This window comes from Amblyomma maculatum, chromosome 3 (assembly GCF_055883805.1).
Source record: "Amblyomma maculatum isolate TAMU_Amacu chromosome 3, ASM5588380v1, whole genome shotgun sequence".
Taxonomy (NCBI): Eukaryota; Metazoa; Arthropoda; class Arachnida; order Ixodida; family Ixodidae; genus Amblyomma; species Amblyomma maculatum.
In genome coordinates, this window is record NC_139346.1 from 192367032 (window position 1) to 192511210 (window position 144179).

Below are 144179 nucleotides of genomic sequence, written 5' to 3' on the forward strand. Positions count from 1 at the left end.
GTCTGTGCATGTCAAAAATCACAGAACCAACTCGGCTGTTCACAGACGGCAGGTATATGTCGATCAATGCTTAATGCAACGCATTTCATAATCTCCGTCCGCAAACACGCACTGACCCACGCTGAAACTTGTGGAAGCCGCCATGGCACCTGGTGCTGGTGATGGTGATGATGGCTTGTCCGCTTTGACAACCATAAAGTTTCCCAAAGTGACATCGTGGCATTTAATGGCGTTGAAGTGCAGAGAACCACTGATTTCCTGTGACCTATTTCAACATACGGGCTCCGAGATTATATTTTGAAGGAATAAGAACTCTTTCCTTTTCTGTTTGCAGGTGACATGACAGTCGCATCAATTATACAGGGTTTTGAATATTTGGGGGCTGGGATTTAAAAAATTCCTATGCAAAATCTACTAACCCATTCGAGCTGAAATAACGTTCACAAAGTAGCAAAATATAGTCTACGTTATCTGATAAGTGATGCAACATCGGTACTTGCCTAGATTTCTCGAAATCGAGAAAAAACTGCTCGCGGTGGCGTGCACAATTTTCGCAGAAGAGAGCCGAAAAGCTAATTTAACACGATGCGTCATCTGTCGAGCAGTGAGACAAGCTCCATCCCGGCCGTTGGCACGCTTGCCAGCCCCCAAATATTCAAGACCCTTTAGAACCCGCGAAGTTTGAGAGGCGTTACTATAATTTTCTAGAGCACTTGACCCACCCGCACCGCACCTTTGCCACCATTGCTGTATACCGACCTGCTACCAGCGAGACATGTCCAACATTTTCCTTTTCGCAGAAAATATTAGAATTTCATGCTGCACAGCGTCGCCACTTTTGCCACGGAACTTTCCATGGAGGAAGGAAAGAACTTCCTTCCTCCATGGAACTTTCGAATGAACGTTTCGCTGTTAGGTCCAAGTGCGACGCGCCCGCTCAACGCTCGATGGCAACATTTCAAGCAGTAGATTTCAATCCTCAGAACATAAACGTCAGAATAATAATAATAAATTGGTTTACGGGAGAGGAAAGGCGCAGCATCTCACTTTCTCCATAGTGCACCTGAACCGCGCCGTTAGGGTAGGTGGTCCCCATGCAGGTGGTCGAAATTACTCCGTAGCCCTCCACTACGGCTCCTCTTTCTCTCTTTCCACTTTCATTCCCGCCTTCCTCCCTTCCCTTATGGCGCGGTTGCGGTGTCCACAGAAAACAAGTGAGACAGTTACCGCACCTTTCCCTTCCTATAAATAAATCAGTTTTAAATCAGGGTAGGTAAGATTGGAGGGAATGCGCGTGGTTGGGCTGTTCACTCCGAAGTAATTTCGACCCTGGTGATCTTTAACATGCGCTGACATTGCACAGCACACGCATGCATCTCCGTTCTGCCTCTATCGTCAGAGTGCTGTTATAAAATTGTGTAAGTTGCAATAGCGTTATATATTGTTGCATTACAATGTATATATTTTAAAACGAGTATTTTAAAAAATGTTCCAATTGTTGTATTATGTACTTTACGACAGACACTCTAGTTTAAAGTTCCGAGTAAATATTATTGCTTCTACAATGTGTGAAACGTTACTATATAGTCTGAATCATAATTAACAATGTATTCTGTTGGAAAGCCACTATCATGTACAATCATATAACACCTTACAGTAATTATTATAATGGCTACATGACAATATGGTATCCGTTCGGGGGTGAGTGTATGAGCTTCGCATATATTGTGCAAGGTACTGAGAAGCTCAAAGAAGCATGACCTGAACCTAGTCACATGAGCGAGAGCTCTGATGGCTTTGCATGGTTTATGAAGGTTGTGCATGATTTGATGCTTTCAATTATGGGACGCTCACGCTTCGTCTTAAGGCGCGACAGCGCTTTTTCATTCCGCAATACAATTTTTATACATTGTCTGAGTGTTTGAGAAAGGAAGGCGCTGTATCGTGCTCACTTTTCGATAGACACTTAAAATTAATTTCTAATTTGATTTATAGGAAAGAAGAGGCACAGTGTCCGTCACAATTCTCGATCAGCGGGCAGCTGGCAAAATCCGAAATTGCACCTTGAGTAGTAGAGCTTAGCTATAAAATGGAAAGAATGCACGAAACACCAAGTGCATTCGGGCAAGCAGCTGCACAAAGCAAAACGCATGTTACAGCGAGCTTTGAACTCTGAATGTGGTTCAAATCACAAGTAGAGCCACTCGTGAATCACGTGCAGGTGCAAAATATTACAGAATTTATAGTCCTCTGATTGCCAAGTTTTCGAGCTGTAACATCAAAGCGGCTTTTTATTTATTTATTTTTTTTTTCAGTAGGTCAGCGCTAAGATCGTCAGGCGTCAGTGTCTGCGAATACTTCCCTGCTACTCGCACATCGCGAAAAAAGTCTGATTTTAGTAAAGCCAGCTGTCAGCAGTACTCAGTTCAATGCAGCAAGCTGTTTATCTACAAAAAAAAAAAAAAAAAAAAAAAAAAAAAAAAAAGGGATGCTGTAGGCCTTCCTTCGACGGGTAGTGTCTGTTAATCTGAATATGATAATCCTGATGATTCCTCTGCACATGTCAACGCAGCCGAACCTTCATCAGCCGAAAAGACTCGCTTTTGTCTTAGCAATGAATCTAGGTTCGTGACGCTGCAAGTGACATATTTGCTTACTTTTTGTCAAGCAATCAAAGCCTAGGGAGTAGACGTGATGACCTGTGCTCTCTGACTGGTACTTGCAACACCGATGTTTGCGCACTTACCAAGACTTGGCTTAATATAAAGATTTCTAACCATGAAATTTTCATCTGCGAAAAGTCCTTTAACATATATCGATATGATCATGCTCAAAGATCTGTCGGAGGTGTCCTAATTGTCACAGCAGACCACATTCACAGATTTCACAAACCTGATGTCTACTCCTTGAAAGTGGTGTACGCATGCATGTGCAATTAGCCATCGTGACATTGTTTTCTGACGTGACATCGTGACATCTTCATGACGTTTAGAACGGCATCGTCGTCAGATTCACAAATTCATATATATTCCACCTTAGTGATTTATTTATCCTCTAATAACTTGGTGAGCCCTCATTCCATTTGCCTCAGATCCGTCATCTGAAACCACAGCGTTTCTAAGCTTGTTCACTGATTTCAACTTCTCGCAAATCAATATAACACACTAACCACGCCAACTATAGCTCCAATGCCTGATTGCGAAGTCTACTTGTTCCGGTGTTGTTCATACACTCATTTTTCGGTCACATATGGAACGTCGCATATATGGTGGACCAAGGGATTGACTACGTTGTACGGATTGTCATGTGATTGGTAAGAAATTATTTGTAATGCTGTAGGTATGATCCCATGATTTGGCCGCCCTCTTGAATCTGAGCGCGACGGAGAAACGGACGAGAAATCGGCAAATATGTTAGTAGCAACAGCTAATGCCCTTAAAATATTGTGATGCGTTAGTGAAGTATTTTCAAATACCTCCTCTCGACTGCATCTGTTCCTCTGCCTGACACTGACTGCATGAATTCAAATTTCCTCCGATGGACACTGTAATGATTTATTTGGTCGGTGTACAGAGCTTATAATTATAAGATTTTAAAATTTTCTTCATCTTCAGGCATAGACGGAATTTTTTTTATCTATATAATTTTATCTATATAATTTATGTTTATAGTTAAATGTTTATAGCTAAATTATCTATATAATTTTAACTATAAACATATATGTCCTTAGCCTTTCATACAAAATTTTTGAGCAAATCTATTCCAGTCTGGGTAATTTTATTGAAAATAACTCATTGGTTATGCCACATCAGCATGGGTTTTCGCAAATATTTTTCATTGATACAGAGCTCATATCCTTTAATGATGACCTTAATTCTTTCGCAGCCATAGACTGGATTCTACATCGACTGCATATTCATTGATTTCACCAAGGCGTTTGATCTTGTTAACTATATCAACTACTTTGTTTGAAGTCAGACTAAACCATTCAGAGTCGATCGAAAATTTCCTTCTCAACAGAACACAGTTTATATATATGCCAATAACCTCCTTTTCCAGTTTCCTGAGGCTTTCCTCCCAGGGAATTCTGTGCTCAGATCATTACTTTTCCATACCTACATTAATGAATTGCCTGACCACGTTATTTCTTCTATTAATTTCTCTATGGCACCATCCTCCTTAAAACAGTTACGCTATAAATCACTCATACGGCCAGAATCCGAAATGCACGCTCATTGTGGGATCCTGGTCTTGAGTGGCTCACCAAAACATAATGAAAGAGCACTCAACAAGGGTTGACGGGAAGCCTCAGTTTGCAAGCCGAGCCAACAAACATGTCGAAACGTTGGCTCAGCCCCTTGTTCAGTGCCTCTTTCATACTGTGTAGCCATCGTCTTTCTCTCGTCCTACCCCACCTTGAACCTTCCACTTCTTTCGTTATAAAAAAAAAAAAAAAAAAATCTCGCCTATTTTTCTTTCACAAAATTTATCATCACGATCAACATCTTTAAAGAAGAGCTTCTCTCTGAACCTACATAAATTTCATCCCTTACAGACCATCCTCATGAAGTATGCATCCCTTCTGTTGCTTACACATATTATTACTCAATTATTTTTTCGATATTAAAAAAAAAAAAAAATCTCGCTTATTTTTCTTTCACAAATTTATCATCACGATCAACATCTTTAAAGAAGAGCTTCTCTCTGAACCTACATAAATTTCATCCTTTACAGACCATCCTCATGAAGTATGCACCCCTTCTGTTGCTTACACATATTATTACTCAATTATTTTCAAGTCAAGCAACGAATGGAACCACAATTGCCACAATTACTGACACTGTGTTGTTCAGATTTGCCGTTGAAGAACATATATTCATTCCCAGTAACCTGCATTTTGCTGCTTTAGTTTTGGAGTCCTTATTTTTTCTGTATTGCCGCACTTCCTGTGCTTTATATTTTTCTGACATTTTTTTCATGCATTCCACTCCCTTCTGTAATGCCTTCACGAACCCTGAATGTATTAAAAAAAAAGTAATAATAATAGTAAGGAATACATGGCGCGACAGAGACGAAGACAGAAAGTACACACGCACATAGCGCTAACTTCCAGCAGCGGTCCATCGCGCATCGAGAGTACTTTCTTTATATTATTAACAGTTATCATTTGTCAACGAGCCGTAGTGTCTAAAGTTTAAATATAGGCAGATATAGGACAAGAACGAGAACATAAAGTCCCTAGAACAGTCTCGGCCAGGTAGCACCCAACAATAAGAAAAACGGACGAAAAAAAATCGCAGGTCCCACCGAGATTTGAACTCGGATCGCTGGATTCAGAGTCCAGAGTGCTAACCATTACACCATGGGACCATGCACTCCGATGCCGGGAATCGAACCCGAGCCTCCTGGGTGAAAGCCAGGTATCCTAGCCACTAGACCACATCGGAACATGCTGCAGAAGATACTTTTGATAATATATAATTCTAGTATTACTCACTTTTAATGCCTGTGTTTTTGTAATGTTGATATTTGCACCCAAGTCACGCCAATGCTTATGTTTGACATCTAAATTCACTATAACCGCAGAACTGATTGACGCATCTGCATGGCAAAACCCAGCAAAAGGCCTAGTCGAGAAGCTGGTGCGCGAATTTGCGAATAGATGGCGGCACAGGCGAAACCTGGGAAGGCTCAAAACATCATTGCCCTTTTCTCGCGATGGTCGTGCGGATGTGCGCGTTGTGGTGTGGTGCGTGTGAGTTACTTCGGACTTGATAATTGAACTTGTGAACTCCGGCATGTCATAAGTGTGAGTACGAATTACAGTAGCTGATGGCTGTGTAGTCTTCCTACGCGACTGTTGCAGACCCTTCCGATGCGCTTCGGTACAGATGCTATACTTGTTTTGTTGCTCGGTCTAATCCAAACCTGCTGCGTGTTATGCAGAATTTAATTTGTCTTATTTATTTTTAAAAGTTCAAACTCCAGATGGAAACAGCGCTGCTCTTAATACTATGCCTTGCTTGCTTCGCTTGCTTACAGTAATCACCTGTGTTGCGCGCGGTTTACCTTGTTTACCTTGCTCGCACTGCTCGCGCGGCAGTGAGACAACAGCCAGCGTCGCCAATTTTAGACGTCAAGCATGCTTGTTGCGGGGAGGCAACATAACTAGGTTATTCTTTATTGGAGTGTCACCTTACGCGCTCGCAGGAGCTGCGTGTTGCGCTGGCACGATCGTATACATGTAACGGTTTTTCTTTCCTTACATTTTTTCTTATGCTACGTTACGTTTGTCAACCATACTGATCTGATTGTTTAAAAAAAGATAGATGTTCGGTTGAACAGCGGAATGATGCTGGATACAAAAAACAAGATAAATAAGGAGTGGATGCTTTAACTTTCCGATTCTGTTCCCTGCACGCGCCATATGGTTTCCGCGCTCGTCCATAGTACGTGTGCCTTTGACAAGACATTCACAGTGTGCTAATTTGACCTCATTCTCTACTGGGCTCTTGCGTGTTCTTTTGATTGAAAGCTTGTGGCGCAAGTACCATTTGCAAACGCTCATTCAGCTACAATGACAACAGCAAAATGTGTAGTGCAGTGTTACACTGCTGCATGTAGTTGGCCTAGAGGATAGCGCTGTAACAAGGAAAGAAACTCTTAACGATAGTAAGTATGATATGATATGATATGATATGATATGGTATGATATGATATATGATATGATAGGATATGGTATTGTGCGGTCATGTCACACTATGCGCGCGCTTTCAAATGCACCTAATTGCAGCTAGTACATTAGCGGCCATTCATTAAAAACTCATTACGAAGGAATGGCCTGAATACTTCAGTCGCTTTTCATATAAACAGAATACAAGCTCCACTTTGTGGTGTGCCCCTGTAGCCTCACACCACTTTCAACCCCCCCCCCCCCCCCCCCCATCCTCCTTGCCTTTCATTCCCTAGCGCAGGCAGATATAACAGAATTTCAGTATTGTTCTTACATGGCATCTTAAAGGCAAACTGCAACTTCTAGCATGCGCACACTTCAATTTAATTATGTGAATAACTGGCCAAAGTTTATAACTTCATTCTTTCATTGACTTATATCAGTGTACATAACTCAGCAAGAGGCCTTAGAACATTATAAGCAACATTTTTTATGCCTATGAAAAATTAACAGAGCAGTTGCATGATAGTCGAAATTTCTGCAGCAATAATTCTGTCATAGGAATCTCTGGCATTGGCACTACACATTCTGTGGCCTCTTTAGGGGCCACAGGATTTTGCACTCTTTATTCTTCAGTGCCTAGAGTCAATTTTTGTGCAGAGATACTAGGATTTTTCTCTGTATGCTAACCATGGATTCAGTACTGACTGGAATTTGTGTGGAGCTTACAGAGCTTTAACTTCTGTCGACACATGTTTGCAGTTGCAATCAAAAGAGCCTAAACATAGGCATGTGCAGCCTGTCTGGCTTCTTTTGAATATGCAGATGCATGTCCTTTCAACACATTATAGTGATTAAATTTTCTCTTCCATACAGTTTATCGCCTGCAGTTCTACATATTGTGTAAACAGACAAAGCATGAAAATCTTGCCAAATAGCAAAACTGGTCTTGGGGGTGCTTAACAGCCAGGATCAATGTGCTGCAATATGAGACGTGTCTGTAGCCCGTTTGGTACCCAAAATCAGTAACAGGATATGCTGTGAGGAATATTCGAACCCTCTCTCACTCCTGTTCATGTGGTTACTGGTAACTGGTTGACTAATGGCCAGATAAGGTAGTAATAGTACTCTCTTTTGGGCTGAATGAGTGATGCCTAGCTGATGCACTGCTCAAGGTTACATGTAACAAAATATGCTTTGAAAAGTTATCTTGTAAGGTGCACTGAAGGTCAGAACAATATTCTTGTTCTTTTTGCCTTCTCGTGTCCTTTTGCACTGGTTTGGACCTCACTTTAAGTACTTTTTCTCTTGTAATTGGGTATTCCTACACCGTATGACCAATATATATATTATTCCTTGTTTGTTTGCAACGATAGCATGCTACACTGTGGCTGTGTGATAACTTTTCTACGCACATATCATTGCAGTTGTTTATGTAGCCATTTTCCAAGTTTTTGCTTAATCAAAAGAGTAGCAGTCTAAGCAGCAGCCTTATTAACTGCTGCAGAGTTTCTGTCATGCTTGCATGCACTTGTTTCTTGAAGCAACAGAAATAAGCCAAGGAGAGTGTGCAACTGTGCACCCGTAAAACTCTTCCTTGCTGCCAGCTATTCAGGAAGCATTAGGGGCCACTGTAGCTTTTCTCATAAGTATGCTTTTTTTTTGTCTGTATGTGTTGTGTACCTTCCCAATATTTTTCAAGGAAAAAAAGAAAGAAAAAAGGCACATTTCTTGCCTACTCCTTTTGACTATTGGAGCTGTGCTGTTCCCTCTAATGGTGCAAAAGCAGTAGAGCAGGTTCTGGACAGCGCTCTATTCTTGACAGAAACAAAACAACGCACGGAAGACAAGGGAGCTGAAATTTTGACAGCGGAAACTGATATTATAGTCTGCCGAGATGCGACTTACATTGTATTTTTATTTTTGTATCAGTATATAAATGTTTCTTTGCCCTGTAATCAAAGTTAGTTATGAATATCTTGCTGCTGTATGTTCTGTTCACCTGTCTTCAGTCTTTATTTAACACACTGGTATGTTTTTGTCCAGGATCCAAACAAACCAAGTAGCGATCTCAGTGCATGGATAAAAAAATATATATATTTTAATGGACTGAGCACCTCCATATCAGAGAACATAGAGTTCCTTCATGCAGTCTGGAAGCATTCTTTACAGCTAACATTGCTTACCTAAATATTTTCCCTAATTTCGTGTGGTTTGTTTTCTTACTCATTGCACCTCTGCATAAGGACTAAGCCGATTCTTGTTAATTCAGCCCGACAGCCGCCAGAACCGATCTAGTTATTCATTAAGGTTTGTTTTGGAAAAGATGCGAGATAACATATCGCTGTTGTTTGGGACGCTGGTACTAGGAAAGGGCGCAGTCAAATAATAGGAAGTGCTATTGCGTCTTGCTCGTAGCGACATTTGAACTCACTCCTTCAAGTTGTCAGTGCAACCTTATCAGCCTACACTAAATAAAGAGAAGGGATTAAAGTGGTTAAACAAAACAAAAGCTTCCCTCAAGGTGACTGTGCTTGCGTTTGCCTCGGCCGTGTTACTTTCACCCGAGATTTGCGGACCGTGCCCTCTCCCGAATAGTCTTCCTTTTCCCCCATTTCCTACTCTTCCTAATTCTCTTTCCTCTCCATTTTTTTCTTTCCTTATTTTGTCCAGTCAGTTCCTGCGTAAACGCAGTCGCAGACATGCAGGCAAAGAGAAGAGTGAAAGCAACTACGGGCGCAGAATGCAATGTATTCACACGAATCGACACGTGAAGCGAGCTCCAAAGTGAGCCGCCTCGGCATTACCAATGCAAATCCGGATGGAATGGAGACCGCTGTTCGGGCCGGGTGCGAAGAAGGTTGCGCGTACCGCCGCCGAGATTTGAAAGGGGGCATCATCGTGAATTCCCGTAGAGACGTGGCACATCATTGGCCGCGGCGCACGGGCTCGCCGCCCTGATGACCCCACCGAGCGAAGTATAGTCCCCCGAGCACGGCGCGCCGCCGCTACAGTCCTGTGCTTTGACGGCGTTCCCAGCAACACGCTGCGGTTTCAGCCACGCCGGCAGCCTTTTTAGGGGAAAGCGTTTACTTGCAAGAAGCTAGGAGGCCGCTTCAAGTTCGACACTATAGCGCCTTTTCATGCCCATTACGCGAAAATCCGGTCGCCGGCTTGTGGACTCGATGTTAACCCAAAACAACTTCAGGTGTCTACAGAAACAAGTGGGACAGATACTGCGCCTTTCCCTTCCTGTGAACCAACTCATGGTGAAATTCGAGCTCATAGTGAAAATCTCGCGTCGGCGAGATTTGTCCAAAGCTCAAGGGCTCCTGGCCATCTAGAGCGGAAGCTCTTGCCTGCCTGACTTCCTCAAATAATAAATGTTTATCCTCCTCCTCCTCCTGTCCACGAGATGTGTCAGTGAGATTCCACTAGTGACAGATACTGCGCCTTTCCTGTAACCGAATTATAGAACTCCGGTTAACTTTGATGCGTTCAACGGAACGGTCCTTGTGTTCGACAAGGGGCGCGCGATGTGGCAGCAACGCATTTCTTCACTGCAGATTCTGCGATGCTCCCGAAAATTTTCAGACTGAAGTTGGTTGATTACGTCTCCTTACACACTTTCTAACCATTCCCACTCATTTGTGCACGCAAATCGCACCTTTTCCCGCTCGTTCACATTCAATCATTTCAAATTTCCCGCCACCGGAAGTTAGGTCTACGTCACCGAAAGTCAAGTACCACGTGACCCCATTTGGATGTCGACATTACCCTCCTGGTTATTTCGACGTCCGATTTGCTTATTTGGCTCTAATTAATTACCTAATTAACCCACATGCACCTCCCTATGTCCCATACGAGATTTTTGATGCTCTGTCTGATGCATTCTTTCGAACGTAATCGGGCGGACAAGCTCGTGATGACACGAAGCCGCAAACATGACCATACAATGCTTACGCATTAATAAATTTGCATGCGGTTCTAAGCACCTTTTTTTTGCGAGGGGGAGCGCGTAGACAAGGATGCTAGCCCACTTGCTCGCAGTCTTCGAGCCGGAGCCGGAGCCGTCGGAGTCCAGAGGTGGCGTGGTATCCGCGGCGCGATTTCTGACTACACGGTGTTGCTGCATTATGACACTACAAGACCGCTGGCAGCACAGAATGCGAAAACCCGGCCGAAAGCGACCCCAATAACTTTTCAGCGTGTTATCACGTGCACATATACCTTGACGTGAACCTGGAATCTGTGCCTTCTCGGCGGAGCTCGGCAGGTTTCACAGACATTTGGGGCGGCGCTGCTTTGTTTGGTGTCAACTGTTGGACAGCCGTAACGGAAGTCGGAATGAGTTTGAAGACTGTGCCAAAGCTTGAACTCTCAGCGAACTGTAATCGCGTTTGCCAAATAAAATGTTATTTCTCGCGCCCTTGTCGTCAGGATATTGCCGCGAAAACAGGGGTGTGGGATATTTTAGATTTTTTTTTTTTTTTGTAATCTAAGCACCTCCCCCACTTTCGGCATTGCGATCGTGAAAAATAGAGGGGAGCCTGGAATCGAGTAAATAAGGTAATTCAGTAAATTTGGCTATTTTCTAGTTTTGGATTCAGGCCGAAATTGGCGGTATTCAAAGTTGGAGGTAAAAGTGCAGTTTGCAAATTTTGGGAATCGGTTTTGTGGTTCGAAATAGCGAATGTGAAAAGATATCCCTCGATAGCTCGCCAAGTTGGTTTAGGGCACATTGGTGAAATAGCATCTCTGCGTATGGTGCCTTTACAAGAGTAAGTTGAACGTTTCGAAATCATAAAAGACTTAAACTACAACTGTATTCCATTCAAGCGGCGAGATTTTATCAATGTGTATCGTGAGAAAGCCAACCTAAAGCACTAGGCCGAAGTGGCGCAGTGGTTAGGGCGCTCGGCAGCTTGGACGCGGGCGGCCGTTTTTCGGGGAAGGCGAAAAAAAAGTTTGCATCTGGGGTCGCAAAACTGGTTCGAAAGCGTCATCTGATGAGCAAATAGCAAGTCAGACGGAATGCGGGATAACAACGACAGCAACAAAAAAAGAAAACTTAATTATATTTTTAGGTCGTCATCACAAAGAACTCACTATCGGTGCTCAAATGCTATACACATTCCCCTGAGCGCCACTCGCATTGGTCGCCCCTGAATTTCTTTTCGTGCCGTTCCTTTTCATTTCGTTTTAGTACCTCAAAGGGTCTGTCATAGGTATGGTAGATTATACCCTCCTTGTCTTTCGCCCTGTGTCGTCTTTACGCGCTTTCTACCATGTCAATCAACCAGCTGGACAAATTTTCTGTTATTACCCTCAATAGGTGGTATATAGCACGCCTGACGCATTTTTGAATAAATTAGTTCGCGCTTCATGCTTGTCGCTGTCCTCAAATTTGGTGAATTTTTCTGTTTGTCCTAGCGGCGCGGAACTTCAAATGACTTAGCTCACATTTCTACGTGGCATAACACGTACAGCGGGCGTGCAGACTGTTGCAACCTGCGCAGGTGTTATGTCTGGATTTGAATACTTGTGTTTAGGCTGCGCACTGCGCGTGTGATGTGAACAGCTCACGCTATAAAAACGAGTGGCGTTGGCGTAGGGTCGGTTGACGCTGGGCGTCAGGATAGTACGTGTTCATCTTTGGTTTTAAGGTTTGTTTTCTTTTCCGCAACAATGAAGTAATGATCGGTCACAGGCTTCGTAGTCACGGCGCATTGGACACTACTAAGTTATCTACGCTTTGTTGTGTTAAGGAACTGCCGCCGTTGAATGCACTGACGGCGTGCTAACGGTTGGCACAAACAAAACAGGACGATAGCTTTGATTGAGCGAAATAAGCGTTGCAGGAAGAAAGCTGCACTGCGATTCTAGACGCATGCGCTTTTTGCGTAGTTCTGGTGCGGCTCCTCTGAGCGCGCACTTTCTTTTCTCTTTTTTTGCAAGCATGAGTCGTTTAAAATGACAAAAAACGTCATCATTTGTTTGCATAACGACTTCTAATCACACGAGTGAAATTGAGACACTGAAACCAAGCGTTTTGTAACGGTGGTTGGATATGATCTCTCCGTAGCAATTCCATAATTAAGCTTCTTGGAGGATGATCATTTTTTGTTGTTGTTGTTAAAGACTCTCTGCTTACTCTCTAGAAAAATGTGGAGGATTTGACGTCTTCCTTTATTTGAACAAAAAATAACGCCTGAAGGGCTTATCTGCAATTATGGAGCGATTCTTGTGTGCATTGGCGAAAACGCGGACAGGGCCACGTCTTCAAACGCCCTGTAGAGAAATTAACACGCTTCTTTAGAAGGAGCCATTGGACTAGCTCGAAGCAGGAAGGAAATTTAGGAGGATGCCAGTGCTGGTCATGAAAAACGAAATGACAGGTTTGACGTCTCCTCTGGCTGGGTAATAAATTCACGTCAGAGAAACGTAGACGCGGGAACTAGACTTCCGTGTGGAGTATGAAACGCCCTTTTCTTGTTTTACCTTTCAGGCGCGATTAGCTTCCTCTGGCGTTCTCGTCGTCGTTTTGGCGCGAATTCTGTTGAGACTGGCCAGCATGACATGCAAGCATCAACATGTATCGTTGACGCGGTACATCTGTCTACTCAGCCTCAGCCGCCTCAAGTCAAATAAAAAATTGATTGATTAATGATTGATTTGAAGTCGTCTTGCACTTGCCAGGCCGTTGCGTGCATGCTCCGTTAAGCAAAATCCACAACTCTCGCTCTCTGAAGTCCCTGTCCGAGAGGGCGCCGCCTTCTGAAATATTGTTTTCCTTGCTGGGGCTGGTTGTCTTATACTCAAGGTTTCCGGCGATCGTGAGGCGCGGGTTTGCTTCGAACAGCATGAGCGTCAATATTTTTTTTTTTTATCGTTATCCAAAAGTCCCGCAGGTTGCAGTGTCCGCCAAGTGGGAGTTATTTTCTATTAACGCAGCAGGTAATTGATATTGAAACGGCTACGTAAACGCGAACCTGGCTTCCGACGTTTGTCAGTGGTGTGACGTCATGTACTGGGGAAGGATAGCAGGTGTGTGGATAGGGTGGACTATCGGAAGGGGAGATGGGTGGACTTGAAATTGGGAATTGAATTGGAGTTAGAAAAACAATTGAATTTTGGAATTAGATTTAGTTACAGTTGGAACTTGAATTAAGATTTGGAATTCGAATCAAAATTGCGCGCTTGATTGGATTTGGAAGATTATAGGAGGAGGTTATATTAGTAGGGGTGACATATGGGAATAAAAATAGAATTGAATATATGATTGATTGGAATTGAAGTTGTAATTAAAATTTAATTGCACCCAGAATTTTAAAATTGTTAGAATTAGAATTCAAACTCGAATTGAAAATTCTAAATAAAAAAGGCAAATGTATAAAATTGTGATTTTCGTTGCACATGGAATGGGGGCAATTGAATTGGGGTCAAAGGACTGGAATTTCGCGAATATAATTTGTCAAATACAGACATAAATTGCTATCGGTATGAATGAACACCTGTGCGTTAATGTAAATCGCTCACGAAGTCCGAGACCTCGTGCTAACTCAACCCTGTCCCCGTAAGTCGCATCTCACTATATACTATTCCGTGACTTGGTTAGGTTATCAAGAAAGCAAAGGTTGCGGGTTCGACGGCGGAGCCTTTCCGAAGCCCTGTCGCGCAGCGTCGCTGCGCAACAAGCTTAAAGAATCGCGCCATGGCGCGAGCTTCGAGTTCGCGAAATTTTTGCCACCACTGAGTCGCATTGGCGACAACAAAGCCCGACTAAATCAATACGGTCGGCAAAACTCTTGCAACGATTTCCAGCTTGCGAACTTTATCTTGATCCGCCGCCGACGCCTGTTAGAACTGTCATTTTACTGTGGGGGAAAGGGACAGTGCGAGATCCATGCCATTGATATCGTATTATCATTATTATTATTTTTTATTGACGAACAGCGTCAGCTGCTTATCAGTGCTGGCGGTCAACCCGTGCCCCGTCATTCCTTCCCAGCTCGATGTTAACGCCTCGCATGGAACACGCTGTTGCATGCGTGCGTGCGACTTCGTCTCGTCGTGGCCGGAAGTGCTCGCGTTGTTCGCTGGCGTGACGACAGCGGCAAGCTTCGAACCGCTGGAAGGGCCGCCACGCGTGCTTTCTTCGCGCCGTGCCGGCGCAAAGTGTTTCACCCTTGGCACGGCCGCCCGCGCGCCTTCGGCGGAACCCTTTCTTGCGACCCCCCACGCCTTCGTGTGCGATTCGATCGGCGCCGTTCGCGCGAGCCGCGCTGCCAGATCTGCCGCAATTGTTATAGATGAACGAGCGCGCGCGCCGGTGCCGGCGAATATATAAAGAAAGATAATGCACCGAGAGAAGCCCTGTTTGTTTGGTGGCGTGCGTTGTCGCCGGAAGGCCTGTGCGCGCGTTTCTCCTCGCCTTTGGCGCCTGAACTTGGTATATAGCGTGTCGCACCGACTTCTTTCCCCCAGACGACCGAGTTCTTCCCGAGATAAATGGTTTCGGGCGACACAGCCTTCTGCCGAGCGGTACACGGGCGACCTGTGCGCCTGCTTCTGTTTCCTTTATTATTTTTCTGTCAAGTCCCGCCTTTCTTCGCCTCGTGGCGTGCCATTCTGTTATCAGGGGGATTTAGTTCGCGGAGTTGAGGTGCGACAGGTGAAACCCTGTTCACGGCACTCCGGAGTCTGGCGACATTTACGGCTTCTGCTGCAGCGACTGACGTGCGTGGCAATCCAATAGAGACTCGCGGGCGGGCGCATGTTGCGACAGTCGCCTACAAGCTGGCTCGTTACGGCCTTTCTCTAAATATATATATGGCTTCGAAGTTGTGCTGTCGTCGTATTGTAGGGGAAAGATCGTCGCATCGACCTTCGATTTGCGGGTCCCTATTGGACAACCCAGAGGGCTGTGGAACGAAAAATGGTAGGGGTAACATTAAGAGATAGGAAGCGTGTGGAATGGGTCAGAGAAATAACTCAAGTTACCGACATTCTAGTGGAAATTAAGAAGAAGAAATGGGCATGGGCAGGACATGTAGTGCAAAGAGAGGATAACCGATGGTCGCTTAGGGTAACAAACTGGATTCCAAGGGAAGGAAACCGTAGCAGGGGGCGGCAGAAAGTTAGGTGGGCGGATGAGATTCAGAAGTTCGCAGGGGCCAAGTGGATGCAGCTAGCACAGAACCGGGTTAAGTGGAGAAATATGGGAGAGGCTTTCGCCCTGCAGTGGGTATAGTCAGGCTAATGATGATGATGATTGGCCGTCACTCGGGATGGCGTCACTACTCGTTATGCTGACGCGATCATTAGTGGCTATTCGCATCTGGTACAAGCGGCAAGGACGTACAAAAGAGACTGCACGAGCGCTCCTGTGTTACCATCTTTCTGCGAAAAGTTCGTGGCAATGGAAAACCAATTAGCCCACTATCATGCTCTTAGTAAATGGTCCTTTGCCGCTACAGTTGCAGTCCGTTTCAGATGACGCTTCTCTGGAGCTTGCAGCCAGATCTAGGTTTTGGTGTAGAGCGTTTGCATGCTATAGGCGTATTTCTGCTACCTGCGTCTAAGCATACGTCGACGACATCTTGATCCGAGAATCGAAAGCTGTAATTCTGAACTGTATACTGTACGGCCGCCTATATTCACTTCGTACGTGTGCCGTACCGAAAATGTCCGCTCTGTTAAACGCGCCATACGGGCGCGGCACTGCCTTGTTGTTTGTATGACTGTCCAGTTCTTCTCTTAACTCCGCGAATTGCAATAACGAAAACAAGAAGGGAAGAGTTCATACGCCACAGAATCTCTTAATTCACGGTGCCGACACAGAGGCTGCCGCTTCCGTTATCGGCGCGCATCAGTCGATGGTACGAACACCAAAGAACGTTGCCGGAACGGCATCGTCACAAAGCAAGGATGGTAGACGGGCCTTCTGGTGTGTGTTTAAGTGTTGCTGAAGCGGTTGCCTGGAGCTGTGTACTGCCGACTTCCCGATTTGGACCTGTCTTTTCTGAGCGGTGGTTGTACCCGAATTCCCTCAGCCTCTGGATCGGAGGCAGCTGCAGACTTTGGACAGCTTCTCTTCCACCTGTTTTGTTACGTTCAGATTTTTTTTTTTTTAACTGAGAATTCATTAGGCATGTTCAAAGATTTTGAGTCACTTGCTGCCTGTATTGTTTCCGCCTTTTTTTTCCCTGCCGGTGTTGGCATCCACCTGGGAGCACAAGGTCCGCGCTTACTTTAACGGATCTTAGAGCGCACATGTTCGTGCCTCCTTAACGAATAATTGGAGGGTTATAAATATCAGTGAGCAGCGGATGGCATTGTGGAGATGATGGCATGCTACAGCTTCATGCGGCCTTGTTTCCGCGCTTCCGTTTTCTTGCGTTTTTCTCTGTTATTGGATTTTATCATTCATTTAAGTGCTTATATTTACGTGACCTGATCGTTGTAATTAACCACACGTGGTGATTTTCCTGTGTATTTATCTTCTATAGGTGTACGACAAAGAAATTTCCTGTCTTAGTGGCCAACAGAGCTCCATAGCGCGTGTCATACTTCGGGGCTGGAGAAACTGCATGCAGAAATAAACTGTCGGTGATCTATTTTGGCATATTTATCGCTTTGTATTGCTGCGCGTTTGTGACCGCCAATAAATATAGGTTTTCAAGCTCCTAGCAACTAGCAATGCTCGTGCAAAAAAAAAAAAAGAGACAAAAGAAAACAAACTAATTAATGGTGCCCGCTCGAAATGCTGCTGCGAGGGTGCCGCCTAATTGTGCGAATTACAAACTACACCAATAAGCTTAGGCCATTACGATTTCGATTCAAATTAATTAAATGTTTCTCTCTCTCTCTCTCTCTCTCTTTTTTTTTTTTTTTCAGCGCCGCCTATCATTTACCTTTGACGGCACTTGTACCATACCAAGACTAGGCAGTATTAAGAGAGACTATATTGAAATGGGGGCTGACACAAATCCCTATGGGAGTTGGGATCATGGGATAAAGAGTTTACACTCGGCGGTCAATGCAGCTGCCTCACGTGCAAACTCCCTCAGAGGGAACATGCAGCGTCGGTCGAGCCCAAACGTCGTGACTCGGCGTAGTCCATTCACGGTACGTGATGGCATATGTCTCGACTCTCGAAGGGCATTTTCCTGACCACTATCCGCCACACCGTCAGTGACTCTGATGCTCGCTTCCTTATATAGCCCAAGGCAGGGGCGGATTGGGACCGGTTCAGAAAGAATTAAGAGGACCCATATAGCCCCCCACCACCCTACCCGCCCCTTGTTGTCATATCTCAGACTTGGCGCTTTTTAGAATTTCCAAGACACCACACGGCATGTTTACTCGAAGAATTAGCCAACTGTTTATGCATGAACATTGCCTGAGCGATGCGTCGAGCATATGGACAGACTGGCATCTAGGCGGAGTTCTTCTACGGAATGACAAGACACACAACATCATCCCTCAAAAATCAAAACATGTATTCGTGAGAAATAAATTCCTCCGGTGGTTACTTATTTTCTAGGCATCGAAGCTTCGAAAATCCGCAATTTTTTCCCAGCTCTCGGAGGACCCCTAACAACGGAGAGCCCAGTTCATTTGAACCCTTTGAATCCTGGATAATCCGGCCCTGGTCGCGGGTTCGAATCCGGCCGCGCGGCCTCATTTCGATGGAGGAGAAATGCAAAAGTACCCATGTGCTGTGTTGTTCACGCACAGAAATCAGGCAGCCAGGACAGTCTCACGACATGTACTACGTCCTCCGTCGTTGGGAGAGCGTCCGTGTCGCATACCTTTGTGCACTTTAATCTTGCTACATGGGCGGCCGGCGCATTCTTGCGCGTCGTCGGCGGCGCTGCGCTGTCCAGGTCGTCAGTCACGTGCGCTGGGAGAAGCTCTTGGGGCTGGTTTTCTTGGAAGACTGCCATCTGACAGGCCGCGTCTGCGGTGAGCGCTTATTCCGCGCGTGCCTTGTGTGCCGAGTCTAAGCGCCCACGCACGCTGTTTGTTTGTATCTATATGCAGTAAGCATGCGTACGTGTGTATGTGTAAGCGGGCAGGTGGACGCGCGCTTTCCGCAGAGTTGCAGATTCCTGCATGTAGGATGTGGAGCGAATTTTACTCGCGACCGTGTTGTAATCACTTGCCGTCGTCGGAAGAAGAAAAAATTACAAGGGTTCAACGCTGCTGAACCAAATATTGAGCGAAAGCATTAGCTGCGGGTGACCGAGTGTTCTTCTTATTCTCTTTTTATTCTTCCTCAGCCCACATATAAAGCCCCGCTTTAACCAACCCATATGAACGTGCCTTAGTGGCCTATAGGGGTAACGTGAATGCCAGGGTCCTAGCAGGCTGATTCTGACATAACCGTGCCATGTGAAACGAAAGACCCAAGTTGGCAGCTCCTGCCAGCCCGTGTGTCACGTGGGGTGTGACGTCACAGCGGCACGTGGGTAAGACGTATCTGCTGCCGGGTCACGCGAAGGCTTGAAAGTGCGAGTAGTATTGCTTTCGCAATAAAAGAAAAGACATTTGTAGCTGGCGCACCGCGAGCTGTACTCGGGCGCGCTGAAAGTATGCGTCTTACAGTATGCTGCCCGCACCAGGTCCTGTGCGTGGCCTCAATTGCCCGGTTTAAATGGGCCACCGCGGATAATGTGCAGTGGTAACCCGCATCGTCTGCTGTACATGGAAGGATTGTAAACGCGGCAGACGTAACGTATACGGATGGGCCACTCACTTTTTACCAATTGCAATACGCGTACAGCAAGCCAGGTCTACTTCAGTATAGTTAGGCGGCCATAACTTGCTATTATGGCAGACATCCTCTTCATAGTATCGGACAGCGTGCGCTGAAATGTTTCGGGTGGACATGTTTGTTTTATAAATCTGCTGCAGTACAGTTTGAGTAGACCTGGCTTGCTGTCAGCGTATTGTACTAGATAAAAAGTGGCCCATCCGTAAAAGTGGCCCATCCGCCTAACCTATACGGATGCGCCATAAAACCCAGGACAATACAATTTCCGTTAACAACTAAGTTTCTGAGAAAGCTGTATGACTTTCTTTTGCAGCCGTGCGGCTGCACTTGGGTGGATGTGAAATGAATAATTACTCCTTGATTACAGATCTACTCCACCTTATCTCCACTGCTCTACTGAACTCCCCTAAATATTCGACCAAATAGAAATGTTCCATTGGAGTTATCTGTAACTGGGGGATTGCGCTTTACGTTTGCATGCATCGGCGCGCGAACACAGAAAGAAACAGCGTTTTCCGAATGAGGCACCTCGAAGGAGCCTCACTGGCCCACGCCTAAGGGCACGCCTTCCCTGAATGCATAGACCGTCCATGGTGGATGAACTGCAGCGCAATTAGCTTTCCTCTATAGGTAATACTTAGTTACTATATTATCAGCGAGTCCTCCATAGAGACGCTTAGCTGAAAGGCTTCACAGCGTGCTCTGCCCTGCTCATTGCTTTCTACGTGTTCTGCGTGCCTCGTATACTTTCCGTAGCGCTGCATTGTTCTTGTTTTGTTTGTTTGTTTGTTTTGCTGGGACGCATGTCGCTTCCGCCACTCGTCGAGAGGAGACGCCCCCGCTTATTAGCGCCATCGGCCGGGGGTAATTAAGAGCGACGGCGAGGGAGACGACTTGGCGCCGCTGCCATGGATGAACGAGGTCGGGGGCTAATACTGGGCGCGGAGCCGCGTCGACTGCGTCGACGAGAGCATATGAATGAGCGATCATCTTGTCTATACCCAGTAGCGCGCATAAGCTACGCGGAGAGCTATGACGCAACGCGATGCCTCCGGAGAGAAAGACAGGCATGACAGTTTAGGGGTGTAAGGAGGGAAAGTCGGGGGGAATGCTTCGCGCACGAGTCACACTCCAACGAAAGGAACTGCGACGAAGTGAGAATGACGCATTTCGAGCGCTTGACGCGCTTTTCCGGGTTCCGGAGGCAGGAGCTGCTGGGAAGGCGCCTGGGATGAGGCGAGAACGCTTGAAGTGGCGTTTCGGGCGCTGAGTCTGCCACTGCGACTCGACTCTGAACGTCCGCGGTCAAGATTTTAGACGTTCCCGTCAGTGCAGGGTGAAAGGTAGCACGTTGTGATCATCCGGTCAGTTGCTCCCTTAGTCGTCATTTTGACGGAGGGCTAAAGAAAGAGACAGAGACATGAGAGAGAGAGAGAGAGAGAGAGAGAGAGAGAGAGAGAGAGAGAGAGAGAGAGAGAGAGAGAGAGAGAGAGAGAGAGGACACTTACGTCCCTGTCTCTTTTCTCGGTTCGCCAAAATGAGAAAATTCCACCAACCAGCCCAAGAAACAGCCGTGTTGGTGAGCTCGTTTCGTTGTAATGGAGTGCTGGCTTATATCGGGTGATAAGCGAGAGGACAGAAGCACAGTCGCTGGGGCAGGGCGCGTGTAATTCGTCGTTCTTTCTTCGCGCTACGTCTTTTCGTGCTGTTTCCGCAAGATGCACTTGTATGCACTCGTCCTATGTTCTGTTTCGTCCGGCTAAGGTGAGGCCCTGGCGAGTGCCTGTTCTTTTTTTTTTTTTTTTTTAAACCAGAGCCCAGAGAAGAAACAGACAAGAAAGGTCTGTGTCGCTTCTGCGCTGTATACCGAATTGCCAAAAGCCCGTTGTCCAGTCCTATGTTCTCTTTTTTTCGTGCAGAGTTTTTTGGTTTAATTGACTAGCAACTCCAAAGCGAGGAGCAAGGCAGAAAGGAGACAACGTGGTATTTACTCTCTATAGAGAAACGTGCTGTCACCAACGCCATGTGCACTCTGGCTTCGGGGCACAGCTGTCCGGACTACCGCTTTGCATTTCCCATGTCCACCAGTGATATATATATATATATATATATATATATATATATATATATATATATATATATATATATATATATATATATATATATATATATATATATATATATATATATATATATATATATATATATCACTGGTGTGGCTTGCACGATCCGTTCATTTAATTGTCTCAAGTCTACTTGACGCGGACTGACACGTGTATTGGGGTATGTTATTGCGGGAACCAAAACCGTCGCGGGGCGACAATTAACGAAAGCTCATATCTTCCATACTGCGGAGCATGTGTGAGTGTGCAGAAGTCACCTGCATTATCCCAAAGTATTGCTGAAATGTTAGATTGAAGCTGCCGGGAACCTCGATGTGACGTTACGTGTCCAAATATGATGAATGTGTAGCATTGATTATCGGCACACGTGACGCCGATGATGTTGCGCAAAAGTGAATTACGCATTCAGTTTGTTCATTGCTTGGGCCCGGGTTCAGTGTGCTTGCTTTTTTCTCCCCGAATTCTGCGCAGATTTTGCACGCGAAAGTCAGCTTGAGGAGTTTAACATAAGCGTTGACTCGATGCTGACATCGCTCAATTTCGCAGTCATAAATGCCCCCTATACTAGAGAAAAAAAAAAAATCTATCTTTAGCTATCCGCCTTTTATTTCACTCGGTCGTGTACGTGATGTCAGCCTTGCCATATATAGTCCACCTGCATAGACTGCGCCAACTACATAGACTGCGCACGCAGGCCTAAGGTAGCCCTACTCAGGAGCCTCGCAAACTAAGGTCTGAAGATACATTGTCGCTTCACGGCCTCAGCCGCCAGGCGGATGGCTTGTTGCTGTTGAGCGTATGTTGAGCGGGGTTCTCGCTCCGCAGCAAGGTCTCCCAGGCTTCTCTATCTTTTATATCTTTTGCTCGGCGCCCGCGCATTCCCAAATTACGTGGTCGAGAGTGACCCTCTCCCCGCATGTTATGCAATACTGGTCTTTCTCCTCTTTTGAGATTGCCATGTATACCCAGAAGGGGCTGATATGATTTCCCCTCCTGCTCAGCTTATCATGTTCCGTGATCTCGTTGTATGAAATCAAGCTATCTTTCATGTCTATGCTAGAGGGCTGCTCTACGGTCGCTCGGTGATAGAGAGCTAGGGCAAGCTCGTGTGCAGCCTCATTTCCTGCAATAGACTCGTGCGCTATGGAATCCATATCTCTATGTTACGTTCTATCGGCCTCGCCTCGAGGACGCGTTCGGCCTCTTCCGACATTCTTCCTTTCCCTAAGATCCTCACTGCATTTTTTCTGTCACTTAAAAATCTTCGTGGCCTTGGTACCGACGCAAGCGAGCGCCATCGCCAACTCTTCCGCCGCGCTGGCATCTCTCGTGCGCTCGAAGCCGCTACCAGTGATGCTCCTGCCCCGTCGACCACCGCGGAGGCAACCGCCCCGTGCTGTCCTGTCCGCACGCCGCGTCTACATAAGCCACCTGGCCTGCCGGTCGCTTTCTCATCTTCCTCTGGTAGGCCTTAGCCCTATGCTGTCGCCTTTCTTTGTTATACTCGGGGTGCATGTTTCGCGGCGTAAGTGGGACGCGTACGTTGGCCCTGATTCCTGGCGGGATGTTTACCATCTTGTGCGTGCTACTTTCTGGCCGGGTCCCTACCCAATCGAGTATTGTTCTTCCCGTTTTAGACTGGTGGTGGGGGTGGTGAAAGACATTTACTGGCTCAAAAGAGCATTCACAGGGAGGTATGATTGGGCCAGCCCTTAAGAGGCCAATCCTCACAAGCACTAGGTGGGGTCCTTAGCACGGGACTCCAGTGGCGTCGGCCGCTGTCCGGGCGCGCTCTAACAAGGCCTTTTGGGCCTGTAGGTCAGAGCATCCGAGCAGGGTCGCCTCCCAGTCCTCCCGGGTGTGGTTGGGATGAGGGGGGATAGCAGGGTTGGAGGAGCAGGCCCACATCATGTGGTAAATGTCCGAAGACTTCTCCGCACAGTGCGGACAGCTGGCCCGAGAAAGAGTGGTCGAAGTGTTTGAGAGCTGCCGGGCACAGCAAAGTATTTGTATAAAAGCGGAGCAGAAGCCGCTCCTCCGCCTTTGAGAGGTCTTTACACGGGCGGGGATAAATGCCGTGACCAGATTGATATAGCCGTTCCGTCGACGTGGATATGGGGAGTCCCATAGAGCTCGCTTGGCGCATTTCCTCAATACTCTGTCTACCTTCTCTATTTCTGCCGTGCTCATGTTTCTGTTGACACACTTGGTGACGTCACTCATTAGACAAGATCGTTCGCATTGAAAAAAGAAAACTATACTTATGGCCTCAAGCGAGATTCGAGCCCGTCTCGGCGAGAGGTCTGCTTCCCTTGCCTCTTCTTTAGACCGTCACCGCAGCCTTTCTCCCTCGTGTAAACAGCCAGCCGCTCGCGCTGGGCGCGCCCGGAGTTCTGTATCGTACACCACAAGGGCATACCCCCGTGGACATACATGCGAGTTCGTTTGCGGGACGTTGCATATACACAGCTCGCGCCGTCAAATAAGTTCTGGGGAGGAGAGTATAGCATCGAAGTTACGATGACCCAAACGCTTCATCGGTCGGTCCAGCTAACGACAAAGATTAGAAGCGCTTCCTGGTATGTACAATCAAGGACAAAAGTTTGCAGGATGCGAGTTCGTAGAAAAAATAGCCGTTTCTGTGCGGCCAAGCAAATATGGAGAATGGAATGTGCTGAATCATTAGGGGACATGTAGTCCTCACTCAGAGAAAAATATCAGACGAAAAACTAGCGAGGCAACGAAGAGATACTTTTCCACAAATCCGCGTCCCTCAAACGTTTGTCCCTGACTGCACATGTATAGTACATAGATCGCTGTTGCGGCAGTCTGGGCCGAAAGTGCTTGCTGTCGGTTCGCTTAGATACTGTTTGTCTAGAGAAACAAATGGCTGCAGCAGCAGAGTGAATGTGCCTTGTAGAGGCCGCACAAGAAAAACAAAATAATAATAATGGACTGGAGTGAGGGAATGCGGACAGCGAGCCACCCCAGCGCAAATACTGCGGACGACCTATATTAACGTCGGACATTTCGTCGTCATACAAGCACTCAATACGGCACGAGTCGAACCTGCGCGTCGCAAGTCCGTGACCACCGTTGCCGTGACATTCGTCCCCTTGGCCAGCTGTTATGCGCTGGAGGGAAAAAAAAAACGAAACGCGGGACGTTTTCCTTTCTCGTGGCGGCACCTAGGTCTGTTTTTAAAGCTGCAATATGTGCACAGTGGGCAGCTGCTGGTTTCATCTTTTCTTCGTTGCACGACTGACGCATATGTTCCAAGCGTTTGGTCTTTTCGGTCGCGAGTGGCCTGCGGCCCCGTCGCCAACGCGACCATCTAGATGCAGTCGGTATCGATACATTCAACGAATATATATATATTTTCATTTCTTACCTCGACAAGCGATTCCAAGGATTGCAGTCCTGGAAAGCGTCCCTCGGCTGCCGTGACCGTTGACGTCACGATATAATTCTATTGAAAGCGGCAGCTGCGTCGCGGTAGCTTGTCTTTTTTTTTTTTTTAATCTGCTTATTCGTTTTCCTTTTCTTTCGTCTCTTACTTCGCGCTCTTTGCGTGCTCTTCTTGGCTAAATGTTTTATGCAAAACGGTTCGCTCGAGCCATGGGCGTTTCCGCATTCTGGCGCGCTTTGTCGGGCCTCTTACGCCCGGAAGTATCGTCCCGAGCGGTTAGAAAATAACGCCGGCGGAGATGCTGTTTGTGGCTTTAGTTTTCTTCGTTCGTTTTGTGGGGGCAGGAAAAGGAAATTGGTACGCGTACTTTTTCTTTTGCATTTTCTCCCCGCGTCTTTGAGGATAGGACGAGCATCTGTTCCTTTGCATTGATTTCCGCGTGCGCGCTGAACTCGAAAACGGTGCTTCTTGTAGAAGTTTGGTAATTAGATATAAGACTGACGGAGTTCAACGGGAAAGTTAATTGGATAAAAGTGCTCGAAACGTGAAAAAAGAAGCAAACACGCACGCACGCACGCACTCACACTCACACTGAATAGGGAAATGAAAGGTGCAATATGCACGCGTTTCGGTGGGTACCCTGTCGTGACGCTGGGGCTACGTCGACCCGGCCTTCACTTGGTAGCGTGCAGAGACTCGGGGTTGAAGTAGGATTGAATCTTCGAAGTTGGTGAAATATGTACAAGCAGGTTTACTGGCACTTTGAGAAAACGTATTTACAAGAATATTTACATGAAAAAGAAGGGTACATCAGCAAAATGACAAGCGTTAAGAGTTCATAGCGAGAAGCGACTGGATGAGCCGTTTACCTAGGGCCCAGAGCGACATTTCGTGCTCTGCAGCGTCATTAAAAACCCCCTATGTCCAGCCCCTCTCTGAAGATGCTGACCAACCAAATCCAGGGCACGCCCCTCAGGTATCGGCATCCAATCGAACACATCACTGCACTGATGGTCTGAAGCACTGACTGGTCCGGCATTCATTCGTTGGGCGTGATCACTTGTTGGCGGGAAAAGCTTGGGAACGGCGAGGAGAGGAGGTACATTTCTATTCTTCAGCAAAGAAACCACAGGCTGGTTCTGACAAGGGGTTTTACTTCTCAGAAACCCGAGTGCACGTGGCGCCGCATAGGGCTCCCAACATGGTCCCTTTTCGACAATTGCAAATCTTTCCTGCATTCCCGGGAAATCACTTAATGGCCGTATGAGTCATGCTCCTTTCTTGTCCTGCACGTCAGCGGACATGTCACTCTGTCGTCTCCTTTGGATAGGAGGCATTCATCACTGGAGGATAGCACTTCTCGACTGGAAGGGTGAACAAAAGAAAGAAAGCACTTCCTGCTATTTCCCTCAGGGGGACGTTTCTTTGTGTTTTTCCAGACGTTCTCTTGACAGGGTCAATTTGGCATTTGCAGGTTGTCCACAAAGCAAAACATGCTTACAAAACAGGATTCCTGGAAACAGGCTCCCTTAGAGCCATTGGACCATCACCACATATTCACAAAACTTATCCATGCCCACAGGCGAACAATAGAGCGCGCAATTGCGGATGCTTGGTCGTAACAGCCTCCTCCCCCGCCAGAAGAGTCTCGGAGGGCAGCAGTCCCAGCTGCTGCATGAAGAGACGACTTAATGGCCTGCACGTGAACGCTTGAAGCTCGCTGTTGCTTGTCGCGTTGTCTTGATTGTTGTAGGCCAAATTGCTCAAGCTGTCTGAAACTCAACCACATGTCGAAGCAAGCACTCGGCTCCCGTCTGAAGAGACCAGGTCAAAAGAAAACTGCCATTGTTGTTCGAGAAAAGCCCACTCTCAAGACGTTCAGGACCCACGTATGCCTCGAAAACCAAACGTGCTGCTTTACATAGTCACACATATACAAGCGCACGAAAAAAAAAAAAACCTGATTATCAATTTCGATACATGGTGAGGAACATCTCGGACCGCTTAGAAAGAGCGGCTAAGCGCGTCCGCATTCCCATTTAACTTCCCCTTTTTGTATCTTATTTCAAAATTGTACTGCTGTAAAATCAAGCTCCACCTAAGAAGGCGACTGTTCTTCGATGTCGCAGTTTGCAGCCAAGCCAGGGGACAATGGTCCGTCTCTACGGTGAATTTGGCCCCTCCAAGATAGCACTGCAATTTTTGAATGGCCCATACAATGCAAGCGCACTCTTTCTCTGACGCGCAATAAGCCCTCTCTCTAGAACTCAGTTTTCTGCTCAGGTAGAGCACAGGGTGCTCATTACCGTCGTCATCTCTCTGGCAGAGAACAGCACCTAGCCCTCGATCACTGGCATCACACTGGACCGTGAATTCTCGGCCATAGTCTGGAGCTCGCAATACCGGACGGCTAATCAGCGCAGCCTTCAGGTTTACGAAGGAGGCTTCCTTTTGTTCGTCCCAGACTACATTTGTCGGTTCTGTCTTGCGGAGAGCGTCGGTCAGAGGGCTAGCCAAAACTGAATAGTTAGGGATGTAGTGATTGTAGTACCCAGTCAGACCTAGGAATGCTCGAATTTCCGTCTTCGTGCTCGGCCGCGGATAGTCTGCTACCGCAGAAATCTTAATCTCGCTGGGTTTCCTGAAACCCTGATCTACATTGTGACCCAAGTAGTCCACGGTCGCCCTTGCCAGGCAACATTTCTCGGCCTTTACGGTTAGTCCAGCTTGACGCAAAAGGCTCAGTACAGCTCTTAGATGTACCATATGGTCCGCCCATGAGTCGGAAAAAACCGCAATGTCGTCTAAATAAGGCACTGCGAATGTTTCACACCCCTTTAAAACCCTATCCATGAGTCGGGAAAAACAAAATGGAGCATTTTTGAGCCCGAAACTCATCATTGTTGGCTGGTAGCTGCCCGTCGGAGTGACGAAAGCCGCGTATCTGCTGGCGCGTTCAGTGAGCGGTACTTGCCAGTATCCTCGAGTAAGGTCCAGCGTAGTCACATATGCCGCTCTACTGACCTGTTCTACTCTCTCCTCAATATTCGGAATAGGATACACTTGATCCCTGGTGAGAGAATTTAGCTTTCGGTAGTCTACCACAGGCCTAGGGTCTTTACCTGGAGCTTCTACTAAGATCATAGGCGAAGCATAATCGCTTTCCGAGGGTTTTATTACTCCTAATTCCAGCATGCGAGTTACTTCCCTATCCAGAATTTCTCTTTGCCTTGGAGAGAATCGGTAGCACCTTGATCGCACTGGCACGTCTGAAGTCAGCTCATTATCGTACTCAGTCAAATCAGTCCTGCCTGGCCTGTCCACGAAACAGGCCTCAAACTCTGTTATTATTTCGCCCAGATCGGACAGCTGGGATTTCTTTAGTTCTCCTCTCTGCTCCGTCTTTCTGAGAAGCTCCTGAGCGTTGCTTCCTTTTCCGCTGAGGCAAATCAAGTTGTCCCCCATCTCCTCGGGAAGGTTTAACGTTAGATTTACCACTGCTTGCTCCATAGCTAGGTCCCCTCGGGTTCCACTTAAAAGTCTCGTGAGATTACTAGACACTGGCGGCAAGAGGTTACTCCCAAGGACGTCCTCATTCCGCGTCTCATCAAGCTCACTTTCAAGTGGACTTATTTGAGATGCCTTGCTCTCAAAGTTTTCTGACCCACTGTCTTCCGCATCGACCACTGTTTTAGCTGTCGTTTCCTCCGCGGTGGATTTTTCTGGAATTAGCAGTGTAGCTAGTTCTCGCGCCTTTGAACGTGTTAAGGCTTGCACAACTCTGTCTCCGAAAAGGATGCCCCTCTTTCGCAGCAGCATGTCCGATTTGTTGGAGAACAAATACGGATAGCACTTAGGAAGCTTTCCTGAAACGGCAGCCTCGGTTGTTAATTCGCCGAAAGGGCCCTCGATGACCACGTTCGCGATCGGCAAGCACACACTCTGTTCCTCAACTACCTGTCGGATCCATGCACACTGTCCTGTATAGTCGGAAGGCGATACATACGCCGGATGGACAACATCCATCGTTGCGGCCGAATCGCGCAGTACCTTGCAAGGCTTCCCGTTGACTACTAGGTCATGCAGGTAGGGTTCTAAAAGCTGCATATTTTCATCGCAGTCCCTGACATACGAGAAAGCAATCTTTTCTTTCCGGCAGTTGACGGCAATGTGACCCTGCTCATTACACCTAAAGCATGTGAGCGGCTTCCTAGCCTCAAGCTTATTCTTTGTGTTCTGCACGTTGGTCACTTCCCCACTTTTCTCACTGCCGTCCTTTCTAGGGAATTTGCCTGAAGAAACCTTCATTTCTTCGTTTCCAACTCTAGCAAAGTGCCTTTCCTGACGGTTTTTCACACTGAACTTGGGATTGCGGGGCCTATCCACTGCTGGGTTGCTGAATTGTCGGCGCGAAGCATACTCCTCAATAAGTTCGGCAGCTTCAGTTGCCGACTTAATTTCGCCTCGGTCCTGTAACCAATTTCTTTCTTTTTCTGGGAGGCAGTTATAAAACTGCTCCAAAAGAATTCGCTCGACTACAGCGTCCCTATCACTGTAGGAATCAGTGCTCTTTAGCCACTCGCCCAAATTAACTCTTAAATTGTACAGGAATTCAGGGTAACTCTCGTCCCTGGACTTAGTAGCGTTCCGAAAACGTCGTCTGAACGCCTCGGCGCTAAGCCTATACTTTCTCAGAAGGCAAGCTTTGACCTTCTCGTAGTTGTCCGCGTCCTCCTTGCTTAGCCGCGCGACAACCTCCGCTGCCTCGCAGGGCAGAACCGTCAATAATCTCTGAGACCAAGTGTCTCGCTGGAAGGACAGTTTTTCGCAGGTTCGCTCAAAGTTAGCCAGATACAGACCGATATCCCCTGATATCACATATGGCTGCATGTACTTTGACATCTTGAAATCTGCCTCCTTGTTGAGAAGAGGTACCGCTAGCTGGGGACAATTGCCCGACCTCTTGCTCAACTCTAGTTCTAATTTCCGGAGCTCAATTTCTTGGTCCAGCTTTTTTGCTTCTCTTTCACGCTTCTTTTCCTCTTTTTCCCACTCACGTTCGCGCTCCCTTTCCTCTTTTTCCCTCTCAAGTTCACGCTCACGCCTCTTTTCCTCTTTTTCCCGCTCTTTCTGCTGTCTGAGCTGCTCCTTTTTTTGACCGATGAGGTTCCATGCTTCACTGAGCTCCTCATCATCGGCTCCCAAATCTGTGATTGCCTTTATAATCAAAGGTTTTCGTGCCAAACCACTTGTATCAATTCCCAATTCCTCACACAATAGCAACAGGTCCGGTTTCTGCAGCTTTTGTAGGTCCATGATCGCTCTGAGTGTCGGCTACTTCCAAAACAACAGTGCAAACTACCAAACCTAAAGGCGTTTCAACACTTTTTACCAGTTCTAAAATCTAACCCTGTTCTAGAACCTGGTCCACATCAGAAGAAAAGCCAAGCACTCACCCACACATGCGATCGATGTTCCGAGCTGCTTTCTTGTTGGCCGATTGTTGCGCCTGCTTGTTACTTGAGATGCCACCTCCGATCACAAGATGTGGCTTGTAGATTCTGATCCACCTCGAATCACCAGATGTTGTAGCTTGTAGATCCAGATCCCACCTCCAGTCATCAGATGTTGTGGCTTGTAGATTCAGATCCCAACGCTGGTCACCAGTGTTGGGGCTTGTAGATCCAGATCCTACCGCTGATCACCAGTTGTCGTGACGCTGGGGCTACGTCGACCCGGCCTTCACTTGGTAGCGTGCAGAGACTCGGGGTTGAAGTAGGATTGAATCTTCGAAGTTGGTGAAATATGTACAAGCAGGTTTACTGGCACTTTGAGAAAACGTATTTACAAGAATATTTACATGAAAAAGAAGGGTACATCAGCAAAATGACAAGCGTTAAGAGTTCATAGCGAGAAGCGACTGGATGAGCCGTTTACCTAGGGCCCAGAGCGACATTTCGTGCTCTGCAGCGTCCTTAAAAACCCCCTATGTCCAGCCCCTCTCTGAAGATGCTGACCAACCAAATCCAGGGCACGCCCCTCAGGTATCGGCATCCAATCGAACACATCACTGCACTGATGGTCTGAAGCACTGACTGGTCCGGCATTCATTCGTTGGGCGTGATCACTTGTTGGCGGGAAAAGCTTGGGAACGGCGAGGAGAGGAGGTACATTTCTATTCTTCAGCAAAGAAACCACAGGCTGGTTCTGACAAGGGGTTTTACTTCTCAGAAACCCGAGTGCACGTGGCGCCGCATAGGGCTCCCAACATGGTCCCTTTTCGACAATTGCAAATCTTTCCTGCATTCCCGGGAAATCACTTAATGGCCGTATGAGTCATGCTCCTTTCTTGTCCTGCACGTCAGCGGACATGTCACTCTGTCGTCTCCTTTGGATAGGAGGCATTCATCACTGGAGGATAGCACTTCTCGACTGGAAGGGTGAACAAAAGAAAGAAAGCACTTCCTGCTATTTCCCTCAGGGGGACGTTTCTTTGTGTTTTTCCAGACGTTCTCTTGACAGGGTCAATTTGGCATTTGCAGGTTGTCCACAAAGCAAAACATGCTTACAAAACAGGATTCCTGGAAACAGGCTCCCTTAGAGCCATTGGACCATCACCACATATTCACAAAACTTATCCATGCCCACAGGCGAACAATAGAGCGCGCAATTGCGGATGCTTGGTCGTAACAACCCCAACCGCGCTGTCGGAGAAGGGAGGAAGATGGCAGGTGCGAATGGAAGGGAGAAGGAAAGGCTGTAATGGAGGGGCTTCGTAATAATTTAGACCACCTGGAATCTTTATATACAGTACACTGACATCGCACACCCACGTGCTCCTGCACACAGGAATGTCATTCAAGATATTTGTTCTTGGTACAGAAGAAATGGCAGGGGTCTCGGCGCGGTACGTGAGATCAACAGGCATTACACCTACACCCTCCCCTCCCCCCTCTCCTCACACACACACACACATTAGTACGCGAAAATAACGGCGTTTCGTTTTTAACGTATTAACGCGTCTCAGGACCAAGCCTGGTACCTACCACGCACGTACGTGCAAGAGGAGGTGCGTGCATCGTCTGGTCTCTCGGGGCTGCGAATCGGCTACAAACCTCGTGCTGTGATTTCTTCACTTCTGTTTCTTCACGTTCAGCGTGCACTCAGCGTCGCCCATGCTCCTTCGATCGAAGCCGCGCTGCTAGGCGATTTGCGGCTCAGTCTGCGTTGATTGAAAGCCTTCATGTTTCTCCACTTGGCGTGGCAGACGGGTGCATTGAGGAGAGCACGTCGCTTTACCACCTGGGCCATCAGTGACTGCGCCAAAAAAAGAATTCAAAAACGCGACTTGCGTAGTTACGTTTTAACGCGCATAACTTAACCTTTCTCTGGAAAATCTGGTGGTGTCGGTGTTGTGAGGGAAACATCATTGGCAGGTCTCATAGGTGGCAGTCGGCAGGTGACATGTCCAAGCTCTGATTGGTCGGCGGTCTATGTGACGTCACGAGCGCACCTAAGCGGAGTTGGCAGGAGCTGCTAATTATGCTAGCTCTATTGAGAAGCTCGATGAGCTCGTGAGTGAAGCTAGTGAGCTCGTTTGAGAAGAGAGGATGAGATGGGAACCGAATCTACCGGGACCTTTCCATATCGAGTCAGAGGTTTTACTCCTATTCCTATACTCATATGCAGGCAAATTCGTAAGGCTTGGTAACAGGCATAATTTAATAGATTTGTGGTTAAGCTAGTAGAAAAATTCATGTACGCGAACGGGGATCAGTAAGGGGAGACGGAGACAGAAGCCGCTAACTCCTCAAAGAAGTCCTAAATATAAAGCTTAAACGTGACTCCTTCCCCCCCTTTATTTTTTTATTTTTTTTTTATTTTTTTTTTCTGGATACGGCGCCGCGTTTGTGCAATTCCGCGGCAATCGGCGCTGACGGGAAGGTGAAGACGTGGTTGGGGCCGTACTACGCAGTGATCACTAAACAAAAACTGTTGCGAACCGATCAGTTAACCCCGCTCCTATTGGTCGATTCTGACCGGTGGACATGTCGACCAATAAGAGCAGAGGCTAACTGACAGGTTTTTGTGGTATGATCATTGCGTGACTTGGCCCCTGGAAGGGTGAGAACGAGAGGCATAGCAACAGCGGCTCGCGCATTATCTGCTTCCGAAGCACGCCGTGAAAGAAGGCATAACAGATGGAGTGGAAGAAATACAGAGAGAGAAAGGAGAAGTCCGTCAAAAATGAAAACAAATACTTGTCAGCGGCCTGTTTCTGCGCTGCTTCGGTACAGTGAGTGAATGAAACGTTCTCATTTTTATCTGCTGGGTCCTTCGGCTGTAGCTGCGAAAAACAGCTATTAGCGAACAGCGTGTAATGAAAGAGAGAGGTGGATTGCAACCATAACGTTCTCTCTCTCTCTCTCTCTCTCTCTCTCTCTCTCTCTCTCTCTCTTTTTTTTTTTTTTTTAATGCCCCGCTAGCACAAGTCCGACTGTTCTCGAGGAAATGTGAGTGAGCGAATCGCTAAAATTAAATCGCCCGCTAGTATAGCTCGGGCGAAGTGTGACGGGGCTGCTTGTTCAATGTTCTGAAAGACGCAATCAAGATGTTTTTCCTACTGCGCCGAGAGGACAAAAAGCGACGAAGAGCCCGGCGAAAACTGGTGATTACTGATCGAAACGAAGAAGAAAATAAGAAGTAGTGCGTGTGAGAGGCAGGCAGTCGGTAAAAGGTTGGGACGCCAGCAGTGCGGGCTGATTGGGAGTCTTGTTCGCTGGAGCGGCGGTACCTTGAGCAGCGGCATAATTGCGAGCTGCAGTGATGTCGCAACATCTGTTGCGACAAGCTCAGGGGCACGCTGCTTCTGTTTCCTGCCCACTGTCGTGAAAGTGCGGGACAGAGTGGGCCTTTTTTCCTTTCTTGGGGGTGGTCGGCGACCGCTTGGACCGTCCAAGTCGTGCCAGGAAATAAATGCAGTGGCAGCTCTTCCGGACGGCAGTGCGCAGTGTTTCGCATGGAAGCTGAGGGCTGGCTGTAGTGTAGTGCTGCAGTTTACCTTCTGGCCTCGTGAAGTCGTTGTCTTTTGTTGTTGTTGTTGTTGTTGTTGTTGTTGAAGAGCATGAGCTCGTACCCACACACAATTTTTCGCGCGGAGCTGTTTCTCTCTCTCTGACTGGTGTAGTTAATTGGAACTCGCTCTGACTCCCTCCCCTATTCCTTTTCTTCCCCGCCGAGTGTGTGTATATGTGTTTTCTCTTCGTCTTTCGGCACATTGGTCTCGTAACTTGAGCTGCCTGCCTGCGCAACGTGGGCGTCCGGCTCCCAGCACGCTTGATAATTCGGCACCGGAAATGAGCGGCTCCCGAAAGTGCTGCGCGCCGCTGATTGGGGAAACACTTGTATCGGGAGCGCGTACTTTCCTCTCTCTCGGCGGGAAATGACCTTTTCAGGGGGCGCTGTTGTTGCGTTGCTTTCTCCCGCCTGTCTCGCGGCCCGAGTTCCTCCTGACCGCTCCGCTCCGCTGTCTCTCCCGGCACCCGCTTCCCCACCGTGCTTACTGTCGATTTCCTTTCTTCCGAAGAACGGACTCTGCCTCTGACGTCACCAGAGCGAGCGTCACTGGCTTCCTTTTATTTATGCTCTTCTATTTTCGTTTTTTTTTTTCTTCATCTGTGGTTGTCACCGCTCTTGCAAGGTGTGCGAGAGGAGGAAGGGAAGCGCAAATAGAAAACCGCTTTAGCCGTCGATCGAATCTTCATGCGCAAGCGTGCTTGTGGACCTTTTAGTTGCGCGTGCGTGCGTATACCGAACGCAAACAGTCGTAGAGGTTGAACCAAGATTAAATGCGGGCATGGGACCGACGATTCTTTGGCGTTCCGCGGCCGTGACTAATGCCCCTTTTGCACTGTTCGTCTCACTTTGTTGGCTATTTTCGTCGCGACCTTTCGGTTTTGTAGGCGAGCGTCTCTACCGCGGTAGCAGTGTGCCGCTGTTTTCGAGCTATAAGCGTGGCTGGCGGTATATAAATATAAAACTAAAATTTCACTACAGTGGACGCTCGTCCCCACGGTGATAACCTTTTGCCGCATGACGTTCGGGACTTTTACGGAAATCGTTTATATTACCGTTGAGCTAGCTGCGCGTCACTATGGAGAATTTTTTGTCTTGGCGCCTTCGTGTACTGCAGTCACATACGGCTACTTCCAGCCGCCAACTACGCGTGCGAGGATGGCCCCCGTAACTGGCGCTCACCTAATACGCTCCGCCTCTCCTCCTCCCGATGTGTGGAATCGCTATGCGTTGTGTATACGCATCGGCAATAAACCCGTGCTACCTAGCGAATATAAATAACTTTGCATATAACGTTCGGCAGCACATGCCGCTGATGAGCTCGCGTGATGACCAAGTAGGGTGCATTAATCGCCAGGAGAGGACAGCGTCAAGGCAGTAAACTCATGTAACCATCGTGTACCTTCTCTACGAAACGGGTGAGAAGACTTAAAGCGCCATATGTGTGCTCCGTATGTTTTACTGAATGCCTTTTGGGGGTGTTTTGCATGCGGTATGTGCGTCCCGATGCGCGATAATTGGCGTTTCTGAGTCGAAATCGTTTCGCTGTGTGTATAGACTATAGTAACGCACCACCAAGGTTCAGCAACGCAGCAACTGGTAGAGCTCTCCAAATCAGTACAGGAGGAGGAGGAGGAGGAAGATGAGGAGAAAAGGCAGGGAGGTTAACCGGTAAAGGAACTGGTTTGAGGAGAAAAGGCAGGGAGGTTAACCGGTAAAGGAACTGGTTTGCTACCCTGCACTGGGGGAGAGGGGTAGATGGGTATAAAAGTTGTGGGTGAGAGAGGGATGGGTGAAGACAGTACAGTCACATCACAGACATGTCACATCACGTCACAGTCATATCACGTAACATAAAAAATCATAGCCTTTCGATCAGTCCTGTGCTTTTCATAAAGCGGAGCAGTGCCTGGGAGGCCCTCACCGCAGACGATCGCCGTGGCCAGGGACCTAGGATCTTAATTTCAGTCAGTGGGCGTCCATCTAGACGCTCCAGCGCACGGCATAGACACTGTCTTCCCTCGCTGGATATGGGGCAAATCAGTACAGCATCGCTGGAACAGTGATAACCCGACGGCTGCAGCGTATACATGGCGGCCTTGCAGCCCACGCTTTCTTGGCGCTTTTTAATTAGGTAGCGCGGCGGTTCGTTTCGGCGCTGGTCTGTCGAGGCAATCTAAGTTAATTCCTTTGAATGATTTATTAACGCTGGAACATTTGAATCGGGTGGCAGACCCGATATGTCGGGTGGCGGCGGCGCGCGCCTGCTAGCCGCGAATATAGTAATATATTTTGTACTTATTCTTGCCTTGATTTCAACCATCAAACCTTTGTTTGGTTATATCTATCCATTGAATGTCTTAAGTTTCCTCCACCATCCTTAAAACCCTATGCTTTCTCTAAATCTGCTCCGTTGCCTTGAACTATAGGGCGGAGCCAGGAGGCTTTGGCGGAGCTTTTTGTACGAAATTATCAAGCGCTGGTCGTTTCCTCCTCCTCTCCACACGCACCGCATAGTCTGTCTGATTATTGGTGCTTGAATCGGTACGCCTTAGTCCGCAGTAGTCCTCTTCTAACCTCGAACAACAATGAGCTGCCCCCAGAATTGTCGTCTATGTTTTCTTTGGCTGTTTCCTGCTTGGCTATTCTGTACTTTTCCTGCTCTGATTAGGTCACAGACCCTTATCTGATTAATTAACCTTTTTCTTGACCGATATAATTCCTAGCTGTCCTCCCTACTGCTGTCCAAATATTTGCTTGACAATTTTCTTGTCCGTTTCCTCCATATTATGTCGACATTCCTCGTGTAGAGGTAGCTGAAGACTCTCGTATATCCCACCGCTTTCCCCCCTTTTGTAGCGAAAGCTACACTACTGTAGGTTTTCAAGCCGTTGGCGTGGCACCGTGGAAGATGAAGAAAGGAAGAAGTAAAAGAAGAAGAAAAAGGAAAAGAAGAAGAAAAAGAAAGCGAGGAGGAGAAAAAAGAATGAGAAGAAGAGGGCAGATAAGCAAAATTTCAGCAAGCCCATGTACCACTCTCAACCATCACTGACAGTGAACCGGATTTTATCAAAATTCTAATCTTAGTTCTGCACAATGGAGTTTTAGAAACTGTAATCACCGCCTGGTCGGCCAATCCCTTTGTGGGTATGCACCATTTTATGAAGACAACAACAAGTGGTAGAGAGGCGAACGACAAAAGCGAGTTCCAAGAACAGAAGGTTCTTTCGAACGTTGTGACGGCGGCGCAATAAATCCAGGTGTCCGCAGAAAAATTCGCTGCAGCACACATAATTTCGCTCTATCACTAGGTTCAAGGCATGCTTGAACCCCCACAATTTTTTTCTCTCAATCGCAGTTCAAATTCTATATTGCTGCTAGCTTCCCTGTCCTCAAATGAAGACCATCCCAGGTCACCTTGTGTCGCCTGATTTGGTGCATTTCTATGAGCTCTCAAAGCAAGCCTATACCTACCCAGCGCTGCCTAATTTCCATCCGGGCTCGGACCTCTGACCTCATACACAAGACTGCATAGGACAGGACTGCAAATTCAGACTAGAAACTATTCAGAAACTCGTTTCCAAATCATTCGTTCCACTATACTATTGTAATTGCATAGTACCCTATTTTTCATGGCCGCTACGTTACTGCTACCTTTAGCCGTTACATATTCTTCATGCTCTGTTAGATGCCCAGCTCCATTATTTTCCACATGCTTGTACTCACCTACCTTATCCATACTACATCCAATGTAGGTAAGCTACACGTTGTCATCAGTAATCACTGCTACGATTTTCGTTGCTAAACTTCGAACTTGAACTGTCTTCCTCTGTACCACAGATATCCATCACGACTGCAGGTCTTTCTATACTGTACTGTACTGTACTATACTATACTATACTATACTATACTATACTATACTATACTATACTATACTATACTATACTATACTATACTATACTATACTATACTATACTATACCATCCGCATACATTTATAGTCCCGATATTGACTGCTGGATCCATTTTATTTGCTTGAAGAAGGAAAGGCCCGCTCCTATTTAATCTCCATTTCTTGCTGGTACAGCATGAACAACAAAAGGTGACAGAGTGCACAATTGCCTAAGTCGCCTGCAGGCTCCGACAGCTTCTTCTTTTCTTTTTTTTTTTCTTTTTTTGCCGTATAAGCACCTGCTTAAGCTTATGCATACCTCTTAAAAAATTGGTCACTCTACCTTCTACACTTAATTTGAAGTACACTGTCGTAGGCTTTTATATATATATATATATATATATATATATATATATATATATATATATATATATATAACCCTGGTGAACACTCTCAAGGTTCGTATGCAGACAACATAAATACCCAAGCAAGTAGCAGGGGGGACAGCGGCCGATGTAGCTCAGTTGGAAGAGCACCGGACGCGATATTCGGAGGTCGTGGGTTCGGTTCCCACCATCGGCACGTTGTTTTTTCTTCTACTTTGTGTTTAATTATCTTTCCCCTAAACAGATTACATTACTAATTTCTGTGATTATCTAAGCAAACATTAAAAAAAAAAAGACATACAAGTACCAACCCCAACGCTTTCCTTGGCCTCGCCGACTGTTGGCTTCTTTCCTTCATATATATATATATATATATATATATATATATATATATATATATATATATATATATATATATATATATATATATATATATATATATATATATAATCGATATTTATTCATATCCTGAAAAAGCTAGCCGTAGGGGCCTGTACGTGTCCCTTTTTTGCTATTTCAGTACACTGCTTCAACGAGAACAGATATTCCTCTAACCTCCTTTGTTTACGGAACGAATAGGGCGATCATATTGGTTAGGGGGATGGGGTAACTGTGGGGCAACAATGCGCACGCCATAAGGCTGCGCTGAAAGGACGAGGAGTGCGGCGGTGCGGCTTTCATTCTGGACACGCGCACTCGCACCCCGTTATTAAACCCTATCCGCCTAACCGAGGGACACCTATAATAAAAATCTTTTTTAAGAGCTCCCCAGCACCCCCTTCGCCAGCCGCTTGCGCGGTATACCTAGCGCCAGTACTTCGCGCGAAACTATTCTAGCAGCTGTTATAAGCGCAGTGCATACTTAATTCGACCTTCCTGCACGTGGCACATCCGCCTCCGGTTGAATTTGCACTCTCTGTTTTCTGCTGCAGCCCCAGCTGTTTACGCATTGCACCCCTCTTACTGCGCATCTCGACGCGATTCGGTTGTCGGCGTGAAAAATATCGTTAGCGCCAACAGCAGCTTAGCGCCGAAGTTCCTTGTGTCCCTTATATATGTGAATTTAGCATATGACAGGCTGCCCGGTACGGCAAGTACGCGCAGCAGAACAGCGTTACCGCGTTTTCTCGCAGAGTTGAGTCGTTGTTTGAGAAATTTCCCGGCGTTGTTCACAGTTTTCACTCCACATTTTGAGGCGACAGCTGTATCGGCAGCGGAAGACGATATATCCGGTCGGTTCTGCAGCCGCCACGCCTGCGGAGACATGACGAACGGAAGCACAGCGAATAAGCGCGCGTAAATCATCGCTGAGCTTGTCAGAACACCGAAAATGTGTGGGCGTGTGCAAACAGGTGCTGACAGGCGCCTGTTGCATTGGCACGTCTGCGCTGCCGGATCAGCGCTCTCTCGCAAAAAACGCATATTTCTACCCAAGCTTCGCGGGTCATAGACTCTTAGTGTACAGGGCACGGAACGGTACAGTGTCCGTCTTCGACGTCAGCCGACATGGCGTGAAGAACAAACCAGGTAGAGCGAATTTAAACGGTGCATAGAACCCCGTAACGCCCTGTCGCACGAACACAGCAGGCCGCATGAAGTTTTGAAATCGTCGTGGATCATCTATTATAGCTCAAGGTTATCGCCTAATCTGTTGCTCAAGGTTAAAAGAAAAAAGTTTTTTCCTGCATGTGGCTACGCTACGCTGCCTTGCAGCCGCGTCTGTAATATAGCCGTCAATGCCATCGTCAGTATTTTCCCGGTCTCTCTCGCGCGCAGCGAAACCGGACGGGCCACCATGCCGGCCACGATCTACTGTGATGCCGGCGATGTTGCCCGGTGGACCCCCGTGCTCATACATCGGGGGGCTGCGTGCGCGTGTTGGAAGGCTGGACTGGAGAGGGAAGAAGCGCCGGCTACGGTCTCCGTCTCTGCCGGCGAGACAACATGCGCGGCTGTCCTCTGCTCGCGAACGGAGGCAGAAGCGGCGGGCCAGATCGAAGTCGTCGCCCGAGTCCTATTTGCAAGTTAATGAGCGCCCGAACTGGCGCCGGCTTCTTGTTCGTCGGCCGGCGTTGTCCTTTGTCCTTTTTGATCGCGAGACCCGCGTTAGCATCGATCCCTCCCTTGCATGTGCCTGATTTCACGTCAGGACGAGAGGGGAGTGGAGAGGAGGGGGTAGAATTTGAAAAGAAGCAGGCAGGTGCACGCATATCGTGGCGAGGTGGACATCATCGCACGGAACGCTCAAACCGGCGATGGTCTTCCATATGCGTCATCGGAGTCCGACCCGCGACCTCTCTCTTCCTTGTATTTCTTTTCCGGCGCATCTTTTCCTTTTCTTCTTCTTCTTTTTTTTTTTTTTTGCATCCTCTTTGTGCATTCTGTGCCTCACTTGAACAGTGTGCATCAGCAAAACAGTGTACCCGAGGAGAAAGACAGTGTTTCAAAGAACAGAGTGGCCTGTGCCTGCTGATGCTGGCACCTGCTGTGCATGCTCAGGGCACACATCTGTCAAGCGGCAGTGTTCTGAGCAAAGAAGCGGTGTCACTTTTAGTCCACTGAGGGGGCTTAGTGACCTGCAAAATCTGGAATTTTATGGGAAATTTCATGTACCACGAAAAATCAAGATTATCAGTATGGCTGCCAATTCAGAGAAAAGTACAAACTGGGATAAATAAACACGGTGGTCTTGTATGATTTTTGACCATACTATGAGTGCCCGGCATGTGGCTCATTTACATTGGCACAACGCCGTTTCATCTGTACAGTGCATAAGGCACAAAATCGTAGCTGTGCTCAAAAGCATTTTCTGTGGGTAAGCTACAACGGGCAGACAATTTGTGCGCTTTCGGTGTTCTCATGTCAGGCACTGTGCTACCCTGACGTGGCATCAAGATTGATCTCGAAAGCTTGCTCTCAGGCTGCGTCGAGATTTTTTAGCCATGGAGGCTTTAGTTGCTCTGTGGTTTCAACTGTGATGGCAAATTCATAAAATACCCGTACATTTTATGAAAATAACTTTGTGCTTGTCCCACAGCATTGTGCGTAAGAACGCCTTCTGCATTAAAGGTGGGAAAAATTAGGTGCTTTTAACGGATGCAAGGTGTGTTGCTGGGGGGTCGATTTGCAGTCATTCTAGGACAGCAGGCGAAGGGCGCGTCAAAGTTGTGATGTTTCTCTGTTCGTCCTTCATTTGACAGTGCTACTCATGCCAGAATGACTTTTCATTGTTGATGAACCAACTAACCTGTGTCAGAACTCTTCTTCATGCGTTCCTTGTCAAAGGCCTGTAAGAACCTCTGGCAGCACAAATGGGTAGTGTATGAAGCCCCTGTAACAAGGTGGAGTGTTATTTAAACAATTTCCCAAAAATCTCTTACGGTACCTGTCTGTTTGCCATTGCGTATGGCCACTAATCTAGTGAGCCATTAGAGCAACAGGAAATTTGAGCATTATTTTTAGCCAGTTTAGCCATCCAAGAGGTCAGATCATTCAGACACTTTTGGTGTGCCGAGAAGAAGAAAAAGTTTGCCAAAACAATTATTTTGATGCCTAGTGGAAACGTGGCAGTATTTGTAGGCCTTTTCCAGCCAGGATTGCAGTGTAGTTTAGTGAATGCAAGGGTTAGGCAGGTCATGTCCTTTCAAGAATGCTGTATTTGGGGTGCCATTTCACAGTTGGAGCCTGCACCTTTAGGTATTGCAAGGGTGCGTGGAAGGGGTTGTCTCACTAAAGGTTCTGTTCTCGTTGTGGCCCAAGCTGCTGCCCTTCATCCATTTTGTTCATCACCGTGTCTCTTGCATGCTGGTGTCACCCAACCGGTGAAGGGAGATTTAGTGACATCAGCCATTAGCAGGCAGTATGCCTTCTCTTTGCATGAATTGTGATGAGTAAGAGCATAGATGTCCACTTTGCAAAAGACGTTGGGCAGCTTACAATGTTGCATGACAACATTCAGCTCCTTCCTCGTCTTGTAAACATTAAATAAGGCTGTTGTAAGTTTTTTTCTCTGTAAATGTTATGCTTTGTATGGATTGTAAACACCCTGCACAATTTCCGCTTCCTCATTATTTTTTTCCTGCCAGCATTAGGAGGTGACAAATGACGCAGTTGGGAAGTAAAATATTTGCGATGTCTTTCTTTTAGTCAATGCATTTTGTGGAAACACATTTGTATTGCAATCTGTGTGCTTTCTTATTTGAACTGTCAGAGGATATTGAGTTGTATATGCATCTAAGTTTTATTACCGTTCTTCACTTCAAAATGTGAAATTTTGAATTCGCACACACTTAGTAGAAGTAGCAGCTGCTCGGAATAGTAAGAAAAAAAAAAGGGCAGTCACTCATTTTTGAAGGCCTGGAAGAGGGGAAGCAATTTCGCTTCTTAGGTCACAGTTTGATGCTTGACTACCTTCAGGAAGAAATCAGGGCAAATTTGTTTCCATTGCCGCATTTTTAGTTTTGGTATATATATTTTTTTCTGTAGATAGGTCTTGTATAATGCCCATTATCATTGGTATCTTGTTTTTCTGCCTCTTCTGTGGCCAGGGAATTTTGAGTGGAATAGAAAAAAGAAAAAGCATTGGAAAGGCCAGGGTTTGAAAGGAGCAGCCTTCAAACCTTGGCCTACTATTGCTACTACTGTCAGTGCAAAAGCTGTGCTGGGAATTCAGCAGTTGTGATGCTTTCCAAATACCGGTGCAATGGCTTCATTTTTTGCTCACCGGTACATACCTTGTAACTAGAAATGCAGAAAAACTTGAACAAAGACTTCTAATGGTGTTCTCAAGAGCCTTGCTGATAAGCTGACTATATTACATCGGTCACATTGTTCTGTAAGTAACCATGCACCATGAAGCCAATATTTAATCATTCGTAAAAATCCATAGTTTTTTTTTTTAAATTATTATTGTGTATAAAATTTCATGTGTCACTAAGGGCCAACAGCCGAGGAGGATAATGTTACTCAAAAGTTATTTATTGATTATGAAACTTTGAATTGCCTTCTCCTTTTATTTGTACATTGCTCACACAAATTTATGACAATACTTTGTGATGAAAAATGGCTCTTACTTTGCTTCGTGCATTTTGCGAGATGCGTTTATAGTCTGCTTCTTTCTGACTTAGCAGCATGTAGTGCCATCTGTCATATTCACTTTAATGCACACCAAAGTGGTGGCATTTAGGTTAAACTATCAGGTAGCATGTATCCGGTAGCAGTGCATGTTAGCTGATAGATTGATGTAATAACATCTGGGACATTTTTTAGCTACACCACTTGCACAGCAAAGCTTCGCATTGGTTGATTGGAATGTGCATGCGTGCAGGCGTGAGACCAAGCCATGCTGCTGGGAGGCGGCATGAGGATGCGGCCCACCAAGAAGCTGCTGTTTGTGCTGACACTGTCAGGCGCTGCACTGACACTGGTCTCCTACCTGGCACGCTGCAGCGCACGCAGCCCACTGAGTGCTGCCGAGCCGCTCCTCATGCAGGCAAGTGTTACATCATTTGCACAGCTCCTCATAAAAAAAAAAAAAAAAATTCTAGAAGGCACTTAAGACTTCTAGGTTGCAGTAAGGTGGAAGCCTTTTTTATATTTATTTTAATATTTTTTAAATTGTGTATTAATTTATTTTTATTTTTCTTGTCTTTATTTTTGTTTTTTGTTTTAATTTCTATTTCTATATAATTTTTAATTTCCTTTGTTTTTCTTTTCTATTTTTTTTTCTGTGACTTTTCTGTGATCACCCAGGTTTAAATACTTTAGCCAATTGAGCCAATGTTAGCTTATTATATGGCTACTGGATTGGATTCTGGACTTCTGGGTTGGTTTACAACCTCTCTGGATTATATTGGAGCTTTTGGCTATTGATTACACTAAGTTTAGATACTTAGGCCAATTTAGACAGTGTTGGCTTGTTATGGAGCTACTGTTGGATTGGCTATGGATCTATCTCGTTTAACACATTCCTGCGGACACCACTCGTGCACCAGGAAAGGCTTTCACCTTAAAGGGCCATTGTCCAGAATATGACCTTTTAAGCAAAGGAGCTCAATGCTTTGATCAGGTACCGGAGATAGTCTGTGCAAAATGCTACAGCGATACGCGCGCTGCAAAGCATCAAAAATACAAATCAAAGCTCTCTCATCCTCCCCTTCGGGAAACCAGCTTCCCCATTCTCTATGCTGGCCTGTCGGGCCGCTAGGCTGACGTCTGAAGGCAACGACATCCATTGGTCCGTCTCGCTGATTGATGGGTGTAGGATGGGCATACACAACTAATTGTGTGTGCCGCTCGCTGCGCTTTTTTTCCTTGCTACGGCCGGGCTGAATGCAATTAATGCAGCGGCGCACACTCCCTTGCCCGTTTCGTTTTCGCGCACGAGAGTGCCACGCCCTACCTCCCACCAAACGCGGTGGAGGAAGGGGAATTTGGCTTGCGGAGGACAGACAACCGGGCAGGAGAGTGAAACACATTTGCAAGGGAACGGGAGGAGAGAAACATGACAGAATCGGGTGATTGCGGTGGCTGTAACTGCGTTATTAATTACTCTTTTCAAAAAAATTTTCGGCCTTGCATTCTGGGGGCAAAGCCTCACACTCGCTGGGGAAGAAAATATTTTCGACCGGAGGGTGCCAGTGGCCCTTTAGTATTTAGGGACCTGGTATGCCAGTCGCTGATGCTGCACTTCCGGCATACTTTTCGAACACGTCACTTCTACTTTCAAGGATGAAATGTTGGAGCATAGTGCTTTTAAAGTGGTGCGTGGAGAAGCAAAATTTGTCTGAAAATATTGAGATGTGGAGAAGTGCGCGTGCATTTTTTTTTTCGGGTTTTACAGTAAATAACAAATGTGAGCGTGTTCACTGACTTCTGAGAGGGCCTCCTCATGGCAAGGCTTCTTTTGCATAGTGCTGCTCATCAGCCAAGAGGTATGGCTCAGAATATCATGCTCGGCATTGCCTATGCCATTTTTCTTTTTTTTTTTTCTTTCGTTTTGATGGGCACGCAATGTGTCTACGCCGCTGCAGTTTTGATACCAACACAGTTCTGTTCATTGTACTCTGGAAGTGTGATTACACACTCTGTGGAGTATCGTGTAGGCAAGGTAAGCCTTTTCACAGTTAAGTCCACTTGTGAAGATACCTGTTAAAGCAGCAGGCTAGCAGATATCGCCGTGAATAGCGACGGCACCGTGAGCTTTGCTATGTTTCGGTGGTAGCATAAACTGCTTGCTAGAAGTGGAGTTTGACTCGTTTAGTTCCAGAATGCAAGGAAGATCTTCTTTTAATGGCTTCCTCGCTCAGTAATCTTTCATGCTTAAAATGTTTACAGAAGACATGTTGATTGGAGTAGGGCAGAAAGTTTGGCATGTGAGTAATGGTTCATGCCGACCAGATTCATGTTTTAAATATTTTTTTTCTGCTGCTATACCAGACGTGACATAAAATTTGCGCTACTTCTCGTTTAGATGTTTGCCGTATAAGCATCTAGCGTGCTGCATGTTTTTCTTGTGCAGAGAAAATAACTGTGTGTAGACGTTAGGTCATACTAAATGGTCAAATCCAAATATGGGATCACGTATCGTCCTCCCGCAGAAAGTTTTGATCTAGCACATGTATTACCAGAAATTTCAGTTATTAAAAACAGCCTCCAAGTTTTTGCTGACAACTCATGCACTGGGGTACGCAAGTAAATGCAAAGAGAGCAGGATGATATTAAACTTCACCCAAGAATGCATCATCGAACCAGTCAGGCTCAGTTGTGCGCACTTTTTTATGCCTGTTCTGCTGCTTGCTTCCCAGCTATGGCTTGACAGTAGAGGAGTGAGAGAAACAGGAGCTAGATGTGCCACGTCTTCTGTTCGGCATGCATACCACCTTCTTCACTACGGTCTTCAGTGAGCCCCAATGACAGTCGTTCCCAGTAACGTCGCATGCGGCTTACGACATTCAGAGGCTGAATTCGCTTGAAAGACAGATGCTTATGGTTGCCGCGAGGCACGGAGATGGCAGTTTGGAATAATCAATTGCAAATTATAAGCTTATTTCTCGGGACTTGCACATGGCATTTTTCTACACGATGCAGCCATTAGGCCGGTCAACCTATGAAGTATGTGTTTCAGTGTGTGATTGAGGAATAAGTCCGAGAAAGTCACCTTTTTTTTTTTTACAAACAATGGGATATTTATAGCTAGTTGTCCAAATTACTCTGCATAATAATAGAATGAAAAAGAAAAAAGGGAACACAAGAGCACAATAGTGATAAAAGATGACTCGGTAAATGACAAGAGGGAAAATTGACAATGAACAAAACAGTGTGATAAAAGAAGACTATAAAGATAGCAAAGCTAGTATCCCAGATATAGTAAGTAGGGGCAACAGTTACACAGAAAACACAGCGTAAAAATACTAAGCCAGATCAAGGTTTAAACAAAGGCGAAAACAGTATTCAAATAGCCGATTGTCTGTGGCAAAAAGGAATTCTCACGGCTTTCTTGTTCGATGACGCGTCATAGTCGCAGAGTTGATCAGTAGCGGCAGCCATACAAGATGAGGAGAAATGGTGAGTTGATCGCGGGCTGAGTGAAAAACAAAGAAGTCAGCCGCCGCAAGAGAGGCTCGGAAGACTGAATCTTCCCAGAGCTCACTGCTGCAGGCGTGTTGCAGTCTGCCTTTTTATACTCTCGGCTAGTTGCGCTGCGGCCCATCGTCAAGGATGCGCGCTTGCTGGTCGCTGCCCCGGGAGCCATTTCGAAGCAGGCTCGGAGGAACGGGGAGATCTTGCAAGTTCCACTCTATATGTGAAATAGGAGATCTCGTAACTTTTGCTCTATATGTGAGGCAGCTTTCGACAAGTTTCTATTGTGGTAGTAGTTTTTGCTGCTTTCATCTACTTAGAGATGTGTCGCCCATTTCTCTCCAGGCTGACTCCAGCAGCGGAATCAGTGTGGGGTCAAAGGGTAAGGTCCACCTAACCCAGGAAATCAAATGCATCATCAACGACGACTATGACGTGCCGTGTCGAAAGGAAGGGCCCGAAGTGTACGTGCCCTTCAGCTTCGTGCGGAAGTACTTTGACGTGTACGGCAAGGTCGCCTACCGCAACGGCAAGGAGGTGCTTGACTGGCAGCACAGCTACTCCAAGATCATGGCACCAACATCGCCTTATCAGACAGCAGGGCCATTCCTGTGGTTTGAAAACTATAATGTGGCTGTCCGTGACCGGGTGAAGTGCATCAGTGGCGTGGAAGGCAAGTGTTGTCCCCTTGCTAGTATTCTTGGTTGTAATACATTAGGTCTTGCTTGCGGAGCATTGCATTGAACATTTAAGAAAATTGAAGCGTAGAATATGTGGTGACTTGAACTCACCCTGTGTATTTCTTGCTGTTAATGTTAAATGCTGTATAAGCGGTGGCTTTTATTTGATCATGTTTTGATCACAGCAATGTCAAAATGTTCTGCATAATTCGCTTGGAAGCTTTAATGCCATAATTGCATGGCAAAGATATTAGGAGGAGACATTGCATCTTAAAAAAAGCAAAATTTATTAAAATGAATAAAATTTGTTTTCGTTTTTCTTCTGGCAGTTTAGTTCAACTGTTGTGACGTTACAGCAAAGCACTTTAATATACACTGGATACATTAACTTTTTCTTGTTTAGAAGTGTATCGTCAGCAGTCCCAGTGTTGGGATGCTTATTGCATAATTGAAAGGAACATAGGCCCAAATAATGGAATTGGTGGTTAATTGAGGGCATGTATGAGGATGTAGAAGAGCAGCTGGCAGACGGGAGCCATAAATGTTGTCACTTCGTACACTTCATACTTCATGCTGTTAATATTGGTGTGCTCCTGTTCTTTTCAATTCCTGCATTTTTTTCTCTGCACTCACCCTTGCATGGAGTAGAGAAACTCGTTAGTATTCCTATATAACTAAATAAATAAATAAAAATGGTGGAATATCACTCTGGAATTACTTTTTGCAGCTCTAATATTCTGAGTTGTTTTTGTAAATCAGTCCCTTCATGATTTCTGAATAGATTGCTATAAAGTATTCCTGTTAAAATTGTTAGAGGTGTTGAATACTATGAGTCAGGGTATAAAGTGGTTTATGGAGAGAGAAACATTTGTTTAAGTAAAAAAGAGATGAGCATCTTGTATTTGTGGTTTAAAGTGCTATGTATTATAATGTTGCATTTATGCAATGCACTGTGGCTACATTTGGGTGGTTTCAGAGGTTCAAAATAATGTGCCAAAGATTGCTACTTTGTTTTTCACTACACTGCATCGCTGAAATGATCTTAGAACAAATTAAACAAGAAAAACTGGTGGTACTCAAGGCCTGCCTTTGGCGTGTGATGCAAAAGTGGTAATGGTTCCCATCTGCGGCTCCGCTTTCGAATTCCCGTGTGTGTACATGCACTTCCCTACTCGCTTAACCATAAGCCGGTTAATTGGTGCCTTTGTTATCTCTCACATAGTGATAAGCGTACAGTTGTAAGCTGCTACTTTACGCACGCGAGCATCTGGCATAGGCATAACGCTCCGCATTAACCAAACGCTACAAACCTGTCCGCATGGCCTAGGAGTAGCATATCTGATTAGAAATCTAAGACTATTAGTGGGTTTGAGTCCCATCTCATTTTCCATCTCAAAGGAGCTGCTCAATTTTGCAGCTCCTTCTAACTGGACCGTGTAATGTAGGCTCATGATGTTGCACAGTTCATTGACCAGTGAGTGCCTGGCCATATCACCTGCCAACTACCACCTCCCAGATGTATGCTCATTATTTTTTGCTCACAATGCTGACGGCGTCGAATTTTCTGGAGAATGGGTCCTTTAATGGTATTGCTGTAAAACATTTATTTTAGGCTTATAACTGGTGATGTAACTTTCACCTACCATCTGTGTTTGTGTGAACTTACTTTTCTCATTAAGTTGTAATTTTATGGGAGATAATGGCAGAAAAGACTATGCAGGAGCCATTCTGCGCTCTTGTTTGACCTCTTGAATGGAAAAACATCTCAGGGGCAACACAGAGTGAAGAAATAAGCTGCCATCACCATGCCTCAAACAGATTTCTAAGGGCCTACTGAATTTACCTGAAGACAACAGGGGCATCAGTAGGTGTTATGTTTCACTACATTGAAAGAAAATTCCGTTTTTGCCTGACAAGTTTTGTCTGACAAGTTTTGCCTGGCATATACATAATATAGTTAGTAAGGCAGCAGGAAGAGCCCTTAGCTTTTCACTACTGAATTTAATAACCGTCTCTGTGGAGGTTAAGCAGGCTGCATATCAGGCATATGCAGCTGCCAATATATTAGAGTATGCCTGCGTTTTGTGGGCCCCGTTCCATCGTATGCATGTTGATGCAATTGAGCGTATACAGTCTGTTGCTGCTCGGTTTGTTACGGTGAAGTTTGGTAGGTTTCTCTCTCCTAGTGGCACTGCGGGCATTGTACGAATAAAGAATAAACAAAGTAGTGATTATCAAGAATGCTATTTTGTCACATGTGACGCGTTGTTTACTCTGGGTCATCCCTGTGCTGTTTTTTTTTTTTTTTTTTGCTGCCACAGAGCACAAGTGTTAAGACTGATATATAAACCTACACTGATGTGTAGCAAAAGCAAGATGCGGTAGTGCTTTTGTCACCGGCTAGGCCAACTGGGGGTATTATAAGATTAGCACCCATAAGAATACAAGCAAACAACAGTTTTGAAGGCAGCTTTCTTATTCCACGGTGCAGCTACTATTGTGTCATCTCTTCTTGAAGAATTATCAAGTACACCCCCCGAACACATTCTGAAAGTTTCAAATGCTGTTCCTAAGGCACTGTATCTTTCAAAATTCGTCAATATCTGCACATGGAATTAGCCCCTTGTTGGGGGGTACGAGGCAGGAGCACAACCCATTGAAACAAATGTAAGCAGAACTTTCGGAAATATTTATTCTGTGCCACGGAGTACCCATGGAGGTGGCTATTAGTCAGCAGTTAGCAAGTATACTTTGAAGAAGAGTGTGGCAAAGTGTGCCATGTCATTTCAAAGCTCGCTTTTTAAAATGTCTCAATAAATATATGTGTCGTGAAGCTGGACATTCCCCCAAAATGTTCTCTATAAACCCCGCCGCAGTGGTGCAGTGGTTAAGATCCCCGACTATTGTGCCGGAGTACCCTGGGTTGAACCTGAAGGTTTGAACCTGCACCTGACCGCTGGCGGCTGTGCTTGTGGTGTCCGTGCTATGCGATGTCAGTGCATGTTAAAGATCCCCAGATGGTCAAAATTATTCTGCAGCCCTCCACTGCCAGCTCCTATTTCTCTCTTTCTACTTTCACTCCCACCTTCTTTCCTTCCCTTAGGGCAGGGATCAGGTGTCGACAGAAAAAAGTGTGACAGATACTGTGCCTTTCCCTTCCTGTGAACACATTATTATTCTTCTTCTTATTATTATTGTCATTGTTGTTGTTATTATTATTATTCCTGTCTCCAGTTGTAACCAGTTGTTTAATCTTCCCTTTGTCATACTTACTGTGTTACTCTTTCTTCCTTATTCCCTTCAGTCACATTCGCTGTTGGCAAAGGGGTCTCTGGCACATCAATGTCGAGGCTGGCTGCATTTAAGGAGCAGCACAGTTCATCCCAAAAATAAATAAATAAAGGACCGATAAGTGAGGTGGAAGTAATTTTACAGATCTTCTGCCAGCCCGAAGCTTTATGTCATGGTTTAAAACATATAATGAATAATTAGTGAACATTAGAATTACATTAAAGACAATTAAGCTCTGCCTTTAATGGTATGATGTGATAGGGCTAATGACTCCCATCTGTGGTTCCCTGTATAGTTCCTTGTTTGTGTACATGTCATTTCTGCTTGCTTAAATACCAATACCTTAACTTGTCCCTCTAATGTCCCACACCGTCTTATTAGCATACAGTGCTAAGCTGCCATGTTATCCACCTATCGGTCATAAGTGGCCACCTGGCATAGGTGTAACAAATCCGTTTGAACATACCTGCATTTCCTAGAAGTAGCGTGCTTTACTAGGTATCCAAGGGCCCTGGAGGTTGATCCCTGTCCCATCCTCCCATCTTAAACAAGCAATCTGAGTTGGCCTCCAGTTCTAGCCGTATTTTCTGGAAAATAGGGTCTTTCAAGCCATTGCATTAAAATGTGCCCTTTCAAGCAGAGTAACAGTGCACACTGCAGACATGGTTTGAAGACATGGCATTGATCAAGCTACCATTGTGCCTGTGTTGCCTTTCATTGTCGTTTGACCTTGCATGACCACCTCTATCACAGACCACTCAGGCTTTTTGAGGGCTTTAATACCTGCAGGACATGTGTGGGCCCTGGAGGAGGTGACTATGTTTCCATTTGCCCCAGTCACAATTGTCATTTGACCTTGACCACTGTCATTTAATTGACCTTGCATGAGCACCTCTATCACTGATCACTCGGGTTGTTTGAGTGCTTTAATACCTCATAGGATATGTGAGAGCCATAGAGGAAATGACTATGTTTCCATATGCCTCGACCGCAAGTTTGAAGATCACTGATAGTAAGCCGATAATTTTAGATTCATTTCGTGTAAAACAGCTGTGGGAAAGAATGAAATTAAGAGTGTCAGGTACCTTAGGTGCTGGAGACAAAATTTCCTTTAAGACAAGTCTTGTGCGATACAAGAGAAAGTCAGAAAAGAGACTGAGGGGCGCAGGAGGTAAGCTAGACCAAGCTGCTGCTTCACCACTCTGAGACTGAGTGGCTTCCCGCAGTCACCAGCGGATGCAAGCTTTGCTCACAAGTGCTCTTGCATTTGCTGCAGGTGTGCCGATCTCGACCCAGTGGGACCCCAAGGGCCACTTCTACCCGGTACAGATTGCCCAGTTTGGACTGAGTCACTTCAGCAAGAACCTGTCCGAGCCTACACCATGGCTGGCCGTTCTTGAGAATGGCATACGTGCTCAGCATGGATCCTGGGTGGCCTCTTCCCGGCTCAAGGCCACCTACTCGAGACTTCGAGATGACGAGACTGAGGGGCATGTGTTCGAGTTCCGAACCAGTGGTACTACTTGCACATCCTAGCTTTTTATTGCCGACTCTTCTGTATTTAAAATCTGCATGCAAAGGGCACACAAAGAGATGCAGAGAACAACCCCCATCCAGCTTTTGTTTACTGTAGAATTCGACTGATTGGCTTTTTGTGGTTCTTTCGATGATCAGTCAGCAGTGAAAGATGCATTTATTGCTCAGAAATTTGTAGTTTAAAATGGACAGGTTTTTCCCAGTGTTCGGTTTCAAACATACAGCGATAATGGCGTCACAAGAATAACAGAACTTCGTAATCACTCGCAGGAAGTGGTGGCAATATGGTCTAGCGTGAGAGATCCACTAATAAAAAAGAGTATTTCATCATCACAATGTGCTTATGTAAAAGCCAGTGGAAGTGACACCTTTATTTAGGATTTCTTTTTTTTTGCCCACCACATTTACTGGAATCTAAGCCGACCGCGATTCTAAGCAGACACCAGACATAACGATTTTGAGAATGACAACACTGCAAAATGCAAACCACATTTGTGTGAGAAAAACTTTGCTCAGCCTTGTCACGGACTTTCAAGCGCCATTCTTAAATACAACGCGCAGGATGTCATGTCATGTGGAAGAGCACACCTCCATAACTCATGAAGTTCATGCTGCATGAAGTTATAGCCATCGTTTCAAGTGCTCCGTCAGCTACGTATTACGTACGTGCATAGTAATGGCTGCAGTGCTGTCCTGTGACAAAATTTTGTGCAATGCATCAGCTGTGTACTATTTTGTTGTCAAATGTTGTCAAAGCATTTTGCTGATGTCACAATTTCACAGGGCGCTAGTAAAAACAAGACGGGCTTCCCAGCAGTGGATCCATCCAAGACAAATGACACTTGGTGAAGCAGCTTCTTAATGAACCGGAGAGTCAAGATGGATTTGCTTCCCCAAGGGAGCAACAATCAAAAACAAATGGCAACTGGCTGTGATCGGCCGCGCCGACTGCTAAAGTAGAAAAACAAGGGACTCCGCGTTCCCGCAGCCGAGCTGGCGCCTCTTGCACCAGCTCCAAAGCAACCGCTACTCCCAGCGCTCGGCCAGCGCGAGCGCCCTATCGCGAGGAGTAGCTTGAGCGAAAGAAACTCAGGCGCAGTCCCGTGCTCCTGAGATGAGCCGAGAGCCTGCCCCTTTCCACAAGTCAAAAAATAAAAACACAATCACTGCAAACTGTCTCCTCGACAACCTTTGCAAAATGCACCAGATGCGTGCTACACATCGCAGTGCAGCGCAACGAAAGCATGACCCTCCTTCGCGGGTTTTATGGCCTCCGGTCACTCCCACTCCTGCGACGGAACAGCAGGAGACCGCGCTAACGAGGGTCTGAACCGAGGCAAAAGGAGCACTTCTTCTGTCTCCAATAGCAAAGGGAAAGTAAACTCAGAGGGGTCCGAAGGAAGAGCTCGCATTTTAGAGCTAATGCTCTCCTTCTAGGAACTAGAACGCGACGCGCTGTTCAATACTTAAACACCCAGCTGAGAAATGCTCCCAAGACACAAGTACACACATACATCAACACATGCATGAAGGTCCGGTACAGAAACTCGCACAGACAATTCACCAAACGCTGAGGCCGGACAGAGCTCGGGCCTTACAGCGCTTATGGTGTCTTTTGGTTCAGAGCAACCATAACCATCATAGAACTGATTGTGAAAGTATGAAACATCATGTCAAAGGTGGAGTATTTTTTCAACACCGCGAAGTGATGTATGAGGGGCACACGAGTCACTAGCATGACTCATAGAAATACATGTGAGGTACACTCACCCTAATATTGTTTTTTTTTTCTTGTTTTGCACAGCACCAATGAAGGCAACCGGCTATTAAAATTTAGCGAGTGCTTTTAAGAAACGTATCACAAAATATACTACACGATTCCTTAGGCAGCCTGTTTTTAAAACGCCGCTATGCGTGTGTTCTGATGCTAGGCGTATCGTTGAAAGGCTTATTGTGTGTTGGGTGTTTATCCAAATCGCGCAAGCTTCTCACGCAGTCTGGCACTTGCTAAATTTGCTTATTAATACTGACGTTAAAACTATACAGTCTAGACAAAACAGCATTCAAGAAGCACTTTTCAAACATCATGGAAAGAAAACAAAAGAGAATGGCGCACTGCAGTGGACAGTAGAGCACACGGCGGTTGGTTCTTACGCACCGGCTCTGGTGCCTGTGAGTGACAGCACTTGTATGTGTAAGCATAGTTTCGGATGCCTGCTTCTTTATGCAATTTGTTTATTATGCTAAGTAAGGACTGTCTTCGACACAAACGTTCGTATCATTTTATCGACAGTATATTTATTAGGAAAAGCAGTGCTGTGCGACAGCATATTGGCCTACACGAGAAGCTTGCGCAATTGTATCACCCACAGGATAATGAGCCTTTTGGGGGTGTGTCTGGCTTCACAATACCCATTTAAGGCAGGATATTAAAAACTTTGGGAAGGCATAGACTACTTTGTCCCACTTTTCTTCAAAGCACTTGATGCTTTCTGAAGCCGGAAAAATATTTCTCTAAGTTTCGCTTTTTTATGCTACCCCCATATCTTTCGATGGGGTGTTTTAATTATAGTTCATGTTTGTAGTGAGTCTTCATACTTTTACAGTCTATTCTAGGATTCTCGTGGTTACTCTGCGTTGAGGCATGACATCGTAGTCACATTGGAAAATCAGAAAATTGCTTTGAAAAATGTTTGGTTCGTATGGGTGCTGGGCCTTCTTTTGACCCCCACTCAGCCCAGCCTGGCGATAGCAGTGCCACCACATCCTGCTTACATCACAGGTGGTGTCAGTCTATACTTGTGTGAGGGCTGCATCCCAACTTGGCAGCTGATAATTCGAAAAAGAATAGTCGGTAAAAAAGAAACGAAGAAAGAAAAGAAAGGAAGAAGAACATGGGCATAATTTTGGCCGCATAAACATAGTTGCAGCCATATATACGTCGTCCTGCACGCTGGCTTCAGCCTGGAACTGCAAACACGCAGTGCCTCACCAACACTAGCGCGGCTTGTACACGCATTCACACCAGAAAGGACAAAGCATTATGCTGCACAAAAGCCAGAGTGGGGTGCAAGGAAATGCTAGCAGCATGTTTTCTTGCAGTGACATGGCACCCACCATGTTAGGGCGCTGGCGGGATATACGACGTACTAGTGCACCGTTCGCCCGGTTACAGTAGACATACCGTGCATTGCATCGAAGCTGCAATGAAGGGGCTTTGTATCCAGTCACCGGTTAATCATAAAATGCGTAGCCTTGTTATTAATTTAACGCCATACAATAACCTTCCATTAAAATTAGCGTATTGTTACGTGTTTTCTTTGTGGCAATGTTTCACTGTGGACTGTTTCACTCAAGGTTTAGTGGTCTGACTTAGATAGAGCATCCTAAACTTTAGAGTGGCACAAACTGGAGAGATTCAAATCCGGTAGGAGGCAGCAAGAGGCAGAGTAAAGCGAGAGATCTTTCAACATGTAATAGCTGTGATGGGCAATTTTCAAAAAGGTATAGCCTTTAGTTTCCTCCTCCCTGTTTGCAGTGGAGATATTTCACTAAAGCAGGCCAGTTGTTAGTGGGATTGCTGTAATTGAGGACAGTGTAGTTAAGTTCTGCCTTTTTTTGGTTGTTATTTCAGGCACAGCCCAGGACCAAGGAGTAGCCTTTGCCCTCAAGCAGGAGTGCTACAACCTCACCCTGTCGGTCGACCTTCGAGTCATCCTCAACGGTAGCCTGAGCGTAGTCCTTACTGCTGGCAACACCGACAAGCCGTCCCTCTACGGGGTCCACTACATCATGACCGACACCCACTTGGCAGTGGATGACCACGATGTGTACTACGGAATAGGCACTCGACGCTCCTGGATGCACCTCACCCGAGACTTGGCTGTCGACCTGGTCAAGGGACTCAGCTTTGGGCAGCGCAAGATGGCCGCCCGGCCCCGCAACCTTCGTGTGCACAGCATTGTTCTGAGGGGCTACGGCCTCATCGACAACCTGACGCTAACCACCACTGCACACGAGGCACACTTCTTCGATGCGGCCAACTGGCTGGTGCAGCATCAGGACGAGGCCGGTGGCTGGCCGATCCAGGTGACACGTCGCCTGTCCAACGGAATGCTTGAGCTGGAACCTGGCTGGTACTCGGCCATGGCTCAGGGCCAAGCCATGTCTGTGTTGATACGGGCCTACCTGAAGACGGGACAGAGACGGTTTCTGGATGTGGCCTTGCAGGCCATTGCCCCGTTCAAGGTGCGAGCTGAGGCCCACGGCGTGATGACAACTTTCCTGGGGAAGTTTGTCTGGTATGAAGAGTATCCCACAGTGCCCAGTTCGTTTGTGCTGAATGGCTTTATATATTCGCTGTTTGGGCTGTATGATGTAAAGCAGACGTGTGGGGATGGGGCTGGCCTGCCGGAGTTGTGCAGAGATGCAGAGAAGCTGTTCCTCGACGGAATGGTCTCATTAAAGCGGATGTTACCGCTGTTTGACAAAGGATCTGGGACTGCCTATGACCTGCGCCATTTCTCGCTGGGCATTGCACCGAATCTCGCTCGTTGGGACTATCATACGACGCACATCAACCAGCTGTTGTACTTGGCCACCATAGATGATGATCCCATCTTTAAGACTACGGCTGACAGGTGGATACAATACATGAAAGGTTTTAGGGCACCACATAATTGAACAGGTTCGGCTGCCCAACTGTGAGCATCAGCACGAATCTTGTCAGCATTGCTGACAGTTCCTGCCACTGTTCTTTTCTATGTGCCACTGTTGATTTCTGTCAGCTGTACTGGTCGTTAGTGAGGGAAGAGCTGCCAGCATTTTATGGCGTCAAAAAGTGACACAGTGGTGGTTGAGTTTTTTAGGTGGTGTTTTTCTTGTGTGTGTATGTGTGTAAAGGCTAGCATTTCAAAGCATTATATGGCCTTCAAGCCACGCTGCTTTTTTCTTTTATGAACTGTCGAACTGTCGTAGCAGTGTGACATCAGACATGCTTCTGTTGCTTGACAGGGCATGTTGTGGGCTCCCTTTAAGATTGACTCTGTGATAAGCTAAGTGGTTGGGAAATTTTTCAGTCAGCTCCTCTTGAACACTGTGTAAAAAAAAAATATTCTCTATATTAAAAGCTATCTCTGCACATAGTTTATACAAACCTTAGTTGTTCCACACTGACAGGCATTCCACAATAACATGTGACAAAGTCATGTTACTAGGCTACACTGATAAGGGGAAGGAATGTAGCAAGGAGGGTTTGGTTTGGTTTAGTTTATGAGGTCTGATGTTCAAAAGGGATTCAGGCTATGAAAGGTGGGCCGTAGTGGAGGGCTACAGATAATTTTAGTTACCTGGGCTCCTTTCTACATGCAGTGATATTGCACAGTTCATGAGCGCCTCTGTCAGAACATGGCCATGGCAGTTTGGGTAACGTTAGTAAATAACGGCTGAAACGGTAGTAACGGATGCCCTTGCGTATAACTAGGACCTGTTGTTTATAAGTTTTATTTACTCTGAGATTTGCGGAGGAAGATAAGGTGATGCTTTGTGAGCTCTAATTATGGTGCAAGTCTAGTTACTAGGTGAAAGCTTTCATAATCTTTCTTCTTTTTTTTTTTTTTTTTTTGAGTTTTTTTTTGCTGCAGTAGACAACTCTAAGTGCTATACTTTTGTGTGATGCATAAAGTATATTTTTGCTCATTAGGTCATAAACAATGAAAGAGACAGGTTTCACTTAAAACTGCTTAACAGACAATAGAGACTTTTAGTATAGCGTACACAGACACACGCAAAGGAATAGCGCACGCCAAAAATATCGTGACAGGCACTGCGCATGCGCTATACGATAGCCGAGACCGAACTCTTTCGTACGATAGGCCAGCGTACGCTGAAACTTGAGTTTATCGTACCCAGCCCTCACGTACGATGGGAGATCAGCGTTGACAAGATGGCGTCGTCCAGGCCGCCCGCTTCAGAGTGAATTTGTCTTCGTTACCGCGTTTTTGAGCGCGCTGCCGCCTATAAATGGCACACGGGGTTTTCGCTTTGCCTCGTATAACATTGAGCACAAATAATTAGCTAATATTTACCTCTATTTTTCATTTTGCACCGCGGCAGCGCAGTCCCTAAGCCTGACGAGTAGCGTTGCTTTGTTGGTATGGCAACGCCTTGAAGTGAATCGTCTTGGCTTGACTGCTTACACGCGTGTATCCGTAAAAACATGCTTGGCAGTACGGGCATGGTACGGGGCTGAAAGGAGGCCGTTGTGCAGCATGACGGCAATACAAGGTAAAAGTCGTCAGCGCAGGAATACCAGCGTTAGGGAGTACAACAAAACTGCCACAGCAGAGAAACTGGCTCCGGTGCGACTTGGCTAGGTTTGGCTTGCGAGTAAAAAAAAAAGCCCGAATGTGTTTTCTTATTCTAAACCTAGATGTCGCCACCGTAGTTTGCGTTAGCGCTTTCGTACGGCCAACTAAAAGCGCCGATGCAACACACGGAGTAGCGTCCCATAATTTTCTAGCGTTTATCGTACGAAAGCGTCCATACGCTATACTAAAAGTCTCTACTATCTTTTTTTTCCTTTCTCTCTCTTTCTTTATTACAGTTATTTTCTTACATACATTACCAGCTCTTGCACACCGCCTCCACATCCATGCAGTATCTGCCTGCCTTTATACAGTGTAAAAGTTTTCATTCAACTTCACAAAGGACATTTTAAATGCACAAGACATCTGGTAGTGGTCGAGTTTTGGCGTTCTGCTTCTAGAGCATATTATTTCGATCATATCTTCCATTTAAGCTGTGTCATAATTAGCGGATGCTAAAAGCGGCTAACCGAACTGAACCTAACTGAAAACGTCCCTTCGAATACACAATATCTGCTGATTTTCATGCTTTACATTTGTACATTGGGAGCCAGCTGTGTTCTCTAGTATTAACATTTTCTAGTAGAAATCATGTTTAACCGAATTTAAGAAATATGTTTCAACAGTAAGAATCGGCTAAATCTTGCATTTACCACAAAATGAAGGGCCTTACATATAGCATTTAGCTCTGCTTATTTTGCCCCGCCATTTAAACCCAGTGTTGTTTTTTTTCTTAAACATGGTAGTTACAAACTCAATTATTGGCCAGTTTTCTTGTGAAAGCCTAAAGATAGAACTGTCTAATTGAACAAAGGTATCAAGTATATTACTGCTGAGAAGGCAAGTTTCAAAGTCACTCTTATCTCATTGGTCTTAAAGGGAGTCCACTGCTAAGTTGGGCAAGCGGTTTGCGATCAGCTGTTGTAGTGATACTCCAGTTCACCATGATTGGTTGCTATATTTTAGTTCATTTGTCGCCTGCTCCATCCTTTCTTCTTCTTTCCATTGACTCATAACTGCTGAACAAACTAATATGCAGTTTGAAGAGACATTGTAGTGTATTGATGCTGCAAAAACTGCATGTTAAGCATCTAGACTAAATGAAAACCTTTTGAAACTTCACCACTTAGCTAATGGTCAAACTTAGTTTGCTGCACCCATCTCAGTTTTTCTTTTCTCATTTGATTTTTATATACTATTTTAGACAGCTATTGAACATCGAAATCACAATATGAAGGTAGTGTTTTCGATGTGCAATAAAAAATTTGATGTAAAAATATATCTGCAGCCCAGCACTGCCCAGAACATTGTTTTGGCACGTGAAAATCCATTCAAACAGTCAGCATCTATTGTGTTAGAGGTTTATTTATATTATAACAAATTCTAAAAGGTTGGAGAAGATGCTTTCTGTATTCGATGCATCGTGCTGGAGCGAACTTGTAGTAGCTGCAAAATATACTGTTTAATTTTGTAGTGCACCTGCTCGCCATGTTTTCAAAGCCTTTCCGACAGAGAACAGAAACATGCTCATACCTTTCATAGTTGGCTGGCTGTAATGCTTTGAGATGCAGCCTTAGGTGTGCTCATATCACGTGGGATCAGGATGCCTGAGCTCAATGACATAATGACCAACAGGTTAACAAAGTTGACTGCAAGTGCATTTAGTGCATTGCTGCTTGACAGCTTGAAATCGTTAAAAAGGAAGGCCTAGCTGGCCTACATCAGCGACTTAGTTGACATAGGGTTCTTGCCAAGATCTGAGGAAGAAGTCCTCAGTGCATGGTCATTCTAGTTATGAGTGACCGCAGAAGTTGTTTTTGCGTTTTCGACTTGACCGTCTCCCATTTCTTTTGGTGTCAGATTGCTGGTTAAAAGGGAGATATTTTTGCTCGTTCATTTTTTTATCTGCACAGTACTTTGCTCCTGCTTGGCACCCCTCCTCACTGGGCTCACTTTGGTTGTTCTCTCTCATGGCTTCTTTAGTGAGAGAGACGTCAAGGCATACCCTTACCGAGAAGCGCCCACTCCCAGGTTCCAATATATATATGTATATATATGTATGTGTATCTACCATGCACTTGGAGGGTAGTTCAATGACCATGTGGGCACAATGAAATGCCATTGTCTTTCATCATATAGTACTAGCTGCTGCCGCAGCAGCCGATGCAATATTGCCTGGTAGCCAGTGTTAATGCCAGCATAGGGGGAAGCTGGTCGGACACATAGATGAACGATTGTGACCTGGTTCTGTAGGTATATGAATTTTCTTGATATATGTGACGAGATGACAAATTTGTTTGTCAGTTGCAAAAAGTACTCTACAATTAAATTACCATATCATATCCAACAAAGTGTTTTCATTACAAGTCATTGGGCTTAATGTTTTCATTTTAACTGCATCATGAAGGGCTCTGGGTAACTGTCTTTAGGGCAGGCTGACCTACTGGCTGTATATTTCTCACCCTGTACTTTTCTCAGTCATATTTCCAGCATTGTCAAAAGGCTGCTTTATTCTGACTACAGTTTGTAAGCTTCAAAGGTGTCAGTTTCACATTTCTTTTGTCGTTGCCATGTACGCTTACTTCAGTTGTTACGTGATTAGCTGAGAAATTGCAAGCTGACAGAGCACCGCCATGCTCTTGATCGTATCGCGTTTGCTAATCCAAAAAGAGCTACTAACTAGCAGCTGAACAGCCTCACTCAAAAGCCGCATTTGGTCTGTTGGCACGGGAGCAATGATGTTCGTTTGTGTCTTGTCATCTTGGGCTTCATCTGAAGAGGGCGGCATTATGGCACCTCTCAACTTTGTCGCCTACAGAAGATTAGGAATTAATCACAGAGCCCTGCAATCTCATGAAACCTACGGCAAAGCTAAACCAAATGTTAGCGAATTTACTGTTGCCCTCTAGAACTTGCTGATAGGGCTTGGTAACTGGTAGTTAGAATCCGCATTAGCATCTGATCTGTTGAATGCAGAGCCCTTCTTCATATTAAGGCATGCTCTTCAGTGGTCAGCTGCGTGTGTACGTGCAAAGCCCATCAATTTCCATGCCTTTCTCCACCTGTGCTGACACTAACCTGGCACCATGCGTCTTGCATGAATGACTCGCCAGAGCTGGTCTTACTGCCGCGTTATTTATTTGTTCACCATTGCTGGCCGGTTACCTCTGCTTATGCCGTATTCATTGAAGAACGGCTTGTGATTTAGACGCAGTTGCATCAAGGTGAACAGAGCTGCTCATTTCATCTGTATTTGCCATGTCAAACAGGCATTTCTGCTTTCAAATTCCAGATATTGTGGGTCTTCTTCTACAGCAGCTGAAAGTGGGGAAAAGATATATAGAGAGATGTATCTATATATAAACTGCTGCAACCTTTGATGTGAACTAAGACACTTAAAGATGGGGAAAAAAAAAAAGAGAGTCCTGTATACAGTATCATTTGTTTCGAAGCTCACATATGCTTTTCAATTGGTGCTGCCTGCATGCCCACTGATGTGGGGAGTAATTTTACTTTTTACTTTTGTAGAGACTTGCTCATACTTTTCTCATGGGACCAGGATTGAAATGTCTTTCGAGCACTTTCTTATTTTAGATGCAGGCAGCAGCTTTTTGTGAGCTAATCCAGAATTAATTGGACAGAGTGAAATCATCCTTTCTGAACGTGCAGCCGTTCTGTACGCTATTATGCTTGAAATGCTTCACTAGTAGGCTCAGAACAGAATGCTGACATCGCTAACTAGCAGTGGGAGAGAACTTCAGCTTTTGAATGTCATTGCTCACATCACATCATAACCTGTTCATGTGACAAAGATTTTTCTGGTAGTACTTTCCGAGCTTCATTAATGATCTGTATGCAAGACTGCTGTTCTACTAGGCACTGAAATTAAATTTTGGCCGTGTGAGCTGTTATGAGAAAAGTTCATTTCTTCATCGCCATCAGTATCACCACGCGGAAGTAAGCTGTACGTTTATGTGCAGCAGCTAGCTTGATTCCAATGAAAATGAACCACAGAGGTTTTTTTTTTCTTCTTTTTTTCTATCGAATTTCGCTAAGAGACGACAGCACATTTAAGCTAGCACTCATGCTAGCTGTGCTAGAGCTCCTTTATGCTGACACCTTGGAGAAACAGTTCTTACGGCTGGGGCGCAGAAATGGGGCCTTGAGGGTAATGCAAAATTTCAAGAGACCGAAGGAAGGTTGCTTCTACATAAAATAACAGCAATGATGTCAGGAAAATTTGCTGGGACATGAAGCAGCTTTTTTATAATAGTGATGGAGTACACCAAAATGATTGAGAAAGACAACAATAATATGACCAAGATATGCCCCTTCCACAGGATGTTGTCAGCATGATCAAGGTTGCAAGAAAAAAAAAAAAGAAACCTTGATTAGAATTGAAGAGGGAAACCATAGCCCAGAAAGCAGTCCAAAAACGTTGCCACCCCAACCTAACCATCCCTGTTGCCCCATAATTGCAGCACTGTAGCAAAAAAAAAAAAAAAAAAACCTATTTCCTGTTCTGTCAAGAATGCTGGTGCATTTCTTCTCTACCCTTCTGATTTTTTTAAAGCTTCAGCTATTTACGCTTTTTTACAACAAAATCATTTCCTGCCTTTGAAGACAAAGCGTATGCAAGAACTGCCAGGTCGTTCTCTCCTCACATATATAAGTGGCAGTAATAATTCACTTGGTCCTAACCACACTTACACTGACTGTGTTTTTATTTAGTGCAGTCTTTCTACCATTTTTGCAACGACTACAACGCTGCTTTCATAAAACCCATTAAACCTCCCTAATATTCCCTAATATATATCTGCTACTGCAAAGGATAATGTAGTTTCTCCGTAACCTGCTGTGTTGGCACTTGCCACTACTCTGAGCTGTCACCAGAAGAAGGAGTGGTCAAAAATACTAAAATAGCTTAATGCACCCGAGACTGCAACATCAAGCCGAAGAAAATGCAACAACAGGGAAATTGTCACCAATGTGCTGCTTGCTTTGGCATGGTTTCAGTTGAATTGAGCAGCCCTGACCCACAAATGCATGTTGATGTCAACCTGCCGGCATTTGCTTCCAATCTCAGAAGCTCCTCTCCAAGTCCCTGCTCGCACATTTCATACTTCTGGTGAGAGGAGGGCACAGTCTTCCACTGGCATGTGTGGGCAGGTTTTATGCACACACAACGAGATATGAGCAGTGCATCGACATGGTGCATCGATACGGTGCACTCAAAATAGGGCCCTGCGTGTGTTCATGTGCGTGCATGTATCTCAAAGTTTTTTGCCATTCTTTTTTTGTATACCTCACTGTGTGCAAGCGGGGTCTGTCTATTCGCTGTGCATCCATGCTATATCAAAGTGTGCGTGTTCTTTGTTTTTGTTGACGGCCTGCTATTTTGTAGCTGTCTGAAACAGAGCTATTGTATGCACCCGTGTCAGTGTCTTAGGGGAACAGAAGATGTGTACGAACTGTAATAGTGTAGCATCATGTTACGCTTATCATTTTCGAAATGCACTGAAGAGGACACTGCGTCCCAAGGGAACGTGGTCGCTCAGCCATTTTGCATTCCAGCCTGTTGGGCTTTGAACCTTGAATCTTAGCCAGTGTGAGTATGGAGATAGGGACACAGATCTGCCCGTGATTTTGTAGTACCTCAAGCAGCCTACAGATGGACCTAGCACTCAGAAAAAGCAAGACTATGTATTGGCATATCTTGTGGCAGAAATAAGCATTGCCTAACCAGTTTTTGCTTTCTTATTTGTAATGCCTGCTTGGAATAATTTTGCCATAGCAGTGATGGTTTATGTAAGTTCTCTGCTTGTGGTTAGTGTCGCTTCCTCAGTAGCTTATGAATTCAGTGAACTAGTTATCTGGGATTATACGAAACAGTAGAGTTGCCGTGTGGTTGGTTACTTGTATATTAAATGAGCAACACAAAAACCCTTGATTGAATTGTTGATCATAATTTAAAGTGCACTCAGCATCCTCATTGTTATTATGATGCAGTCTACACTGATTTCAGACTTTGGGTTACTGAAGTGCTAAAATTTATAAGTTCAGGCTTTTTATGGGCCCAGATATAATGATAGTGCAAGTACCTTTACAGGATTATGACATTGGTAGTAAGCTGTTCAATGAGCTCCTTAAGCATGCCGCCTCTTTCTATGAAATATATGTTGTAAAAGTTTGCGGAGTACGGATTTCTAGATGGTACTATTAGGTTTAAAAGGTTCGTTTAAAGAATTATAAAGAGAAAAAAATGCTAAGCCTGGCGGTAGGGCACCTTCAACCACCCTGTTTGAAAGAGGACATTGTTAACATCCATCCATTCATTTGTTCACGTCTCCGCAGCTTGCATAAGTACCTCGAAACTTTTAGCCTCTGGCCTTGAGATACATCCTGTTCGAACGCTGCAAGCTTTTAAATTCTAGTTTTAGTTAGGCTACTGCGCTTTCACAGTATGCTTGGGTCTGCTTTTGTACAGTTTACCTGTGGAGTGGAGGAGGATGTGCTGATTAGGTTTACCACTCCGTTTCTCTGTGCTGAGTGCAAAGGAGTTGGTCATATTCACATAGCTTTGCCTGTATTTGTATATATATCTTTTTGTTTATAAAACTGGCTGATATTGGTTAGCGTGTGTGCATTGGCCATCCACATAGCCTGTGAACTAAATCGAGAAACCAATTGCAGTATGAAATCATGCATATATTATTCAGTTAACACTGTTGCTGATTCTTGTCGGTTAATTTTCTTTTCTGATGTCCAGAAGCGCCACAATTTGAGAAATAGCGAAACCATTCAGTTCATTCCTCTTTCTCCTTGTGGATCCGTGCTTATTGGCAAGTTGCTTTGCCTAGCCATTGCTCATCATTACCATGTGCACAATATAGTGCATATGCAGAGAAGTTCAAAGGCGCAGTTTGTCTGTTGCCAAATTGACATGAACTGCACATCAGTATTGTTTTTAACCCTTGGCATAACGTTTTTGTTGCCTTAACTTGTATTTATGACATTATTAGCCAAGCCTTTTTCTGTTGTTGTTATTGCCCATCAACTTTTGTTCCTCTTTTGCTTTGTTACCAAACGATTTATATGTTTGCTTTTGGCTAGCACAGGGTTACCAGATGACTAAATAATCTTGCTGTCATGATCAAATCAGCACAGTGGAAGTGTGCAGGCTTGCTTAAGTCTATCTGCACTTTGCTAGTTCTTAATCGTTATGATGTAATGGTACTTTTAAACTGGCATATGTGCCCTATAATTGTTCCAAGGGTAGAAAGCGCTACCGTTGTAAGTGCACTGCTTCACAGAAATATGCGACTGTGCATCACATGTGGAAGCAAGAATTACTCAGGCTAGAACAAGATATGCCTCATGCATCATTTATTGTGTATTTGTTGACTCTGTTCTGTGTATCAGAACTTCAGAAGTGCAGTGTACATCATATACCCTTCGTGCATCGATTGGGTGATACTCCTGCCATGACAAAACTTTCTTTTTGTTGCAGATTTTCACATTTTGTTGTTATTGGGTGAATAGCTGTTTGCAACAGTTACTTCAGCAATGTCTGTGGTGATAAAAACATTTTTCCTTTTCACCATCCCTGTATGTTGGTATCAGCGTAGTTGATTCACTGATGGGAGGTTATACAAAATGAAAGAAGAGTGCTTCAAAGAGCCTGTGTGATGTTTTGCTTCCTAGGTTTGTCATATTTGCTACATTTTGCTTTGGCAGGCATGTTGAGTGTTACCTTTGTTCATGTTGGCATATTCATTTAGCACTGCTTGAGTTCATAAGCCATGTCCTGCATACTGCATGCCACTGGCCTCTTCGTATACACTAGCGAACAAAAAAAAAACGACTTTAGTTTTGATTGATACGTTTTGGTGTGTGCATGTGTGTATGTGTGTGTACACAAGTAGTTTTGGTTCTATTTCTTTCATATACCTCAGTAATTGTCATTTATGCTAGGGTAACTCAATTTAATAAGGCGATAAGCTTGAATGCATGCGCACAAGTGTTCTGTGTTGTTTATGTCGGTTACACTGAGGTGTTTCTGTGCAACATGGTTTATAATATTTTATCAATATTTGTGTCATGTGGCCTCTAGGTCAACTGCTCAGTTTTGAGTTCTTCCTGTCTGATTGAGACCCCACACCCCTTCTTCGTAAAGCGTACACATTCATTAAACTTGACCAGGTTTTTTATTTATTATGCTTACTACTTTCTCGAGGGCTGGGAAGAGGTTCCTGGCTACTGCACACTGCAATTAAGCTGGCTGTCTGTGAATAGAGGTACCATGAATGTCACAATTATAAGCCGCGCACTCAGGGTCATATCAAATATCCATCTTGTGTTTGCTCTGCTACCTTTCATTCTTGGGAAGTCAGTAGCAGCAATCTAAAGCTTCTTTCTTAGAATTTCTTATCTGTGTCCGTGCTTGTACATTTTTGTATTTTATTTTGAGGGATATGCAAGCTTGTTGCCGATAATTTAACCCCCCTATAGCAAGATAGGCTATGCTTGGTTGCACTGAGTGCATAATTCCGTCTTTGCGAAAGCGTGTTTCAGCATTACAATTTCATATTTCTCACCACTTCATGAACTGCGACACTTACTTGCAAAGTCCTCTTCACTCGTTGCGGTGTTGTTCTTAGTTCAGTCTTTGGCCTACGGTTGTGGTTTGAAAATTTGTGTATGTTTTTGCCATTTGTTTTGTATTTATAGCCATATTTATTCTGTTTGAGGGTGAAATTTTTCACGCGCACTAGTATTCCGTCTTAGGTAGAAGGGTGCAGTGCTTGAGGCTTTTGTACACTGCGACATGTCCGAGGAGACCAACGCATTTCAAAGTGTGCGCGTATGCAGTTGTTTACTTGCTAGAGGGCTTGGACTCATATGCTACCAAACATTGTCCTAGTATTTGTACTAGCAATTTGGCTGTGGACAAAATCTTTGGGACTGAACTGCGATAAGTGTTTGTACTTGCAACCCATTTGCCGTTCGCAGTTGCGTTAATGCAAGCACATAGCTAGAGTGCATATCTCATCATGAGGCCACAATTATGACTTCTTGGGGATGCTTGAAGAGTACTTCATGCATGTTACAAAAGTTCTGTCTTTGATGCTGCAAAGCACACTGCATTTTTTTGCCTATCCAGAAAAATAGGGATGGCATTAGGTGTCCATCCCATCTGTTGCAAAATCTTATCATATTCATGTCGTTGTGGCTGCCATGGTGTGCCAACCGTGTCATAAAATGGCCATTCAGTGACAAAAGCCTCTTCCAGAATCCTTCTTACCCCACTTGCCTGCATGGCAATTAAACGAGCCAAAATGTAGAGATGTTGCATTGCCTAGCTTCCCAGTGCAGTGATGTCTTCGGGCAATGTTACGAGTACTGGGTTCATTTTCCAAATTCTGTGCCTGGCACCTCCGAAAATTTGAAACAAATGATGCAGGCTTGCAACTCCTCTGCCTGAAGGCTGCATTCACTGCTTATGCAAGATGCGAGGTAAGTTATCAGCTGTTTCTACACAGCAACCACAAATGGGATGACACAAAGTACTACAAGTGACACTGTTCTTTATTAATGCAGTCTCTTGCGTGTTTGGGCTGTAGAGAAACTTCATAGGTGACCAGCTAGCCCGCATCTGTGCAGTTGAAGAGCACTGTTGGAACCTGGAATAAATCAGGCTCATGTTGGCAGCGTCTTTTCTTGCCTCACCATTCTGCACTTTCACAGTGCACATCCTGGTCAGATATTTTTGTTCTCATGCTCTTCGACATGTCCCCAGCTGACACAGCATGCAGGTTGCCAGAGTGGTTGCAACAATGCAAAACAAGTTGAGGCCTGACAGTTAGCTCCTCAGCCGTACTTACTCTTGATGGTGGCTGTGTATTTATGTAACGACTTCTGGGCTGTTCCAGTTTAAGGACTTGTTTTTACAAAACTAAGATGTTTGTTAAGCTTCACCAGACAGGTATGTCTCTTGAGATTTTGGGAAATAAATGGTTGTGGACTGGTGCATTGTCTGTCTTTACTGCGACAAGTCTGCAAATTTCTGGTATCATTAAGACATTAAAGGAAATGTGCAGTTTTTCTTTTTGATTCCTCGGATCTGGGAAAAAAGTCAACGTAACAAACCCACTAAAATGCAAAGGAAAATGATACCACTACAACCAAATGAGATGCCAATGAAATGGTGCAGGTTTGTTTACTCGCAAGACGGTAGTGATGGGTCGTAGTACGCTGCGTGCTTAGATCAGTGGTTCTTTGTTAACTACACTTCAAACCAAAATAGGGAGGCTCTTGCAACTTCTCATCAATCTGTCTTGCATCCTGCGGCAAAAATGCTGAAGCATTCCTTCATCGTCACTTGCCAGCTCTAGACAGCGACAAAGCATGCTGCTACTGCATAATGTCGTGGATAGCAGGCAAGTCTACCATAGGTGTGGCTGTATAATCAATAAATTTATTTCGAAGCGAGATCACATGAATATATCAAAAGCTGCATTTGCAAATGCATGCTGTAACGTCACAACGTGCCGAGCAGTATATTTAAAGCTGTATACAAGTATAATACGTCAAAAAGGCGTGTTGCATAAAACAATGAAGCAACATCAAATTGCTGAGTAAAACAGTGCATAGCTTTTGAAACTGGTTATTGCCTTTCAGTGCCCTACACATACAACACGTGCACCTGAGGTTGTAAGCTTGTTCTGATAGCTCGGTTATTACATCACTATAAGGCAATGGCTATTAGCACCCTTGCAGGAGAAAATATGTGATCACATTTAAAGGCAAAAACAAACTTTTGTTCAATGCTGATAACATTAAACACAAAATCACTCAAAGTGCGATCAGCCCCTGTTTCCAAAACAAATACACAAGGATTAGCCCTTGCAGGAGCCCACAATCTGGCAGTTCACACAGGCTGCTTTGCTAAGGCAACATGAAAAGAAAAATCTAACGTGTCAAAGCTTTTGGGCTCCAATGACATGACAGTGGATGTGGTGTGTTGAGAGATTCAGTGTTTCCACATATTTTGATCAACATTCAATGAGCTCCATTCTCGTCAACAAAGCTAACGCCCGAGCGTCCATAGCTGACTCAACAGCAGCTGGCTGGGTGTTTTAAAAGAGCACTCTAAGAGACTGTTTCAGTCCACAAACCTCAATGGTGCATTCAAACACATAACATCACCCTAAGATGCCTGGTTCCATAATTTCAAGTAATTAACGTGTGCGGCATGTGATATCTCCAAGAATCATTGTCCCAGCTTCTGGTTTACAGGTATATCTTGTGGCAATAAAGTTAACCTTTGTCTCCTTTTGGTTGCCCACAGATCTAGGTTTCCCAACTAATATCTATACAATACCGTAATGATACCTAAAACAGTACCTAAATCAGCGTGGGCCAGATTGCAAGTACACCAGACCATGCGAATGGTCTTCTGTCCTGTACACTTTTTGCATTTCATAGTACTAAAAGTGAAACTGAACAGGTGTGCAAAATGAAAACAAATATTGACATTCAAACAATAACAATGCAACACTAGCGCTACAGCAGTTTCTTTGCACTTTTGAGAATGTTTACAAATTATCAGTAAACTCTAACGAAACAACATGCAGGTAACGCTTGCCAGACATGGCATGTGACAGCACATCATTACTGAGTTACTATTGGACACTTTCTAGCAAAATGTATGCCATACGAGAGAAAAAAAAAAAAAAAGAAAAGAACAGCTATGTAATGGAGCCAGCCTAGAACCATTTTTTACTTGAAGCACTGCTGAAAGAATGAGCAGAACATCGTAGTTTGTCGTCTGCAGTGCAAGTAAAATAAGTGCTTGCAGAAATCTCTGAGGGTCGAAACAAGGCCCAAGGTTGTCAGTCATTTTAAGAAACAATTGTGTTTGTAATTTATTCTTTTGCTTCCTAGTCACTGGTAAGCCTACCTTTAGTACTGGAGCTGGGGAATGACAGTCCTTCATTATGTCGTAAGTCATGAATACTAACGGTAAAAACTAAGAAGAATGAATTGGGAGATTTGGTAGACTACAAATTAGGGCCCCAGATCAACATCTTGAGAACAGACTGGTAGCATGCCTAAATAAAAGCTTTCTGCATTGGTTGAAGAATTTGCAAACTTAAGATGTGATCACTTGTATGTATTTAGGGGTGAACAGTACACTTGAATGAGAACGCAGCTTGCTTGGCTTTCCCAGTGACATTGGATCGGTGTTGTGGCTCGATCTATTATGAATTATGCATGAGCAAAGTAACATGTGAAACACTGGCATAGCCATTTCTTGTACTTGCATCAGTCGCGAAACTGCGAAGAAGACTAGGGAATTGAGTGGGTACCAGCTGTGAAGTGATATCTTAAAGTGAGCAAGTTTTGTTAGCCAGGCAGAAATGCAATAGCTTACAGCAGTTTGCAAAAAAAAAAAAAAAAAGAAGGAACAGGCCACTTTCATGCAAAGTCTCGAACAGCAAGGACATCACTATGCTGGTGGGGAAAATGCAAGATCACAAGCTTAAAGACTAGGCTTAGAAGTGCACCAGGTTTAGCAGGTGGCAGACAATTTGCTTTCAACGTCTGCTCGACACAATGGACATTGGTTAACATCCGCACTGCACAGCTCACAGCAGCAGACATGGCCACAAGGAACAAAAATGAGCAGTCTCGTCACCTCAAAGCAAACAACGCATTCTGAACTACACCAGAGTTTCAGGTCAGACACCCGCACTACTGAAGGGTCACTAGGAGCTTCATCGGGTGACAGCTGACTAGGTGAAGGTGCAGTTGGCTTTGTGGCAAGCTCTTCATCCAAATATTGCTGCCTTGCAGCAATCAGCGCCTGTACAACTGTTTCAGAATTGATCCCCAGCCTCCTAAAGTCTTTGAACTCCAACTGACTGAAGTGCTCCCAATCTATACCCTTGCTAGCGATCAGCGTGGAGTAGTGTGACGCATTTGCCATAAGTAAGACATTTCGAATACGAGAGTCGAGCTGCTCGTCCACACAAAAGAAGTCTTGAGGCTTTCTGTCAAGAAGCTTCTGGTACTGTATCAACCAAAAGTCATTCATTTCTTGCCTTCTGCATGCTTCCAGAGCATTCAGCTGGTCTTGCAGCTGCTTCTCTCGAACCATCTTCTCATCCAGCAACTGCGCGAGAAGGAATGCCAACTCAGTGCGATGCCTTGAAAGGACGTCAAGGTCACATGTAGCCTTGAAATCCCTTTTCTTTAGCTCGACATCAGTAAGTTTCTTGAGCTCTTTCTCAATCAGCCTGATTTGCTGTATCAAGTGCGAATGAGTATAATCATGCTGCATCTGCAATGCCTTGAAAGCCTCCATTTGAAACTGCTCTTCATCAATAATGCGACTGATAATTTCATCTTGATGTTTGTTCTTGGAAAATATGGCTCTCCTCAGCAGTTCATCGCATGCTGCTTCACCTTCGTGGATGCCCTTAACCACGCTATCCTTGCTTTGTCTGTACACCCGTTGAAGTTCTTCTTGCTGAAGAGTGTTTACCATCGACTGTAGGATTTCTTTTCGCCGTGCAGAGTCCATTTGCTGTTGCTGCATACTGAAGAGTTCCTCCATTTCCAGTTGCTCCCTTTCTAGAGCACGCACAAGGGCTTCAGAATTTTTCGACTTTATGTCATCCGAGATCTGCTGTATGAGCTCTGCAGAATGATGTTCCAAGTGCAGGAGCAAAGATACTAGCTTTTGCTTTTCCATGTCTTTTTTGCTCTGCACCTCAGCAATGGCATCTTCCAAAATATCCTGTTCACGCGCAACTTCAAGCAGAAGCTCTTGCCTGCGTTTGTTCGTGACTTCCGACACTATCGCATGATTCATCGCACTGTCTCTTAGCGCTTCTTCCATTTTCAGCAGCTCTTGGCGGCGTTTTTCTCTCCTCTCTTCAAACTGCTTATACTGATCTTCCAGGTCTACCCCTGAGAGCGTTGCATTTGCGGTAGCGCCGTCACCTTTACTGCCGTCCGTGTCAGGTTCGTCAATTGGCGGAACATATTCAACACCAGCCAGATTACACATATGTATCATGAAGGATTCAAGTGGCTGTCCACAAGCAACGGCGTCAGGAAATACGAACTTTGGACTGTCTAAAACAAATGAGCGCAAAGAACGCAGCTCGTAGAAGTTGTTCGGCAGCCTTGTGATGGCATTGTGCGCTATGTCCAAGTGCCGCAGTCGCCTCAGTCGGAGGATTGGCGTTGGAAACTCCTTCAGCTTGTTACTGTTCAAGTTCAATGACTGCAGACTGGTTAAGTGCGCAAAGCTTCCAGGCATTTTTTTCAAGGCGTTGCTTTTTAAATTGAGCACAACTAGATTGCGAAGAAAACCGAACTCATCGGGCAGTTTTGTCAGCAGGTTGTTTTCCAGGTCGAGCACTGTGATGTCGGAGAGATCCTTCAGAGAGCCTCCTCCGCTTATCGAAGTAAGCTTGTTGTTCCGCAGTACCAAGGTCGTTTTGCGAAACACACGACATTTGGAGTAAACACCAGAAGGCACGTCGACCAGCGCGCACTCGGATAAATCGAAAGTGCTGTCTGGACTTTCCTGCGCTATGTACAGCTTTCGCTGCAACTTGGTTCTATAATCATCAGACTCTTCAGATTTCCTAAAGAACGGCATTTCTACATCTACTTGGTCCTCTGTGCCGGACATGAGAAGTAGTTACCGGACACCTTCGGAGAATTCGACAACAGCGAGCACTACAGCGGCCTAGTTTCGGCCGTAGTAACCGTGTTTTTTGGCGTAAACATCGCACGCACAGTCATCGGCTCGTCGTACACCCCCTACGACGACGGGCGGAGTCTACTGAACAATTAAAAGCGTGGGCAAAAACAACCCCGTGACGTCGTTGACGTCACTCGTGTAGGATTGCTGCTGCCACTGTACGGGTAAAATGCAAGCTACACAAGTTCCTTCATGGCCTCCGAGATCACCTTCGCGCGCGCACGCGGGCTAATCTCGGAGGCTATAATCTCTTCGAAAAAGTTGTGAAATAAAAAAAAAAAGCAAAGACTGAAACTGGAGGTTTAGTGCTTAGTAATTAAACTAAGCTCTCATTTATGTATTGTTTCTGCGAGAATTGCTAACTAAAATAGCTAATCTCAGAGGGCACGCGTTGGGTTTCCTTTTTGCGGATAGGTGGCGCAAAACGTCTAAGCATCAGAAAGTTTCTCTCGGAAGCGGCTTCTTTAAAACGTGAAAGGATTACAAAATATATTGGCATTACAAGAGCGTGCAGAGACGCGGCCAATGTAAACTGTGGAAGCACACAAATCCTCACATGATACCTTCTGAATTTACGTTAAAATCACAGCGGTAAGGATGGCTGAATGACGAATGAGCAGACTGATCGACCGAGTGAGCGAGCTAGAGTGAGCAACTGCCTGAGAGTGAGTGAGTGAGTGAGTGAGTGAGTGAGTGAGTGAGTGAGTGAGTGAGTGAGTGAGTGAGTGAGTGAGTGAGTGAGTGAGTGAGTGAGTGAGTGAGTGAGTGAGTGAGTGAGTGAGTGAGTGAGTGAGTGAGTGAGTGAGTGAGTGAGTGAGTGAGTGAGTGAGTGAGTGAGTGCAGGGCGAGTAATGCGGAGGAAGATAGACAGAGGCGTCAGCGCCAAACTCCTGCTACAAACTTCGAATCATCCCATTGCTTCGAAATTTTCCGCCTGTACTCCTCTGGTCCTGAAGCGCTCCACCATAGTTGTGTCTCAGGTGTTGAGGCGCTCGTCTGCTGATCGCGGGAAAGCGGGTTCGATCCAGAACACTGCGGCCGCGTTAGAATGAAGGCGCAACCAAGGCGCCCGTATTCTTTCGTCATGTCATTGCACGTCAAATAACCCCATGTGGTCGGAATTACGGAAACGGTGGAGCCCTATACGAAGGCCGGTATCCCCTCAGCCGAGGTTGCTTTGAAACGTTAAGCCCTATATACAATACCCCTTATCACATGCATCATATCTTTCCTGAACCTTCTTACCGCTTACGTTTCCTCGGCCTGAGCTGTATCTCGTGCCACAAAGGCATGTACATCTCTTAATCACCTTCAATTGAGCCACACAAAGTGCGGAAAGATGCTTTTCCACGCCAGCAAGGGCATCTTTATGCCTACCTACACTGCGACCGGGATTGTAATTCAAGCAATCCAATCCATTGCCATCCTCGGCTTCATCTTTGCCCCAGACTTTGACTTTTCGCTTCACATCTCCCAGGTCGTGACAACAGCAAGACGTCTGTTTGGCTTTGTGCCACGAGTGGAGAAACCCTGCTGCCCATGATGCCTTCCGATCTTTATACACTGCCCTCGTCCTCCCTCATCTAGAATGTTGCACTTCCATATGGAGTACACATCAAGAAAACCTCACAGAGCGACTTGAAAGCGTGCAAAGACACTCATGCGCTTGGCTTGGGCAGCGGCGCGACCTCCGGCCAAGCTACGCATCTTGGCTCAAACAACTAGGGTGGCGGACCCTCGAGCACCACCTCCGAGTGGCCCGCCCTGGGGTCCTCTGCTCAGCTCTTGATGGCTCGCTCGTGGAAGCTGTACCTTCACTCCGCCATAAGGTGCAACAAGCACACTTGGCAGTCCGGGCCCGTCCAAGCCCGTACTGTCCGCCACAAACATTGTTGTCCTGGCGGCAATAGCTTACTTTCTGTCTACCCCAAAGAAGAAGCGAACGCCTCTTCCCGTTGACCGTGCGGAGACACAGGACTGCGAGTTGCCGTTCCCCGAAAACTCCAGCGGAAGTGCCAGGCACATCACTAAAAAATAAAGCAACAAAAAGCAGGTCAATAAAGCCTTACGCTTTGTTCGAGCATACAACGCAGTACGCAAATTGAAATGCATTATTAATGAAATGGTTTTACGGATTAAAATTACAGTACAGAGCTTACTACATCGATTACGGCGCATCATGTAGGGTGTAGGCTCCCTACATCGGTTGAGTCCGTCAAGCCATCTTAGGTGCGTTGAGTAAGTTAATTTGGACATCGCATGGCCGGGATAAAGGGGAGAGGCGCGAGGGGCTTTAGAAGCGCGCGCTCTTTGCCCCTTTTTCTTTTAGCCCGGCCAGGGACATCGCCGTGGCGCTCAACGGTAGGGTCCCACAACTTCTTTCTCCTCACTGTTCATCCTTTATTCATGAGGATGACCTGAGGCCTAGGTCTATCAGCGAGTTAAACAGCGGTTGTTGCGGAGAGGTGTCTCTAAACGCAACCTGAAGGTAACATGCATTCACTGAAGGCAGGAATTGATTACAGTGAAGGTAATTAATTGCATAGTATAACCGTTGTCATACCGTCACCGTCACCTCCTGGATGTATTCACGGCCGGTTTTGCGGCTGTTAAGAATAAAAAACATCACATTATGCAAAGTAAAGGGGAACACACTGCAGGAAAGATGTTAGTAATTTATTTGAATGTTGTGCATTTAAAAAACAAAAACAAAATTTCTCTCACAGGATTCGAACACATGTTTTAGTGCTGAGACCAGATGTGTTAATCAAATGCGGCTTTTATTTCCTTTATTTCCTGTTAATAATGAAAAATACTCAAAGTATAATACCACGAAGAGCGCTAGCAAAAAGTATAAGGCTTCACAGAGTTTGTCCTCTAGCAACATCGAACGCAGAAGACTGAGTGTTCTTTAGCGCGAGGTTGTGGCTTCCTTTAAAATTTTAAAAGAGATTCTCACTGGAATACCTAAGTGCTGTAACGCACAAGCACCTGTATGAGGACTTGCTTGATGTAATGATGTCAGTGCTTTTGTATCGATCATTACACTGTGGAGGGGAAGGTAAGGGTGTCCGCAGTGTATGGAAAACGAGAATGGCTTTGAGACACGCGGACGTGGACGCTCGCTCCGCGAGGGAGTATTTCATTGGAAGTGTAAGCTGCTTGAACGCCATCGTGAAAAACCTGAATGGATGCCCCTTTTGAACGAGCCGGTACATTACAGTCTTTGCTATACATGGAGGTATTCTGGTGACGTCACGGGCGTCATTCTGTAGTGCAGAACACACCTTCAGCAGTGCAAGCGGCGATAAGGCGCTGCATGCACCACAAAATGGCAGCCACTATGACTTACTTCCTATGAGCCAACTAAAAGATGATAATGTACAAAAGGGTGGCTTTTTGGGCTTGTTGGTGCGTGAACATAGCGAGACTGTAGCGCAAAGCAGACAGGACACACGAGAAGAACGAACAAACACGAGCGCTAACTTCCAACAACCTTTATTTCAGACATGCAGCACATTTATACGCCAGAGATAGGAAATCACTTGTGCTGACAGTATCCCCGCCGGAGAAAAGAGAGTTCTTTATCGCATAAACTAATAGACGGAGTGCTAACACAAGTCTCTCCGCAAACATTTATCTTCTCAGCTTCAATTATCATTCGCGCGGTCATGTCAAAATTTCTTGCTAGCACAACTGTTTGTTCCAAGTACGCTTTGCAAGTTTTCGATTCACAAGAAGGAATATGATCAACAAGAGTACTACCCTTCCCATTCTTGATGTTACGTGCGTGTTCCATTAATCGCTGATTTAGGCACCGTCCTGTCTGTCCGATGTAGTGGCCACCGCATGATAAAGGTATCTTGTACACAACACCTTCAATGCAACTGACGTAAGGCTTCAGATGACGAGTCGTGCAAGCTCGTGCTCCGTTACTGTTTGATTTGCCAATCTTGCACAAGCACCACAAAAACTCGCTTCCTTGTGCAAGATTGGCAAATCAAACAGTAACGGAGCACGAGCTTGCACGACTCGTCATCTGAAGCCTTACGTCAGTTGCATTGAAGGTGTTGTGTACAAGATACCTTTATCATGCGGTGGCCACTACATCGGACAGACAGGACGGTGCCTAAATCAGCGATTAATGGAACACGCACGTAACATCAAGAATGGGAAGGGTAGTACTCTTGTTGATCATATTCCTTCTTGTGAATCGAAAACTTGCAAAGCGTACTTGGAACAAACAGTTGTGCTAGCAAGAAATTTTGACATGACCACGCGAATGATAATTGAAGCTGAGAAGATAAATGCTTGCGGAGAGACTTGTGTTAGCACTCCGTCTATTAGTTTATGCGATAAAGAACTCTCTTTTCTCTGGCGGGGATACTGTCAGCACAAGTGATTTCCTATCTTTGGCGTATAAATGTGCTGCATGTCTGAAATAAAGATTGTTGGAAGTTAGCGCTCGTGTTCGTTCTTCTCGTGTGTCCTGTCTGCTTTGCGCTACAGTCTCGCTATGATAATGTAGGATGCTCCAGTTCACCCTGTCCTTAAGATCCGGATATATCAGTTGGAGAGGAGGATGCTATGGATAATAATGCACTGGACACAATTAAACACGCTAATTGTTTGTATAATTTAGAGATTTCTGCCTCCTGCAGCGCGTCTTCTAGCATGTCTCTCGGCGTAACAGAACCATGGTATATGGGCACTCTAGTTCCCGGGAAGCTTTCTCGCTCAATTTGGGAAGTGCTTTTTTTTTTTTTTTTTATTATTATTAATCTTCTCAAGGCTCTGCAGCGCTTCAAAGCGATTAAAAGGTCGCCTCTACAGGTCGACCCAGTTCTTCCTGGTTTCCTTGAATGAAAACGCCTAAACAACGAAGAACCCGCGAGGCCACACGACGAAGCCTTTTCACGCTTTTTCCGCGGTGTTTGGATGTCAGATACCGCATCTCTTTGACACATGGTCGCCAGAGTGTTTCTTTGGACTACACAGGGAGAAGACATGAGGACAATGGAAGAAGAGATAAGAACGAGCTGGAGAGCGCGGAGAAAACTGCTGGGATAAAGCACGGTCGCATCTTCTCGCGCCTTTTTCCAGTTTTCGCACCATCCGTGCGATCAGAAAAAGAATGTGTGTCCCCCGTCCCGTTATTCTTCCGGCAAGCAGGCCATCCAATCGTCTTCCTTGCCTGCTCGACCCGTGAACGGCCAAAGGAATGATATAGAAGGGCGAAGAAATGGGGAAAGAGGCAAGAAAGGAGAAAAAGGTGTCCCGTAAGAAGGGAGGCGAGCTGACTTCGCACGCTGCGTGACTAAGCGGCTTACGCCCCCTCGGCGACGTGACGTTCTCTTGTTTGTAGGGTTCGAGAGAGGGGGGTCCGTTAATATATGCGTCGGTAGCGACGTCGGAGTCGGAGGCGACGAGAGGTAGGCAGGTAGGCCCCCACTCCCGTCTTTCTCGACGGTGGCGGCGCACACCATCTGCATCGTCGTTGGCCCAAAGAGACGTCTGTGACGAAGGCCGCCTCGGGCTGACACGAGCCTAGAACGCCGCCGTTTACTTTCGGTGGGATCAAGATGGATGGTGATGTCCTCGCAGATTAAATCCGTTGAGGCGCGACCCGCTAAACGTGCCCCGCTCCCCACTCCGTGGCTGGCTGTTGAACGCACCGGGGACGCTTAATTTCACGAATTTTATTTATTTATTTGTTTTTATACGTGCTTCGCAGCTACGGTTTCGAGCGATTCTTCAGGACCTTACTACTACTGTGTGTTCACTCTCTTCCCTGGAGAATATGTCTTCTGCACGCTTTTCTTCGGGAATTCCTAGCGCTATCTTCGCCGTGACCTCATTTCCCCTTTCCCAATGTCACCTTCTGGAAAATGGTCTATTGAAGTTCTTTGATGCTTGCCGAAGCAGAAAGTGTAGCTTGAGGTTATCTCTGTTCAGCCGAACGCCTTCGAAGACCTGGGAACACAGGAACGCGGAAGTAATGGCCAACTGTGAGGTTTAATTACCCGTGCTGACCTCGTCGCTAAGATTAAGGAGCCATTATAGCACAAAAAAGTATGCAATGCCTATGCTCCTCTGCACCTAATTTTACGCTACTGTGGTAGCATCCCTCTGAACATTGCCAATTTCTATTATTGTTATTATTATTATTATTATTATTATTATTATTATTATTATTATTATTATTATTATTATTATTATTATTATTATTATTATTATTATTATTATTATTATTATTATTATTATTTTACATATCTAAATCTAGCTCGCAATAAAAAGGAGCAATATTTCTCCGCTTCAAACATTCCAAAGTATATCGCTAGAAGTTTAGCCTTTATTGTTTCCTCTTTTCCGCCTCTACTGTTAGCTGCTGTTTTTTTCATGCCTAACTTTTGACATCGCTTTTCTCATACTGCGGAATGCGTTTAGCCACATGTACTGTACGTACAGCCGCCCCCAGGCTTAACGAGAATGACAGAAACCATGGCTTGGACTGCTGCTATAGCGCCGCGAAGCGATAGTCATCGGCTGAAAGAGAATGCTTTTGGTACGTTTGAGGCAGCTGACGATATATCTGGTGCGCAGTTCGCTTTCACTGACAGCCGCGTGCTCGTTACGCCACGTTGCAGGCTTATACTGCCTCGGCAACCAGAAATTGTATGCTAAGCTGTCGCAGCTCCCGCGCCTCGTGGGAAATGCGGGACATAATTTCATGCGACAATTTCATTTGTTATGAAACCTTACCGCCTACTCTATCTCCATTTTGCCGTAGTGCCTGCTATTCCTTCCTTGAGTGTGACACAGTATGTGTGAGTTGCTACGGATTTCACTTCGCAAAATTAATTTTGAAGGCCGCCATCTTGAATTTGGGATTCCGAAACTATGCCGCCATTTCGGCCTATGACGTCATAGACACGTGATTCCACTTCCAATCGCCATACGTGACTATGACATCACCACTGGCACTCGAATCGGGCCGCCATCTTGAATTCATCGGACTTATAGATTTACACGCTGATCGACTCGCTGTGCGCACGAACGCCAAATCGGGACACGTGAAAAGAGCTAACGCTCTTAAATTTATTGCTAACTATATATACTACATAGTCATGCGTTTACCGCTGACTATTAGTGCGCCGCGGTGGAGCTTCGGGTTAATGCTGCGCAAAAGCGATTACCATATGTGACTCAATTATGTGCCGTAATAAGGCTCCTTTGTCGCCTATGTATAAGTTTGCATTTCTGGCTGCGCATATATTCCATCAGAAAAAACCTTTCTCCCTTTTTTGAGCACATGCGTACTTGCTTTATGACGTCGCTTCTTCACGTGACCAGGCCGTTGCTTGCAGAACTCGCGTATAAGTAACCCACTTGGATATCGAACACTCGCCAGGGCACTCAAGGTCCCGTGGATCGAAGTTAGCCGATTTCTGTTGAATCGTAACCATCCGTCGTAAATTGTGGAACAACGACGTTTTAGCCGTTTATGCATCCCTTTTCCTTCGCGACGCTTTTGACGCCGTCGAGGCCATGTTTCCTCTTCTAAGGCTAAACGTTTCCTGCCGCCGAAGCCGAGGACTTGAGGTTTTTGCGGGCGCGTGAAAATAAGTGGTCATAAATTCGACCAAGCAAACGCCTGGTTTCTGACGCGCTTGTTTTCCTTACTGTTCCTCTGTCCTTTTCCCAACGTTTCCCACTACGCCGCGCCTCCAAGCGCGAACCGGTGGGAACGTGAAGTACAATATAACCTTTCGGAAAAGCTTGCCGTCCCGTTATTAATGTTATTATCGAGCCTCCAGCCCACCACTCGGTACCGTTATGCCCGAGCCCTCGGAAAGGCCAGCAGCGCCGCCGCGTCCTTTCGAATGTCCTCTTTTGCGCGAGGAGCACAAGAAAAGAGGCGACGCGGACTTCCTCACCGAGAGTGGCTTCTTTCCCCCGCACCCAACCTTTACGAGTGGGCGTTGGTTTGGACGCGTAAATCGTCGATTCGGTTTTGTTAGTGAGGGTCACGTCTTCGAAGAGGTCGGATCAAATAAATATATCAAAGGGAAAAACACGAAATAAAAAAGCGGGTGTAGAGGATAGGATGAAGAGAAGGAATATTTGGGGAGAGTCGTAAGCTGGACAGGAAGGCCCCAGTACGGTGACATGCAAAAAAAAAAAAAAAAGAAAGAAACGAATGGTGCTAACCCTCCAGTAAAGAAAGCGCCGACCTAGCGGTGGGAGGAACTGACGCGAAAAACGGGAGGAAATCGTAAATTCGTGAAGGTGCCCTTCCTGACGGAAACTCGCAGGCGGGCATCCCATGGAAAAAGGGCATAAAAGAGCGGTGATGTAGGTTACTGCTTGAGCTTTCAGTTCGCGATAGCACCTCGCCCCCCCCCCCCCCCCCCCACACACACACACACTTTTTTTTTTCTATTATTATTATCCACATGTCTGCTGTTCGTGTTTGCCACACGAAGGCGAGGCACAGCGCCAGTCAGTTCTGCGGGTGTGATTTGCTTGTCTGTTTGTTTGCCTATGTATGCACTGTTCTTTGCGCATCCGTGTACCCTTTTGCAAGATAGCGCCCCCTTGGAGTCATGCATTGAGTTTTTTGTACCTTTTGGATAGAATGCGAGCGTTTTATTTTATTTTATTTCAATCGGACTGATATCATTCTGCAGATAGCATACATCCCAGTTTCCGATATGTGACACATAACGGCCAAAGTGTTGACATTCAGGATAGCGCAGAACGCGGCTCGGACGGAAAGGGCACTTGAATAGACAAAAAAACGTGTCCATTTCCGTAGCCAGGGTCATTTAAAGCAATAACTGCACGAAATGATGCCCACGGCCGTCGCTGATACCGCTGCCGCTGGTGCGTCAGCTCGAAGCAAGGAGACTTGGTGATAGAACAGTTCGTTTTCAGTGCTGTTTTGCCCTCGAAGAAAAGATAAACTACTATAAAAGCGATGATAAAAATCCCCCTCCATTTTTTTTTTTCAAGTTCGTTTCTAAGAGACACAGATTGAGCAATATATATAGCGCAAAACTACATTTTGTGTTGCAGACTTGCAAGTAGTGGAACATACGTCATAAATCCAATTTCGGTTTACACTATACTCATTGTCATCATCATCAGCCGGACTATACCCACTGCAGGGCAAAAGCCTCTCCATCCATATATTCCCCCAATTTAACCCTTTACTACTAAGCCGCGAATCTTTTCGACCCATGTCTCATGGCGATACGAGCGCTGACTGTTTTCTCACACGAAAAGCAAACTCCGCAGGCAAAATAGCTGGATCGAAAGTCAAGTAGCCGTTAAGCCTTCTACTACTGGTTAATCTCGCGAGCTGCTTTCGGGCGATCGGTGAAATGTTATTCAAACTCATAAAATGACAGACATGATTAGGTATAGTGTTTCAGCGGCTACGCCTTCCCATTGCGCGAATCATATATGGCGCGGCGCGACCGGCTAAATATCGCCGCTTTCGCGATAACAGTATAATAGAATGTACAGCTGTAAGTCCCCCTTCTTTAACTATGAGTGACCGCCAAGCAGAATTCTTCCGTTACAAAGAAGTAGTCCATTGTTACAGTGTTAAAGTTTCTCTTGTTACCTACACAAAAACGAACCCACTGACGAAATTAAAAAGTCAAGAATTTTGATGCGCTTGTTTGAATAACCAAACGTTATGAAACTTTATTTTCATATCTGTTATGTATAGAATAAGTCAATGGAGTAGTGCAGGTACCCAGCCAAATGTTAGTAATCAATTTCTTACTCAAGTCGTCCCGTCTACAGCATTACTGAAGTATTCAAAAAATTCGTTGGAGGTACTTAGATCTCTCTTAAGCGCGGTGAGGCGAAAGCCTTTCCTGCGACTCTGCACTCATTTGATTCTTTCTTTTCTCTCTCTTCATTCTTCTGTGCTTCTTCTGTTCTCTTTATTTCTTTTTTACTCTTTCAACTTTTCTCCCCTTTTTTTCTGTTTTTAGTGTGTTACTCTTTTTTCTATTTTACTACTTTTTTCCTCTTTTACTTTTGACTGATTATTTTCGTTGTTGCAATGACGAGGCCTGACATTAAAGTTTTGCAATGTTTTCGTACGTTTTTTGCGAAATTTCGGTGTCTGTGGCTGTTTTGACGTCGGCACACTATATAGACGTACATGACTATTTCGACGTCTAATTCACAATTTTGGGTCTAATTAATTATCTAATTGCTCCACATCAATGAAATTTTGCACATCGAGACATTTTTTCACCCTCTACCTCTTTTACTCATAAATCACGTCATTTTTCGACAGGGACGGTGCGACGCCCTCTGCGGACGGACACTTTCGGCGCACACCCATGAGCCTATGAACGCCTTAATATGTTTGGTTTGGTTTGATTTATAGGGTTCAAGTCCCAAAGCAACATCAGGCTAGGAACGCCGTATTGGAGCGCTCCGGAAACTTCGACCACCTGGCGTTAGTATTCAAATAGGAGGTGGTGATCAATTACTACACCAGGCCAATTTCCGTTTTGATGAAGGAGTGCGTTTTATGAGGAGGTGACCTGGATCAGGTGACCGGGATCAGGTTAGGTGAAATGATGACCAAACTTGTTTAAGCAATTCCATCGATACGGGGATTTTTTCTTCGTCCGGTGGAGAATTTCGCGGTACCGGGATTCGAACCACGGTCCTCTTTGCACAAGAGGTGGATGTTTTACCTCTACGCCACCGCTGCTCATATTTCAGGGCACAATAAAAGCGAGGCAATGACATTCTAATAGAAATCAAGAAGAAATTGGCACTTGTAGTTCATGTCATCCGAAGGCAATATAACCGATTGTCCCTAAGGGTGACATAGTGAATTCCAAGGGAAGGCAAGCGTAGCAAGAGGCGGCGGAAAGTTAGGCTGGCGGACGAGATTAGGAAGTCTGCAGGGATCAAATGTATGCGGCTGTCACAGAACCGGATTAATTCGAGGGACATGAGAGAGCCTTTACCCTGCAGTGAACCTTGTCAGGCTGATGATGATAGCACTAGTGCTTTTTTGCAGGAGCGACGCAGAATATCCTATAGTATACGGGTCGGAGATGCTGCCAGTCGCGCCTTCGAACCGATCGCGACATAGACCATGCATAGAGGTGTTTATGATATATCGTCATCCTGAATAATTGGTAGGGAGCGGAGGTTTCCGTCTTTTGACTTGGGTCGCTTTGTCCGCTTCCTTACTTTTTTGTACGGCCGCATGAAGCTACCGTTGCTGATGGCCGACTATGTCTGTGCTCCGGCGGCTATATATTTCATATTTTTCAAACGCTTGTGGCACTCTATCCATCCACCAAGCAGCGGCACTGCTGCCGCCGAGCATGTTCACGCGCTGTACGAATTTACCAGGCAGCATGACGATAATATATGCCCTTCCGTTTTGCCGGAGTGCGATAGGGGCCGCCCCCAGTGCTCCCACGCAGACGCTGCAAGTGCCACTAAAGTTAAGTAGTGCCGTAGTGCCATTAATGTTACCAGTGCACCCTCTTTAGCAGCCACAAGAGGAATATTTCGCTTGCCGATGACCTCCACCTTGCATATTCCTATGGGCGACGGTATTATTTGTTACGCCAAGTATACATGTATATTGTATAAGACATGCGCACGAGACCACGGACGCTAACAGTGCTTAGATTACAGGCCTTAGCGAGCGGAAACTCTAAACACCATTTTTCCATACTTTCTTACAAATATTTTGGTACTGGCATTGATTTCAGCCGATATTGGGCAACTACGTTAGCAGTCATTTTCTAGGTGAAGAAAATATTTAGGCTTCATCAGAGAACACTTTTTCGTTTTCTTATCCATGTGCTTCGAGCCCACCGTACGATCCCGGCCATCGATCGAAACCGCGACAACACAAGGCTCATTGCAAAGCTGCGCCTCTGCGCGGATCTCCTTTTCATCGCGCTCATTTTCAGTTCACGTTATCGCCCAGAATACAGGGTCGGCTTGCGGACGACGAATATGCATGTGCGTATCATATGGCACGGTTCTCTGGAAAGGCTGTAAAGCCGCCATAATAGCGGACCAGCGATGTACGCAGTCCGCAAACAACAAGACTGGAAGGAACTCCGTCGGCCAGCAAGGCAGGAAGGCAGGCAGGTCAGTGCTTTGCTGCATATCATGCATCATGTCTGCACCATTTCACCCCCGGAAGGCGCGCAACAGGCACATTATGCGCGTAAGGTTCGTTCGCACGTTGCATGCGCCAGCGCTCCCTTCCTGCTATCGCTTTCTTTGCCGGCTATTCAGCGCAATTTCGGGTCGTGCGCATGCGCAGTACTAGCCAGATGTGAATCCGAAGCGGCGGTCGGTGCCAATGCTCCGCGGCCCCGCCAAGCTGCAGATATCGCCGGATATGTGAATCCACTGCGGTTGCGGGGCGCGTGTATAGTATGTTTCGCGCTCGATGTAATAGCCGATGCGCGCAACACGCGGTGTTGTCCGAGCAAAAGACCTCGCTCGTTCATACGCCGTGCGGGAGGGCGGGGGCCATCTTGCGAAACGCGCATGTATGGCTTCGTGTATAGCGGCCCCCTATCATTCGAGGGGGTCTATGCTCGCGCACTACATCGCCATCTCGCGGATTAATTGCATACAGCGTCGCGGGGCAGTTCGTTCATGCACTGAAGTGCAGCGAAAAGTAGCGCTACCTTTCGGAAATAGTTTACAACGCAGGTTTTTCCTCATTAAATGCATTAACCTAACGAAGCGCATTGATCTCAGACTAAGCCTGCTAAGGGTCGTCTGCCTCTACTTCCAAAAGAAAACGACGGATATTCTTGCATGCGTGTGTCGTGCAAGAAACTTGCAGAGTGCATACGCTGGCTACCTTGATTGGACGATGTCAGCACTTCAGCTTCGGTGATACTGCGCAGTATTAGCGAGCGCGTGCAACCGTGAGCGCTATGTGGCCGCCGGGAAATGATTCGAGCATCGGCATGGCGAAACGCGCGTCTTATAAACGTTGTACACACATGCGACAGCGAGCACTACGCGTGCTCGCTGTTAAAAACGACGAGCTCGCGGAGCACACGCGCCCGTGTAAGAGCACCGGGCGGCTGAGTATACGCATATTCGTTCCCAGTCGGAACCGGTAATCAAGTTGTCATTGGTGCAAAAACTGAAAGTGGCGCCGCGCCGCGTTGTGCGTGGCCCCGCGGACCGTTTGTGAGCTAGTCTTTTTGGGGTGTAATGGTGCGGCAAACAGTCGCCGAGGTAGTGCTCGTTTCCAAGACGGTTGCCCAACTCGCGAGCTTCGTTTTGGAGCGGCCGGGCAGCGCCCGAGGAGTCGCCTGCTGAAGATAAATGCACTGTACGTGCGCGCGCGCGCGTGGTAGTTTCGAGCAAGTGGCCGGTGTGCATTCGTAATGGGGTAGATATGTATTACGGAGAGAAGTGAAAACATGTGCTTCGAAGAAAAAAATAAACATTACTCCCGCATGCGCGCGTAACAGAATTGACTGTGTTGATGCTTGAGATGTGATATGCTTACGAGTCATTGCTGGCAAGAAACAGTAGTTCCAGAAGTTTGCAGATGCTACGCGTCAAGGGTGTCCATACGAGCGCGTGGCCTGGTGGTAACATGACCTGTTCAGCGAACCGACAGTGGCCACTGTCCATAAAAGCATGTGAATATGTACTTTTGCGTCCAAGAAGGTGTTCTAAAGACTTCTAGGCCTAAAGACTTCTAGGCCTAAAGACTTCTAGGCCCATTCCTAAGGAATTGGTTCTTATAAGGCTTGACTGACAGATCCTTACAAGACAAAACTCTTAGCATAAATGTTTACACCAGAACTATAGAAAGAATAGACAGGTTCGGTTCCAGCCGGAGGAGGGGATCGAGTTTAACTTTAGATTTTCAGTCGTGGTATGGCAGCAGAGCTGTGATGAGAGATTACTAGTACCTTTCCCATCCCGCAGAACCTATATTATACATATATAGACCGGAATCTTGTGCCACCTCGGCACTCTTTACTGCCTTCCCTATCTGCCGTAGAGTCTTCCCTAGAGCCTTCTTCCCGAATCTATGGAGCCCCTTAGTGTATGTTGCAACCAAGAACTCTCAAGGTCAAAAGCTTTGAGAATACGATTCGAGTGGAACATGGGATCGAGAATATAGTACCTGGTCAATCCTGATCCAACTCGGCTTGTCCTATCTCAATGTCGCAATATGTTGGACGTATCCTGATTCACGCAATATTCTCCTTTCTTGTTCCAGCTATGCCTGGCAAAGCCTGGTTTAGCTGTGGGCTTGACCCATCCTGATCCAGCTTAAGACCATGCTCATTCTCCCTGCCTCAGCCTTGATGATGCTAAGCTTTTCCCACCTTGATCCAGCTTCAGGTCTGCTCATCATGATTCAGCTATCGCGCAGGCCTGTCATATACGAATACGGCGATGCCATGTGTGTCAGGGAATACAGTGATGCTATAAATATAACCTTTGCGCCAATTTCACTAAGCCAGATAAACTATCTTGATAAAGGTTGAAACTGTGTCAAGCTACCCTAAATTGCGTATTTTTTAATTGGGTGAAGTCGTTCTTTCTAGGCTGACAATGATATTTGTTCTTGACTCCTTTTAGAGGTGTAGATGTCCGTGAAGCCCATCTATGACGAGTATGGCCGTCAGCCGTCGTCGGTTCCTGCAAGTATGTGAAACGCGGAGGGCTTATGCATACTGTGTGGTGTCAGTACATGTGGTTTGTGATTTGTGGCTTGGGGGATTTAACGTCCCAAAGCGACACGAGCTATGAGAGACGCCGTATAGTGGAGGACTCCGAAAATTTTGACCACCTGGGGTTCTTTAACGTGCACTGACATCGCACAGCACCCGGGCGCCTTGCTTTTCGCCTCCAGCGAAAAGCGGCCGCCGAGGCCGGGATTCGATCAGTACATGACTAAAAACTCCCGAGTGGTTGAAATTATCCACAGCCCTCAACTACGGCATCCCTCACAGTCTGAATCTCTTTGTGGCGTTATAAAGCACATGAACCAAATAAAGTCACTAAGAATTTGAGATTTTATGGATGCAAAGATGCTACACATTGAATTTTCCGAGCAGCATCAGTGCCATCTATGTATCATAGGAGAGATATTTGCGTACACCTGGCTCTGTTGCTCCTTTGCCATAGTCGATGGCTTTTCCTTTGCAAGGAATCTTTAATAACTTTCACTTTTTCGGAGTCCGATCGCGATGCAAAATGTTGCGGCTGCTGGGAAGACGTACTACACGAGCGCAAGGCCGGCCGTGGTTTCCGCTCACATGATGTATACAGGTTCGGTAGAAACACGTTTTCCTATTTTCTTTTCTTTCCTTTTTTTCCCCTCGATGTTGACTAGGTTAACTTCACCGCTGCGTGTCCTCGCGGATGTCAGATTGGGTATTCCTCGGCTGCTTATTTCTTTCACTTCGCCCACTGGGCGATTACCGCGCTCACCCTTCGCCAGGGTTGATGATTATATACGCCTGAAATGGGGACGTGATTGGAGTGCCGATTGCGCAAGGTGTGCTTTCGCGAGTTTCGCCCGCGCATTTCCAGCCAAATAAGATGACCAGCGGGGCAAAGAAAAGACAAGGCGGAGGTCGTTTTCATTTATTTCTCCAGTCTCACTGTCAGGATGCCCCCGGAGCTGGAAACTGTTTACTACGGAAGCGACAATTACTTGCAATCATCGCTGCACGCGTCTCTGAACCCCCTTAGTTGCCGGTGACTATTTGTCTGCACAAACGACAATCACAGGCTAGGTCTGCCGTATTTTTTCGTTATTTATTTCTTTACATTTAGTCCTATTTCGGCTGTCGTTGTGCGACTGCTGGTGTGAATGTCCGCGCGAATCCCGAAAAGGTAGTTAATTAACCACTTTGCGGCATACAAATGACATCGCGGTCGTCTTTCGGATGACAGCGCTCACGTTCTAGCAATTACACTCAGCGAAGAGGACACGCCAGCGGAAATAACAGAGCCAGCGGCTTATATAGTCCGGGAGTCCTCCCGTAAGTGTCCAATCAGCAGCCTCTCACGACAAGTCGTGAGGTATAAAACCAAATAGTTGTCGCAACCTGACACGCGTAGAAATATCGATCGAACGCCGAAACAGTCAGCATGAAATGTAGCGACGCAACACAAAAAGGAAAGTTTATTTCAGCTCAGAGCGTAGATACGCGATTTGTTTTATTCGTTCTGTAACTGCCTTACCTTTCAGATTAGAAAGAAATAACACGCAGTACTGTAGGCTCCGCTGCTAAATGTTTATAGATGGCTGTAGAATTCTTCTTCAAATATGCCATAATTGTTATTGAGTCAAATAGACAGTAGCTCGTACCTTGCTATCATTTGTCGAACATAATGTTGAGGCTGCAGCTTAAAGTGATAAACGAGACGATTTTCAGATTGCTATAATGTCATTCCTTATTTCATAGGAACAGGTCATTACGAAAGTTCATCTTAGTGCCTTATTATGGAACCATGAAAACTACCTTGCATGCTGACGACATGGGTAAATGCGCATACGAGACAGCTGAATATATTTCCAGTCCCTCTTATGTAATCCATCCTGTACGCTCCTTTTGGAAAACTGCTGTACCGTTCACTTTGCTGAGCCCGAAAGCTGATCGGATTGTTTATATTCTTTTCGACTTGCAAACCTCACAAGCGCTGTCTGTGCAATAAAAAATGCACCTTTTTCTCGTGGTTGCGAGCCGACGTAATCATGAAATGCTAAGCTTTCCAGAACTGGCGCAGAGTATTATGGCGTCTAAATTTCGTTGTAAAGTTTCAGTCGTGCCAAACAGCTCATCTGTGCGCAGAGTCGCTGATGCAACTAAGTGCTGTGTCTAAGACCCACGGTCGGTCTCGACAATAGAAAAGAGTGCGCTCCCCTCGAGGATGGCCGTAGACTATACCTTCTCACGGTTTACAACGGATTCTGCGATGCTGCCCACAATGACACCACGCCTCCCCTTTTTTGTGGGTTAGGGCGCAAGCCGGCGCTCACTCACACCGAGAAACAGCTGTTACATATTGAGATCATCATCATCCCCCCCCCCCCCCCCCCATGACAGCTGTAAAGATATTACGCAGACACGGATACAATGCTGATTGTCATCATGACACGGCACAATGTGCAAAGGCAGCAACAGAGCGGCGGGTGATGATGAGGTCGACGATTAGATAATGTGCACAGTTTCTCAATCGGGGGTACATCTAGGCGAGACTCTATTCATATTGGTTGCCGAGGCAGAAGCATCAATCTACTTTGCTTGTAGAGTGTTTGAAATGATCTGCATCCTCCGTTCGGAACTCGCACAGCAGATGAAGCGTGCATGGGACATATGAATGGAAGCTAGCGACTGCGGATCTGAAGTCGTGGTTGAACGCGGAGGTTGCCGAAAGAAAAACTATCGAAGAAAGGCGTTCCAGCCGGAGGTGGCAAACCTGATCCATATTCTTAGGATGGAGGCACGAACCGATTCCGCATGGCAGTGGGCAGGTGGTATAGAGGCGCCGACCGACACCGTAGCTGACCATGTGGAGCCTAGTAGGGACGTAATATCTGGCCAGTGCGTTCGCTAAAGCAGGCAGAGAGATAAAGGGCACCGACAGGCGGTAGGACACAGGGACCTAGATAGCCACAGTGGCCAAAAAAAAAAAAAAAACAGGTCCGCAACACATCGTCCAATGACGCGATCGTCTATCCTGGCCATATATCCAAAATTCTCTGTTTTTCCACTAAAGAGTCTCTCTGGCCATATATCGCGATATCATGGCGTCCGATGCGGACGCATATGCGCACGTTCCCAGTCCATTCGTGGTAGGCAGCAATTTTTGTCGTGCGCGTCTTGCAAACAGCGTTTTCACTGCAAATGCATCGATATACAGGCTGAGTGCAACAAAATCCTCATGAAATCTGGGGCCGGCAAGTACAAATGTGTTCATTGCGTGAAGCAGCGTGATCCTTCGGCGGCTGGGCTTATCTGCGGAGCTAACGACACGGAAACGCCCCCCGAAGCGCAACGCTCTTCCCTGGATTTTCAAGACTCAGATTCCGTCAGTGCTTCCTCGTGTGTTATTTTATTGCTACAAGAAATGGCTAGTCGAATGGATGCGTTAACGTATGAGGTGCGACAGCTTCGTGCGGAAAACTCGCTCCTGCGTGAAACTTTGAATGACCTTAGTGCATCTGTTCGTACCGCCAGCCAGAGAGAGTGTTCGATTTCTGACTGCTCGGAACCTCGCAACTACGCTTCAGCCGTGACGGCAAATCTGCCCGCTGGAATGTCGGCTCTTCCACCGAAGCGTCCTGCTCAGGACCGGAGTACTCATCTGCCACACCCGCCGAAAGCGGTGAGCCAGCCACCTCGGCCTCGAGCAACGTTTGGCACAGCTAAGCAGTCCGTGCTTAAATTAGCGTCCAAACTACCGGCGAATAAAAGTTTGTTTCTCGCCTGGACCCGACAACAACGGCGTCCGACATACAGAAACTTTTGGCGGAAACGGTAGGTGACAAGGTTGTTACTTGCACGAAACTGAAAACGAAGTACGATACAAATTGCTCATTCCACGTTTCTCTGGATGAGCATTTATTTGAACTTGTGAGCAATCCGGAAGTGTGGCCTGATGGTTGCGTATTTCGCCCTTTTTATGGAAAGCTGTGGTCCTCACGACGCTTCGATGACCCTAACGGTGCTCTAACTACATCCGAAAATGGCACAGGAAATTAAGCTGTATTGCCAAAACACGAGAGGGCTGCGAACTAAAAGGGAGGCTCTCTTCGCGAATGCATACGAATGTGAATATAACATTATGTGCCTGACGGAAACGTGGCTAAACTCACCATATTCAAGTGCGTCTTATTTCTCAGATGAATATGCTTTCTTCAGGGCCGGCAAGGTCTATTCTGACAAGATTAAGTACGGGGGCGGAGTTCTGATAGCCTGCCGTTCTGTGCTAAATGCATATAGGAGACCAGACCTGGAGACATACGAAGAAAGTGTGTGGCTGGAAATTCCAACGTGTGACAAACCGCATTGTCTAATCGGCTGTTACTACTTTCCACCAAATTCTTCTCCTAACGTTTTTACCGATCATTTTTTGGATATTGGAAAAAAAAAATCGATTTTTCGAAATACAAGGTTCACATCTACGAGGACTTTAATCTTCCTAAGGTCGGTTGGTCCACTAGTTTGGTCACTAGTGACTGCACAGAAATTCGAGAAAAAGCCGAATGTTTAATTGATTTTAGTAATTTCCATGGTTTACATCAATGCATGCAATGCAATGAAGAATTGTGCTGGAAACATCTTAGACCTATTTCTATCTAATGTGCCTCTTTTTGGCGTGCAAGCGGTGCGCGATTCTCTTGTTCTGGTAGACAAATATCATTGTCCGTTTACCTTGTCATTCTTTTTGTCTTTTCGTCCAGTGCGTGGGATGGTGCCAGAAAAATTGATACGCGTATGACAATTACCTTAGGCTGTACAATGATCTTCAGGCCTACGACTGGTCAGAATTTCTTGAAATTGAGGATATAAACACAGGCGTTGAGCTACTTACATCAGTTTTACAGGGTATAATGACAAATTGTATACCACGCCGTAAATCGAAGAAGTGTAGATTTCCTTGCTGGTTTTCACGCGATTTGAGACATTACTTGAAGAAAAAGCAGAAGTATCACAAACTCTACGTGAAATTAGAAAGTGAATATTGGTACCAAATATATTCATTGTGCAGAAAAATTGTGAAAAAAAAAAAAAAAAAAAACTGGTTGCTCGTGATGAAGCCGAGTACCACAAACTTTTGAACAGAACTTTAAAAAGGAACCAAACAGTTTTTTGGATTTTGTGCGCAAGCAAAGAAATAATAATGTTAGTGTTGCTGTGATAAAGACGCGCGATGGTATCTGTTTACAACCTCAAGATGTGTGCCAAGCTTTTGCTGATTACTTCAGCTCTTGTTTTGTGCACCATGATAACACAACTGCTATTATCACTTTTGAAGACAGCGCTAACAGTTTGGCTTATGATCATTTCACCGAGCATGAGGTTCTTTCGGAGATTCAGAACCTTAAGCCAAAACTTTCAACAGGAGTTGATGAAATTCCCAGCTTCGTTATCAAATGATGCTCTGACCTTTTTGGGCCTGTTTCGGCGCATTTGTTCAACTTATCGTTGCGAACTGGTGTTTTTCCTTATCATCGGAAATTGTCAGTAGTTGTTCCTGTATTCAAGTCTGGCGATGCTTGTGATGTGAACAACTTTCGACCTGTGTCGCTGATTTGTTCTTTTGCGAAAGTTTTTGAAATGGTTATGTACGAACGCATGGGCTCATACTTCAAACAGAAGATCTCAATTCTGCAGCACGGTTTTTTAAAAGGTCTATCTGAGGAAACGAATTAATGCAGCTTTCTTGATTATACTGGCCCACATGTATTTAATCGCGGTCAGGTGGAAGCAAGCTACTTTGACATGACTAAAGCTTTCGATATAGTTTCCCATGAGGTATACTTCTGATGAAGATGGAAAAATACGGACTTTGCTCCATGTAAGGTGGCTTAAAAGCTACCTTGGCAGCCGTTGTAACATGGTCCGACTTTCCGGCTGTGTGTCCAACGAATTTCTATCATCTTCGGGAGTGTCTCAAGGCTCCAACTTAGGACCGGTGGTGTTTTTAGTGTTTGTTAATGATTTGCCGTTACATGCCAAGAACTCGAGAATTTTGCTCTTCGCAGATGATTTCAAATTATTCCGTAATATTGGAGATATTGAGGTCTGCCTCCAATTCCAAGCTGACATTAACAACGTCGAGAAATGGTGTTTGATGAATCGCTTAAAGTTTAATATTAAGAAGACTTCCGTCCTGTCTCTAACTATAGGAAACGCGACACAGTTGTTTGATTATACACTTTTGGCGGGTCAGATTTTTCGTGTTGTTTATTCAAGGCTTGATTTTAGATTGCATGTAAATTCAATTGTATAACACGCCTTGAGACATATTGGTCTTATCTTTAGACTAACAAAAAAATTTCGACGGCACGAATGTCTACGCACTCTATACTGTGCCTTTGTGAGACCGCGTCTTGAGTTCGCGTCAGTAGCCTGGGATAACGTATACCTACCTATTGCACGAAAATTGAAAATGTCCAGCGTAAGTTCATACGCATTTTTTATGATATATTGGACGCTGTCGTTTCTACGACAACGATTCTCTCTTGGCAGACCTCAATATGTGTACTCCTGGCGACAGGCGACTCATATCGTGACATGCAGTTTCTGCAAAAAGTTGTGCGTGGTTTCATTAACTGTGGGACCTTACTGATGTCGCTGAATTTTCGTGTGCCACATGCAAAGGTCGAAAAATGTTCTGACAGATTTTATCCCGATTTGCACGCCAACTGTCCAATGACTCGTTTACAAATCCTGAATTACAAAACTTTTACTGACACTGGCATATTTGCCTAATTGCTGTTTTCATGCCTGGTTTTAAATGTTCTTAAGTGGTCCTTCTGATGTATCTGACCTAGTGTGCACCCCGCTGGGGTGGCGCAGTGGTTACGGCGCTCGACTACTGTTCCCAAGAATTCGGGCTCGAATCCCGGCCTCGGCGGCCGCTTTTCGATGGAGGCCGCTTTTTGTTGGAAAGGGTAGTACGAAAGATCTCCTTGCCATCAAGAGATTCGGAACCCCGGAAATGCATTACAAGCAACACGAAGTGACTCAGAAACAGACACCTTGGGCTCTACACATTTTACGAATACTGGGATAGATTTACAGATATGTTTATTTGAGTGTGCCTCAACAGCCAAGTGGCCTAAAGAAGCGCACACTATAGGTCTGTTTTGTTTTTGTGGGGTTCAACGTCCCAAAGCGACTCAGGCTATGAGAAACGCCGTAGTGGAAGGCTCGGGAAATTTAAACCACCTAGGGTTCTATAACGTGCACGGACATCGCTCAGCGCACGGCCATCTTGCTTTTCGCCTCCACTGAAAAGCGGCCGCCGCAGCCGGGCACGATCCCGCACCCTTGGAAACACTAGTCGAGCGCCGTAACCACTACACCACCACGGCTTTTATTTTTCTCTTTATTGCTATATGCACATAATTACAAAATATGCAGCACATATATATTTACAAGTTCGCCAGGCCGTTTGCCGGCCGTGAGAAATGGTGTCATTTCATTTGTGCTAGCTTCCCAAATACAAACTCTGTTTCAGCACCCCAGTCTGCATCTTTCAAAACATCGTGGGTTTTTAGAATACTCTCAAGAAAATATTCATACACAGATCTGGCTCCAGTGTCGCAATGTCGATCCATGGCACTGAGCCACTGTGCAGTCCCAACAAGAATATGGCATCGTATGGTACTCATGGTCGTGAGCAGGCAATAACCTTATACCTTGCGGTGTAAGAGGAACCTTCTCTTAATGGTACGCTGTAACATGTCCCCCCCTCCCCCCCCCCCCCCCCCCCCCCCACCACACACACACACAAATATAAGGCGTTATTTGAATCTATGAAAATATGTTCAATTAACGCAGGACCTCGTGGATATGGTCTTTCCGCAGTCCCCTTATACCGACAGATTTTTAAAGATAAAGCTGGTCAAGATGTGTTGAAAGTGAGAAAGATGTGGGTCATGCCTGCAAACAAGGCATTCTTCTTCCATCTACACACTGGCACCCTACCCGTTAAAACTTGGTTATATAAAAAAGGGATTTATGTATCATGGTGGGCGGGGGGGGGGGGGGGGGGGGGGGGCGGGGGGGCAAATTGTTTCCTGTGTATCACTAAAACTCTACGGCGGGGTAGAAAAAAAAAAAGGAATAAATCTTTTTAGTTCACATTTGCCGTCTAGGACAATCACCTCGTTTAAGGCAATGAGCTTAATTATTTAAGAGTTACCATAACAAATAAACGGAAGTGGGAAACATATATTAACAATATTTCCTCATCAGCCTTCCACAATCTGTTTTCTACGTACGTCATAGGCTTAAACACGGGACACCTCAGGTTAAATTTCTTGCATATACTTCTCTCCTCCGTCCTAAACCGGAATATGCATTATCTGAGACCCTTTCTCTAAAAACAACGTCAAAAATTTAGAAAAAAATCAGCGAAGAGCTGTCCTATTTATTCACTTCAGGGTTGATTGATTTGTGGGGTTTAACGTCCGAAAGCGACTCAGGCTATACGAGACGCCGTAGTGGAGGGCTCCGGAAATTTCGACCACGTGGGGTTCTTTAACATTCACTGACATCGACAACACACGGGCGCATTACCAAAAGCTGTCGCCCCAGCCGGGTCTTGGTTGAAAGTGACCAATCTAGTACATGGTTTGCTAGTACATGGTTTGCTTCTCAGTGATATAGAGAAGAACTTTGCTACATCAGGCGCTAACTTTATGTAACGCAAGGAAACGCCTCGTCCTCACTTTTTAAGACATGTTCATCTTTACGGAACCACACATTGGTAAGTGTTCAGCGGCCCACGTACTGCACCCTTAGACGACCAACATCCGTGACTAATATTCTGGGACAATGGCCGACGAGTGCTTTCAAAGGTCTGCATAAGCTCTTTACACGACTTCTATGCAACAGCTCGGTCAGTCCTTCTCACGCCTGAGCATCTCAACAGCGCCGTTAGCGATTTGCTCAAGGAGTTAAAAAGGAAGAAGGAAGGAAGGACACAACAGGTTTCTTTTTTTTCTTTTTTTTTTTTCTTTTTTTGTATGGTGAAATCGGCCACCAAGAAGTGGGCTCTGATGGACTACGTAGAGGGCTCCGAGATCATTTACAACACCTGGGGTTCTTTAACCTGCTGACATCACGCAGTGCACTGGAGATTTTTTGCGTTTCGCCTTCATCAAAGTGCGGCCTCCGCAGCCAAGATCGGACCTTGGGATATGTATCCGAACAAAAAAGCCCCTGAGCCACCACGACGGGCGAAAGAATATGAATACAGACCCCCAGACCATAAGAGTCCAGTCGCTGAACGATGAAAGTTTGCGGGATATTCACAATTATCATCCGCCGGGAATGATACGAAACGCCAATTTCTGAGCACCACAAGTGCGCAGTACATATATAATTTTTTTTTTTTTTGGTGTGCCACAAATGTTCGCAGTGGTGTTTCACTGCATTTCTGCGAGCATGACATATTCGATGTTGAAAAAGTATTAAATTTGTCACGATTCCTCAAAGCAGTGTCTTAGATGTTTCCCGTTACTGCGAGCGTTTTCTCTGCAGCATCAGAAGCAATCTGCGTGGGAATGAAGCGGGAAGGGGAAGATCTCGGATACTGCTTTGAGGAATCGTCGCAACATATTCGAGTTGAATTTGCCTCTCTTCGCTCCTTGAGAGCCTCACCTCACGGCGCTGTTCAGGTGTCCATCAATAGTGACAGTTGCAGTTCTTTCTTCTTAACCACCAGGATTTTCTCTAGCTGTGAGCACCCTTTTTAATAGCTTGGCACAAATCGCCGTTCGACGGGGCTGCTTTTGTTCCCTCTCTTCTATCAATCTTATGCAAGTGAGGCGACTCTGAACAGGGCAGGATGCCGCACCAACGATCAGGTGTAGAGACTCGCACACAACGAGTACTGAAAATCGCGGGTGGTCGCGCCTCGCGCAGCAGCAGCAGCACTGACGTGTGTTTGTAATAGCTACTCCGATGGTGTTTCAGCGGTGGTCATGAATTGCTAATGAACACCGCGGCGTTGCAACCAAAACAGGGAAGAACGGAAGGCAATCTGGAAGCAGGAGAAGGAAGAAAAAAAAATACAGGGTGGGAGCACTGAGAGACACACTAACATTCGAGCCCGTGCGCACTCTCAACGAACGCGGAACCGGAGCGCCATATACGCGCTGGTGGTGGCGAGCGCGCACACGGTCGCTTCTTCTTCTCAACAACGAAGGGGCACGTTTTGAAAAGAACGATGCAATCACCAAGGAACCGAGTGAGCACCGCTCCGCAGTCGACTATCGGAGCGTGAAAAACAAGCAAAGTGCCACACGTGTACACGCCGGCGAGGGGAGTGCGCGTACACGCGAACGCACGCACGAACTAACACACACCTTATAGCTGATGCGGAACGGCGTGCGCACCGGTGGTATACGTACGCACGCACGAACACCGTACAGAGTTTCGTGCGCGTGCGTTTTGGCAGTGCGTTGTGCGTGCGCACATCCGCGTGCTTATGTCGCGCGGTGCGAGGCTCTCTCTGAAGGGGAGATGGAACGCGAAACAAAATTGATCCCATTCCTAACACGGAGCTGCTCCGGGAACATTTGTCTCTCCGCGAAAAACCCATCGCGATCTCCCGCTTCGGCCGCAGAACTCCTCTCTCCCAGTTCATTTTTTTTTTTTTTTTTTGCTGATATCGAGCCTCACCTCCTTGATATCAAGAGGCAGCAGTTGGAACGCAAATCAAGACGGCGGGATCATGCGGGGGAGGCTCTGAGCGAGAAGGACGAATGGAACATAGGAGAAAGAAGGTGGACGAGGGAACATGATCGCGTTATTTATGTTGATGAGAAGCCTCCGTTTCCACATTAGATGCCTCCTCTCTTGCGGCTGCTCTTGTGCCGCGCTGTGTTGAACCTGCGCTTAGGATGGGCGTGCAAGCTGCGAGCTGAGACGGGGAGAGATGAGGGAGGGAATGAGTGGAAGGGTGATGCACGCTCCTCCGCACGCACTCCTTGTCGACCCGCGAGCCTAATTCCCGTCTTTTACTCTCACAGTGCGAGAACAATATTTCTCGTCCGTCGCGCGTTTTCTCGTCTCGTCTTCTCGTGCGCGAGGGTCGTGCAGCAAGTGTTCCTGCTGGTTGCCGCATGTTTGCTCGAACGTGATACAGATGTCGGGGTGCGAGGAAGAAGACACGCGGAGGATAGGCTCGGATGGGCATCGTACCCCTTAGTGGAGCTTTGGCACTGTGTTCTTATCTTCCTTTTATTTGTGCGCATGTACGTTTCTAGTCTGGGTGCATCGTATGCGACGGAAGAAAAAAAGCTGGAAGTTCGTACACGAAAGCAGGTATGCGCGGTAGAGTATATCATCTGCAGGTGCCATCATTCGCACACGGTGACACGACACGTGTTTTCAACGATGTGCAAACAACGCGCACCTTACCGACGCGTAATGTATGGATTCACAAACGCAGTAGAGTTTGCGTCGTGCTGGTTGAGATGTTTATTTGTTTTCTTTGTTAGTCTTTATTTATTACGAGTGTCCCCAGAGGCCTTTCATGCGGGGTCATTACGTGATGAGGAAGCAGGAGAAGGATAATGTGTCTTTTATTGTAATTTATGCACGTGTACGAAAACAAAATGAAGCAAGCTCAGGAAGTGTGGGAACAATTGGAAGGAGCAGAACTACCTGAGGAATTTAATATGCAAGCTAAAGAAACTGAGTGCTGGTGGATCAGTAAGTGATGGGCACAAAGGAAATGGTAAAGCTAAAACAAAATAGCTCTGTGTGAAATAATTTGCTAGGCTAACAAAGGGAAGGCAAGGTTGGAATTGACGTATTTGGTAGCGGAGAAGGCTTGCATTAACGATAGAGAAGGTTACAAAGCAATACATTTTAGTGAACATTTTTTATAATCTTTATCTTTTAGGTTAAATGCGGAATTTACACCTTCTTTTTTTTCGTGTGCGCTAGCACCAATTCAACTTGGTCAGCAGTTCTGATATGGGTAAGGAACCCATCGGCACCCTGGATGCCGACTCAGACGTGCTATACTCCAGGGCCATGCGGGCGCGTTCGTATACGACTTAGTCAACGCGGGGTTTTATATCCTTGTCGGGGGTCCTTCACACAATGTGGTAACCTAAGACTGCATGCTAATTAGTAATGTCACCTAAAACCGAGGTGAAAACCGAAGCGCTGTAGCACCTAATTAGCATTCTGCCTAAGCTCACTGAATCGGCTTTTATATCGTTTGTTTATTTTTATCTTTTTTTTGCAAGCCTGACTGAATCGCGAGTTTCACACCTTTAAGTTGCAGACAACTCGTAAAGCACAGCAGTATATAATAGGTTGGGTAGCCCAACAGTTGTTTATATATACTGTAAGCACTAGAGAGGGCCAATACAGGAGTGGATGAGCATATAAATACAAAATTGAGCTGCTATAACACATGAAATAAAAAGAAATCAGTGCGATGACTTATATGCATCAGAAAATCAGCATGTGCTGCTAATTTGTTACATGCATTAAAAAAAATACAGAATGGGGCACTGAATCTTCAGTAGAGATGAGCTTCCAACCAATGTGTAAAGACGCTTATGGAAGAACACTTGACGGTAGACTCTAGTAGTGCATTCTATTCATTAATTACTCGAGGAAAAAAGGCGTACTTTAATGCATCATTGCGAGTAACCGGTGGCTGTACGTGCAAACTGTGTCTATGTCTGGAGCGTGGATCCGGTGATATTACATAGTATTCAGATAAATTAATTTTAACCTGGTTGGGAATAATTAAAAATAGGAATTTCAACCTATGCAGATAACACACATTCTCGTCTTTTTGAGTTCCTGTTTATAGATACTGTTAATACTGTTAATTTCGTAAAATAAATATTCAAATTGTGGCGGGAAAAATAAAAATAGGAATTTCAGCAAACTGTGCCTATGTCTGGAGCGTGGATCCGGTGATATTACATAGTATTCAGATAACTTAATTTTAACCTGGTTGGGAATACTTAAAAATAGTAATTTCAATCTATGCAGATAACACACATTCTCATCTTTTTGAGCTCATGTTTAGGTAGAAACGGTTAATTTCGTAAAAGAAATATTCAAATTGTGGCTTCTCAGCTTATTAGGTGTCGCAATCATTGGGTACAACGGACGAGCGCTTTAACCATTGGCCCGCCGCGGCGGGACACAAGAATAAGGTTAGAGACATACAAAACACGCGTGCAAGATGCGCAAAGCAAGGATAGACTATATTCCTCGCAGGCGCATATGTATGGGTCTAGTGTTTTTGTTTGTTTGTTTATTCGTTTCTTTGTTTCTTTCGAAGTTACTGTTCGCGCCCCTATTTGTTCTTTAGAACATATATCATCAGTCGAATAGCCACATCGAGATTCGATTCAAGCGAAACAATCCAACATCAATAAGCGAACCAAGCCATTGCTTGCCACAGGAAAAGTAATGACAAGTGCTCGTGCCATTATTCGCGCAACGGATTCCCCGTTCAGGTGTCAATATGCTCCCTTTCAAGTGCTATCCGCTATGTCATTAGCCTCGCAATTTACGGCGCCTAAGAAGGCTCTATAGCAGGTACAGCCAAATAAGGGGCCGAAATATCAAAGCGTCTCTCACCTGAAAATGGCTCTCTACTGGTTGGCGCCCATGTGACTTATGCCAGCATGATAGATCGCTGCGTATACGGTCTCAAAAGTGCCGCCAAGTCATAGGCATGGCCTAACGTGCGAACAGCTCTGAGATCTCGATTACCGATTTGCTGGAGCCAATGCTGCAGTTCAGCGCAGGAAATTGCGAAACAGGTATCAGCCAACGCCGCGCGAGTCAGGTTCATTTCGACCAATCTCTGCATTAGTCTTCCTGTCAGCGGTGCCCGAATCAGATGTATCGCAGTTTCAACGCCTGCGCTAAACGCTTGGCCATGTCGTTCAAAAGACAAGAAGAAAAAAAAATCGAAACTCGCGCAGGTTTACTCTTTATATAGCACAATATTGGGGAGGTAGCAAGGCTTGCTACCTCCCCAATATTGTGCTGTAATAGAGAATTACTACCTAGAACGCCGCATTCAGGTTCCTCCGTCCAAGATCAGCGCGCTCGATATAGACCAATGAAGACCCGTGAGGCCGCCGTGGTACCATTGCTTGAAGGTGACGCATGTGGTTATAAACGACACCGATGCCGGAGTGCACACTCGTAAATTTTCAAGGTGCGTGTTACCGACACCGTCACTGGCAGTGCTATCTTGTAGTGCTGTATGCCTGCAAAGGTGCGGCAGTGTGCCTTCTCCGAAACCTCGCTTACACACCATGCGCGGACATGGCGCCCGTTCGTATACGCGTAAGTGCTGACGTCTACATCGACGTAATAATCATTATGATTTACTCAGTGGGCCATTCGCTTGCATGACCGGTATATATAGCCGGTAGAGCCGGTATACGAAGAGGTGCTGTATCCGGCTCGCTCAACTGGTGTATATACGTATATACAACCAGGTGAGCCATCACGCATGCAGTTACAGTTACGGCGCCCCGAATAATCGGAGCCGTGGCGCGTATCGGAGGTGCTTTACGTGAAAACATTGCACGAGCACGCTGCACAGGCGTCATCGCTCGCGGAAATGGCGCTTCGGGAACACGCAGTCATAGCCCGATCCATCAGACCCACCGGGAGCGCGCGCTCTTCGGACCACTCCTCCAGCGGCGCGCACGCGACGCGCTGCGCTACGCATCGCGCGGCGCACCTATATCGACGAGCGTTATACGTGGAAGGGCACGGGAACCTGCATACTGTGCGTGCATTTAATTTCCCGAATAAAATGCGCATTCGGGCACGTAAACGTGCCAGAATGAAGCTCTGCGGTGGGTGGTCGCTATACTTTGGCGTATACAAGCGGGGTGCGGCGGAGAGGTCATGTCTTCAGCTCTGTACGGTCCCCTCCACCTACCCAGTTCTGCCGACAGGTTATCGCTGCGCGCCGTTGTGGAAGTGATCGAGAGTGAGCGCTGCACATGTTGCAGTGCATTTGCATGACTGCGGGCGGCGCTGGAGCTATACGTGCTCGAGTTGTGTTATGCGTATATTGCCCTGCCGCTTTATAAACTAGCTTAGTAGCTTTTTGATTTTGTGTTTTTTTTTTCTCTTTGTTTTGGATAAACCAGAACAGGAAGCATAAGGTTCTAGCGGGGTGTAGCTGGTTTGGGCTGCAAGCTCCGCAAGCAGTGAGTAGGGCTTCTTCCATATTAGGATTTTGGCATTTTGTTTCATGTGCTGCGTACTGTACCAGAGCGTACTAGACCTCATTTTAAACAGGTATGTCATAGTCTGCATGACAGTTTAAATTTTTTAGGTAAGCTGCACTGTAAATTCGATCTTTCTGCGCTAGTCCACACCGTCCTACTATTGACACGCACGTTCATGTTGAAGCCTTACTGCTAAAATTCAGGGTCCCGTCATTATAACGGCTAACCAGGTGCCTAGAGAGGTAATGAGGGGGGAAGAAAACAAACTCAATGACGCACTTTACGCAATGACTCAGGCCTCACTTAATCCCACATTTGGTCTGAGAGGCATCGGATGTGAACCACCTAAGTTATTCTGAACCACCACAGCAGGTAAGGTTCATGGACTGCAGGTCTCCCGGAAGGTCGCTGGGATTTGAAGCTCAGGGCATCTATTCACTGGGAGACTACTACCCAGAGGCGCGGCTACTCTTAGCTGCAAAATTTCGTTCACAATTCCTGCTGATGCTGGATGGTGTCGTGGAACGCTCTTCCTGGAAACGGCCCTAATAATACAGGCATTCTTTACAATGAAATCGTCTAGGGAAATGGAGAGGAGTGATCATGTTGAGAGGTTAGCTATGGATAGCGATATCAAAACAACCAAGCGTTGGTTGAGGCTTGAATCAACTCAGACGGGAGGACAAACGAACACTGCACGCAATCGTGGTCATAAGTATGGGCTTCATCTCCTCGCTGTATAGCCAAGCAGGAAAGCAAGCTTAACATTTTTGAACAATGAATAGAAGCGTCTACACATTTTTGAGCAATGTTTGGAAGCCTCTACCTCCCGCTGTACATGTTCACATATGTTAGAAAATATACGTATTTAGCTTGAAGGAAACGCTGCGCTATGCCTGCTTGCAAAGATAAGCATCTTGGAATATTTATAACTATCTTGTCATTCAGGCACTGGAGTGAACGATATGCTTTAAACACGCGTAGATCGAAACGTCAGATGTGGAAGATAGGAAACGTGTTCACGGAGCACACCGCAAGTACAAACCCACTTATTTCGAGGCAGCACATCTTAGCTGGCCTATACTGATGGAAGAAAGCGTCAGTCGACGCTGGCAGGCCGTGAAGATATCCAATAGTGTGTGCACGGACGGTTCCAGCTCTCGTCTCTTAGTGCCTACACCGGTTCTGGTGTGCTGTGCACATATTATAGGCCTACAGAACATAGTAGGAAAGAATACACTTTTTATTATTTTGAGCTGATATTTTAGCAAGCAGAAGCACGTACCGTGCGGGCTGCTTTCGCGATGACGTGTCGTACGTGAGCTGGACTTTTTGTCTGCTCTCCACCTACACGCGCACACCTTTTTCAATTCGTTTTCAACCTTGCGTCTGTCGTTCCTGCTTTTCCTTTGCCTTCCTATAGTATATACCCTCTTACATGGCCGTTTTATTGCACACAAAGACAAAACACCTGCTCGAATAATCGCGTTAGTCCTGGCCATGCCGTGTTGCACTCCTCCAGCGCCATGCAGAAAATCATTGGTAAACAGCACAATATATATTCGTTGTTTTCATGGCCGAGAGAGAGAGGTGATATTGAGGCAGGAATAATGTAACTTGTACACATTTGCGTCGCCATGAGATTCATCGTTTTCGGTACAGGTTTGTTTGGTGCATTTGGTTTCGCGGCACGCGCAGTTTATCCCCATTTCCTCTTCCGATACGGTGCCCGCTCTTCTTGCGTGCAGGTGGTATACTTCGCGGAAAAAACAAACACACCTCCGAACGTATAGGCCTGTAGATTGTTCCGGTCTCCCAATTTCAGTTCGGCGGAGGGTCCGAAGTTTGTTTCGGCCGAGAAGAAGACGGCACGCATCGAGGGAGCGCCACAGTGCGGCTCAAAAGCGCAGCGCGAAATTGAGAAAACGTGAAAGCGGCATTATCGATGCGGCTATATGCACGTCGCGTCACGAGTGGCGCCGCCGCTAATTCCACTCGTCTCGTCGCTTGTCCTCGTTCCACTTGCGAGGACCGTTCGATTCACCTTCGCGTCTGCAGCCTCCTCCTTCGTGGCGGCTTGTTCATATTCGAGCCCCGTTTCTCGTCGCCCACAGGACAATTGCACTAAGCCTGAATGATTGAAAAGCCGGTTGGGTACGAAATATAACTTGTGTAGTATATGCGAATAAAAAGAAGTTGCGCTTGCGTGAGGGAGGAAGAGCGGCACAAGTTTCGTAATACGTTGTAAAAGAAATACCCCCCCCCCCCCCCCCCCCCCATTCACCACCCCGTCAGATGCAGTGTTGCCGAGCTGGGACTGGACTGTAAATGCAGTGCTTAAAGTCTGGCTCTCTAATGGTTCGAGCACATGTGAAATCAGTAATAAAGAGGGAGGGAGAAAGCGCCTGGTGGCCAGCCTCGCACGGTTTAAGGGGACAAATCATTTTTCTCCTTTTCGGGTTTTCAAAAATATGTTAATGGCTTCTTATTAAATAGAGACTCCTTCATTAAAACTTACTGAGAAATTGCCGGAACAAAGAAAGAATGTTCTCACAACCACTGACAAGAAAAAAGATGGCTGCGCTTCGTATTCATGCAGTCCTAGCACAATATTCGAGCGCAGATGGGTCTCAGACCCCTCTTAAATGCTGATAGGGGAGGGGGGGGGGGGGGGTCTTAGACCCTCCGAAACCCCCCTGACTTTTAAGCACTGCGGTAAATGACAAGAGAAGCAGGTGCTGTCCATGCAGAGCCCCCTGATCATGCCAGTGGAGAACACAGGACCCCTATATTTAAATACCGAGGCCTGATATTGAACCATAAGTCTGAGGTTCTCAGATTGTCGCAGTGCCTGGTGCCAGAAAATTAACTTGTGTTCGAGTTACAAAGTCCTGCTATGTTGATAGCGACTTCGGTGCCTGGTTTCAAAAACTGAAGAAACAAATACAATAAAAATGCACGGCCACAACAGTATGAGGAATGCCTTAATGTTTAAACGAGCAATCCATTTGAGTACTTGCATTGCAGTGAACCGCATCACTTCTTATTTGGCGCTTGTGTAATAGGCACCATCATTACCTCCTTACACGAAGTGTCTAAACGTCGGGATGCGGAGAAGTAGGGAGAGGAGTGGAGGGAGGGGAGGGAGGGAGTCGGATACAGCATTGCTGTTGTTTCATCTTCTAGTGGGGTAGGTAAATGAGGGTCGCGGAAATGTGAAAATTCTTAAGATTGTACATTATCGGATCTGCACCTATTGGTACTGAATTAAGCGTCGTTCCAAGGCGATTAATAACTCAGTGCTTCCCATGATTCCATCAAAGAGTATATTCATTTTAATCTATGCTGGCCGCAGTATATAAAAACGGCAAACATATTCTTGCATGATATGTTGCCACTTTTGTGCTAAGCCTGGAGTGCAAGCTTAGATGGCAGAGAATAGAAACAAACAAAAAAAATAAAAAAAAAAAAAACTGAAGGGACGAATAGCAAATAATACTTGCGACAAGAGTAAGAAGTTTCTATTATGTGCTTCCATAAGCCGGTCTTGCGCGTTTTAAACAAACACTGAATGCTGTTATTTCACCGTTAGGAATCATGGTGGCATACGTGACGTCCTGCAAAATATGCTGTTCCTTGCACACCCTATCGGCGGACGCTGGCGATAATGCAAATAATAAGACTGAACGTAACCGTTCTGTTTAAAAGCCAGTAGTCATGTTGAAGAAATCAACTTTGGTAAAGAGTGTTTAATTTGGACCAACCGAAACAGAGAAAGGCAAGGTGGGGGGTTCGTTCAGTCCCCACCATGGGTACCAGCTTCATGCATCTGTCCAGTGCCTTTGGTGGTCGACGGCTGCTGAGCCCAAGGTCATGGGATCGAATCCCAGCCGCATTTCTATGGAAGCGAGAGGCTAAAAACATGTATGCTCTCCTATGTCAGGGCACGTTAAAGGTCCCCAGGTGACAAAAATAATTCAAGGGGCCATCAGTGTGGTGCGCATGCATAGACTATGTGTATCTTCGAGGCGTCAGTAAGGGACATCATACAGTCGCCACGACCAATTGTCTTCTCCTCCTCCTCTCTTTTTGTTCCAAATAACATTTCTCCTCAAGAGTAACAGGGAGGATAGAAAAGCGGAACACTGATCGCATTTGCTTCTGATCACTGAGCAAGAACAGAGGCTCTCAGTTTGAATACCTCTCGGGCTAACAGGATGTCCTTTAGGGGTTCGCAAACTCCATCCGGAGTCCAGCTAGGTAGTCAACTGTTGCATTTTGTTGCTGTTGAGATGCGGCGTGTAATATTTTTGGGTGAACACAGGGCTTTGTATACGTCTTTGTATGCGAGGGCTGTAGGCATTCTTAGTGAAGCAACTGGCGCTAATCAACTGGTGGGGCGAGCCGCGCACAAGCATTTGCGAAATCTGCGAACGGGCGAGAAATCCTCCCTAATTATGCTGTCATGCGGACAAAACGTTCCCCGCGGAACGACGATCCCTGCACACGAGCTTCGCCGAAACCTTTGCCAGCAGCTATGCATTTGTCTTCGGCCGCATGCAGTCCACGTAGTTTCTGATTCAGATGTTTAAGAATCAAAGAGAAAGGACTACAAATATAGAAAGTCGGAAGCACCTGCGCTCTCGAGAAGAACAACAGGTGAGGCCTGTTCCTAAATTGTTACAAATCTCCGCCATCGAAGAAAATAAAGCCAGGGGCGGTGTGGGGACCCCAAGCGGAAGCAGCGCGTCCGGGCTAGTGTGGGAAGGAGGAGGAGGAGGAGGAGGCAGTGCCAGTCGTGATTCGAATACTAATCTCCATTCGTTGTACATTTGTCTTTCTCTCTCCTCCGTTCCCTCTGTCTCTCGAGGTGATGGTAGCGGATATATTTCACGCACATACAATCGAGAGCCACGAAATGGCGCAAAAGCCCGAGGAGAGAATGTGAGCTCGCGCAGGAAAATCAAAATAGTAGTCTACGCAGGCCAATCAAGGCCTTGCTTCCTAGCGCAGTACCTAAGAAACCTCACTCGCCTCTTTCTCTTCCCGCCTCTGTTTGCAGCTCATGAGGCTTTTTCCTCCAGCACTATGCAAGAACAACATACGAGTTGGCCATCGAGTCCGCGGGACGAAGTGAGATTGGGAAGGCCTGAATGTAAAAAGAATGCAGAAAGAAAAAGGAAGGGAACGAGAGAAGTCCCGGGGAAAAAAAAAAAGAAGTACTGGAGAGATCATCAGATACAGACCTTATAAAAAGTCGGAGCAACGAATCCCCCCACGTCACAATTATCCGCCAATGCGTCGGCGCGCTCATGGCTCTCTTTCTGGCGCGCTGAGCGCCCTCTGTTTCCAAGTGGAGGTGGTCCTCTCTTATTTTCTTTTTTTCTCTTTGTTCGATACTGTTTCTCGTTCCGGCAATCACGTATCCGCATGCACACGCGTGCCGCGAGTGGCTGCGATGTAGCGCGAACAAGTCAAAAACATTCTGAGCGCCAAGCAGGTAGAGTAAAGCAAAAAAAAAAAAAAAAGAAACAAAAATGGATAGCGAGAACGGTGTGCGCACACACACAACACGATTGCGAGAGGGCATGCGTCTGCGATTCTACTCTCGATGCGTTCTGTTTCTGCCTCCTTTGATCGGGAGCGGCGTCGAGAAGGAGTTTTTCCGTAATAGCCGCTGACCTTCGCCTTGGCGCTCATTTATATCGCGAGCGCGCGGCCGGCCGGCCGAGAGCGCTCCTCGGACTGTTGTTGCAGCTAGAGAAACAGCCCGCGAGAGAAGCCGAATCGCCCTGGATCTGCACGCAGCACGCCGCGCGATTCCCTCTGCCTCACGTCAACTCCGAGAGAAGAGACGGCGAGGGGAAAGGCAGTGCTAAGGAAAGAGAGGTGTGCCTGTTCACCCCCGTTTGCAATGGTCTGACCATCGGCTGAGCAAGAGCCTCGAAGTCTCAAAACTGCCGCTAGTACACACATAAATGTGCGTGCACAAGATGATGTAGCAGTAACGAATATTCATTGTCACAAGTGTCCATGTCAGGGTCTAGGGTAGAATGAGAGAAGCAAGATGGCTACACGATATGAAAGAGCACTGAACAAGAGGGGCATGCATCAGCTCGCAAGTCAAGCCAAAGTTTCGACAAGTGTGCTTGTCTTCGTCTGGGCAGCGCGATCATTACTGGCAGGGGGTTAAGCGTATTGAAACTGACAGTGATGATCGCGCTGCCCAGACGAAGATAAGTGCACTTGTCGAAACGTCGGCTCGACTTGCGAACTAGCCCCCCCCCCCCCCCCCCCCCCCCCCCCTCGTCGCCCTATCCCAATTCAGCGTTTTTTCATGTCCATGTCAGGATGCACATGATGAGGCAGGGCGTCATTATTGAGGAAGCAGTACATGAGTTTGGTTCGCGACTAGCTAGTTGCGATGACGGCTATGCAACGTGATTCCACGGCCACCGCACAGGCGATCAAAGTACCGGGCCCCTGCATGCCATCTCCGTACTGCCTACTGTGGCCGGCCAGCACGCCAAGGCGTCATCCACTCAGAAAGCAGTGTAATGGGAGATCGATCGACCAGCTTCGCGATTTTGGCCCCGAAGCCTACTCGCCAGCATTTACACTAGATAACATAACACACGTAGAAAGAAAATTAAACGAAATGATTGTGTTTAATTGAAAGGTTGGCACGTTGTCCCAAAAGTGTCAGGTTGGAGGATAAAGGCGTAGGAAGGTACGAAGCCGGCCGATGCGGACTGCCCTCTCACCACAGAATTAGGCCATGAGGCGGGTGCTCGATTCCGCGACGAATTCGAACAACGATGCGGTCGGTCTCCGACGGGTACGGACGCACTCTTCGAAGCTGACGACTTTCCCACGATCATCCCGCCACACTGTAATACCACAGTTCCGTGAGCTTATATCTCTCCAAAACCTGGTGACAAATAGTTGCTGTGGCTGGTGCATTGCAAGCTGGGCAGTGGGAGGCAAACTTGCCCCAATTCCTTTTGGTAACAATCAGTCTTCGTAACCAAGCTGATAAGTTTCGGGTGTCATTTGATTATGGTGCCTGCCCGGGCCTTTTAGACATGCACTTGGCATGCTTAGGAAATTAAGCAGTGAGTGTATTCTTAACCGTAGTGGCATTTTAATGGCACACGAATGCAGCAGCCAGGCGTTCCAGCGTGGAACCTGTGGAATCCTAGCACCGTAAGAAACGGCGTTGAGCTTGAGTTTGCAGAGATTGGAAACGCCGAAGTAAGACAGAAGAGCGGCTACTGTGGAGCAGTGCTATGTTTCTTGCGTATTTTAATGCGATAGCAATAGAGTCCACATTAGCTGAAAAACCGGGTGGTATCAGTTTATTTATTAGTAGAGAGCTTGAAGACTTCACAAGGTTGCGTGACATAGCTGCACTACGATTGATCGTCAGGGCGGTGACGTCATAAGCCCAAATCGTCACGGCCATGTTTGCGGGTACTCGGGCAGTGGCAGACGCGCTGGTCACGCGACATTGCCGAGGGCGGTGGTGGGCTGGGTTGCAGTTTACAGTTGCCCGTTGTTGTGGGCAAACATACCTAGAAAGCTCCGCGCATTAAGTTCTAAAAATTAAAAACAGAATCAGTAAAAAACCGAGAGCACGCCGGGCTGCAGTCATAGAAACCTGTAGCAGCATGCAACGTTGCCTGTAATGTTGTCACATTCATGACTTTTCAGTGTCATGAATTAGCGATTTTGAATGTCGTGACACTTTGACTAGTATAGCTAAGCACTTTTGAGTGCCATGGCTCAGCACCTTCGATGTCCATGGCTGAGCACTTTTGAGTATCATGAATTAACACTTTTGAGTGTCATGGCTGAGCTCTTTTGAGTGTAAAGACTCAGCACTTTTGAGAGCCATGCCTAGACACTAGTCATGGTCATGACTACGCAAGTCATAGACTCCATAGTCACGTAAATTGCATATCTGATGGTACTGACTCACGACAAGTGACTATGACTCATGACTAACTGTAATGACTCACATGACATGACTAGGCATGACACGACATTTATATTCCCCTTGCACCTACACATTCATGACTACCAGTTTCATCTTAATGTGACATCATATCACACATTACATTTAGCTTCCATATTTAACTTACATGCTTTGCTTCTCCTTTTAGCTTCCATGTTTTGCGGACACGTTTTCGCAAACATAGCCAAGTAAAGCTTTGCCTTAATAATATTTGGCCTATGGCAATAAAGGCTGGAAGAAAAATAGGCAGTCATAACTGATAACCTTCGGTTACTTTTCAAGGGCTTGATTGACCACTGTAATCAATTACTTTTCGGATACACTAATTGTAATTGTAATCGGTTACTCTACGAACGCACGCATAGACTCGATTTACCATAACTTAATGTTCTTTTACTCTACTGAGTCCAATGCCATAGATTGTACTACCACGCGTGTTTTTGTTGTTTTACGAGGAGCACGCCTTCAAGACGGCACCTAATGCTTTGCTACTTAACACGTGATGACCTAAGAGGCCAGGACCTCCGTAGTGTGCTAAATTATCTGCCTGGTCAAGAGCAGAGGTGACGCTGAGGGAGCGAGGGAATAAGATTTCGAGCTGAATATTGAGGTGGAGTAAGGGGGGGGGGGGGGGGGGAGAAGGACACGTAGACGGATAGACGAGGGAAATGCTTTTGCAATAATTATTATGCAATCGGGAGTCCGATACCCGCGTAATGACTGTGTTTTTCCCGTTGAGTTATGGTTTGTCTCAGACGTCTATTACCACACACTTGTTTCTGACTCCGTCTGTACGACACGGGGCCACTGACAGCTAGAACGTACCGGTGTTTTTCTCTCTTATCCCCGTTTCCCCGTTTCTCGTCTACTGCTTTCGTTCTTTTTTTTTCTTTTTTTTTCCGTGTATGAAGAAACTTGCTAGGTAAGAGCTGTTGACAAAGCACCTGTTCCTATAAGAGTGGACAGTCTGGGAACTTTGTCTGTACGTCGAGGGACGGTAATGATCTCTCGCCTTTCCTGACTGGGCACGGCCATAAACTATACATATTAGCCGGCTAATTATGAGTCATTAATTTGCTGCTGTTAACTGCCGCTCTGATCACTAACTATATACGCTTGTAATTTCCAAATAAGGTCCATAAGCTGCAACCAAGGAAACAGTAAAAGGCAGTATTTAGCTATATGAGGGTCTTGTAATTCGTGTCATTACACCGTGACTGTTCTACAAGTGCTTCGGGTTCCAGAAGCCGCGCCCAATGGCCGGCCGGAGTTTAGCGATTTGGAGACCACGTAAACAAGGTATGTCCGTCAGAAGTTATCGACACACCTGTACTCACAGTAAAACAGACATTTGCACGAGCAGGTTTAATCGTGATAGGAATAGCTAACGTTCAGGATGGACATTAGACAAGGAAATGCTATAGATAAAAGCACTAAGTTCAGTTCCGTGGCCATCGCACGTAAACTGTCCTTAATTTATTTTTCTTCTCGCCGAAGGCGTCCCACATGAAGATGCATAGCAAAGAAATGAAGATATCGTTCAAAGGTAATGATAGCTGTGCCTGAAGGGATAAAAGAAATGTATGTTTCTGATATTTCTGTGGGGAAAAGTAAAAAAAAAAAGAGGGGACAGAGCATTGTTGAATATAGATAAGGCTCATTGAAGGCATCGGCCCCGCAATAATGGCATATGCATGGATCACGAAGAAAAAAAAAAACGGCTGTATACTCGAAATTGAAGGAAATGCACTCTCTTGCAAAGGGGGTATTTTATCCCAGTACATGAAAATTAGATTTATATAAAGTGTCAGCGTCTTTTTTAATAATTGTCGAAAAATAAAGCTCTAGAAGGGCGTCAGGCAGAGAGCAAATAATCTACGGGCGCAGGTGGCTGCCAAGCAGATCGTTTTAGTTTGGCCAAAATTTTCGAAATAGACGGATCCAACTCACTGAACTCAGTGCTGAAATGAAAAATGCTCCTCGGGTAGCCTGTTTTTCCTTGCAAATACAACCAACAGTGACGTCCATGGCACCTTATACTACACAGGATATCTCCCATCTCCTACAAATATGAATGCACTTTCTGTAACGTGCCAAACATCTTACAACATACGGTGTGGGGATGCAAGTGGCGGCAGCGTATGATAACCACCAGGGAGCTAACGGAAGAGCAGTGGGAGACCCAGCCTGGATGACCAGCATTGTCTCGTTGACCGGACTAGGGAGATGGTTCGGGTCGACGGCTTCCTGGACTGACGATGCTGCCCGCGTGGAGCTAATATTTCACGCCTGCTCTCAATAAAAGTCTCTCTCTCTCTCTCTCTCTCTCTCTCTCTCTCTCTCTCTCTCTCTCTCTCTCTCTCTCTCTCTCTCTCTCACGTGCGCTCGTACCCTGCTGTCTAAGGTTTGGCAAAATGCCGTCAGGTCAGGCAGTGACATTGAAATGAAACTCCTGTTACTGATCACGTCCGAAAACGATATCTAGTTGACATTTGGGGACCCGTACACGGGGACAAGCTCCGCCTCTGCGGGCATGACACGACAGTGTAGGCTTCCACATCGCATATAAAGCCCCGCTTAACTAAGCCATATCAAAATACCTGCGTGGCCTAACGTGTCTGACTAAGAATGCAAAGGTCCTGGCAGTCTGATTCTGATATATGTGAAAGAAGAAACACGAGTTTCCAGGTGCTGCCAAAGTTGCCTTCAAGCCATACTACGCATAATCAGTGCTTGGTCATGTCAGCTACCAGTGACCTCGTGATTCTTCGCTCACAACGCCGCCGACGACGACGCCGGTTTTTCTGGTGAACGGGGATTTTAACGTTATCGCGTTAAAATAACTTTCAAATAGAACTCCAGGTTTTTTCGTTTTGAAATTCCAGATCAATATAAAGTATTTTCTCTATTTTGACAATGCCATACATCATCCTTCGGAGCGCTTGCGCTGGCATTACAAAGCTCAATCAATACTTCGCGTGATGCTGTCGAGAATGAATGAATGAATGAATGAACGAATGCAGTCTCTTGAGTCTCCTCAATCCTAAAGCCGCGTAATCATGGGAACGTGTGTAAGCATGTTGACTTTTGCGTGCCCCTTTAATGAGCGAAATTTCGCTTCATATGAACTGGGGCCGGAAATATTAAGCACATAGTTTTTATTGCGAAAATAGTGCGCCCATTTTTCATTCGGGCTTGCCGTTGCCTCACTAACTGATGTGGAAAGCTTTGCAAGTCCTGGCTTCATTTTGTCACGCGTCTACGCATTTTGAGCAGCGCAGAAATTTCTCGGAAGTCTTCATGAAACGACTTGCCTCTGCCTGCACTAATTTGCAAGGAAAAAGCCTTGCGTCACAACGCCTTGATGACTTGGCACATGGCAACGCTGGCAGCTCGTACAAGCCTGGTGACCTGCCGACATATGCAGCCGGCAAAGGCGACATTTTCCCCGTTTCTTTTTGTTCGCTCGTAACCTCCAATACCGACATTCCCTTCGTTTTGGCTCGTATTTCGCGTTTAAGATGGAACAGAAAGTTGAAAGCAGGAAATCGAAACAAAACAGGAGGCACCGAAAGAGCAGAGAAGATGAAGGTAACGGTTGGAAGGATGTAAGGGAGGAGTGTTTTTTTTTTTTTTCCTTCCCTCTTTTTTTTTTCTTTTTCTTTTTTTTTTTTTTTTTTTTTTAGGAGTGGGCTCTTAGGCGTCGGCGACGTCTGCGGTGGATAGCGCAAAGTCAGGGCCAGGCGACATTAATTGTGCATTAGGCTGATGGCCGCAATTAACAAAGCGAGGCTCCGGCTGTGACAATAATTAGCGGCCCCCCACACTCGCTTGTTGCTTTGCCGTAGAAAGAACCCGTCGCCGCTGCCTGCCGGCGTCGCTATAGTAGGCTTCCCCGCCAGAATTGCCCTCTCACCCACTCGGCGTTCGTTAGAATAATCGCTATAAGATGGCGCGACGGTCTCGCGGGCACTTGGGCTGAGGAATTAGCGAATCCGCCAGTGCCTCGCGCAGCAGAAATACCGCTACCGTTTCACACTCTAATCTTGTGTCAAATTAAACAAAGAAGAAGACAAGAAAGGCACTGTAAGGAACTGTTCTCCTTTGGTACGTGCAGTAGAATGGGCGAGAGGGTGCGGTAATGACGCAGCGCATTTTTGGTCCGGAGACGTTCTCGAAGCTCGGGTTCTCTCACTGATGCTGCTGGTTTCTTTGGTCTCTTGATTTCTACCTATTTTATGGTCGTTTTGCAAAGCGGCTTCCTTCCTTTCCGAACCTTGCCACCTTTCTCTCGCGACATGTTTTGCTTTACCTTCTAATTCGCCCCCCCCCCCCCCCCCCCCCCCATTCTCTGTCAACCCCCTTTCTCAATTACCCTTTTTTATACAGGCAGTGAAAATAGCCAGGAGGAGAACATTCATTTTACTTTTCAAGGAGAAGGAAGAGGGTGCGTGGCATGTCGGGTTAGGCGAAATAGAACACGAGAAGAAGCCTCAGAAGTAGCTTAATGATTTCGTAAATCGGACGCTTAGCTAAAAAAAGAAATCAGAAAAGGAATGTAACGGAGGGGGGGAAATTAGTGTGGAACGAGTAGAAAGAAGATGTGCAAAGACGTGCAAACATGCACAGAGAAAAAAGAAAAAGGGCGAGGTGGAATGTGAGCTGAAGCACTTGCGCGTTTGAACAGCACCGCCAGGGCTATGCCATCCTTTTTCTTGCTTTTTTTACGCAATTTTCTTTTTTTTTTTTCCTAGGAGTGTAATCTTGGACAGCAGAGTGGAAGGGGGCGGGGGATAGGAAGTAAAGGGGGCGGGATTGCGGTGTAATTAAGAAGTGTGCTTTTTTGCTCGCCAAAGATTTGAGCCTAATGCTAGAAGACGTCTGGTTGTGATAGCGCATGCCTTCTTTAACTTGTGCAAGGAAAAATTAGACAAATTTTGTGTGGCGAAACGCAGGGGAGGATGTCGGTTAATGTAGGTTCCGGTATGTGGCAATGATAATCAAGAGGACGCATATTCAGGGCCCGCAGAGAATCCGACTGATACCATGACAAATATGCGCTAGAACTGCAGTCTACTTTCTGAAAACTAGGCCTAAAAAGTTGTTTCCTTTTTTTTAAACATGTTACCCATAGAGCGCACGTGCTCCAAAAATTCCGCGGTCATGACGAAGTTTCCTGATTGGTCAATCATTCAATGTAGTGAAGACGTCGTACGTGTCGCGTTGTCATTCAACCACCGTTGGAGTGGCTGTTCCTGGCCCGGAGCTGGGACGGTAGGTCAACGTCGCTTGCGGCGGGGGCTAGCCAGCCACCGAATTTTTATCTGTTGTAGGCCGTCATTGCACCCGCCACCGCTTAGGTGGTGGACGACGGCTGTTGCGGCGCGCGTCTTTCTTTCCTTCTTCCTTTTCTTTCTTCTCTATATTCTCCTCTATCTGCACGAGGCAGCGGAGGTGGCTCAGTTACAGAGCCAGTAGCAGGCCCGTGCATTTTCTTTTCCTTCTTTCCTTCTTCCTGCAACCACAACAACAACATTCAACCATCGTTTCGAAGTGCCTCTCAAAGAATGAAAACACTAGCGAAAAAAAACATCCTTGTGGTCTTGCGGAAATAGAACAGCAGTTCTTCGGTCGCAGTATGGATGTTCTGCCAGTGCACCACTGGAAAGCGTTCGTTCACTTGATAGTTCAGTGCCTCGTGCGGCCGCTGCATACATTGCAGCGTATGTACAGCAGTCACATATTACATTGCATTCAGTAACACTTCGTTGAAATTAATTCTCTAATTAGCACCGCTAAGTCGTCCTACTGCTTAGAACTAGTAAATAGGGATATTAATTATGAGACCGTCGCCTAGCAACAATGCATAATGTCAGTACGCCAATGTTATCGCATGAATTCTTAAGGAATACTTCGGCGTCCCCTTATTTTTATTTACTTTTTGTCTAACCTTCCCACTCCTGCCTTTTTTATTTTACTGGGATACTGAGAATGAGGGAGATACATGCACAGACACGTGAACGCGGAGTCATAATCGCCACCACTACCAATCTCTGTATCGCAGCATCTGTCTTCCATTTAACGGCAGATTTTCAGTGTGAGGTACGTAGTGAATATAAACACAATGAGCATATACCTTACTCGCCGCTTTCTGAAACGCAATTCACCTGTGGAGAACCGTAGTCAAGCATCTACTTCAAGACACCTTAAATGCAAGCGCCTGACTTGTGCTCGTTGTAGTAGGATCGTTGAAACTTCGAAAAGCAGCAAACTCCTACTTCATGGCGGAAACATTCATTTTGCTTTCCTGATAATTTTGAGCCAAATTAGCTATTCACGCACATTGTGCGTGAAACGCTGGCATTGGCAGGCAGATACATTTACTTAAATGTGGTGGACCGTCGATTAGCGCACATTTAGAAGAAAACGCTTTCTTCCAAACTCGGTTCCAATTCACGTGGGAAACAAATGACGGCAGATGAAGAATTCCTTTAAGACTGCAGAACGGTTTTCTTTCAGCGTTTGCCTCGGTAAGCATGAACTAATTTATCTTCAATTCTCTGCGAACCTAAGTGAAAACCATCGTGCCGAATCCTACCGAGCCTGGCACCCGTCCAAGCGGAATTTTCGAACTTTTTTTTTTTTTTTTCCCCTCATCCGCTCGCTTCGCATTCTGTCGGAAAAGCGAACGCTTTTAGTCTCACCAATTTTCGAAACTGTGGCTCTGTTTTCCACCTGCCCAACCAAAGGTACGAATAACGCTTCTTTTAAACGTTCAGTTCACGGTGTTCCAGCGTAAACGCGCGTGTCAGTGAGCGAAAAAGCGCGCCAACTCGAACACCATTCATCACTGCGCGCCTAACCACAGCACGCTCATTTCAATGCCGTTCGAGAGCTATACAGACTCGGCAAAGCTCCCGTTGGGCGTAGTAATGTATACGGGCGGAAGCTGCTTGCTAATCTGAATGCGCCGTCGTCGTCTACACGGGCGTGAACAGCAGCAGCGTGCAGTAGCAACAGCAGCAGCAGCAGAACGTAAAAAGTAGTTTCCGCGGAAAAGGCGCACGCGCGCGCGCGCGCTCCGAAAACGCCTCGACAACCTGTCCCGTTTCTTTTCCGTATATAAGTGCTGCAGCTTTGATTTATGGTCGAAGCGTTTCACTCGGCCTTCCGTAATTATTGCGTTGCTGCGTGACGCCGTGTTCGTTGTACAGGCGCTGGCCGGACGTCTCATTCCCCGAGCTCGCTCAAGCAGCTCTGCTTGCGAAGGAGGAGGCGATTTGTTCGCGTTTGGGCGCTATAGACGAGACGAGAAGCTATCGGAAAAGAACAACTACCTCGTACTTCAGAACCCAACAGATGTCTATCTCAACGTTCGAATTTGAAACCGCACCAAGGGCATAATGCGCCCTGGTGTGAACTATAAGCTGAAAAAAGTAAGCACGATTTCTTGACACCTGTGTGAACTGTGATATAAGGTTTATATCGACGCCTTGGTAGGTAGTTAAAATAAATGTATTGTGGGCGACGCCCCTTCTTACTGTTCTGATGACGCTATGCGGAGCCAAGGTATACGAGACGGTAATTGAGACTCGGCTTGAAAGTTATAAGACGGGAAGCCAGACAAGTTCAGGAAAACACTGCATCTGCTGGGCTAACACATCGGCTACAAGAAGGACGGAGGAAAAAGCAGTCGCAAGTGAAATCTGAGAGCTATCCTTTATAGGACTGCAAAAGTTAGGCCTAAGAACACAATGGACGATCCACAACATATACGCCGCTTGGAGAAGCTCCGTGCTAGCCACTACTATTCACTCCCGACATTTTCGTATTTAAGAGACGTACTTGCGCTTTGTATAAATGTACTTATTAGGAGTAATCCGATGTTATACAATCGTCTAACACATGCGAAAGCGGTCCTAAATTCTCACAAAGTAATGGCCGGGTACACCGGTTTTAGCGATGAAGTATTCTGCTACAGTGCGTCTGCAAAAAGAAAAAACAACAACGTGACACTGAAACGAAAAACAAAATGCCTGTTGTTGAACTTGGAATGTCCGGAGAAAAGTTATACGTTTCTGACTAAAACATTTTAAAGCAAGCTCGCGACATCGCGTGTCATGGTCTTTTCTCTCGTATATAGAGCCAACGCTTCGAAGAAAAGACACCTGAAATCAATCACCATTTAATGCGAAAATAACAGTCGTTATCATCATCATCATCACCACCACCATAATCCATGCACATTAACTCCATAACACGGTAAAGGTGTTTGCTGATCCACGTGACACTCTCTCATACTGTAGAAAATGTAGCAAAGTGCTTAGCACCTACAAACCAAAATAACAGTTAGCAATGTCCGAGATTCTAAATTAAAACAGCGGAAACGACAGGACGAAGGCAAGACGACAAGACGACTTCCTGCCTTCGTCCTGTCGCTTCTGTACAGAGTGGGTTGCATTCACGTTCAGCAGATACCTTAACCGTGTTATGGACTTAATGTGTATGGATTATGATGATGAGGACAACGGCCCTGTGTTGTCTTCTTGCTTACGTTTTGTCGGTCTGCTTTTATTTTATAATGCCCCACCAAGCTCTTTTAAGGTCCGAGATATCAAATAAGTGCTCTACACAAAAACAGCAAACCGCGCACTCTGTTTTTGATCAGCTGAATTTTTCTAGTTTCAGTGGCTGACAGTTGCACAAAGACAAATAAATTATATCTGTCTTGATCGTAAAATAGTGTTTGTAACATGGCAAGGCAAAGGGGTGACTATGACAACGCAGAATCATGTGGAGAGTTTTGAGCACCTGGATATCTCAATAGACGAATGGTTTAACAAGGCAGATGCATGCGCAATGACCCCGCCGGTGTGGCGCAGTGGTTACGGCGCTCGACTACTGTTCCCAAGGACGCGGGATCGAATCCTGGCCTCGGCGGCAGCTTTTCGATGGAGGCGAAAAGCAAGGCGCCCGTGTGCTGTGCGATGTCAGTGCACGTTAAAGAACCCCAGGTGGTCGAAATTTCCGGAGTCCTCCACTACGGCGTCTCTCATAGCCTGAGTTGCTTTGGGACGTTAAACCCCCCCAAACCAAACCAAGCATGCGCAATGCAGTTTTGTTTACAGCCTTGACTCTGTGTCGTGTGGCCGCGAAGGCACCCAGAGGGCCAGGGGGCTAAAATTTTGGTAGCATTGCGGGGTAATTTGGCGTACATGGAAAGCAGAGGAAAGGGTTTAAAAGTAACCCACAGCCGGGTTGACGCTTAAGTGCAGGAGAAGGAAAAGTGGAACAAAGCATATAAGGCAACGCATACCGCCTTGGAAGAATGAGGTTTTCGATCTATAAGGATATGAACTACACACGACAGGTGATTTCATTTACGAAAACGGAAAGCCAGAAGCCTACCGTCATATCTGGCAAAGTCCGATTAACAAAGGTACTTGTGTTATTTGGTATTTTTTCCGGCTGGTGGTACTGCTATTCTAAGGAGAGGATTTTAAGCAACGTCGTAAAAATTACGGTATGACTGTAGCTTCTCTCTCTCTCTCTCTTGTTCATCTGCAGGCAAACAGGAATGGATAGGAAAACTCATAAAAAGAAAGGCTAAAAGGTCCCAGTTTGTTTTTCCCTTGGCCTCTCTGCTGCGTTCCAGTGTTGCAGTGAACGAGTACTATTTGTACCAGTATCCCTCTTGCAAAAGTTTGCTAGGGCAGTTTAAGACACTAAAGAAAAGGAGGAGGGGGGGGGGGGGATACGTCAAGGAGAGCTGCATATAAATTATACACCTCGTTGGAGAAACTTTACATGCTCAGAAGACGAATGGACAATGTAAGAACAAGAGTAGCGTTTGTTTTCTAACACTTTCACTGTCAGCACGACGTGGCTAGCCTGAAAAAAAAAAAAATAATAAATAAAAAAAATTGATTGGGGTTTATCTCAGCATTGTTCCGCTTCCGCTTTTTTGCCTCTCGATTCATTCGTGTCGTCAGTCAGAAGCAACGCTGCACAACTTGCCTGCTGTACAGTTCAGTCTTCCTTCGCCAGACTACAAGAAGGGGAGCGGGGGTTGGAGGCGGAGAGGTGAGGGTTCACAGACCAGCCGCCCAGACACCCGGGGCTTGCGCGGGGGGCACCACAAAACGCTGGGGCCAAAGAAAAGGGCAGTCCTTCTCTCTCTGCCCCAAGGGCACGATGCACTTGCCGCCGCTGCCGCCGCCGGCGAAGCAGGGCGCAAGAAAGAAGAGCAGAAATGGAATTCGTCGTTTGCCGGCGTATTCGCCATCTGGCACCACCGCCACCACCGCAGCTACATCCGCAGCCTCCAGAGCAGCCACGAGTCTCAGTGCTTGGCGCTGTTATTGCCTTCGCGTCGTCGTCGCCGAAGACGACCTGAAGAAGACAGTCGCTCTGCCGCGTGTCTTTTTGTTGTTATCACTTATTCCCAGACGCCCGCTTGCGCCATCTGCCGGCGTGACGGCGAGACATGCGCGAAGGAAAGAAGAAAAATGACCAGACAACTAAGCACGAGCATCTCGCGAGAAGTGTTGCTTTCGTTAGTCCCTATATTTTTGTCGTTAGTCGTGCACGCTGGGTTGAAGAGTGAGGAACCGTCCACAGACAAGACGAGCAGTGAACCAAACACTCTGCCTGGACGACCGACGGTGAACTGAACTGGGGAAAGGGCGTGCCACTTTACGACGACGAACACCCCGTTACAGCTGCTGTTGTGACAAGCGTTATTGGTAAATCAAGAACACGTATAGTGGGGTCTCTTGGTTGTAAAGACAAAGGCTGGAACACGAGTCAGGTGCGTATATGAGGCGGCAGGGATGCTTGAAGGCCCCATGAAAGTCTTCAGGATCGGTAAGGCAGACTTGTAGTACCAGAGAACACCATAAAATAGTGTGAGGAAGCGAAAAAAAGATATCTGAGGGCTTGTTAACTGAAGAAGATCGTGATGGCTGTTACGCTTGCTAAACGCGGAAATGAGTAGAATGACTCCAGTAGAAATATTCATAGAATCTTACTGGCGGAGAAGCGTAAGAGTAAATGCAACACTTGTGCGTCACTTACTATACTGTATGTTTCTACGCCTCAAATTTAGATCATTATATCCCGAGCTCAGGAAAGCGGAGTTATATCACATGCAGAATAGTAGCCATCCCTCAGAAGTCAATAGACTTCACGTAACATGATATTCCTGTTAGAAAACGTGGGAAACTGGAACAGCTGCTGCGGCTGTTAAAAGCAGTTGGAACCTGCACGTTTCCCTGACCTTAAATCATATTATGCAGTCATGTTGCAAGAACATCGAGATATGCAGTCCTTGTAATCTGCGCACGTGCATCTTCTGTGCACGTGCATCTTCTGTGCACGTGCATCTTCGTGCTCGCACAGACACTGATGATATTCCTTGCTATTAGAAGGCGGATCTTTGCATCTATAAGTCATCAGACACGTGAAAAACTCCTTGATAGCAACGATGCAGTGTACCTGGAGCAGTCTGCCGTTTTGAAGCATTGATACAAAAGCTGCAGGAAGAGACAGCAAGCAACGTACCGAAGGACAGGTGAGGCGCAAACTTCTTCACACTTGCCGTGGAGAACAACTGATCTACTGGCTCCACGAAGCCCTTGTTATGGCACTCCATCTTATCTGAGAGAAAAAAAAAAATTGTGTTTAATTGCTGGCAAGATGCCCGATGCATATTCAAGGTAGCCAACAGCGCAGCCGATGACGTCCGCTTTTTTTTTTTCTTTTTCGCCTTAAAAACTTTGTACAAACCTCCTTTCGGTGCGACGCGTCATCGCACAGAACGGGCCTATCAACTTTCGCTTTTGGTTCTTATTCCGAGTAAGTTGTGAAGGTTTATGCCGTGCCTAATTGTTCAGTGGTGTTAAAGGGCTTTGCTAGTGCTTTGAGCTGCGATAAGAACAGTGAACAAGAAACGCAGAATAACGTGAATTCATCCCCTACCTGCTGTTGCTTCTCGTCGAATAAAGATATTCGAAGGAAAATCAGAGACAGAGAATATACAGGTTGTTCAAAATTAAGCTTTTTTTATATATATATTTGTTCAAATTAGGCGCTGTGAAGTACGTGAAATCCACGTGTACCAACGTCTTGCGACCAGGGGGATAGAGAGTGAGATAACTGCCAGCACACAGTTCTATTTGGTGGCATTCTCCAGCACGTTTGCAAACCGATGTAATCGCTTCCTAATTTTCAGCCCGATCCACGTAATTACGCATGCGGGGCGGGGCTATGATCACCGGCGAGAAATTCTTCCGGGAGTGGCGCTTCGTTTTCCAAACGGCTTCGAGTGACCTGTGAACATAACCGTTTCCCTTTCCCTTCACAGCAAACAAAATGTTGTTGTGGCTGTAGGAAGAAGGGAAAAAATGCACGGGCCTGCTATTGGCTCTGTAGCTGAGCCACCTCCGCTGCCTCGTGCGGACAGAAAGAAAGTAGAGAAGAAAGAAAAAGAAGAGGGAGAGAAAGACGCGCGCCGCAACAGCCGTCATCCATCACCTGGTGGCGAGTGCAATGACGGCTTACAACAGATAGAAAAATCGGTGGCTGGCTAGCCCCCGCCGCAAGCGGCGTTGACCTACCGTCCCAGCCCCGTAGGGCCAGGAACAGACACCCTTCACCACCACCAGGAGGACCGCCATATGCAACAGTTGCGTCCCACTAGGAATAACTTCCGCGTCTACTACCACCACCTTGCATGTGTAATTAGGCAAAACCTGCAGAAACTTTGAGGGCAAAATCTCAGAGCACGTGCGTTTTACAAAGATTTTAACCAACGTCGTAGTCTAGTCATGCTACCGCCTCTGTGTTACCAATATGGAGATTCATTCTAGCCTCAGTAGCTAAAAAGTTTAATATTATATTTTAGTTTTTGTTAAATAGGCGCCTGAGGAAGACGATTATCACGACGTTTGTGACCTCGTACCTTTACTGCTGAGTACAAAGCCAAGATGCAAGCCACTAGGAAAGCAATGTGGAGATGGTAAAATAGAGTCTGGATGCATAGCGATTCTAACTTTGGTGTAGGCATATGCCCGTCGCATGCTACTGAAACGACCTCGGGGAAAAGAGAGCGAGGGATTAGGAGGATCACGCCGAGCCCGCGGTCCTAACCGCGTTGTACGCTGCCTCATAGGGGTTTTTCCTTCTCCTTTATAGCCCGGAGTTCTGCACTGTGACGATGACGGCCGCATCGAGGCGGGCGCATAACACCGCGTCCACTGTTCGCTGCATTCGCGGCAAATTAGCGGGGAAAGCCATAAACGAAGGCAGGTCGCCACCACTAGTGTGCGTGTGGGTGCCCGCATCTCACTGCTACTTCCCCCTCCCACCCGCGTGCAATGGGAGTTATACGTGCTTCTTCGCGCAACGAGGAACGAGCCGTGCCACCGCCATCTCGCCCGGAATGGGTGCATCTGTCTAGTGCCGCGATTAATTGCAAACAGTGCGGGAAGAGAAAGGATATGTGCGCGAGTGCGGGTGGCGTGTAAGGGGAGAGAGTCTCATTCTCATCCTAAGCAGCGGGCCGGGGAAGGGGAAGAGTGTTTGGTTCGCTGTACTGCTCGATGTCTGACACGGACACGGCACGCATTTTCTGCTCGTCTTCTCACTCGTTTTCTGTTCTTGTTTTTCTTTGTCTCAATCAGGCAGTCTAACTCTTTCACTCTCCCCCTTTACGCTCCGAGAGATGCCGGCGGCACTGTTCTCTCTCTTGCATGACGCCTTCGTGTGGGAAATTTTAGAGCCGATTCTGGCAGGAACCGATTCTGAGCCGGATCGTTGATATTATCGGACGTCGAGATGGCCCCCATCCACTACTGTCTGTTTTTTTTTCGACTCCTCATTTAGCGAAAGGAGAGAAGGGGGAGGGGGGGGGGGGGGGGGCAGATTGGGTCGGCGACCCGAGTTTCCTTGAGAAACGCAGTTTTGGGGTTTCCCGTTCACGGTGCCGAGGAAGGGTCAGAAAGCCGCGAGGATGTGGTGGCGGAGGGCCGAAAATCGCGTGGAGTCCGGTTAGGGTGCGTATAATTACTCAGTGTGGAAAAAAGAAACAAAGAAGCAACGAAAGAAAAGATAAAAATAAAAAGCAATTTTTTTTTTTTTCGCGCTATTTCCAGAAGTTGCCTTTGAGTCCGGCGGGCACTTGCTCCCTCTGCGTCCTACTTTATTTGTGAAGGATTATACGCGTGACAGCGTGAGACAGGGAAATGCATAGTTAGACTTCGCTTGCGGACCTAATAACCGCAGGCTGCTAGGTGTAAACGGCTTTCTCACGCCGGGTTCGCTCTTTTACCTATGTCCTGTTCGTACTGCGCACGGGCACGGAGTCAGCACGTACGTTTGATCGTCGTCAAGGGCACGGGTATGTGATTGCGCACAGACATGTGATGTTTCTATCATTTCTGGAGCAAGTGCAATGTAAATAGGAAATTTCAAACAAGAAAAAAAAATAAAACGAAATATCGGGAGGAGATCAATAATTGCGAGAGGGGTTTCCTATCTCCTTTTCAAGTACGTTTATCGCTATTCGAAGTGACGTTTAGCAACAGAGATGATTAACCTCCCTAATCCCATGTTTCGCTCTCACTTTTATCGTACACGAATATTAATATATATGAAACAGTTCTCAGAAAGTCAATATTTCATTTTCATGCCAGCTTGCAGGACCCAATAATGCGCACAACTGAGTTATAGAATACATGAGCATTTTGCAGAAAACAATTCATACAAGGAAGAAGTTACGCCTTTCGAGAGTCTGTTTCATTGTTTACAAAGGATGAGGAGTAACTTTGGCGCAACCTTCAAGTCTGGTCACTAATGCACTGAGCAAATGAACATAGTTCATTAAGAAGAATGAACGGACGTCCTAATGTATTACACTAAATAGTCTGTGAAAAATTTCACAGACAGCTTCGAGGAAGTCTTTCGCTGTGTTGTGAGCCCCAGTTAATTATTATGTAAGTGTAGAAAAATCCCAGGAAGTTACCGTGTCTGTCTCGGCTTAGTCGAGAGCAAGGCAAACCCAAACACATGTGCCTCTAACGATAAGGCTGCCAACGTTCTGACTTAACGATCATCCCCTGGCGAAACACTCTCAGGTCCGCTTTGTACAGGACGCCTAACATGGCACCAAGGATCGGTCATTATGCTTTCATCAAAACCAACGGCTCGCAAAGGTGGCTGCGCCGCTAACCGTTGACGAAACCGAGCTGTCGTTCTCTCTTATGAACAACAGCTCTTCTACCCAGCCGTCTCTTCCCACAAAGGAGAAAATTGAAACCTAGTCGAACGATGGTGAGTTCCTTGACACAGGTTCAAACGTTTGGTCCACGCTGTTATATTTTCGTCGCCATACACCTTTCATCTTTACTCGCCGTTAAATGTTCAATGGAATCATCTGTCAGCTAGGCTGCGTAGCGACTGGCCAGTTCGTTCATTGCAATCGATGAATTGTAGTGAAAGAAAGCAGCATTCAGCTCAAACGTGCTTTAAAAAAAAAATAAAAAATAAAGAAAGAAAGAAAAGGGCACGACAGCAGTCGCCAATGAGCAAAGGGGCGAAAGTTCGTTAAGTTCGTTGCGCAAATCACTGGTTGCTCTCAAGTTGGTCTTTCAGCGCCGCCAGCGTAACCGGAGACGGAGTCAGTAGTGCTGCAGGCCGTTGGCATACGTTGCTCGTGCACGTGCAGGTAGGCACACAGGTGAGCCGCACCGTCCACACGTGCTCACAAGGTTTTGCTGGATGTCTGACCGTTGGCAAGCTCCACTAAGTGTCAAGCGCACGGACAAAGCCTACAGTAAAGAGCTGGGCATAAAAACTCTTCGAGCGAGCACACCAGTAACGCAATTTGTCTACAGCAGCTGCGTCTTCATTTCGACTTGGATTCCACTACCGCTGCTCTAACAAACATTGAACTCTTCGACAGGTATGGATTTTTTTTAACTCTTTTTTTTTTTTTTACCTCACTCAGCTTAAAAGCATGTCAGAGTTGTATAATAACGACTCTTATGAGAGAAAAAAAAAAAAAAGAAGTCGAAGAGAGAGAGACATCACTCTGAACAGCACCACTTCACCTTAGGCACAAATAAGGAATTGATTGGCTATTGAGCAAGCACACGCGGCGAAAAGGCGCGCCGTCTTCAACGCACGACGGCTGCCCAAAGTGAAGCCAACGCACTCCGCACTTTTCTTTTTTTTCTTTCATTTTTTCCCCAGCGCAAAACGCTTCCACCGCACTAAGAGCAGTTCACCTGCTCGAAGTTAAGATGTAACCACTTCCTGTCGGCGAGGCGCCAATGTTGCGTTGGCCGCCTTTTTGACTCGAGCACTGGCGCCACGCGAAACACTTAGTTGTAGCGAGCTTGGCGGAAGCCAAGGGCCTATTAGTTCGTTTGAGCAATGCGGTGGGAAGCACTCGCTTTCAGTGTGTATGCGAAATAATAATAAAAAAAAAAACGCATACAAAAAAAAAAGAGAGAGACGTAGGACCAATGCACTGAGCAAATGAGCAATCCAGTAGGAGCGAATGATGTTGTAACCGAACAAGAGGAACAGTGAGAGAGATTTGTTCGCTTCGAGTGGCGCGCACAGAGCGTATTCTCTCTCCGAAGTCCTTCATCATCTTGCCTCAGCTCAGTGTTGAAGAGAACAAAAAAAAAAAAAAAAGAATATAAGTGCAGCAGAAAGAACTGAAATACTAGGCACAAACCCCGAACAATGCTCTAACCGAGCGGGCGTGTTTGGCGGCTGCCTCGGTTGGCTAAGCGTTTCCCGCTTCTGTGTACTTGTTGTCCTGATGTTGCGTCTCTTACCGTTCCCGACTGGGCGAGCACTCGTCTTCCGTTACGCTCGTTTTGTTGACGATCAAGCACCTGCTCACAAAGACGGACCAATCGCACCATCGACAGCAGTCATCGATTTGAAATGCAAATCTTAGCTTTCTTTATTTTTGTATCCTCTCACCCTCGTTTCCACCCGGCGTCTACTTTTTTTTTTTTTTTTTTTTTATTCTTCGAACCCCGGTCTCTAGTATAAGGGGACGAAAAAAATACAAAGGCGTTGGAGTTGTATGATTTGTGGTCATCGATGTCGCCTTTGAGAGTTACCTCCTATCTTGAATGAAGCGTTGCCCCACGGCTGAAACGTTTTTTTTTAAGGGCTGTGAAAAAAATGAGAACAAAGCGAGCTTGGTTGGGTTCGGGGTGGTGGGGCTTTCAGCGCAAATGTGGTCGCCCTGTTTTGTTTCTATTCGTTCGATTCAAGGCTATTTTTTATGCCGGTTCTCGGTTGCGGCAATCTTTGTTTACAGCCAGTCTGCATTTCGTGTCCACAACCTCTGAGAAACGCAGCTATATGAGGAAGGTAAAAAAAAAAAGTAAAGTTTACAAAACGGGACTATATGGCTCGTTCTGCACGCTCTCGAAGCTAATCGGATGGGTTAAAAAGTATATATATATATAAAGGCTCCAAGAGGAACTGCACAACCTGAGGGGGAAAAAAGAAAAAAAAAAACATGGACGCAAAAGAGTGATGTGCCTCGCCCGAGCCAAACAACGCGAAACAAAAGCAGCTCAGGAGGGGTATGGGATATGCTCATCCAGAGTGTGAAAAGCGAGAAGTTCAGGGTCCGGGAAAGAACACAGGAGTGCGAGTGCTTGCGAATGGGGTTTACGATTACGTAATCGCTGTGTGCGCGTCCAAGATGTTTGCTAGGGATCGCGCCCGCAGTCTAGCATTGTTTAGTTCAGATTAGCGCGGGGACGAACGGAGAAAATGACGACAAAAGAATGAAGCACCCTAAGCAAAAACAAAGCTACGGCGGTTTCCGCACACGGCACGTGATGTACGCGAAAAAAAACAAATGGCACACGTGCAGACAAAAAAAAAAAATAAAAAGCGGAGACGTTGTGGTCTCTATGGAAAAAACAAAGGCAAGCATTGTTTACATCCAGGAGCATTCTTTTTTATTGTTCATTGCACCCATGAGGCCGGACAGCTACTGCGGGATAGAAACAAAAGAACCTACACTTTCTGTGCGACCGGTTGGCCGGGGACGTGTTTCATTACACGTGACTGTTGTGTACAGTTGCTGATGCAACTGTGGACCAAGGGCCGCACACTAAACAGCAATAAAAAATAACCCACGTGAATGCTTTTTTAACCGTCTCTCGAAACCGTTGTCGGTGCGGCATAAAAAGTAGGAGCTTGATAGAAACAATGATTGCGGAAATAAAAGACGGCCAACAACTGCCCGTGTCGTCTTTAGTGTTGAGGGGTGTGCCAGGACGGAGCGGCTGGAATATTAGCCGGGGTTAGAAACAAAGTTTCATTGCACGTAACACAACGAGCGTAGGTCCACTTGAGGAACAAACAAAAATACATAAAGTGTCCTCTCGTATTTGCAGCACTGCAGATGCTAAACGCAACGGCCGGACAGATGCTTATCTTATTTGGGCGTTACAACGAAGTGGTGTTTCGCCAACGCCAGAATCTAAGGTGCGTGTTTTCAAAGCGATTATTTGCTTTACCTGAATAAAAGAGCAGCTAATCTAAACCAATTTCCTACGAACAAAGTTTTGTCAGGAATATTAGCACAATTATGTCGCCCACATATAACTGCACTTCGCACTTTTGAATCTAGAAAACTGTCAGCGAAATCAGTCGATGTCTGACGTTCGATGTTCGATATGGTCGAGCTGCCCTCTACACCTGGCGCCAGACATGGCAGTAATTGAATTAGAGAATTGAAATTACTGCAATTTCATTACCTTTTCTGGTAATTTTTAATGTAATTAATTACGTTATTCGTTTGGTAATTTAGTAATGTAATGAATTACTTTTGGTAGTACTTTCGCAGCGATTTTCGATGGTCGAGAACGACGTTATCATAAAAGAAAGGGCAGCGTTAAACGTAAAAGTAATTGTAATGTAATTTCATTGCTTTTGGGGAGAAGTGATGAGTAACGTAATTTAATTACTTTTCTGCAATTTTCAGCAAAGTAATTAGTAATGTAATTTAATTCCTTTTCAAAAGTAATTTTACCATGTATGTTCAGGACCCCCCTACTGTGGGAAATAGTTTTACCAAACCAAAACCAAACTTCACGCTTTTTAATCTAGAAAACTGTCCACGAAATCAGTCGCTGTCCGACGCTCGATGTTCGATATGGTCGATACTTGACATGCTTTATGCTCACTGCCGGATGCTGGATATGCTTGGTGCTGAACTCTCGGAGCCCGATTTTCGATGGTCGAGAACGACGTTATCATAAAAGAAAGGGCAGCGTTAAACGTACAGGTTACAAATATGTTCCATAATAAAAATAGGTAAAAAGCGCAATCTGCCAGTGCTGAGCTGTGGAACAGTGATTTTCTCAGCCGTAACTAAAAGTTATCGTAGTTAGAGGCAAAAATGAAAATAAGATTTGGGGCAATGTTCCCCAGGGGCTTGAAAACGCACATTATTTAGAAACACAGGAAATTGTGGCGTTTACATTTCTCCAAAATTCCGTAAAAACACTATTTTGCCTAATTTTGCCTCTAAGATTCTCCGAAAGAAGGAAAATCCAGGACAGAAATCACAGCTTTTGGGATGAAGCATGTATAGATATCAGAAAGCTATGGCGGCACCAATAACTGCGGAAGGAGATACAGGAAGACGACAGATAGTCAAGAGACTGAAAGGAAGCAGCATGCTTTAGATAACAAAGGCTCTGAGAACGAAATGTGCCGGAAAGCACACCCTTAATAGGCATTGTGGCAACGTTTTCTTGCTTCTGGAGGTGCTTGATGTGGGCTAACAGAACATATGAATGGGCGTAGTACAGGATTCTGAAGAACGAGCATGTTTTGCTGAGACGCCAAAAACATTAAAAACAATGAAATAAGATTAAATGTATGTCCAGGTACCCAAAATGACGCAATTAATAGCTAACGCTAGTTCTTTCTCGCAGAGCTCGACTCCTCCAGATCTTCAACAATGTTGCCGTTTCTCCGCGTAATAATCTTCCCAAGGCAAGGGAAGGCTTTAAGAACGTATCTTGGAAGTGCTAGTAAATGGAAAAGATAGTCTCTAAGCGTCACTGCGTTAGTTTTCTGATGATAGTTAAGTGCATGGAGAGCAGTACACCTGTAAACTGTACTGGGAAGCCCGCTGGACCATTATAACGCAGTTCCTGCCAGACGCCAGACACCTAAGTATGATTTGGACGAGAAGGGCCTATGTTAACACGTGGTATTGTTTCTTTATGAAACATTTCTGAGCACGCATGTCTATAAGGAGCACATGTCTAGCGGAGTGGGGTGGTTATCGAATGATTTTGTTCAAGATGCATTTATTTGTAATTTTTTTTTTTTTGCAAGCAATTTAATTTCCCCTACCCTGGCTATCTCTGGACTCAGGCAGACAGGCAGGCGATAGGCAAGATTACAATAGAAGCCGATTAAAAGAATTGTGATAGCGGCCTCATATTAATTGCACGCCTTCTTTGGTCCACTCTTTACGAACTGGGCGCATTAGGCGCAGTTACTGCTCCGAGAAAAAAGGCGGCCTGATTGTGGTTGAGTAGAACCTGTTATAGGATATACCTCCAGTTGCCGGAATACATCGATCAAACATAGTAAAGTCGCGGGGAAAAAAAAATAAACAAGTACAAGACGCAGCACAGCGTACATCGCCAGAACATATTTGAGGGGAAATGTATGTACGAATCGGCCGTGCACAGTCAGCAAACACGTAACACTTTGCGGACAAGAAGGTATATCTTAGAGCATCTCGCCGAGAAACGTTGCCTATACTCTTGTACATCAGAACTGAAAAGTCGTTGCTGCAGTCTCTTTTTTCTTTTTTTATAAAGTATGATTCCATTAGTACCTTTCGGCTGTGACCTAGAATTTAAATCTCATTCACTCGAACCCTACATGAGGATTTGCTTAGACCCAAGTGCTCAGGCAAATTAACCTCCTCCCCCTTCTCCCTCCATGTCAATAGCGCACGCGTGCCCCTGTGCATGATCTTTCAAGTATTGTTAAGTCTGGCCTACGTACAGTCCTGCGCAAAAATGGCATACAACATGCAGTGGGTGACGGAGTTCGGTAAAATTAGAGTTACCTAGAGTTATAAGGGAAAACTATAGTCACTGGGAAATTTTCAGAGTGCCCGTTGGCGTCATTCGCCTTCCGGACCGCCGGCCCCAGCCGCTGTCTGAACGCCGATTGGCCGCATTCGTACGCTTGGAACATACCTTCAAACTCAGCAAAACAGGAACGTTTTGGCACGTTTATTCAGAAGAGTGCCAACAGGGATTGTATCGTCGCTAACTTTAATACCGTAGCCCGCAATTGATGGGAAAAACTAAGTGTGTGGGTGGATCGGTGAAAACTGCAGGTCGCCTCCACTCGCAAGTCGCCGGCCCTCTGAATTGTGTTATACGCGCTGCGCAATGGTGTTGCAACATTATAAAGTGACTGTGTGTCAAAGAGCACGCAGGGACGTGCGTATGTGGTGTGTCGGTGTGTCGACGCCGCTGCGTCAGACACCAAGCATGGGGTGCGGAATTTTGTTACTTGATTGCGCTCTAAAGCGATGACTAACTTTGCATAAGCGACCCAAAGTGAAGCAGCAGGTTCGCCGAGACAGCGTACACAAACCTATAGACATATATCGTAGTAATGTCTGTAAAAGTATAAGTATCATTTGCATTGATTTGGCTGCGCCAAGAACGCCGAGTAGTCTGTTTTGTTGAAGCGCATTTGTTTGTGCAACCTTCATTTTTTTGCAGTGCCGTCATCAAGTGAAGGGAAAGTAACGGTAATGCGCTGGCCTCGCCCATTTTCATAGTGAAAAAAAAAAAATTGTCTTTTCTATTTCCATATCGTGTTTCTTTACGCGCCGGTTTCGAAGATATTACACTTATCGTTTGCTAGATGGTGCCACTGATGTAGTTCCATTGTCATCCCCCTTGTGCTTCCGATTTGCTAGAACCTCGTTGATAATCTGGCGTCAGAAATCAGTATGACATAGCACATTACTTTCATGTGTGCTTGACACACAGTGGACAAAAGTTACCCGTTGGGAACACACAACAAATCTATCGCGCCAGGTATTCTAGTCGATGCAACATTATATACTAATCTGTACCAGTCTGCTGGGAGCCGGAACGACATTTAACAAGAAATAAATAGGTAATAAATCTGCGCTGATAAATTTTAGGTGCATTCATATTAACATTAAAAATCCGAAAAAAGAAGAGATACGGGGCACATCCATCCGCAGCACTCGAGTATGCGAGCGTACGCATGAGCGGTGTATAACTATATACACGCAGCTGAATATTGATGTATCTCTTACCAGCCGGCTAGATATTTCACTTTCATACCACGTACGACAACTGTCTGGAACGCTCTGCCTTCACATGTTGATACTGTCACTGATGCGGATAAATTTTATAATCTATTGACTGCCACTACCTATGCTTAGCAGTGCATCAGGTTTCTGTCTTTATTTCTGTTAATAATAATTCTCGTTTTATTTTCGTGTCGTTATTTGTGAGACATTGTATAACTTATATCAACGTTACTGTCTGCCGCTCTGTTCATGTTTTTTGTTTGTTTTTTCCTTTTAAGCTTCAGTGTTTAATTTGGTGTTTTGTGTTTTTGCAAATATTTATATGCTTTTATCTGTTTTGTTGCTTCTGGTAATTGCGGTTTATTTGTTTACTTTTGATTATATGCCTGTATCCCCCCCCCCCCCCCCTTATGTAATACCCTCGAACTAAGGGCCTTTAGGGGTATGTTGTATAAATAAATAAACATATAAGGTAATTCTGCGAAATTCCACAATTAAAATTGACGCGGTGTATTTCCCCGCGCGTGCGGCACACTGCTTTGGAATATAAACACCTGTTCCGATCACGCGCATGTGCGCGTGATCCTGCGCTTGTTTTGCGGCTAATCAAACAAAAATTAGAGGACATCTTAGATGTCGCTTAAGAGGAGAACGACGAAAGCCTACCCTCCCTCTCCTATCATTTACTTATCATCGTATGCCTCTTATCGTTTTCTATCTTATCGTTATCGTAAGTCGTCGTTTGACATATATTGGTCGTTTCGTAGTCATGATGAGTCACGCCTAGTGATTGTAGTTCCTACCACTCATAGCAAAGCATTTTTACTCATTCCAAATCACTTGCGGTCATTGCAAGTCACCGTTTAACGTATTGGTCGTTTCATAGTCATTAGCAGCTATGACGAGTCATTCCTAGTCTATGTAGTCATTGCCACTCACCGCTAATCATTTTTACTCAGTTCCAGTCAGTCGCGTACATTACAAGGCATACTTTGACATGTTAGTCATTAGAAATCATTTTAGTCTTTATTAATCATCACAATTAGTAATTAGGAGTGGTCATTAAATCTATGTATAACTTTTATTAATTACCTATCACCATCAATCGGTTTCGTTCTAGTCTCACTCCTCACACCTCCGCTATTTGCGAGTGACAATTTAGTGCACAGATGCGACGCGACACACACATCACGCGCACAGCTCCTGCGCAGATTTTCTCTCCATGAGCCTAGATAGGCTTTCGCCTTAAAATTTGAAACCAGTGAACCATCACATCTCTCACAAAAGCGCCAATCTTTGATAGCACGAATTTTTTTTCCGGCCGATTCTGTGAACCCACAGTGACCGCTGTTGCAGATCAATTTTTCCTTTCGGAATAGAGAAAACGCTTTCCCTAACTCACTCCTGTTGGTTGCTACAACCAAAGGCACAGCAGCCAGGCATGCTGCCTTAGTCTGTGTGGGCCCAAAAATTTCCGTTCACTTCTACGAAATACCGAAAAAAAGAGGAACTCCCGCCCAAGACAGGTGTTCCGCTCGCACGCTTGGAAGGGATATGGCGACGAGAAGTCACATGACCTGCATCAGCCAGTAGGCGAACCGGTGGCGCGCGGAAAAGGAATGCGTACTCTAAAATTTTCCAGTGACTGTAAGGAAAACTAGAGTTTCACAGCCTATATAGTAACAAGGAAAGTCCATGGAAAACTACATCTAAACACCATCTAGCGACAGCGACACATGCATGATGATAAAATGGAGCACCACCGCGATGTATCGATCCCAGATAACTGTTGCTAGATGACGTTGAAATACAGTTTTTCCGAGCTCCGCCCCCGGCTGCTTGTTGTTTAGCGCTGTTGCTCATGATTGTACATTTCCAACAAGTGGTATGCGTCGTATAGACGACTCCGGTAGCGCATCCACAAATGACCTTTGTGTGCTTTTAAGGCGAAAGCCTTTAATCGCTTATACTGTCGGCGTTCGTTCGGTCACACTATAGCTGTCAATAAAATGACGTCATGATGACGTCATCAGAAAAATAAAAACCCTGCCTCCATCGGGAATCGAACCTTCATTCATTGGATCCCCAGCCCAGCGCTTTAACCAATTCGCCGCGCACGGAATTATTTTTTCTTTATTGCGTGGAAGAACTTCAAGCCCGATTAAACAGGTCGCACTTCACAACCTCTCATATACATGCAGTCACACACGCATCGATCTCTTACTTATCCCACACATCAAATTCCTGGAGACATATACATGCATTGAGTAAAGGTAACCAGGCAGGAGGTCATTCCTGCACAGCTATACCCCCCTCACCATAGCACACTGTTCTCTGAACTGAGACTTCGATGAACGTGGTGGCTCTTGCGTGGTGATCTGTCATGCGGCTCATCCACAGGCTAAATGTCCGGAATCGTGAAACGCACATCATAATTCTCCTTGTCTACCGTGAGGAAGGTAGTTAAAAATAAATAAATTCTGTCTACACCATGAATCGAACCACCATCGCTTGGGTTCCCAGCCGTGCGCTTTAACCAACTGCGCCACGCCCGGGATAGTGAAACGCACATCATATTCTCCTTGTCTACCGTGAGGATGATAGTAGCGATGACAATGAAGCTACAATTAGTGATAATGACAATGAGGACATTAGCAATGATAATGACGGTGCATTTATTTGATAATGATAGTGAGATCAAACGTGATGCACCGTGTGCACCAGCAACGCTTAGGATTTCGCATTGCTGCAGTGTAGATTCCACAGTGCTCAAGGAATTTTGTTTGCCACAACTATTGTCCTGTTTTTTCTTTGGTGATACGGAGACATAGGTTTGTCATATTGAAAGTGGTGTAAATAGCATACGCGCGTTCCACTTGCCCGCCACCTTCTTGGCGTTGTGTGAAACCTTATGCAGTGCTTTGTCGCGCTCTGCATTTCATCTTTTACAGTAGTGTTTTAGCCACCGTCGCCACAATCGCACCTGGGAAGCCGGCAGAGATAAACCTGCAAATCTTATAATTAAAGCATTCCTTCTGGACACAGCTTCAGGAGTGCAGACGCTAGGCACAGTGCGGAAGTCCCCTCTTGTTCATTCATTGCTTATTGTTCTCTCTGTCCAGATACAGAAGAGATTATAGACTTTTATTTTTGTTTAACGTATCGCATTTATGACCGCCGAAAAAGGCAAGGAGATGTAGCTTTATCGGTTCGAATTCAAACGACAGTGACTGGCAAGCTTTCGTATAGCGTGCTTTCTGAAAAAAAAAAAAAAAAAAAAAAAAAAGAAAAAAAAAACAGCATAATAATGTGATAATCGCTGTAACTTGTTCACCTGGCTTTCTTGTTTTGCCATTCATGTACTGTACAAGTGTCCTGTACATTGTCGATCCTAATTTTTTTTTTTTTTTTAGTTCTCTCCCAGGCGCGAGTGGATCATTCCACTTACACGTGGGCTGTTTTAAAATACTAATGCGCGTTTTTTTTTTTTCCTGGCGTCTCAGCATTTATTCATTTTGCATATCTTATAGAATAGACTGTTTAGCTCCCATAAGGTAGCCTCCAACTCTGCCCTAGTCGCTGCCCTTGCTTTGACATGAAGAGTTAAACATGGTGTATATTTAGCAGTCACCGACCACTGATCGATGTCTCCACCACGAGCACACACGCATAAAAAAGGTTATCGGGCCCTTATAAACCGTTTCGATTTGAGCCAACAGTATAGTGGAAGCCAATCATGGGATTTGAGTTTGCTGGAGAGCAAACAACTAATCGCACTGCGTTACGCCAACATATATTTGAGAAAAACATATAAAGGTGTAAGCATTTTTTCTCCCCCCTTCAGAACGCTCTCAGGCGACGCATAGAGAAGGGATCCACTGGTTCGTTTCTAATCGACACATCATGCATAATTCTGAATGATGCTCATTGTTCTCACCCGCTCCCAGAGACAACAGTACACGCCTGCTCATCGTATTGTTTAGATGGTTGGTTCTGTTAGCACCGCCTTTTTTTTTTTTTTAGCATTTGGGGGCCAACACACGAAACAGAAAACAAAAAGTTTGATTTTGTGTGCATGTATGTTCCATACGAAGACCGAGTCTCTTTCTCTCAGGTCTATACCGTGAGTAAAACATGCACAAGCTTCCCATTCATGCTTGCCTCTCTCTCTCTCTCTTTTTTTTTTTCATGTTCTCTTTATGACCACCCCTTCCTACTTCGCGTTTTCTCCTCACACTCGCTCTATCTTTCGCTCGGCTTTTTGTGCCTGAAGTGGAACCGCGCACAGCAGGCGGACGGAACCAAAATAAAATGAAAGACGTTTTGACACTAAAAGGGTGCGGGTCTCCGTAGAGCTTTTTCTGTCTTAATTTACTTTTTGCGTTGTACTTTTTAGCCTTTCTTGCACCCGCCTGTTTGCTTGTAGGTTTTTGCTTTGCCATCACTTTTTGAGGGGGAAAAGTGAACTGTGGGACCCAAAGAGTTGTACGGGTTTCCAGGGGCTGGCTCTGTGGACGAAACATTCTATAGGTGTACCCTCTCTCATTTTTTTTTTTTTTTTCATGAGCGCTATTTTTTCACTGCACAACCGTGCCGACGCAGGCTCGTTGACGAAGAGAAAAAATACGGCGGGGAGTCCAACGGGGTTTTGGTTGTCGCGGACTCTGGGAGCTGCAGCCCCCGACCAGCGCAACCCTTTGGATCCCGCTTCCTCTGTGGGGTGAAATAAAGTGGAGTGCGGAACCGTGAACAATATAAAAAAAAAAATACGAGGAAAGTAACTAGAAGCAAAAGAGCTGCGTGCTAAAAAAAGTTGGGGTGACTGGTGTATTAGGTCAGTGAACTCTCCGATTTTTGTCCGAGCTGCGTTCTTGTTGAACGCTCTGTTTGTTTTATGCGTGCGCACGTTCCCACAGGCACTGGAACTGCTGACTTGCATATTACTCGCCGATTTAGGTTTTTCTTTTTTTTTGCCTATTTTATCTCAATACGTTCTTGTTATTGGCGAGTATATGAGTTTTTCGATAGTATGGCCCCGCAGTACCGGTAGCGATTGATTTTGCCGCTGAAGTCGTTCACCCTGTACATAGCGGTTTTGACACCCGCTTCCTTTATGCGCCGAAACTTTCGGAGAGTTTCGGAGCAGTGCGCAGAGGTTTCGCCGCGAAGAACCGGTGCCCGCGCTTTGGTCGCGATAGGTGAGAATTTCCCTCCGGCGCCGTTATGTAGGAGGCTTTGTTATTCTTGTGGCTGAAGCGAAATGAAGGGGTTAAGAAGGGCAAGGGAAAGGCACTACGTGAAGCGCCACCGTTTCTCGCCTTTGTGTGGGGTTGACGGAGAGGTGTCGTTGTGCTGTAGGCGGAGTTCCGTTCGCTGTCACCGCATAGGTCGATCAAGGCGAGTGTGTTTGATGATGGTGGCATGGTGGCTCTTCTGATTTTTTGCGGGAAAAAGGTCGATCACCCCGACGATCGCACATCCGGTACCCGCACGTACTCAGCGTGCGTGCGCTAAAGCATGCGCACCGCACAAGGATGCGTTTGAAGAGGGTCCCCTATTAAAATCTTACTCACGGATCCTCTCGTTCTCATTCTGTGCCCCCTTGCCGCTTCACCGTCGTTATATACTGTTTTTTTTTTCTTCCTACCGCATGATTGTGTGAATGGCGTGAAGCTTCGCTGAATGATGTTACTTTACGAGAAAGATGGTTCTAATTAGATGATTTCAATGCCTGCTGCAGCCGTTTTTCGCTGTGCTGGAAATAATCTTGAAAGCACACTCTTCCAGACTATGCATTTGCTATCTTTTGATGACAGCACAGCTGAACTTTTCTTTTTTAATCCCCTTCGGATTTGTGGAGCTTGTGAATAGTAAATTAGGACATACTACCGCAGTGACAAGCTGCGTGCTTACCCAGTTGAACTTGAGAATTCATTTTATGGTCGAAAAGCGCGGGCGCCTTACAGCGCTTTAGAATTCACGGTGCATTTTCAGGAGGCGAGGGAGTGCTGCAGAGTTTTGGTGGGCCTTCTATTTTTTATGCAGGCTTCTCTTGGACGCAGCTAAGTCTTCAGTATTAAAGATGTAGCGGGGATGATACGACTTGGATACAATTGTTTACCCACCTATCAGACTATTCTACCCACAAGTAAACAAGTCAGAATAAACGTGAGGAAAGGGGTGGGGGGAAGGGGAGGGGTCACTCATATTGGTACCCTCGTATAGCCTTTCCAGCAGGAGAGGCTATGAACTGCAGTGTAGAACCTTGCCTGTTCACCTTGCAAAGTAGTGGCGCTAAAGCTATACATAACAAAGCTTTCCCAGTCGAAAAAAACTGCAGGACCGTGTCAAAAATACGACATAATACTCTGTAGTTCTCTCATAAACATCAGATTTTTCTGTAGTTCTGTAGTTTTTCTGTAGTTTATTTCTGTTGTCTGTAGTTCTGTAGCACCTTTCTGTTGTAACTACAGAAATTCCTGATGTTACTACTGATTCCTGAATGTCTGTTGTTACAACAGGTTTCTCGTAAAAAACCACGCAGACATTCATTCTGTCGTTTTTTCCGACTGGGTTGCGAGAGCAAAGCGGAGTGGCGAAGAGTTTTTTGTAATCAAACAGGTAAGCGATGCTTGTTCGTGAGCATTTCAGTGCCATATTTTGGTTTCGACAAGCTACAGCGCAGGAATATACAGCACTCCAAACGCCAGCCCATCCTGATCGTGCAACCGCTTTCTCATCACTTTCAGCACAGCGACTGCAGGTTTGCTGTGAACTATGTAAATTAAAAGCTCACGCTGGTCGCGCCAGCATAAGCTCGTCGATGATGCGTATACCTGCCAGAAACAAGTTCAGTGAGCGAGATTAGACAACGTTATCATCTAACGATTGTCTTCTGCACCTGCGTTTTTTCGTAGATGCAGCACTTTCGCACAGCGGGTAGACAGATATGCCCGTAGCACCCGCGTGTGATGTAACCTCTGTACCTTTGGACAACGTTCAAATTCATGGAAAGATAGCAATAACACCTCTTCAAAAGCAAGAAGGCTATATTACACACGCACGTGTAGTGTAGAAACGCGTCTGTGGGACGCATTGTTTTCCCTCAGTGAGATGTAATGCATTTATTGCCAGGATTTGTGTGTGTGTGTGTGTGTGTGTGTGTGTGTGTGTGTGTGTGTGTGTGTGTGTGTGTGTGTGTGTGTGTGTGTGTGTGTGTGTGTGTGTGTGTGTGTGTGTGTGTGTGTGTGTGTGTGTGTGTGTGTGTGTGTGTGTGTGTGTGTGTGTGTGTGTGTGTGTGTGTGTGTGTGTGTGTGTGTGTGTGTGTGTGTGTGTGTGTGTGTGTGTGTGTGTGTGTGTGTGTGTGTGTGTGTGTGTGTGTGTGTGTGTGTGTGTGTGTGTGTGTGTGTGTGTGTGTGTGTGTGTGTGTGTGTGTGTGTGTGTGTGTGTGTGTGTGTGTGTGTGTGTGTGTGTGTGTGTGTGTGTGTGTGTGTGTGTGTGTGTGTGTGTGTGTGTGTGTGTGTGTGTGTGTGTGTGTGTGTGTGTGTGTGTGTGTGTGTGTGTGTGTGTGTGTGTGTGTGTGTGTGTGTGTGTGTGTGTGTGTGTGTGTGTGTGTGTGTGTGTGTGTGTGTGTGTGTGTGTGTGCGCACACGCACGCACGCACACACGTAGTCACCATTGGTTTGATGAACTAGCGATGCTCAAGCGGGATTTTTGATATCACATATATAATATTTCTTGGTTGGCGAGGGGAGACGGAACACAGACTTTCCTTCACCACTCTGGCATTCAGAGTACAATCTACACAACGCCGAGTGGTCACGCTATAAGGCAGATGAAGGGAAACTCTGTGCGCCGATTTCGTATCAACGTCTAAATATTCTGGACACTGGCTTCTTTTTACTATTTCGCCGTATATGAGTGCGATTTAAGGAGGTAAGCACTCGGCTGATGCATATGCGGTGCCGCTGCGAATGACGTCTCTCGGTTTATGCATGCCCTTAGATCACATGCGGTCAGTCTATAAGAGGGTCGACTAATATTCGTGCACTTGCAATCAGATATACTCGACAGTGGCGAATGGCCTCATAGCTGTATAAAGCAGTTCCCGGTGCCAACTCTAGCGCCCACGGCCTTCTCCTTAACGGCGCCCTTTTTACACGAGGTTGCCGGAACGAGGCAGGTGTATGCATGAGCGATGAGCGAAGATCGCTTTATCGCGTCAAACGTCCACACCATTGTTCCAGGAAAGAATCGCGATAGCGGAAAGCACCGGTTGGTGGAAACCGCCGCGAAGCTTTTTTGGAGTCGAGCAGTCGCGGCACCTTCTCAGCCGCTTGCCAGAGGCGTCGCGACCTTTGGAACTCAGCACCAGCAGATAGCCACTCCTCTATACCGTGGCGCTTCCTGAGTAGTTAGGTACAGCGCGGAGGACTCTCCACCGAAATCACTACAAAGGGAAAGGGTTGAAACAACCGTTTGATGCACAACTATGTAGACTGGCACAACACTGTATATCGTTCGTTCGATTAGTTTTCACGCGAACACTGCGATGATGAGGGGTATGTGCTCCGGAGCTGTCTTGAGGAGATGAGCGGACTAACCTACGTCGCGCATGGGTCGGAACACCACTATCTTGGTGCATGCAAATGAGGCGAAGGAAGAAGAGCTGAAGGCAGTTCGCGCCTCGTTTTTCGCGCGGGCACTCTGGCAAGCCCTCATGGTGCCGCTATCTCTCCTCGTGGCGGCGAGTCTGTGTCGCTCCGAGATTATAATACTTCAAGCTCGCAACATTTCAAATAACCCTTTGGGCCCCTATCTCTAGGACTCGACGCTCAAGGAAAGAAGCGGGAGGGCAGAGGGTCGGAAAAGAAGAGGGAGGGAGAGGAAGTGCTTGTTACGCATGTTAAAGCGGCAACTGTGTTCCCAGGATTTCATTCGCGTCGAGTTTCCGCGAAACTTTGATTACCACAGCACGTAGCGAACAGAGAAGAGAGTAATTTGAAAAGTGGCGTAAAAAACAACGGACAGATGAGGTATGCATAGCGTTGTCGATAAGTATGTATTTGTGCACATATCGGTCTGGGAAGAAGCTTGGTGGATAGTGCTAGAAGCAGTGGCTGAGCGAGTTATGCAGGCAATCTAAACAGTGGGAGGAAGGAAATTAAAGAGATAAATATGGACAGGTGCATTTGCCCGCTGATATTCAACCTGAATCACAGAACTGAGTGAAGCGAAAATACTTTAAGTGTGCGAAAGCCCGACGATGCTGTCAGGTTGAAAGGTATTGACTTTTGCTTCTTTATTCGAACAGTCACCATACCGCATAAGTTGGGACCACTTATACCTAAGATTGGCCGCCTTAAAGAGTATTTGTAATCCAGGAACCTGAGTTGATCTTAACGCGGTGCCCCTAAATGCAAGCGCGACCTTTAGACCTGTACAAACCGCGCACGTTTGCTATCAGCGTACGCATATAAGGCGTTATAAAGAGTAGGAAATTCCGACAGTGTTTGTTATAAGACTCCGCCCTTCAACCTTTCGTAGAGTTTGTCTGAAAGTTTGTTACTGCGCTCCCTGCTTTCTTTAAGAACCCACTAGCGTGTTGTGGACGCAACAATCATGCCGGCCCCTCTTCCGTGACGACGGCTCCGCAATGTATTCTCCCTTCTCGTTACTTGTATGTTTGTCGTTGCCGCACACTCATTCCTTCCGCCTCGGCAACCCTTTCCCTGACCGGTGTCGTTTTGCGCGCCGTTTATCAGTTTAGCGCGGCGACAGCGGAGGCGGCTGCGATAACGCGACGCCCAGAAAGGGCAGCCCCGCTTGCGTCGATGCTCGAAATTTGCGGAAAGTGAGAGTCCTCATCCCGCTCTTGGTCGGCGCGACGACCGCTTCTCGCGCGCTCCTCGCTTCCGGGTGAGGGCGCCGGTCGCTCGCCTTCCCAGGTACACAGTGAGGGCGCGCAGCTTGGCCGGAGCCCGCGCCGCGGCCTTCACCGCCTCGTCCCACCGTGGTCAAGGCTCAACCAGCGGCCAGTGTTTACAGCCGTGGTCACCCCTGGATAAGGAGGAGAAGGAATGAGCAAGTTCACAAATGTGAGTGAAGCATATGTGTATTCCGTCCTTTGTACAGGATAGCCAGGACACCTATAAAGGATGAACGGTTGTTCTTATCGGTGTCCCATCTCGAAAACACATAGCCCG

General features: G+C 46.1%; 4 protein-coding genes and 2 non-coding genes across 7 annotated transcripts in view; 2 read left to right on the forward strand and 4 right to left on the reverse strand.

Moving 5' to 3' along the window:
* LOC146197301 (UPF0488 protein CG14286) overlaps positions 1-167 on the reverse strand; it is a 1522-nt gene extending 1355 nt beyond the window's left edge. The window contains exon 1 of one of the 2 annotated variants that reach the window (XM_084596460.1): positions 1-167. This exon is cut by the window's left edge and continues 20 nt beyond it. In XM_084596460.1, the coding sequence (XP_084452586.1) occupies positions 1-10 (10 nt within the window). In that variant the 5' untranslated portion in view covers positions 11-167. The other variant, XM_084596459.1, reaches the window with a different exon arrangement.
* A 5131-nt stretch (positions 168-5298) lies between these two features.
* On the reverse strand, positions 5299-5370 carry TRNAQ-CUG (transfer RNA glutamine (anticodon CUG)). The gene has a single exon. It is a non-coding gene; the product is annotated as a tRNA-Gln (tRNA).
* A 5-nt stretch (positions 5371-5375) lies between these two features.
* On the reverse strand, positions 5376-5447 carry TRNAE-UUC (transfer RNA glutamic acid (anticodon UUC)). The gene has a single exon. It is a non-coding gene; the product is annotated as a tRNA-Glu (tRNA).
* A 221-nt stretch (positions 5448-5668) lies between these two features.
* On the forward strand, positions 5669-63175 carry Hsepi (D-glucuronyl C5-epimerase). The gene is made up of 5 exons (XM_084599119.1): positions 5669-5809; positions 43665-43829; positions 47264-47591; positions 52166-52405; positions 56060-63175. The coding sequence occupies exons 2-5, from the start codon at positions 43680-43682 to the stop codon at positions 57106-57108; spliced, it is 1767 nt and encodes a 588-aa protein (XP_084455245.1). The 5' UTR covers positions 5669-5809; positions 43665-43679; the 3' UTR covers positions 57109-63175.
* Positions 63176-69247: 6072 nt separating this feature from the next.
* On the reverse strand, positions 69248-73681 carry LOC146197305 (E3 ubiquitin-protein ligase LRSAM1-like). Its single transcript, XM_084599118.1, has one exon. The coding sequence runs from the start codon at positions 73498-73500 to the stop codon at positions 71365-71367; it is 2136 nt and encodes a 711-aa protein (XP_084455244.1). The 5' UTR covers positions 73501-73681; the 3' UTR covers positions 69248-71364.
* Positions 73682-143870: 70189 nt separating this feature from the next.
* LOC146197306 (uncharacterized) overlaps positions 143871-144179 on the forward strand; it is a 525739-nt gene continuing 525430 nt past the window's right edge. The window contains exon 1 of the mRNA XM_084599121.1: positions 143871-144071. The gene's annotated coding sequence lies outside the window, so the exon portion shown is untranslated. The remainder of the gene's footprint in view (positions 144072-144179) is intronic.

Excerpts from the sequence above, each read along its gene's own strand:
- LOC146197305 (XM_084599118.1), bottom strand. The coding sequence starts at position 73,500 with ATGTCCGGCACAGAGGACCAAGTAGATGTAGAAATGCCGTTCTTTAGG.
- Hsepi (XM_084599119.1), top strand. The coding sequence starts at position 43,680 with ATGCTGCTGGGAGGCGGCATGAGGATGCGGCCCACCAAGAAGCTGCTG. Across the intron at positions 43,830-47,263 it reads CCGAGCCGCTCCTCATGCAG|GCTGACTCCAGCAGCGGAAT; the intron begins GCAAGTGTTACA and ends ATTTCTCTCCAG. Across the intron at positions 47,592-52,165 it reads GTGCATCAGTGGCGTGGAAG|GTGTGCCGATCTCGACCCAG; the intron begins GCAAGTGTTGTC and ends CATTTGCTGCAG.